This window comes from Sceloporus occidentalis, unplaced genomic scaffold, assembly GCF_023333645.1.
Source record: "Sceloporus occidentalis isolate IW3139 unplaced genomic scaffold, rSceOcc1.0.p SCAF_2, whole genome shotgun sequence".
In the NCBI taxonomy this organism is placed as follows: domain Eukaryota; kingdom Metazoa; phylum Chordata; class Lepidosauria; order Squamata; family Phrynosomatidae; genus Sceloporus; species Sceloporus occidentalis.
Window position 1 is genome coordinate 2,360,253 of NW_028316982.1, and position 119,476 is coordinate 2,479,728.

A 119,476-nucleotide genomic window follows, 5' to 3' on the forward strand; every position below is an offset into this window, starting at 1 on the left:
TTTTCCAACCCTGGGCTTTGGATGCAGAGGAGTCTCTACTCACTGAAACCCACTGCCTTCTCCTCCTTGATCCCATTTTCCAACCCTGGGCTTTGGATGCAGAGGAGTCTCTACTCACTGAAACCCACTGCCTTCTCCTCCTTGATCCCATTTTCCAACCCTGGGCTTTGGATGCAGAGGAGTCTCTACCCACTGAAACCCACTGCCTTCTCCTCCTTGATCCCATTTTCCAACCCTGGGCTTTGGATGCAGAAGAGTCTCTACCCATTTAAACCCACTGCCTTCTCCTCCTTGATCCCATTTTCCAACCCTGGGCTTTGGATCCAGAGTCACTACCCACTTAAACCCACTGCCTTCTCCTCCTTGATCCGATTTGGCAAACACACACACACACACACACACACACACGATAGATAGATTGATAGATAGATAGAGAGAGACACACACACACACATGTTTATATATGAATACTCACACACATACATGCATATATATATAAACACATACACACACAAACATATAGGTATATACACACATACATATTTGTGTGTGTGTGTTTGCACGCATGTATATATATATGCATATGAATGTATATTTGTGTGTGTATATATAGAAATATGTATATTTCTAAGGTAATTTATAAAGTAACAACTTTTTTAATTTATGAAAAAAACCTCATCTGCAGTTCAAAACCCACTGTAGAAATAATACAGTTTGAGACCCCTTAACCTGCCCTGGCTCAGTACTAAGGAATTATGGGAACTGTTGTGTTTGTGAGACATTTATCCTCCTCTGCCTGAAAGTGCTGGTGTCATAATAGACTACCATTCCCAGGATTCCCTAGCACTGAGTTATGGCAGTTAATATGGGGAGACACAGAAGAGGACGAATAAGACGGAACAGAAGAGCCTCGGATGCAGATGATTTTCATTGGCTGCCGCCCCTCCAAAAAAACCACTCCCCAAATCTCCAAGCCAGAAGGACGACTGCTTTGCTGGAGGAACTTCCCCCAGCCTCTCTAGGGTCTTTCTTCCAAGGCAGCCAAGCAGAAGTGCTTTGGGGAGGCAGGCAGTTTTCTCTCTCCCTCAACCATCCTTCCCCACGAATAACAAAAGTAAGAGAGAGCGGAAATTACAGGACTCAGAGCTTAGGCTCATAGGCTCATAGGCACTTTAAGCGCCTCCTCATTGGCTCTTTTATAAAAAAAACTGCGAAATTTAAAACAAATTAAAAATGGTCAGGTAGTGGGAATGCAGGTACAGGATACATTGGTGCATGTTACTCCGAATTATTGTGACTCATGATGACGTCGCTTTGATTGACAGCCGAAAAAGGTGAATGCCAATGAAATAAGGCTAAAACTGGTTTATATATACACCGATTCATTATTGAATAGGAACGAAAGCGGATCATTTAAAGCGAATCAGTTGGTAAATGAGAACGAAGAAAAAAAAGCAATTTGGAATGCGGGATAACACCCGTGTTATTTTGAATCGGTTTTACCGAAACCGGTGTATTTTAAATCGTTGTAAATCGTGAGAACAACCCCTAACTTCCAGGCAAGGGAATGCTGCGTCCTTCCAGAAGGCAATATGGGAGACCATGAAGACCCTCTTTCAATGGGTTTTGACTAAAGAGGAATTAACCCCTTTTCTGCCTGCTGCCCAGCACAATAGCCAAGAATAGCCTCACATAGTTTGCGTCAAGAGAAATCAGAAGTGTCACAACAGCAGTGTCCATCACCATGAGCATGTGGCTGGTAGGTACCACACACAGGATGGACAACCAGTTATTCACATCTTGAAAACAGAATCAGTCTCTCTGAGACGCTTAGCTTGAAAGGATTCTGGCATACTGTTACACTGTTAAGGAGCGCCAATTTAACACAAAGGTAAACCAAAAGGTGCATCTTCAATAGGGTTGACAGAATGAAACCTGGAGAGGGCTTTTATATCTTAAACGGTTTTACAGCAGAGGGAAAATTCCAGCAAGGGCTGCTTGTTACCTGGCTTCATGTAATAGGAATCAGCTATTGAATTTACCTCTTCTTCACAGCCTTCTCCAGTTTTCACCCTGCCAACCCTAACCTTCAGGCAGGCAAACCTGGCATTTGAGTACGTGTGTGTACAAAAACCAAAACCCCAAAACTAAAAGAAACATACAGTACAATTGTTGTTGTCTGTCATAGAATCATAGAATCGTAGAGTTGGAAGAGACCACAAGGGCCATCCAGTCCAACCCCCTTCTGCCATGCAGGAACTCTCAATCCAAGCATCCCCATTGACAGATGGCCATCCAGCCTCTGTTTAAAGGCCTCTAAGGAGGGAGACTCCATCACAATCTCTAAGGCAGCATATCCCACTGCTCTCACCATTAGGAAGTTCCTCCTAATGTTGAGCTGGAATCCCTTTTCCTGTAGTTTGAATCCATTGTTCCAGGTCCTAGTCTCTGGAGGAGCAGAAAACAAGCTTCCTCCCTCCTGAATATGACATCCCTTCAAGTATTTAATCAGGGCTATTATATCGCCTCCTAACCTTCTCTTCTCCAGGCTAAACATCCCCAGCTCCCTGAGTCGTTTCTCATAGGGCTTCATGGTTTCCAGACCTTTCACCATTTTATTTACCCTCCTTTGGACACATGGCTCCAGTTTCTCAATGTCCTTTTGGATTGTGGTGCCCAGAACTGGACATAGTATTCCAGGTGGGGCCTGACCAAGGCAGAATAGAATGGCACTATTACTTCCCTTGATCTAGACACTATACTTCTATTGATGCAGCCTAGAATCGCATTGACCTTGTTAGCTGCCACATCGCACTGTTGACTCATGTTCAACTTGTGGTCTACTTGGACTCCCAGATCCCTTTCACATGTAGTTTCATTCAACCAGGTGTCCCCCATCCTATATCTGTGCATTCCATTTTTCTGCCCTAAGGGCAATACCTTACATTTCTCCATGTTGAAGTTCATTTTGTTAGTTGTGGCCCAGCTTTCTAGTCTATTCAGGTCATTTTGAATGTTGATCCTGTCCTCTGGAGTATTAGCTATTCCTCCTAATTTGATGTCATCTACAAATTTGATAAGTATGCTCCCAATTCTGTCATCCAGGTCATTGATAAAGATGTTGAATAGCCCTGGGCCCAGGACAGAGCCCTGTGGGACCCCACTGGTCACTTCTCTCTAAGATGAAGAGGAGGAGCCATTGTTGAGCACTCTTTGGGTTCGGCCGGTCAACCAGTTACAAATCCACTTAACAGGTGCCTTGTCTAGCCCACATTTTACAAGCTTGTTTGCAAGAATGTCATGGGAAACCTTGTCAAAGGCCTTACTGAAATCAAGATATACTATATCCACAGCATTCCCTTCATCTACCAAGCTGGTAACTTTATGAAAGAAAGAGATAAGGTTTGTCTGGCATGAAAGACACACGACACGTAGCCCAGAAAACAAGGCCGAGTCCCACTATAGTGAGTGTTTTGGGACCAAAGTGAACAGAAGAAAGTAAATAAGGGGGATGATTAGGGCTTGCAACCCAAGGTCGGCAGAGAAAGGGAGGTGTCACAATTTCCCATTCACCCAGCAGCTGCACCAGACCCAGAATGGGCTGTTATATAGCGAGAGATTTATTACGATCAACTGATCAAATTCAGAATGGGCTGTTGGATGGTAGCGGCACTCCACTGACAGTCGCAGGTGATGCGTTACTGAAGCAGGGAACCCTGTGAGATCCTATCACAATGCTTCTGTGAAGGGAGGAGGAAGAGGAGGAGGAGGGCAAGTTGGGTTGGTGGCAGCCAATCACAACTCAAGGATTGCTTGAGCCAACAGGGAAAAGGGATAGAAAATGGACACTTATCTCTGACAAAATAAAGAGATAGAATCATGCAGTCACAAAGTCATAGAGTTGGAAGAGACCCCAAGGGCCATTCAGTTCAACTCTCTTCTGCCATGCAGGAAGACATAATCAAAGCACTCCTGACAGATGGCCATCCAGCCTCCGATTAAAAACCTCCAAAGAAGAAAACCCCCAACCCTTTTAATGATTTTTAACCTCTCTAGCCATTGAATTGGAAGGACAGATGAAATAGCTACCTGCGCTATTCCATGTGCACATCCTAAGGTCCCATGTACATTCTCTGATGGCTGACACTGCTGCTGTTTTTGCTATTCTTTATCATCACTGATAAGGGAGAGAGCTTCCAATTCATTCTGTAATTCCAAATGCACAGAAAGATCCCTAGCCCTTCCTCTTCTGCATGCCACATTCCTCAAACAATTGGAGGAACCTCTGGACCTCTTCCTCAGAGACATCCCCTGTCGTTCACCCCAACCAGGAGAATCTACTCTGCTCTGTCCAAGAAAACCTCCTCTCTCTAATATGTTGGAGAGTGGATAAATGGGTCTCAAGTTACCGGACCTTCCCTTCCAACAAGGCAACCAACTTATTCTTGCTGCAGGTGTTGCTACCCATATCTGCTGGCAAGAACACAAACCTCCCACAGATGTTTCAGGTGACCACAGCAGTTCCCTCTCTATCTATATTGAACAATCTGAGTAGAGACTAGAACAAATTGCTAAACACCTATGCCAAACATTTGGGCCTCTCCCTGTTAGCCTCACTCCTATTAGCCATGCTCCTGGGACTGGGGCTGAAGCTATACAGAGAGAGCCAGAGGCTGTTAGATCCTCCTTCTGCATCTCACCCACTGCCATTTTCCCTCTATCGGGTTGTTCCCACTTAAGATTTGAAACTATTTAAAATACAACGTTTTTAATAAAATCGATTCAAAATAACACTGTTCTTATCCCGCGATCCGAATCGCTTTGTTCATCGTTCCCATCTGTTTGTTTAAATCGAAGTTTTTACCTGCAAGCGTTCCTACTTGGCATGAAATCGGTGTTTAAATAAAGCGATTCTTCTCCTCCATACCTTATTTGGAGCTGTCAATCAATAGTACGTCAGAATGACGTAACGTTAATCCGGAATATTTGGAAGCGATTTATCTTTTGGCATCGTTTCCATTTCATTGACAGCCAGGGAGAATCCCTTCAGAGAGCACAGAGATCAATGAAGAAGGAGGCTGCTGGCAAAAAGCGAAGCTCTTTCCAGAGGAACTATGGGATAGGTTTTCCATGACAGCATCCCCTCTTCATGTCTCCCAAAAGACAGCCAGGGAGAATCCCTTCAGAGAGCACAGAGATCAATGAAGGAGGCTGCTGGAAAAGCAGGGAGGGAGCACTCTTCCCAAAGATTCTCTTTCCAGGGTTGGAGGAGAAGGCAGATTCCATTTGAGAAATGGAGGGAGAAAGGCTCTATTCCCCCCCCCCCAATTGATCAGAGCCCTTCCTTGCCTGGGCGAGATCAGAGCCCAAGCGGGCAGGGAATGCCTCTTCGAGAGGAGCCATCCCTTCCCTGCCTTTCCTCCGTTAGAAATGGGCTCTTCCCACACAGAGGGGAGTTTGCAATCCACCGGGGGAAGCCTTGAGCAGCCGGGACTTCAGGCGCTTAAAGCGCTGAAGAGATTAAGCGCCTGTAAACCATTAAAATAAAAAATAAAAATAATCCTTATCTCTTATTGAAAGACCACAGCGGACAAAGGGGTGAGGGAAGCAAAAATGGCCACAGCCAGACGGATGGGGACAGAAAGGGCAACTCCCCCAAGGACAGCCCCATCGCACTCCGCTCCTCCCATTCATCTAACGCAATTTCAAAGGCTGTCGTTCCTATTTAAATGCTCCGGTTCCTAAATCGAATCAATGGAAAAACGTAGGTCAGACCCTAGTGTTTTTTTAACACGCGTTAAATGAGGAAAACTCGAATCAAAATTTTATTCCGCTCTACAATTCGATTTGTAGTGGAGACGATTGCGGGTTGCTCTAGAACCGTTCTAGGTTTAAATCGGATCCTAATAGGAATGCCACTCCTTGGATTCGATTCAGAATGCGGGGTTTCACCTAGTGAGAACAACCCCTATATCCTCTTTCTCTTATCTTTCTGCAATCCTGTCCCTATTTCTAGGCCATCTTTCCCCTACCTCTCTGCAATTCTTTCCCTATCTCTAGGACATCTGCTGCAGCCACGCTCAGAGGAATTAAATTTTCCTTCAGTACCCCACATTTCTAGCATTGCAGTAGGTTAAAACTGCAGCTGAACATTTAGAAACAGAGTTTAGGTGTTCAGGGAGCTGACAAAGTAACCAAGGGAATGTGAACAAAACAATATAAGAGTTCTAGTTGTGAATGGTTTCCATCATCTCACTCTCTGCAATGCACGAAATCTGAGGAACCAAAAGGCAAATTCACTGGGGACATAATCAGACAAGGGAAATAGGAAGTTTAATCCAATGGCAACACAATCATGGGGTTTTGCGTTATTGCATGAGAGGTAATCACATGCAATTTCAGGCAATGGCAAGCTATTTTCAGGCAATGGGGAGTCAGTTCGAACACAATTCGCTGAACTAGCTAATTCACATGAATTTCTTCTGGCCCCACTTCCTTTTAATTCGAAATTAAGAGAAATTCATCCCGTGTGGTAAACTCCTGGGTGTTGGTGGTGGATATTTGAGTGGTACAATGTCCTCTTGTTGCCCCTTGTTGTAGCAACACCCCTGAGATGTGGCATCACCGCTGCTCCAAGGCAGTTCATCTCCCTCATCCGGATTTGTGTCTGAAAGAGCCAAAGAGTGTGTGTTGTAAGCAAGCACAATTTATGATGTTTGACAGCATATTGCTGATCACAGAGTACAACAGTGGAGGCATCAGACTTACTTTCCATTTTTATGGCTTTGTAGATTAAGAGTAAACATGAGATATCCTTAACAGTTTCGTGGCCAGTTTTTTTTTTTAATCATTGCATATTTCACTCTCTCACTCTTTCCATTTCTGTCTGTTTATATACGGTGAATCTATCTATCTATCTATCTATCTATCTATCTATCTATCTATCTGTGGGTGATGCAAGGAAAAACACCTCCCTCTACCAATTAGTATGATGCAAGAAGGCTCACTGTGTACATCTTCATTATACTTTTAGTATAGTAAAACAACGATTACTGGAAGAATAAAAACAGAGGCAACTTGGCAGCCTCTCAGAGGAAAGCAAAACCTGTTGGAGAAACCTGTTCAGCCGAAGCAGATATTCCAGGAAGATACAAAGAGAAAGCAAAGGCAGGAGAATGGCAGAGTTCTGGGAATTGGTGCTCCCTTTGCTCTTGGGGCTTCTGATCCTGCAGTACCTGAAACAGCTTCTGTCCAGCAGAAACTACCCTCCTGGGCCTTTCCAGCTCCCCATCATTGGAGGGATTTGGCGGATGGCAGCGGGATTTTCTCACGATATTCTGAATAAGGTACATCTTTTGTTAAAATTAATCAGCGGGTGAGTAAGAATGAAGGGACTTGTAAACTATTTTCTGTGGCAGCTATATTGTGTGCTTTCAAGTCATTTCTGACTCATGGTGACCTGAAGGCGATCCTGTTCTGGGGTTTTCCTGGCAATGCTCCTTTGCCACTGCCATCCTCTGAGGCTGAGAGACAGTGGCTTGCCCAAGGCTACGCAGTGGGTTTCCATGGCAGGGTGGGCATTTGAATGATGATTTCCAGGGCCTTAGTCCAATGCTCAAACTATGACACCGCATTGGCTCTGTATGGCAATTATAGCAACTGATTACAGCCAATCTTCCATATCCACAGATTTTTTAATCTATGGATTCAACCATCCATGGTTTGAAAATATTCCACATATATATATATATATATATATATATATATATATATATATATTCAAGAAAACCAAAATCAAACCAAAAACCTCAATCCTTGATATTGTCATTTTATATAAGGGGCACCCTTTTATTTCCATTACATTCAATGGCATTTGAGCATCCACAGATTTTGTTATCCATGGGAGGTCCTGGAACCAAACCCTTGCAGATAACAAGGGCCCAAGGTATGTCCTTTCTAAAAACGTTTTGCTAATGGCTTTTGGCCAAAATTGATATGGAAAATAAATTTGTGAAATATTTGCGGTGATGCCTGGGTCTCTCCAATTTTGTTTGGAGTCCAGTTCAGTGATTTGGATCTGGCCTGATTTTAATCTGATCCACACTCAATTTACTTCAAATCCAAATCAGGATTTTCAAGTGATGTGTATTTTAATTGATGTGTTTTAACTGGTGTTGTTTGTTAAATGTTGTTGTTTCCCCACCTCGATCCATGGGGAGAGGTGGGTAAGAAATAAATATTACTGTTGTTGTTGTTGTTGTTAAGATTTCAGAATCTGGAATACAGGATTCTTATTGATCTGCAGTGGGAAAAATAAAAAGGGCTGTAACTGTTATTTTTATTTCTTTCTCAAATCTACCTAATAATTGAAGGCTACACATCAGACGACAAAGAGGGCATTAATGAAGTCAAATCTCATCTAGGCAGCTGCAGCGTGTTTCATACTAAACAATGGTTTTGATTAGTCAAAAAATAATCAAGAGCTGTTGACTGAAGACTCAATTCATGTTGCTTTTCTCTTGTCAAGAAAACCTCATTATAGGTTCACCTTATAGGTTCACTTCAACCTAGTTTCCTCTTGCTCTCACTGAAAGTGTGATTTATACTCTAGTGATGTATATTTTTGGGTGTAGATTATATTGTATTGTTTAAAACTGAGTGATAATTTTATAAATCCATATAATGATATATAATTAATAAATATTCGCTTCAAAAGCTTGCAACAAGTATATTGTGCATTTCAGTTGGCCAGTAAAAGTGTCACTTATAGATTTTTATTTGGATATATTAACTCTATTACCATACTTTTATTGGTCAATTTTCATTGGGTATAATTAGGTATACTCCTCCCTTTTTCTATTGTGATCACATTGTTACTGTAGCATCCAATACCACAAGATCCAGTGAGCATTAAACATTACTCTAGTTTTCAGACCCACTGCTTTCTTTATCAGGTAAAGATGATTTAAACAAAAAACCATTGTGTAAGAGAAGGATTGGTGACGCTGACTGGAGTCACAGAAGTCTGCAGATCTGCATCTTTGGGCTTGCAAGTTACAGCAGCAGTGTACTGAGTCAGGCAAAAGGAGGCAAAGAAGCAAAGGAAATAAAAGACTGAGGAGCAAAGCAGATGGGCATCCAGAAGTGGCCAGAAGCCGTTCCCAGCCCACTTGCCCCGGGGCCACAGCTAACACATGCTGTGGCCCCTAGGGTATCTCCTACTGTCGTCCCAAATGGACTCTTGGGGCTGGTTTGGGGCAACCTTAGGTGGCCCCAGGGTGGCCCTGGGCATCTCAGGGGCACTTCAGAGTTGTGCACATCTAAATGCCATTCCCACAGAGTGGCCGGAAACCACCCCTGTCTACCCATCTGTTTTGGGCCAGAGAATAGTTTTCCTGCCTCCTCTCTTCCAGAGTTTCTCCTGCCTGTCTCTCTTAGAGCTAGAGGACAGCCTGAAAACTGCTGCTTCCAAAGGACTCCTCATCCCTTCCTCCTGTTTTATAGATCTCGCTCCTATTCATAGAATCATAGAATCATAGAATCGTAGAGTTGGAAGAGACCGCAAGGGCCATCCAGTCCAACCCCCTGCCATGCAGGAAATCCAAATCAAAGCATCCCTGACAGATGGCCATCCAGCCTCTGTTTAAAGACCTCCAAGGAAGGAGACTCTATCACCTTCCGAGGAAGTGCATTCCACTGCCGAACAGCCCTTACTGTCAGGAAGTTCCTCCTAATGTTCAGGTGGAATCTCTTTTCCTGTAGCTTGCATCCATTGTTCCGGGTCCTGTTCTCTGGAGCAGCAGAAAACAAGCTTGCTCCCTCCTCAATATGACATCCTTTCAAATATTTAAACAGGGCTATCATATCACCTCTTAACCTTCTTTTCTCCAGGCTAAACATCCCCAGCTCCCTAAGTCGTTCCTCATAGGGCATGGTTTCCAGACCCTTCACCATTTTTGTCGCCCTCCTTTGGACACGCTCCAGTTTCTCAATGTCCTTTGGACACGCTCCAGTTTCTCAATGTCCTTTCTGAATTGTGGCGCCCAGAACTGGACACAATATTCTAGGTGTTGCCTGACCAAAGCAGAATAGAGTGGCACTATTACTTCTCTTGATCTAGACACTATACTTCTATTGATGCAGCCTAAAATAGCATTGGCCTTTTTAGCTGCCGCATCACACATTCCTTGTCTGCTGGGACTTTTCTGCCTCTTTCCTGACCAAGACTGCTTTATGCTTCTCTTAAAGTGTTGGAATGAAATACTGCTTTTGTAATTCCCTGACAATTTACTCTGCACCATTTCTGCCTACAGTGAAGTCAGTTAGCAATCCTGGGATCCACTTCCACCACAGAGTTGTTCCAGCAATGCTCTGCTTTTTGTGTGATAACACACACTGCCACTCTCCCTCCCATAATGAGAAATAATCTTGGGCTTGTCTACAAATATTCCTCATTCCGGTTGAACAGACTGTGATTCGCCCACACATGATTTGCAGCAGTTCATGCCTTTTTTTGGGTGCCCCCCCCCCAAAAAAAAAGCTCCTTGAACTCCACAGAAAAAGGCGTCATGGTTTTTACTGGTGTATACATGGAAATACACAGAAATGCATATTATTACATGTGTGTCCAACCACAGAGATTATCATACGAGGATGGGACAGGGTCGGGATTGCTCTCCTGTCCTTATCCCACCCGTTACTGCAATCTCACGAAAGCCTTTCATACACGTAGTGCTGATCCTGCCATTGAAGTGGAATTGTATTAATGTGAATTCCTGTTAATACAAAATGCCAGGATAATTCTACTTCAATGACAGGACCAGTGTGATGTCTTTTGCGCAATCACTGTCTCTCTTGCTTCCTGGATGGGACAAAATCCGGATAAGTTTGATGTTGTGTGAAAGTCCTTCTCGCGATTGCACAGGAAGGATGGGACAAGAATGGGACAAGGAAGTCCTTTTCCCACCCGATAATCTCCCATTTCTTGGCTGGCATGGATTTGGATGGCTGTCCATTTGTTTGATGGCTGTAAGAATCTAATCTGTAAGAGCAGAGGAAGAGAAGGAAAACACAGAAAGCGAGGGATGAAAATAGATGGAGTGTTAACTCACAAGAAAATAGTGAAATATCAATAGTATTAAGTCACATTTTTTTTTAAATATGGGAGATAACAGTGACAGAAAAGTTAACACATTTGACAAGAGCAATACAAAAGACAGACAAAAGTGATTACATTTGGAAAACTTGGCACAGTGTTATTCAATGAACAAATATAAGAAACAGAGCAACCAAAGATGCAGACATTGTTCTGGGTGGCTATTTGAAAACTGGGCTGAGTGCTGTAGTTGTCCTTTGCTCATGTGATGTGTCCATTTTCCTGTCCAACTCTAGACTTTCCATATTATAGCTCACAGTTTTCTTCTACTGTCCTCCAACGTTTAGGAATGCATCTTCAAGCTATTCACCCTAATGAAATCAATATAAAAGCTTTTATTGATAGATCTGTCTGGGGCCCATTCACACTACAAAATTATGGCATTATGGCTTCACTTTGGCCCTGTCTGCATGGGCCAAATACAGTGACTTCCCCTGTTCCATTGGTGGGGAGGCCAGATGACGCATGGACCCAATCCTGGTTCTGGTGTGAGCAGACTAGATGATGGCCAGTCTGTTTAGCACCAGAATTGAATTTTAGCCAGCTCTCATGGATTTTTAAAAAGCCTTCTTTGAAGATGGCTGACCACATGTGTGTCTTCCTGAGCCACCTGGCGAAACCATCACTGCTGCCAGTCACTTCTTCTGAGGTCTGAATGAAGCACTCAGCCATGTGAATGCCAATGGGCATCTTGTTCTGACTCTGAACAAAGTGACGCATGGTGATGGTCACACCGGTCAGCTCAACGGGACATGTCTGTGGTCAGCCACCCTGCTTCACCATGGAGGGATTTGCAACGGACGAGGGTTGGGGAGCTTCCAGAGGCAGGATAATCCAGGTTACCCTGCTCCAGTGCAGACAGGATCCCAAACTGTTTATGGGATCCTGGGATTTGTAGTTTAGAGAGGGGCATTTAGAATTCTCATCCAGAACACTCCAGTGCCTCACCAAATGACCAGTCCCAGAATACAATAGGATGAAATCATAGCAGTTAGAGTTATAATTATAGTTATTATAGTCATAAGGCTATAATTCTGCAGTATGAATGGGTACCTACCTCTTTACTGGCGTCAGCGAATAATACTGTAATAATCTTTCAGTCCTTGTATATTCTGCAGGATGACTTGTTAGTGTTGTGTCGTTGTCGGGTTTTTTGGTTTTAAAAAATACTAAACAGTTTGCTTGCTTGAGTGTAACATTGATCTTCTGTTTTCTCACCCCAATGGCAGCTTGCTAAGCAATATGGAAATATCTACACTTTATGGTTAGGGCCGCAACCGGTAGTAATATTGTCTGGATATCAAGCAGTGAAAGAAGGGATCATTGACCATTCGGATGAATTCAATGGCCGGCCAGTATCTGCTTTTATTGCAACAGAATTGAAAAGAACTGTTGGTAAGTTGCTAAGCTGTAGAGGAGAGTAAAGGATTTAACTGGTCTTTTTTTTCTGGGAGAAAATCAAGTTGGAAGAACTCTTTGCATGCGTCAATTGTTTAGCCTTTTCTCAGGGGAGAAACTGTAAGAAAGAAACTGTAAGAAGGGTAGATCATATTTTACTTGGGGTCCTACTAGGATTGCTAGGTGTCCCTTATTATAAGGTATGTCCCTTCTTTGAGGTTTGGAAAGCTTATCCCTTAGAGGACTGGAAAATGTCCTTTATTATAAGGGATGTCCCCATAACCAATACAAGGTGTTGGTTATTACCTTTAAAGCCCTATATGGCTTGGGCCCAGGTTACTTGCGGGACCGCATCTCCCTATATAATCCGCCCTGCACTCTCAGAACATCAGGAAAGAATTTGATGGAAACAACGGCGCTTTACAGACCCGCCCAAAAAGGGCGGTCTCCCGCCACCCTCATTTGTTGCGGCCAAACCATGCAGCTCCCTCGCGCAACAAAAAGAAGCTGCAAAATGCAGCTTCTTTTTGTGGTGCCATTATGATGCCACAAAGCGCCATTGGCGCACTTGCAGCATCATAATGGTGCTGAGACGTGTGGACGCTAAGCTCCCACTACGTCAAAATGGCAGTGCCCATGTAGAATGGGTGCCACCATTTTGTACGCCCCTTCCTAACCCTAGTGCGTGCCGAGCACGTACTTTTTGGTGGTGTGTAACACGCCAACATCTACTAAATATGTGTCAACTTGCAAAGGGCCTTTACTACAGTGGCTCCGAGATTGTGGAACAGCCTTCCAGAGGAGATTCGCTTGATAAGCTCCTTGGAGTTATTCAGAAAGGCAGTTAAAACAGAACTTTTCCATCGATCATACCCCCCTGGTATGACATGACCAAGAATTTTCTGCCGCCTTATGTCTGTTGAATTTATTAATTGCCTAATTGTTGATGTTTTTAATGAATTAATGGTTTTAATGGTTTATATGAGTATGAATTGTATTATATGTTTGTATAATTTCAAGTAGTGTGTAACCCCGCTTAGTTCCATTGGGAGAGGCAGGGAAACATAAATTATTATTATTATTATTATTATTATTATTTAAGGGAAGCTTTTGCTTTTCCTTTTATATAGACTGAACGATCCCCAAATCCCATATTTCTGAGTGTGAGCCTGTAATAAAGACAGAAATGTGTGCATCATATAATTTATTTTTTTTCTTTTTTTTTCTTTTTTAAATTTTTAAATTTTATTATTAAAACATATACATAAAACAAATAAACAAAAAGTAAATATATACAATATATACAAATATACACTAAAATAACACAACTTAACAACCAGACAAAAACAATACCAGAGATACATTCATAATGACGTTCCATTCCTACTTGTTTCCCAATATATGGAAGAAGGGACCCTTCTTTTACTTGTCCCTAACCCCCAGATCTAAAACCTTCAACTAAATACCTTTCCTATTCTATCTTCCTTCTTTCTTACCTCTTTCTTTCCTTCCTTAACCCTATAATATAATCACTCTCATAATTTATGAGAGTAGACAATGTGTTAATTTTGCAGAGAAATGCTTAGGTGAGTTCACTGAAATTAATACTTTCATTTGGCATTTCAGTAGGATACAACCTTCTAATAGATACCTCCTGACTGTCAACTCCATATATCATGAACTTCAACTGTTCTTTGTGTCAGGGATGATGGGAGTTGTAGCTCTTCACCTCTGGCTCTAACTCACCACCTTGTTATGCAGCGGAGCTGACCAGCTTTGGTCAGTGGTTAATGCTTTTCTTTCAAAGCAGCAGAGTTTCAGAGAATAGGCTGAAGACCCTGACAAACTCTCCAAGCCTTCTCACTCTTGCTTCCACAGAAGTCTTCACACTTCTTCAGGATCCTGCTGGCTCTTGTATCTTCACTCAAGACACCAGACAACTCAATAGTCTTATATAAAAGATCTACTTTATTCTACTATAAATACTATATGCCCTACAAATCACAATCTCTACAATACTCCACAATATCTCCAAACCACTCCAACTACCCAACAAAAAACATTGGCAAACATTGCAATTATTATAGCCATTGTTAATCACCACCCACTAGTCAGTTTCCACCCAGTGGGTGTGTTCACTCATTTTGATTGGTTCACATAGTTCAACCCACACTTAAGACCAACCCAAGTATTTCATCATTTTACCTTGTACACTTAATGAATCTCAGGTGTTTCCAATTGTACATTCTATAATTCTGTCCTTGACTTTCAAGACTTCTAAATTACATTAGCTTTTTCACCTGTGTAGCTTCTTAATTGCTCTTGCTTAGCCATTGTGACTTTCACATACATATTTTATTTCTATTACTGTATGTCCCATGTTGCATTTTCCTTAACACTTTGTTCTTTGGAAAACCTGCCAAGACTAGCTCCTACAAAAGGATGGAGGATAACTTTGTCAGTGTTGTTGTTGTTGTTGCTGCTGGATGTGATGCAATAGGTTAACCATAAATAGAATGGGGAAACAATCTTGAAAATTTCAAAGCTGTTCTGGTGTTTTTTATAACAAATTACGAAGCGGCTCCATAGCATCTGGCTTTGTGTCTGAGTACGGATGGAATTCTCAATTCTTAATTTCCAAATCACAAAACAGGTTCCCTGACAGCCAGGAAAAATAGTAGAACGGCAAAAGAATTGTGTACTTTTCTCCCAGTATCTGATGTCTTGCTCAGAAGTTATTCTGTGGAGAAACATACTGTTGTTTTGTAGAAAAAGTCCCCGGGTTTTGTGTATAAAAAGGGCCTATGCACAGATCATGAAAAGCTATAGGATGCTCGTAAAGAAATTTAAATATTTGACGGGGGTCATACTGAGGATGGAGCAAACTTGTTTTCTGCTAGGACCCAGAGCAATGGATGCAAGCTATAGGAAAAGAGATTCCAGCTCAACATTAGGAGGAACTTCCTGAGAGTAAGGGCTGTTAGAGGAATAGACTCCTTCCTCAGAGTGTAGTGGAGTCTCCTTCCTTAAAGGTCTTCAAACAGAGGCTGGATGGCCATCTGTCAATGGGGATGCTTGGATTGAGAGTTCCTGCATGGCAGAAAGGGGTTGGACTGGATGGCTCTCTTGGGGTCTCTTCCAACTCTAGGATTCTATGATTCTCTGAAATGGGAATGCCACAACACTTTTTCTTATCCTAATGATGAATCAGTACTTTGGACAAGAGGAGACTGTTAGAACAGAATATGGAGAAACTGGATAGTTCCCAATTGGTAAAAGGGTCACGCAAGGCTGTATTTTAACTCTGTATTCCTTCAAGGTATATGGAGAAAACATTTTCCAAAGTGTAGGTTTAGACTCAGAAAGAGGAAGAGTAAAGATAAGAGGAAGGAACATCAACAATCTACGATATGAAGATGACACCATACTACTAGTGGAAAACATCACAGGCTTGGAACAATTACAAGGGAAAGTTAAAGAAGAAAGTGCAAAGGGAGGCTTACTGTTGATAATTAAGAAAACAAAAATAATGTCCATGGAAGATCTACATAAATTCGACCTGGGGAAACGAGAAGATCAAAGCAGTCAAACATTTCCCATGGCTTGGAATAAATATTGACCATAGCAGAGACTGCAGTAAAAAAAAAATCAGAAGAAGTCTAGGAATGGAAAGGGCAGCTCTGAAAGAACTAGACAAGATCTAGATTGTAAAGATATACAGCTGGACACTAAAATCAGAACTGTCCAAGCCATTGTATTCCCCATTACCAGATGGGAGAACTGGACAGTGAAGCAAGCAGATAAGAAGAAAACCCACTCCTTTGAGAAGGGGGGCTGGAGAAGAGTGCTGAGGATACCCACAAACAATTGGGTCCTAGAACAGATCAATCCTGAACCTTCTCTGGAAGCCAAGATAACAAAACTGAGGTTGTCATGGTTTGGCCACATTATGAGAAGGCATAACTCATTAGAAAAAAGTATTGTCTTTTTTAGGAATGCTTGGAATGAAAGGAAAGGAAGAGGGTAGTAGAAAGAGAGGAAGACTTCTTGCCAGAAGGCTGGACTCAACCGTGGAGGTCATGGGTCTGAATTTGCCAGGCCTGAGCAGAGCAGTGGAGGACAAGGGGGTCTTGGAGATGTCTCCTCCGCAGGGCTGTTATGAGTCAGGCCGACTTGAGGCAGTTAACAACAAGAAATGCTGAATACACAGCATTTTCTGTACATAAAACAGGGCTCTGAGCAGTGGCATTACTAGGTTTGGCATCACCCAGGGAGGTAACGCATGGTATCACCCCACGCCATTGATCTCCTCCCATTCTGCACCACCCTTAGTAATGCTTTCGTACTAACATTACTCATTAATCATGATCCCTGTATATTACTGAATGTAATGGTAATAGCTGTGACATAAACAACTAGCAAAATTAAAATTATACCTTTAAATTGCAATATCATACACAGTATCATACACACATATAGTATGTGGTTGAAGTGAGAATTTGGTTAAATGTGATGTTTTAAAGAAAAAATTAATTATCCCCTATCCTATAGCTATGCATTTCATTTTTTCCCACCCTAAGTGCAGTACCTTACATTTCTCTGTGTTGAAGTTCATTTTGTTAGCTTTGGCCCAGCTTTCTAGTCTATTCAGATCATTTTGAATTTTGATCCTGTCCTCTGCAGTATTAGTGCTTCCTCCTAATTTGGTGTCATCTGCAAATTTGATAAGGATGCCCCCAATTCTGTCATCCAGGTCATTGATAAAGACGTTGAATAGCCCTGGGCCCAGGACAGAGCCCCACTGGACACTTCACTGGTCACTTCTCTCCAGGATGAAATGGAGCCATTGCTTAGCACCTTTGGGTTCAGATGGTCAACCAAATATAAGTCCACCTAAAAGTTGCATTGTCTAGCCCATATGTTACTAGTTTTTTGGTTTTTTGCAAGGATATCCTGGAGGAACTTGTCAAATGAAATCTTACTGAAATCAAGATATGATTCATCAGCAGCATTCTCTTCATCTACCAAGCTTGTGATTCTTATCAAATAAAGAGATAAGATTATTCTGGCATGATTGTTCTTGAGAAATCCATGCTGATGATTAGTAATCATGCTATTCCTTTCTAAATGCTTACAGAGAACTCTCTGTTTAACGATCTGCTCTCGAATCTTTCCTGGTATTGATGTCAGACTAACCTGGGGGTAATTGGATGGGTCCTCCTTTTAATTCCTATTTTGAAAATGGGGACAACGTTTGTCCTGCTGCGGTTGCCACATCCTCAGTTCAGTGCTATTCTCCAAGTGGATACAAATACTTGCCATTTGCAGTTTAATCTGATGTTGCTGTTTTATGTGTCTGACCTCTGAATGATCACTCCTCACTAAAAATGCAAAGAGTCACGATTAAGTAGTTGTTCTTTATTGGACACGCAATTTTTTATTTTACATTTTTTTAAATGACAAGTTTTTTTTTTAAAGCAGATTGATGGTGTAGATTTAATCTCCCTCATCCAAAATGCTTGGTACCAGAACTTTTTCTTTTTTCTTTTGGAATACTTGTACAGTCACCCCTCCTTTTTCACGGGAATCCGTTCCAGACTCCCTTGCGAAAACAGAGTTTTGCCTGTATTCATTCCCCATTGGCTTGAATATAGGCGTGGGAGCACACACCGCGGACGTGCGCCCCATTAATTCTCCCTCCATTCATCTCTCGCACATAAGTGAGGGACGCAGGTCTGAAGACTATGACAGTGGAGGAAGGACTGCATTTGCCTATATGTACATAATAGAGATGGGACCTAAATCTAAGCACAAACTTCCTTCATGTTTCCTATACACCTTCTGCACATAGCCTGAAGTTAATTTTATACAATATTTTTAACTGTTTTGTTTACGAGACACAGTTTCTGTATTTTGAGCCCCCAGAAAACAAAGGTGTCACTATCTCAGCCATCCGTGAAAAGGTTTTGGTTTTTGGAGTATTTTCAACTTTGGAATTCTGGATAAAGGAGACTCAAGCTGTCTTCCTTTCATCTACCAAGATGGTCCTCTTAAAGGGACGTTTAATTGTCTAAATGGCTTTGCTGCATTGTTTCCTTGTTTTTCCTGGGTCCTTTTACACTTGTTCTGTCCCTTCATCTTCCACCTGGGAAGCACTTTAAGATGAGAATCAGAGGTGTTACCTGTGAAATGAAAAAGTGTTTTCCTTGCTTACTGATTTGAAGTGTATACTTGGAACTAGATTGGCAGGAACAATCTGATCGTGCATCTGATCTTGAACTTTGCTATGGTACAGATGGTACAGATGTCTACTTTTCTCTTTTGATTTATCTCAACAGGAAAGGCCTGCTCTTACCTGTTCTTTGCTTCACCGGCTGTGCTCTTTTTTGTTTCTCCTTTTTTTGTTTCTCCCTTTGAGTCCGTGGATTCATCTCCATGGGCCAAATCAAACCGTCTCACCCAGTTTTCATAGTAAGCTGTCCACACAACATACAGGATTATTGGGGCCATGTCTGAGCCTTTTCATTGCTTCAAGAGCTTCAATCCAGAGTTTAAAAGTGGGGAATTATCCTAGTTTTGTGTGGAAAATCAAGATATTTGCGTGCATATATGGACCTGGATCCACAGACACACGGTTGTGGAGCAGGAGGAGGGATTTTGGCAGGTGGGCAGAAGTGTGTACATTTATGTGCATGGCGGGAAGGGAAATAGTCCAGAGTAACCACAGCCACGTAGCCATGCGTATTGTGATTCATCGGACTGGGATGAGTTGGACAGGGAGACCTCTGTGGACAGTTATCTCAAAGACAAGCACATGGCCACTCCAGATCATGATAACCCAGATGTAATCCAGGTTTTCCTGTGACTGTAGTCATGCCCACTGTTGTTCATACATAGCAAGGTCAGATCAGCAACTCTGCATAGCATTGTAGCTTTTAATCCATACACTTGACCAAGGGTTCATTCCCCTCAAACAGGAGTTAGGGAATCGTGGTACATGCTCTGGTAACCTCGAGACTGGACTTCTGCAATGTACTCTACATGGGGCAACCCTTATACGAAACCCGGAAGCTACAAATGGTGCAGAACATGGCAGCCAGGCTGGTCACTGGTACTTCCAGGGCCAGCCATATAACACCGGTGCTAAAAGATCTCCATTGGCTGCCCATTCGCTTCCGGGCGCAATATAAGGCGTTGATGATGACCTATAAAGCCCTAAATGGCTTGGACCCAGGATACCTGAAGGACCGCCTCTCCCCATACATTCCGCCCCGCACCCTCAGAACATCTGGGCAGCAATTACTTAGGGTTCCCGGGGCGAGGTTTGTCTCCACTACTAGGAGGACATTTTCCATCGCCGCCCCGGCCCTTTGGAACACGCTGCCCATAGAGCTCCGCTCAGCTACCTCCCTGGCCCAATTCAGACGGGACCTAAAGACCTTCCTGTTTGGGATTGCATTCCCTGTTTAAAGTCCCTTAGGCCTCCTTCCTCTGCACTGGCAAAGGGATCGGCTAACCCGGGGCTTTTTTGTCTTTGTTTTTTTGATGAAATTGTTGTATGGTTTTATTGTCTTTTTACTGTTTTTAACCTGTTGTAAACCGCCCTGATCTGTTGGAAGGGCGGTATATAAATAAAAATTTTATTTTTATTTAAAAGGCATTATTAAATCCACAAAAGGGCAGTTGCATTCTGGATGTTTGTTTGAAGCAGAGACTCATGTTTGCAGGGACAAAGAGAGGAGACTACACACTAGATGGATAGACTCAGTCAGGGAAACCATGGACCTCAGCCGGCAGGACCTGAGCAGAGTAGCTGAGGACAGAAGGGCTTGGAGGTGTCTCATTCATGGGGTTCCCATGAGTCAAAGTCAACTGGAAGGCAGCTTACATCAACAACACATTTGGTGGTTTATTGGGTTGTGAAACAATGGTACTCAACACAAGGGCGGCATAGCACAATCTAGGCATAATTTAATATAGGGAATAGTTCAGCAATGACATGGGACAGGCCAACAATGCACCTCTAATCCATTCCCAATGGTCTATGCACAGTGAGCAAGACTAGAAGTGTGGTTCCAAGCAAGAGATTTATACACTGTAATGTTTGTTGAACAAAACTTTACTGCATAACCCCAAGATTCTCTCCCTCCTTTTGGAGGCACCAAGAAAAAAAAGACTGTAAACCTCTCTTAGGGGCAAAGCAGACTGCCCTTTTGCACCAGCTTGGGGGTGGCATCTGGACATTAAACATCGTACACTCTGATGGTGCCCCCACACCTCTAGGAAGCCACATGGCTGACTGCACATGCTCTGGCTTCACGGCATTTTGGTGGTGCAGCATTTACACATGCCACACAGCAGAAATGCAGAAAAGCTGCCACCATGGTGGAAAGGATGGCTTTTTTCAGCCTCAAATAGGAGCAGCCTTTTTCAGCTCCTATTTGGGGTGGAAGCTGGCCAGATTGGGGCTGTGGAGTGTGGTTGCCATGGCCCCAATCTGGCTCTCTCAGGGGTGGTGTCACACTGCCCCTTCAGGACCGTTTGTTTCATCCCGTACTTTGTTGCGGGGAATTCATAATCTCCTATTTTGTTATCCACTGAAATGTCCTGCTGAGATGAAAAGTGAGGCATAATGGTGCAAAGGGAGGGAAGGTGGCATGTGCTGAAGTTCTGGCCACAAATGACAGGTCAGAAAGTTAGCAGGCAAATAGATGGATGGATAGATAGATAGACAGACTAGACAGATTAGACAAACAGATAGACAGATAGATAGATGATAGATGGATGGATGGACAAACGAATGCAGTGCTGTGCCTATGGATGTGACAATCATTAGCTGCAGATTGCTAAACATGCAGATTTTTGTTTTCTCACCCCTTTTAAATTTCTCTTTAAGAGGCAACAAATTTGCCACCTGATAACCCAGTTATGATACTTTTCAGATAGTTCATTTGCAAATTAAGTATCTGTGTGGGCACTTCCATTTGAAATTCATTTTTATGGATGTTTTTATTGCTTTATTGCTTCGGTGCAGTTAATCAGCATAGGACTGGAATGAGTGAGCTCTGCCCTGAGAGAGGGACAAGACCTTTGAATTATCTTGCATTTCTCATGGGGAAAGAACTGTAGTTATATTTCCCACTCTTCTTCAGGGATGAGAAGAATTATGAATGCCATTTATATCACTAGGTGTATTTCCCTGTCCTTTCTTCAACAGCCTTTTCCAAGTCTGGTGCAGTTGCTGGCTGGGTAGGATAGGGAGGTGACTCTCTTTACTGCCTCTAGTACTGTCCTTGATAGATGATAGATAGATATGGGGTCTTGCAAATCTTCACATGAGTTCTATGGTCTTGCAAGAATGGACATGAGATTTGGGGTCTCGTCAGACTTCAGATGAGATTTTGGATCTCACAAGTCTTTGCATGAGTTCTGCATCCTAAAAAGTGTGCTAAAGTCTTGTGCATGCTGTGTCTTCATAGTCATTGTGAGATTTTGTCATAGGCCTATGTCATGCAGTTGCTCATCCAATCCTGAAGGCACAGCGCCTGTTGGGGTTTTGGTACAACATGCCTCACTCTGAACAGTATCTGAGAGCTCAATGGAGAAATTTTGCATCAGTGCTTCACTTCACAGGCACAGAGTATACCAAGAATAAACTAAGAGCAGCCTCTTCTATGCTGTCTAATGGAGATTTAACATGAATCTGGTGTGTAATAATGTCTTCTTGATTCCTGCTAGCTGGAGGTGTTCTATTTGCAAGTGGCGAGATCTGGAAGCAACACAGACGATTTGGCTTAGTTACTTTGCGGAAGATGGGAGTAGGGAGGAAAATCATGGAGAACCAGATAGAAGTGGAGGCCAAGCATCTTGTGGAGGCCTTTGAATGCACAAAAGGTATGAGATAAAGTAATAAAGATAGTTCATGTCCCAGTCAATTCAAATCTTAATGCACAATTTCTGGAATAATATGTAATTTAATGGGATGTACAATCTCAGTGATCCTGGAATGGAATGTCTAGTAATTGTCTTGCTTGTTTTAAAATTATTGTTATTATAAAAATAAATGATTCTCAGCCCCAGCCATCTCCCTGGCTCCGTCATGAAGTCTCACTCGTAGCATTAACCAGGCAGTCCTATTAACATGAATATAAATAACTTCACTTGCAGGGCAGCCTTATAATCCTTTATTAGCAATCACGAATGCAGTCTCCAATGTGATATGCGCCGTGGCTTTTGGATACCGGTATTCTGCGGAGGATGAAGAGTTCAAGGGAAAGCTAGAAGCCATGGAGCTTATGGGAAAATATGCCACTAGCATCCTTGCTCTTGTAAGTTGCCCTTTTCTTCCCTACTGAGTCACACAGGTCTCCCAAAGCTTCTGTGTCCCATATCAGTATGGAAAAAACAACCCATCCCAATTGCAATGATCAGTATGTTGGACCTAGAGCAGTAAGGCTCGGATTTAAATAAGGGTGAGCAGCTGTGCAGCATGAATTTTTGCCCAGTGGACACAGCTTGGCATTTGGGCATATCAGAGCTGATCTTACATTACTTCGAATCACTGAACCATAGAGTTGGAAGAGACCCAAAGGGACATCCGGTCCAACCCCCTGCCATGCAGGAAGACACAAATAATTTAAAAAGATGCTAGTGTTTAAAATACATTTAAAAGAATACAACACCCAGTGTTTTCTTTAAAAACTTTCTATTTCAAATGCCTGTCTGAACAAGAACGTCTTAGCCTGCTGGCAGAAGGACAAGAAAAGGGGGCCATTCTGGTCCCCATTAGAAGGGAGTTCCACAGTCCAGGGGCAAGGACATAACCAAGGTTTTGGGAAGGGGGGGGGTCCAGACTAAGTGCCACCATTATAATGGGACTTGGGCACGGCGGTGCAGTGGCACACACCATTCATTGTATCTAACAGGAGGGGTTGTATGGACCCCACAGACCCCCCCCCCCGGCTACGTCCCTGCCAGGGGCAGCCATAGAAAAGACCCTCTTCTCTCGTGCCCCCACCATCCGTGCTTGTGATGGGAGTGGAACGGAGAGAAGAGCCTCTCCTGAAGATCTCAGAGCCTGGGCCAGCTCAGAGAGTCTGCCAAATAGCCTGGACCTGAGCCATATAGGGCTTTATAGGTCATAACCAGCGCTTTGAATTGTGCCAGGAAACAAACTTGTAGCCAGTGGAACTGTTTCAAGAGGGGCACTGTGTGATCTCTGTAACCTTGCTGCAGCTCTTTGGACCAGATGAAGTTTCCGAACACTCTTCAAAGGCAGCTCCAAGCAGAGTGCATTACAGTAGTCCAAATGGGATGTAATTAAGGCATGTACTGCTGAGGCCAGATCTGGCGTCTCAAGGAACAGTTGTAGCTCACCCACAAGTTTTAAATGTGCAAAAGCACTCCTGGTCACTGCTGAGACCTGGGCCTTCAAGTTAAAAGTTCACTCCAGGAGTACCCCCAAAATGTGAACCTGCATCTTCAGGAAGAGTGTGACCCCATCTAACACAGGCTGGATCCCTATTCCCTGATCTGTCTCCTGAATGACTAGGAGCACCTCTGGCTTGCCTGGATTAAGTTTCAATTTGTTTGCCCTCATTCAATCCATTACTGATGACAGGCACAGGTTTAGGCCCAGGACAGCCTCCTTGGATTGAGGTGGAAAGGAATAGTAGAGTTGCGTGTCATCTGAAAATTGATGGCATCTCACCCCAAAACTCCGGATGACCTCTCCCAGTGGTTTCATGTATATGTTGAATAGCCCTGTATGCACTGTTGCTGAGCTTCCGTTAATCCAATTTTCAGTGGCTCCCAAGCATCCTAGAGAGATCTCACCCATTTGGCGTCTTCCTTCAAATTTTCTTTTCACCAATCATCTTATCTTCGAGAAGCTTTCTCATTTGAGGTCAAAAAGTAGTGGAGTTTATGTGTTAAGTCTGACAACACTTTAGCCAACGTGTTTGCATCCCATTCACACACTCACACGTCTCATACTTGGGCTGCACCTGCACTGCAGAAATAATGCAGTTGGTACCACTTTAACTGCCACGGCTCAATGCTATGTAATTTTGGGATTTGTAGTTTTATGAGATATTTAGCTTTCTCTGTCAGAGAGCTTTGGTGCTGCAACAAAGTCCAAATTCCTGAATTCCCCAGCATTGAGCCATGGCAGTTAAAGTGGTGTCAAACTGCATTATTTCTGCAGTGCAGATGCAACCCGAGAGCCTTATCACATTACAAACAAATACAGCAGGCAAGTGGAGAGAAACGTGTTTCAGTTTCTGTCTCTGCCTTACCTCAAAGCACTTTCCTTCTCTTTCAGTTACAAAAGTGGAGGAGAGAGTCACAAAAGTGCCCCCTTTGCCAAGTTTGGCAAAAGGGATGTTTTTACAACCCTCTCCCACATTTTTACAACCAGATGAGAATGAAAGTGCTTTGATGTCATGCGGAGACAGAAAGAGAAATATACTTCTCTCCACTTGCCTGCCGTGTTTGTTTGTAATGCAGTAAGGCTCTAAGTTCCACTTTGGGGAAAGAAATGTCTGAAAATCCAAACCTTAAGATATAATTCAATGAATATGTTGTTGCTGATCTGTGGTCCCTTCCAGCTCTATGATTCTATGATTCTACTTCCTCACCAATACTGCCGTTTACAACCTTGGTAGCACAGGTGGCTAAAATAGTAAACTAAAGAAGCATAACTAGATATAGATTGACAAGTAAAAGGCAAAGACTCTTCTGTCCCTCAGCACAAGGATTAGGGAACCACTGCTGTTGTACCAACTGGATTTTCTTCTCGTCTTCTGTGTAGGTCTATGAAATATTCCCATGGATGATGCACCATCTTCCAGGCCCTCACCAAAAAGTCTTCCATTTGCTGAAAAGAGAGGTTTCATTTGCAGTAGGAGAGATAGAAAGGCACAGGGAACATCAGAACAAACACGAACCACAGGATATTATTGATTTTTATCTACTTCAGCTGGAGAAAGTAAGTAGCAGTCACTTTATATAATAATAATAATAATAATAATAATAATATGATGATGATGATGATGATGATGTTATTTATGTTTCCCCGCCTCTTGCAATGGATCGAAGCGGGGTTACAGACTAATTAAAAGCACAAAGTGTTTACATTAAAATTCCATTATACAAACAATCAGACAATAGCAATAGCATCATCAAGCAAGGCAAACATTGCTCTTTCAAGGAATCATTACGTTGAATGAAGATGGAAGAATGGCGTCTGTGGTGCCACTAGAAGGGTTTTCTGGGCCTTGAATAAGGATTCCTTATCTCCCTCCCACTTGCTCCCATATTAGCACTAGATATAAATTATGACCCCTTATAGCATACATTCCCAGAACCAACGTGGCGAAAAAATGATGGCCAGAATTCATGATTTATTTATTTATGTTATTTATATCCCGCCTCACAAAATTTCACCCAGTTTTGACAGGTGGCCTGTAATTCAAGTTAAATCATTCTAATAACTGTTTTATTCCCATCCACAGAGCAAAGATGACCCCAGCTCCACCTATAATGATGATAACATGTCTTACTTCCTCACGGAGTTGTTCATTGCGGGGACAGAGACCACGGCCACCAGCCTGCAGTGGGCCCTCCTCTTCATGGTGGCCTATCCAGAGGTCCAAGGTGAGAGAAAGCGGGGCAAAGCGAGCAGCACTCTTGTTTTTTAATTTAATTTGTTATTAGCATACAAACATATAATGTATGACATATACATTACATACACATTCATCACTTTACATTCTCTACTTCAGACTTCCTTCATTTCCATTCTTCTTTCTTCTGTCCTTCTTTCTCTTCTTCTCCTCTTCCTATTCTCCTCTCCTTTTCTTCTTTCTTTGCTCCATTATCCCTTTCCACTTCCTTCTACTATCTTCCTTACTTCTCTCCCACCTATCCTTATCTCTCATCTGACCTACTCTTACCCACTACTACCTACTTTTCCACTCAGCTTCATTTCATACCTCCTTTCTTACATCTTCCCTCTAATTCCTCCTTCGACTTTCACTTTCTTTCTAGGAACAAACAAAAAGACAACATTCATCCTGATTTCCTCACTTCTGTTTTGTTCTATCATTTTCACTAGACTATGTCCTCCCTATTGTTTTCTATCCAACCTCTTTGCTAAATACACTTCATTCTTATAATTTCTTTTATCAAAGCATTTCTATACAGTACTATCTCTTGAATCTGTTCAAGCGTTCCGTTCTACTCTATATTTCCTACTGTAACCTTAACTTCTTCTTCTACTTCTCTTCCCTTCTTATCTTCAATGATTTTAATAATCTAAATGAACTATTAAGTAATATTTCTAATCTGATCTATTCTCTTCTATCAGGCAATGTTGCTAATAGGGAGCAACACTGTTGTGGAATTTTTGTTTCAGTTGTAGATTATAATTTTTTTCTGGTATTTTATAGTAGGTAAGGTACAAAACATTGCTCTTCTCTGGCAATCTCCAGTCTTCCGCCTTGATGTGGCTCCAGGCTGGAGTACTTAAACCACGGCTTTATTTTGCCCATGTATGCCTCATGTCTAGTCAACCATAGTATGAAGGAGATACTGACTCTCAGGATTAATAAAATGAAATTCAATAGAGACAAATTTCAAACTCAGTATTTAAGCCACAGAAAACAAAGCACAGATGCAGGACAGGGGAATACTTGGCTGAGCAGCAATGCATATGAAAAGGACTTTAGGATTATTGTTGATCACAAATCGAACACAAGCCCTCAATGTGAACTCATGCTGCAGCAAAGAAGGCAAATGCTATTTTGTCTGTATTAGTAGAAGCAGAATTTCCAAGTCGTGGGAAGCAATAGTTCCACTGTATTCTGTGCTCATCAGGCTTCCTTTGAAGATGAGGCTGAGGGGGGTGGCCAGATTTCGTTCCTATTTTTTGGTGTCCCCCATAATCCTATATCTCTGCATTTCATTTTTCTGCCCTAAGTGCAGTACCTTACATTTCTCCGTGCTGAATTTCATTTTGTTAGCTTTGGCCCAGCTTTCTAGTTTATTCAGGTCATTTTGAATATTAGCTATTCCTCCTAACTGGGTGTCATCTGCAAATTTGATAAGTATGCTCCCAATTCTGTCACCCAAGTCATTGATAAAGATGTTTGTTTTTTTTTAATTGAAGCTGCAGCTTGCCCTGAGAAGGGCGACTGAAATGGTGAAAGGTCTGGAACCAATAAGCTCTAGGAGGAGAGACTTGGGGAGCTGGGTATGTTTAGCCTGGTGAAAAATTGGTTAAGAGTGGACATGATAGCCCTGTTTAAGTATTTGAAGGGGCATCATATTGAGGAGGGAGCAAACTTGTTTTCTGCTGCTCCAGAGAACAGGATCTGGAGCAATGGATTCAAACTACAGGAAAAGAGATTCCACTTAAACATTTTGAGGAACTTCCTGATTGTAAGAGACAGGGGAATATTCTGCCTCGGAGGAGTCTCCTTCTTTGGAGGTTTCCAAACAAAGTCTGGGTGGCCATCTGCCCAGTGTGCTTTGATTCTTTGTTTCTGAATGGCAGAAGGGCATTGGACTGGATGACCCTTGAGGTCTCTTCCAGCTCTAGATAACTATTAGATATGTAGATTTGATCCCATATGGATTGATTCTGTCTGAACTACAGACTAACTTACTTGATACCAAAGCTATGTCCAAAATTACTGCCCCCCCCCTCTCTATTTCCTACAGAGAAAGTCTGCAGAGAGATGGAAGAGGTTTTGGGTTCTTCTGAATCAGTCTCCTATCAGGATCAGAAGAATCTGCCCTTCACAAATGCTGTGATTCATGAGATCCTACGTGCCAGATATGTCTTATTTTTGGCAATTCCCAGAGAATGTGTGAACGATGTGAAGATTTGCGGTTTTCATATTCCAAAGGTAGGCAACACTTATGGCTTCACTCAGAGACATTGTTTCTTCTATAACCAAAAGGCCAATTATCATGCAAAGGGATCTTGTAACACTTTTGAGAGTAACCAAAAGAAAGAAATGTATAGCAAAAGCTTTTATAAATTGGGCCTACTTCATCAGAAGCATGTGCTATGTCTTTAGATAGCCAACCAACAGTCATGACTGCTTCAAAGATGGTGAACAGTTCTAGGTACACATGCAGAATATGTCGAGCAGCGGCTCGAGGACTCTCTCCTCCCGATCTGGAGGTAATTACTTAAAACTCCCTTGAGAACTGAAAAGTAATTGAGGGAACTGTTTGCTTAGAAGGCTGTGGATAAAGGGAAGCACTTGAAGGAGAAACACACCAAGATTGGTGGAGTTTTAAGCTGATTTCAGACTCCTGAAGACTCCTGAAACTTTGTGCACTAACAACTGGCAAGAAAATATGGAAACTGTTGGGGGTGGAAAGGCCAAGCTGATGGAAGAGACTAAAATATTAGCTGCATTGTGTTTCCCAGGTAAGACATGGAGCTGGGATGAGCCCTGAATCTGGTTAGGAAGTAAGAAATACACACAAAATGTGAAGTCGAAGGCTTTCATGGCCGGGTTTTTTGTGGGTATTTCGGGCTATGTGGCCATGTTCTAGAAGAGTTTCTTCCTGATGTTTCGCCAGCATCTGTGACTGGCATCTTCAGAGAATATATATACTCAAGTCCTTTCCAGGCAAGCATTCTTGGTGACTGGCGAAACGTCAGGAAGAAACTCTTCTAGAACATGACCACATAGCCCAAAAAACCCACAAAAAACTACACACAAAATGTTGGCCAAGGTGTTCAAATCCTACCCACTGAGGCTCCAACCAAGAGCTCGGAGTGGTCAAGATGGACAACTTCATTCTGCAAACACTTATAGCACCTTTGAGCATAAACAAGCATTTGTAAAGTAAGCATCAGGCATGAAGCCAACACTCTTCCCTTCTCTCTCCTTGGACATCACTGCTCTGAGAACAGGGTTTGCTGGACTGTCACGACATGTAGCTTGGTTTGTTCCTCCTGGAAACAATGAGGCAGGAGAGCCACTCACAGTGTTGAAATCCCTCACCTTTCCAACCTTAAAACCAGTGGCATTCCAGCTAGAGTGTCACCCTGGCAATGGCCATCCAGCCTCCGCTTAAAGACCTCCAAAGAAGGAGACTCCTCCACTCTCTAAGGAAGTGTGTACCTCTGCTGAACAGCCCTTACTATCAGGACGTTCTTCCTAATGTTGAGGTGGAATCTCTTTTCCTGTAGCTTGCATCCATTGCTCTGGATCCTGTTCACTGGGTGACCTCAGGCAAGTCACATTCTCTCAGCTTCAACTGCAACTCCTAGGTATTCCTTCAAGGTAGAAGGTGGGGTTGGATGACCCCTGGGAATCCCTTCGAATGCTAGGTTTTATCCATGGCATTGCACCCTTCCCCGCCCTTTCTTGAGAATTCCTGCTTGGCAGAAGAGCATTGCCATTTGGCACCCCACCCCTCCCCTCCTCATCTGTGAGGGTCACACTGTCTCAGCTTCAGGGGCAGCCCATGGCAAAACTTCTCTTTACGCCAAGAAAACCCTCAGTTTGTCCCATCTTCCAGTGCCATCCTGATGTTGAACAGGGGTCAGACTACATGTCCTCTAGGATCCCATGTATTACTTCATAGCAGAAGGGGGTTGGACTGGATGGTCCTTGAGGGTCCCCCCAACTCTACCATTTCTTGCTGGGGCTTCAATCAAAGTTTATTTGTTGAGATTGGTTTTTTTCCTTTTGTGTATGTGCCTTCAGGTTTTTTCTTTTTTTAAATATGATCTTTATTGAATTATTAAATTATTAAAACACACACACATATCACACTACATCAAACATAATATACATAATACAGCCACAACCCCTAAAACATTACACAAATCATAACAAACACATCATTAACATGGTAACAATAACATTAACAAACACTGACAATAGCAATACTAGACACTAACAATAACAACTTCCTAAGGAGGTACTGAGACAGTATTAAGCCAAGATACAGTCATTAATACGTTCCATAAAACATATATCCTATCCTTGCGTAATTGAGTTCTCTTCCTATCTTTAAATAAAGAATAGCAGAAAAGCAAAAATAAATCAACAATTTGTCACATTTTTTCTCCTTATGTATATGTTTTGTGCTTAATTTTTACCCCCCCCAACTACTACATGTTTTAAATTGAAAGAATAAATTGCGAAACGCAACAGAGTTACCAAGAAAAGTTGGGGGTCATATGTTCAGATTTGGGAAATGACACTAAAGGGTACCCCACAGTTTGTGTCTTCTCCCGTCGAGACTCTTAACATGGCAGGTAAGTTTGTCCAACTCCATAAAGTCCAAAAGTTTCATTATCCAGTCTCTCCATGTGGGTTGAGAGAAGCCCCTTTCCAATGAGAGGCGTAAATCATTCTGGCGGCTGAAATCATATAATATAACAATTTCCTGTGCATTTATCATCCAAAATCATATTCAATAAGAACAGTTTTGGTTCAAACTTAAATTTACAATTCATGATCAGCTGCATTTTATGATGGGTCTGTATCCAGTACTTCTTAGCAAATGCACAATGCCACCTCATGTGTATAAAAGAGCCCAGATCTTTCCTGCATTTCCAGCAATTTGGATTCTGATTTTTATAAATGTTGGAAAGTTTCAAGGGGTGAGATGCCACCTATTCTGCATTTTGCAATAATTTTCTCTGACAGCCATTAATCTGCTGCACCAGGTTCTTTCCCATTGAGCTAAAGACAAAGGTTCGCCTAATTCTTGTGCCCATTTTCCCATTGGTGGTTTCAACAATTCTTCATGCATTTCTAATCACAGCGCTGTGCATAATTACAGCGCTATAGAAATAAAGTTTAATAATAATAATAATAATAATAATAATAACAACAGAAAATTATAACATTTGGAAATTTTTCTAACATTTCCCCCAAAAATTATTTTACCAAACTCTGAAGTTGTGGGCTCTATGCTAGTAGTTTTAAGGTCCAAAATATACCTCTCTTTAAGTTGCCGGTATAAAAACCAATTCAGACATAGACTATCTCTTTCTAAATTCCCCTGCGTTTTAATAGATAGTAGATTAGTCTTCTTATCTACCACTACAATATCTCTGTATGTAATCCATCGGCCAGGGCATATTTCATCGTTTCTATGAAAAGCCTCATTTATCGAAACCCACATTGGAAGTTTAGAATATATTAACGGTTTAAACTTAAGCCAAACTCTAACGAGGGCTTTCCTGACAAAATGGTGTAAAAAAACATTATTGGCTTTAAGCTTGTCATAAAGTAGGTAAGCATGTACCCCAAATAGTGTCCTGGCCAATTCTAAATTTAGGTCATGTTTATTCTCCATATTAAATCATTCGACCAACCATTCAAAACAACAAGCATAGAAATATGTCCTTAAATTTGGGAGACCCAAACCTCCACATCTCACATCATCTTGCATGATTTTAAAGCGGACCCTTGGTTTCTTTCCTCCCCATATACATTTGTTGATCTCTCTCTTCCACTGTATAAATGGTGTTTCATTTACCAAAATTGGTATGGTTTGGAATAAAAACATTATCTTGGGAAGGACACTCCTCTTAATGTTCGCAATCTTCCCCATCCATGGGAGACCAATTTTACCCCAAAAGTTGAGGTCCTTTTTGATAGTCTGCCACATCTTGCTATGATTATTCTTAAAGAGTTCAGAATTCTTTGTGGAGAGCCAGATTCCCAAATATTTAATTTTATCCACAACTTTATAGCCAGAACATTTTTGTATTTCATCCTTTTCGGCTTTGTTTAAATTCATTACCAACATTGTGGTCTTATCTTTATTTATGACTAACCCAGAGACATTCCCAAATTGTCTCAATTCCCTATTAATTTTTGGAATGTCTTCAATTGGATTTGCTAGGGATAGAACCAGATCAGCTTCGTCTCCGAGGTTTTTTCAAGCAAAGGAATGTTCTTTAAACATCTGCTAAACTTCCTTTTGGGATGGTAACTGAGTTTGAAATGCAAAGCAATTAGCGTAAATGTTAGACTTGTCTTTTATTGCCATTTGGGAAATCTGTGAAAAATACCTCTCTAGCTGCTGAAAGGGAGAGACAAAATCGCCTTTTGGAAGCTGGACTTGTGAAATGAATATTTTCTGAAACAATTCTCACCAAGTTCTCAATGAACGAGAAGAAAAAACATTGGTTTGTCAAATCACTACTTGCATCCTTTCGTAGGTTGGTAAAATGAGGACCCAGCTTGTTGGGGGCAATTGGCTGACAGATTGTAAACCGCTTTGGGAGTGCTTAAGTGCACTGATAAGTGGTACAGAAAGCTAAACGCTAAATGCTATTGCCATGTTCATCTGGTTTCGTCCTGAATTAATGATCCCCCCCCCCCTCTTTCAGGGGACCTTTGTCGTTACAGATCTGCGTTCTGTCCTTCTCGATCCCACGCGATGGGAGACCCCTGAAGAATTCAACCCACATCACTTTTTAGACAAGGAGGGAAATTTTGTAGCTAGAGAGGAATTTTTGCCATTTGGAGCAGGTAGGTACAAAATGAAATCCTACTTACTTGAGGGTTTGTTTGGGCCTCCAATGGGCTTGAGCTGGAGGGCCAAAGTAGCAATAGCAATAGCATTGATATTTCTATACCGTTGCAGAGTGAATTAAACACTCTCTAAGTGGTTTACAATCTGTAAACCACAGTAGAATAAATGATATGAGATTTAGGGTTAGATTTGCTATAGGGCTGTAAAACTTTGTGTCAGATTTGAGCCTAGTTGATGAGGAAAAACGAAGTTTCACACATTCACTCTTTGCTTTATTTCCAGTCCCAGTTCTTCTGCCCCTTATGACTTGTTTTTTATCCATTAAGGCAATAAGAGAGAGATTTAATTCCAGAAAATGTACAGGAGGGGAAGGGTTAAAATGGTGCCATTAGAGTGTTTGCGCATGTGCCTTCGAGTCACCTGTCAACTTATGGTGACTCCATGATTTCCATTGGGTTTTCTTAGGCAAGGAAGATGCAGAGGTCGTTTTGCCAGTTCCTTCCTCTAAACGTTAGCATCCAGTACCTGGTCTTCATTGGCAGTCTCCCATCCAAGTCCTGGCCAGGGCTGGCCCTGCTTAGCTTCCAAGATCAGATGGGATCTGATGGTGCCTTCAGGGCGTTTAGTGCCAAAGGCTTAATTAAGTCAAGCAACAGCTGTAATTTTTTAAAAATGGGATTTTACTTTGTCTTGTTTCTTTTTGCCCTAACATTGGTGTCCCACCAAAGTTTTCAAAGAGTCCAGGAATATTTACATGACAGTCTTTGGCCTTTCCTGAATAGATAATATTATATCAGAGATATACAAACAGGCAATCTTACTATTTTCTATCATTTTATTGGGGAAACAGCAGGAAGCAAATGAGACTAATATTTTCAGACTGAGGGAATGGGAATGTTGCTGGAGGTCAGGAGATCAGTGGCAAAACCCATCATCCACTAAAGACTTGTGCTGACCCTGAAAGGAAATGAGTCCCAGTTCTGGGATACAAATAATAATAATAATAATAACAACAACAACAACAACAACAATAACAATGGGGCAGAAAGCAACTTTCAATTTTTCCAATCTGTTGTGCTTTTCTGGGAGTGGACACATTCTGTTTTGTTTTTAAAGTATGATGTCTGTCAATTTAATTTTATCTCATTTTGTATGTTTTTTTTAAAGAAAAAAACCTGTGTGTAATTTTAATTGCAATTTTCTGCCTTTTGTCCAGTCTGGGAGAAAGGCAAGATATGAATAAAGGTATGGATGGATGGATGGATGGATGGATGGATAAAATACCCGCCACGTGCCCAGATTTGGTAGAGACAGTGGCATCATTAGGGTTAGTGTAACTCATGGTGCCACATCCCGGCCTCATTCCTTTTCAATCGGATCGTAAATCAGTTTGAACCGGTTCAAATGACCCTGGTTCCCACTTCATTGGAATCATTTCAGCGATTCTGAGAGGAAGGCCATGCTCCAGATCCATTTAATGGGCATCTTTTTATGCTGATTTTTTCCACTTCTTTTTTGATAAATCGATTCAGTGCAAGTGTGAACCACAAGCGGATCGGAATCGATTCAAATTTCCCCATTTTGAATCGATTCATTGGTGAATGGGAACCACAAGTGGGTTAATTTGGTGCCAGAAAATGACAGAAAATGCGATCAGGGCAAATGTAGTGGGAACCACAATCCAATACTGAATCAGTCCATCGATTCGCACACCGATTTATCTGTAAGTGAGAATGAGGCCCATGATGCAATGCTATGGAATTCTGGGGGTTGTAGTTTGTTGTCTCACCAGAGCTCTCCGACAGAGAAAGGCATCTAAATAGCTTTAAAAACCTACAATTTTCAGAATTCCATAGCATCGAGCCACGGCAATTAATGTGGTGCCAACCTGATTATTTTTGCAGTGTGGATGCAGCTTCCGCTTGATTGCTCCTCTTTATTAATAACTTTGCCATCTTGACCATACTCTGATGTTCCTTGGCCACACATCTCTTGGTTTTCATCTGTAAAAGCATGGTATATTGTCATGGATTTCACGATCAATTGGAAAAGACCATGTGCTCCAGGACCAAAGAATAGGTTCTTACTCACTTTTGCCTTTTGTGTATTTCCTTGCAGGTGCTCGGGTTTGTCTGGGGGAGCAGTTGGCCAAGATGGAGCTTTTTCTTTTCTTCACCCACCTGTTGAGGACATTCAAATTTCAGCTTCCAGAAGGAGTGAAGGAACTCAGGAAAGAGCCGGTCTTAGGGTTCTCCTTACATCCCCATCCTTATAAAATTTGTGCTATTCCCCGCAATGTGAAATAGACTGGAATAATTTGCAGTGCCTCATTAATTACTGAGCATTTCTCTTTTCTCTCTCTCTCTGACATGCTCCCTCGACTTGTTCAGTGGTTAGGTGCACTCTGACCTCGAATTCTTCCAGCTTTGCCAAAGCTTCGGGACAATACATGACTGCTTGTTCCGTAAAATGTTGTCAGCTAGAATTAAACTGAAGTCTCCCCTATGTTATCACCCTCATTCATGGGAGGTAAAGTGGACAGAAGAGAGTTCTTTCAAGTATGACACAAGCAGTTTGGATTGCTAGATTAGGTGCCTAGCAGATGCCTCCTCCCTTCCACCTTCCCTTGCTGTTTCAAACATGTTGGCTGGCATTCTGTGCTGCAGTTGCAGACTTGTAACTTATATGCCTACAATTGCTCCATATTCACTAGCACACTGTTGTTAGAGTTGTGGCACTATTGCCACAACTGTACATGGCCTCCTAAACCTACATTACCAGGCAGCGGATGGAGATCTGCTCAGTTGGTGCTCGGGGTACAGGGGAAATGATATGTCCACTTGAATCATGTCCTACATTTGCTTGAATCGTATCCTACTCCACTTGACAGTTTTTTTGTCTCGAATTCAAAAGAGCAGCTTCACAAATACATTTTTGAACATGGTGTTCAGCTGGAGAGACGGGCTATTAACAACTCTTCAAATGCTCAAAATGGTATAGACTGTACAAATGTGACCAAAAAAGGGCTGTTTACCTGGCAAAGCTCACCTTCCCAAAACTTAGGCAAGCTTTTATAGCCCTCTCTTTTTGAATCATGACTACAGCTATGATTGATGGCAAATATTCTTACACCCCTTTGGCCCTCCATCTGTTTTATTTGTGGAGCCCCAGAAATTGAAAATATGCCTCTTTATTTGTTCATTATATTCTGAATCTGGAACCAAATTTCTGGGATATATTGTGTCTTACTTATATTCTAATACTGTTTCATAAAAAAATTCTTACCTCCCGTCTGATACTGACTCTATGGTACCTCGCAATGAGCAGACAGGCCAGCATAGCATGGGCTCCGTCCTGATTCACCAAACGCCGACACAGGCTGGCTGGGAGGGACCCTCCACAGTTGGCACAGGCAGAGGCAGTAAAATACCAGCAGCTAGAAAGCATCCTTGTCTCTGGGGGTCTGCTAGGAGAAAGGCATTTGCAGAGCAGTCTTTGGGGTTGTTCCCACTAGGTGAAACCCTGCGTTCTGAATCGAATCCAAGGAGTGGCATTCCTATTAGGATCCGATTTAAACCTAGAACCGTTCTAGAGCAACCCGCAAGCGTCCCCACTACAAATCGAATCGTAGAGCGGGATAAAAATTTAAATCGAGTTTTCCTCATTTAACGCGTGTTAAAAAAACACTAGGGTCCGACCTACGTTTTTCCCTTGATTCGAGTTAGGAACCGGAGCATTTAAATAGGAACGACAGCCTTTGAAATCGGGTTAGATGGATGGGAGGAGCGGAGTGCGATGGGGCTGTCCTTGGGGGAGTTGCCCTTTCTGTCCCCATCCGTCTGGCTGTGGCCATTTTTGCTTCCCTCACCCCTTTGTCCGCTGTGGTCTTTCAATAAGAGATAAGGATTATTTTTATTTTTTATTTTAATGGTTTACAGGCGCTTAATCTCTTCAGCGCTTTAAGCGCCTGAAGTCCCGGCTGCTCAAGCGCCTGCATCTGCCGGTGGATTGCAACCTCCCCTCTGTGTGGGGAGAGCCCATTTCTAATGGAGGAGAGGCAGGAAGGGAAGGCTCCTCTCGAAGAGGCATTCCCTGCCCGCTTGGGCTCTGATCTCGCCCAGACAGGGAAGGGAAGGCTTCTCGCGAGGAGGCATCTGATCTCGCCCAGGCAGGGAAGGGAAGGCTCCTCGCGAGGAGGCATCTGATCTCGCCCAGGCAGGGAAGGGAAGGCTCCTCGCGAGGAGGCATCTGATCTCGCCCAGGCAGGGAAGGGAAGGCTCCTCGCGAGGAGGCATCTGATCTCGCCCAGGCAGGGAAGGGAAGGCTCCTCGCGAGGAGGCATCTGATCTCGCCCAGGCAGGGAAGGGAAGGCTCCTCGCGAGGAGGCATCTGATCTCGCCCAGGCAGGGAAGGGAAGGCTCCTCGCAAGGAGGCATCTGATCTCGCCCAGGCAAGGAAGGGCTCTGATCAATGGGGGGGGGGGGGATAGAGCCTTTCTCCCTCCATTTCTCAAATGGAATCTGCCTTCTCCTCCAACCCTGGAAAGAGAATCTTTGGGAAGAGTGCTCCCTCCCTGCTTTTCCAGCAGCCTCCTTCATTGATCTCTGGGCTCTCTGAAGGGATTCTCCCTGGCTGTCTTTTGGGAGACATGAAGAGGGGATGCTGTCATGCAAAACCTATCCCATAGTTCCTCTGGAAAGAGCTTGGGTTTCCTAAATTCGCTTTGCCAGAAGCCTCCCCCATTGATCTCTGTGCTCTCTGAAGGGATTCTCCCTGGCTGTCTTGAGAGACATGAAGAGGGGATGCTGTCATGCAAAACCTATCCCATAGTTCCTCTGGAAAGAGCATGGGTTTCCTAAATTCGCTTTCCTTCACAAACAGTCAATGAAATGGAAACGATGCCAAAAGATAAATCGCTTCCAAATATTCCGGATTAACGTTACGTCATTCTGACGTACTATTGATTGACAGCTCCAAATAAGGTATGGAGGAGAAGAATCGCTTTATTTAAACACCGATTTCATGCCAAGTAGGAACGCTTGCAGGTAAAAACTTCGATTTAAATAACCAGATGGGAACGATGAACAAAGCGATTTGGATAGCGGGATAAGAACAGTGTTATTTTGAATCGATTTTATTAAAAACGTTGTATTTTAAATCGTTTCAAATCTTAAGTGGGAACAACCCCCTAGTCAGGGAGGCAACAAGAATCAAGGTCCACACAGTCCAAGGTTTGAAGAAGCTAGGAAGTCTGAGGTAGGAATTTCAGGCGTCTAGAAACAGACATCGGGGACAGATGTATGGTCCAGGAAACAGACAAGTTGCTTCCAGCACTTGCCTTAAGTGGATCCAGCTCTTAGAATCATAGAAACGTAGAGTTGGAAGAGACCCCAAGGGCCATCCAGTCCGACCCCAATCTGCCATGCAGGAACTCTCAATCAAAGTATCCCCGACAGATGGCCATCCAGCCTCTGTTTTAAGACCTCCAAAGAAGGAGACTCTACTACAGTCCAAGGGAGTATCGTTCACTGATTAACAGTATTCACTGTCAGGAAGTTCCTCTTTTCCTACAGTTTGCATCCATTATTCTGGGTCCTAGTCTCTGCAGTAGCAGAAAACAAGCTTGCTCCCTCCCCAATATGGCATCCCCTCAAGTATTTAAAAAGGGCTATCATATCACCTCTTAACCTTCTCTTTTCCAGGCTAAACCTCCCCAGCTCCCTAAATTGTTCCTCATAGGGCTTCATGGTTTCCAGACCTTTCACCATTTTAGTAGCTCTCATTTGGACACACTCCAGTTTCTCAATGTCCTGTTTTGAACTGTGGTACCCAGAACTGGACACAATATTCCAGGCGGGACCTGACCAAGGCAGAACAGGCACTATTTCTTTCCTTGATCTAGATGCTATACTTTTATTAACGCAGCAAAGAATCACATTGGCCTTTTTAGCTGCTGCATCGCACTGTTGACTCATGTTCAACTTGTGGTCCACTTGGACTCCCAGATCCCTTTCACATGTAGTTTCATTCAGCCAGTGTTCCCCATAATCCTATATCTGTGCATTTCATTTTTCCGCCCTAAGTGCAGTACCTTACATTTCTCCGTGTTGAAGTTCATTTTGTTAGCTTTGGCCCAGCTTTCAAGTCTATTCAGGTCATTTTGAATTTTGATCCTGTCCTCTGGGGTATTAGCTATGCCTCCTAATTTGGTGTCATCTGCAAATTTGATAAGAATGCCCCCAATTTTGTCCTCCAAGTCATTGATAAAGATGTTGAAAAGCCCTGAGCCCAGGACAGAGCCCTGAGGGACCCCACTGGTCACTTCTCTCCAGGATGAAGAGGAGCCATTGCTAAGCACCATTTGTAACCCAGTTACAAATCCATCTAACATGTTAAACATGTCAGGGTCAATTTGAGCTTGGGTTTGCATGGAATTTCCTGGAAATGCCGCAGCAAAACTTAGGTGTTCAAGCACCCCTTGTACTCCTTGCATTTTGGCACTGTTGCTGCTACTGAGAAGCCCCCCCCCATCACCATACAGCTGTGAAATGTTCTCATTAAATACTGTCTGCAAGGTGGGTGTTGGCCGAATTAGCTGCCTTCATAAGAAACTGGCTTCCTCCTGTAAAATGAGTGGACGCAAACTTTCAGTTCACCTCTGGATTCCTGATTCAGCTATCATAAGTATGGAATTATGACTTTTGGACTGTTTATTGACTACATGATAGGATGCAAGCTACAGGAAAAGAGATTCCAGCTCAACATTAGAAGGAACTTCCTGACAGTAAGGGCTGTTTGACAGTGGAACACACTCCTTCAGATATTTTGGTGGAGTCTCCTTTGGAGGTCTTTAAACAGAAGCTGGATGGCCATCTGTTGGGGATACTTTGATTTTGAGTTTCTGCATGGCAGAAGAGGGTTGGACTGGATGGCCCTTGGAATCTTCTGACTCTCTGATTCTATGATTCTATCCATGTCTGATGTGGAAACGGGGCTCCTGCTCACATGTGTGCAGCCAGTCACTCCGTTTCTGCCTCAAATGTGGCAATGGGTGGCTTTATAGAAGAAGTGACAGCATGGCAAGGCGAGGAGCACCACTGGTAGGGGTTGAGCAAGGACTGGTGTGTAAACACGTGGCCATCCTTACACTGACTCAGGAACCAACCCAGGTGAGCCCGAGGCCAGAGCCCAGGCTGAGCCTGTCATGGGCCAGGAGCTGCAGGACTGGGACCTAGAGGAAGGGTCCGATGAGGAGGCTGAAGAAGTGACCCAGGCAAGTCCTCCAGGCGGGGAACAGCCTCCAGCTCTCCTTTTGGCAGAGCAGCCCCAGCCAGCTCTCTCTGTTGAAGCGGCAGCCTCAGCCAGCAAGACAAAGGCAGGACTCCCCAGCGGATGAGGCACACAGTCAAGAAGGAGGCGAGGAAAATAAAAACAACAATATAGCAAAATAGTAATAGCTAGAAAGCTGAGAAGGAAAAAATAGGTAAGAATGAGTACGAGAACCGAGATATCTGCATGACAGATAACAAACAGGTCAGAAAGGGCCTCTTTATTGCCCTTGGTGTCTTCAGTTACCAAAACAAGAAATGCCAGGCTGAGACTATGAGAGACGGTGATAGAAAACAGTCCAGATAAGAGATGTCAATAATGGACCTACGAGGGCCAAGAAATGTATATGTGTTGTGTCCAATGAATAAAATGGGGTGTATGTGTTTATAGCTTATGCATCCCAATCAATATATGACTTCTAAGTTCTTTGTTTGAAATCCTATAAAAAGATATACCCACTTCTATGCCTTTGTTCCAGAATCTGGAAAATATTTCTCTGGGGCCACAAGCGTGGCTAATAAAACCTGCTGAACTTTTCATTCATTTCTGGGGCCTCATGGTTTGTCTTCCTGAAATATCTGCTATAGAGGGAGAGATGTATGGGACAAAGACACTTCAGACCTTATCAAACGGGGTTTTTCCCGCTCAGAACCAGGGTGAGTGCGAACTGAGCAATGCGGATTCACGTCATAACGTTAATGCATTTTCACACCTGGTTGCTTTCAATGGGAGCTCCTTGCGTGGTCCTTCCGCTGAGCTTGTGAACTGAATCCTTACTGGCACCTCATTTTGGAGAGTTTGTTAAAAAGTGGATTGACAGGATTCGCATTCCAGCTGGATTCGAATTCACTGCTAAATTGGGCTGGTGTGGAATTCCAATCTGCTGGCGCTCTGGAACACCATCGCAAGACCCCCGGGTTGCAAATCTCCAACGATGCCCTGCTGGAATTTTGGCCCATTTCCTTCCGGTGGCCCTTTCCGCTTTCAGGGCAACCATTGGAGCTCTCTCTCTCCTTCCCTCTCTTTCCCCGCTGCACCTTCTGCAGAGGAGCCTGGCCAGCGAGCGCTCTCCCCCCCCCCCCCACACACACACAGACACACAGCTTCTTTGTTGTTGGTGGTAGTGATGTGTGCATGTGTGTGTGTCAACTGTAGGGCAACAATCTGGGGGAAATTGTAAAAAAAGGGGGGGGGGGGTTGAAAAAGGTAGAAAATCAATTATGGAATATTTTATTTGATCATGATTCAGGAAAACCAGAGCCAAAAATGGTCTTTCTCTTAGTTCTTTTCATGGGCCTTCACATCTCTAGTCTGCGCTCAAGTCATTTCCGGACTTATGGCAACCCTAGTGTGGTGATCCCAGAGGTCCAAGCAGTCCCCCAGTCCCCCTGTGCTTGGCTCTTGACCCCCAAGGGATCCCTTATTTCTCTTCTGGAGTCTCCTAGGTCTTCATTCCCGCTCCCTGCTGAGCTGAATGAGACCCCTTGAGATCCTCTATTCTCGCTGCCACCACCAGTGAATTTTAAAAATAGATTCCCTTTGCACACACTGGGGCTTGCTAGGGATTCGTAGTTTCCTTTCCTTGCTAACCCACAGCAATCAGTAACCAAATTAAGGCGCGTGTACAGGAGCAGAGAGAGACAGCAGATACTTGTAAAGAAAGATATTTATTTTAAAGTAATAGAATAGAATAAGAAAATATCATCCGTGCAAAGCCCCTTGCCTTGAGGAACAGAAGGCATAGTTACAAGATGTTCATTTCAGGCAAGCTATTAGATAAACAAAACCAAACCCTAAACACGCTAGCTAACACATTTCCTAGCTACTCACACAGTGATGGGATGTGCAGTCCTTGTTGAGGTTTCGGATGCAGGGAGCGGCCTCGTTGCCGACTGGACCTGCATTCCTGAGCCTGCCCATAGGCTCACAGCTGGTTCCCAAACAAACACATAGATGGAGAGGACAAAGAAAAGCATAGGGTTCCCGCCAAGATGAGGAAGGGGAGAGACAAAAGACCACACGGCCGCCAAGGCCTTTTAAAGGCTTCTCATGGAATGTTCTTGAATCTCACGGTCCTACTCTCTGATTGGCCAGTTGGGTCTTATGTCTGCTATGATGTAGCTGCTCATTAGCATGTGATGTCATCTCTCATTAGCATGTACCTCCCCCCAGATTAACCTTTTGTGGTTTGAGAGGAATTCCCCAAATGACTGGAGGGCCCAGTCATTACACCTAGTCAGAAAGGGTTTGATTGTGCCATCCTCTGAGGCTGAGAGAATGTGACTTGCCCAAGTGGTTTCCTTGGGAGGATTGTTCAGAGGGGGTTCACCCTTGCCATCCTCTGAGGCTGAGAGAGTGTGACTTGCCCAGTGGGGTTTTTTTTACACCCAAGTAAGGGATCGAACCCTGGTCATCTTCCACCGCTGCCTCTTGCAGCACTTCCTCAGATGCATCTAGGTGCTCCAAATATGTCTTTGAATTCTATTATTATTATTATTATTATTATTTGAAAGGAAGAAGTTGGCAGCATGAGCTTTCCTAAAGTCTGCTTCCTCAGATGCATTTAGTCTCAGAGGCGCAACAAGATCTCTATAAGGATGTATATTAATGTTTTTGAAATAATGTAAGTTATTAGTTTGCTGAGGGACCAGAGCTCTCTGGCAGAGAAGGCTCAATGTCTCAGGACACTACAGTTCCCAGAATTCCATAGCACTGAGCCAGGACAGTTAAAGTGGAGTTAAACCAGATTATCTCTCCAGTGTGGAGAAGGCAACTGTTACAATGGGAAGGAGAGATGTAGATGAGATAGATGAGGAGAATGACAGGAGAATAGATGTAGATATAGCTGAAAAAGATGAGTAGAATGAAAGGAGAATAGATGTAGATATAGCTGAAATAGATGAGGGGAATGACAGGAGAATAGATATAGATGTGGCTGAAATGGAAGGGGGCTCTGACACGGAGGATCCCTTTGAATTTGGCTGCCAGGGATAGGGAAATAGAAGGGAGGAAGAAAGGTGAAGCTGTCATTCCCATGAAAGTGGAACCAGGCTTCCTTCTTCACCCCAAAGTGCAAAGGTTCAGGATGCGTCCAGACCCCCACTAAGCATGCGCAAGGGTCCCCATTCGAATCAATGAATCCGCATGGTATGCACCGGTGTAGAAATACAATGTGCACTCACTCCACTACCTGAATCCGCATCACGTGTCTTGCTTTGGATTCGATTCCCCCTCGATTCGGAAGGGCAACGGAAGGGCAACCAGGTGTGATAAAACATTCACATTATAACGTCAATTCGCATTGCTCAATTCGCAGTCACCCTGGATCTGAGCTCCAAATATCAACGTTTGATAAGGGCCTCAGTCAAGCTGTGGACCAAGCAGTAACAGGAAGCTCTTTTTAGAGCCAGTGGGTGTCAGGCCATTCTGCCTTGGTCAGGTCCTGCCTGGAATAATGCTGTGTCCGGTTCTGGGTACCACAGTTCAAAAAGGACATTGAGAAACTGGTGAAGGGTCTGGAAACCATGAAGCCCTCTGACGAAAGACGCAGGGAGCTGGGGATGTTTAGTCTGGAGAAGAGAAGGTTAAGCGGTGATATGATGATAGCCCTGTTTAAGTCTTTGAAGGGATGTCATATTGAGGAGGGACCCAGCTTGTTTTATGCTGCTCCAGAGACTAGGACACAGAGCAATGGATGCCATCTACAGGGAAAGAGATTCCACACAGTGGCCCTACCATTTCCTTTTTGCTATGGACAGACACCCCAAAAGCCCTTTTTATTGTTCTTAACCACTCTAGCAAGCCTGAGCTCCTTCTGTGCGTTAACCTTTTTGACTTTATCCTTAGAAGTGCTAGATATTTGTTTGAATTCCTGTCACTGTCTGAATTTTAAAAAGCATTGGAGACTTGTCCCTTCCAGGTTCTCCAGATGATTTTTAAATTGTGTATTTGAAATGATGAATTTTCCATGTGGATTGTTTTAATACGAGCACATTTTAGTTGTCCTTTTAAACTGATAAGTGTTTTAACCAGCTTTAGCTGAGGTTGCTGTTGGTTAATTGTTGTTGTCCGCCACCTTGATTCAGAGGGAGAGGTGGGTAAGAAATAATAATAATAATAATAAATAATAATAATAATAAATAAGTGATGCCACTGCCAAAAGTGTTAAAAATATTCCATTTAACACACACACACACACACACACACACACACACACATTATTGAGGCCAGATGGGAGGGGGGGTAAACCTTTCCATAGTCAAAACTCACTCACTATAGCAATAATTCTATAGTTGTTATTACTGTCCAGTTCTTTGTAATTGGACACCAATTGTTTAGTCATAGTTTGCCTGTTGATTATAGGTACATTATGTCTAATTGGAAGGTTAGACTGTAGGGAATTCACATAAGTAAATGACTGGATGAGAACTTTGTCCTTCTCCCAGATCCCAGTGGCATCCCTGGGGTTGGCATCACCCGGCCAACTTCCCTTCCTCTAAGGCAGCGGTTCTCAACCTTTGGAGGTCGAACAATCCTTTCACAGGGGTCCCCTAAGACTATCGGAAAACATATATTTCTGATGACCTTAGGAACCGAGACGAAAATAACTTTATGGTTGGGGTCACCACAACATAAGGAACTGTATTAAAGGGCCGCGGCATTAAGAAGGTTGAAAACCACTGCTCTAAGGATTGGGGAAGCATCTTCAGCATGTCCAGCAGTTTCCGTGTGGGCCCTCTCCTCAAGCCTGACTCTTCCTCCCACCTTGAACCCCCATAAAGCCCCCATAAGGTCAGCCACAATAGTTCACTTGAACCTGCTTTGGCATATGTAGACAAGCCCATGATCCGCACATACTGGAGTAGCCTGGAGGTAAGCTGGATTTTCCTGTCAGTGTAAATGCTCCCTGATTAAAGCCTTGTACACTGTGTTTCAGAGTTCTTTTTCTGTCCATCCCAGTACCTTCCTGTCTGCCCTGTGCTCCTTCGCCCAACTTCTCTTCCTCTAAGGAACCAAGGAGAGAGAAAGAAAAGGCAAGCAAATGGAAGAGCTCTTAGAAATGTTGCTCACTCTGCTCCTGGGCCTTCTGACCCTTCAGTATCTGAAACAACTCTGGTCAAGCAGACATTACCCTCCAGGGCCTTTTCAGCTGCCTCTCATTGGAGGGCTATGGCGGATGACAACTGGAATTTCTCATGACACTTTCACTAAGGTACTTGTTCGAATGAGGATGATGATGGTGATGATGATGATGATGGGTGAATCTACAGTGTAGAAATAATGACACCACTTTAAATGCAGCAGCTCCATCCTACGGAATCCTGGAATGGGTAGTTTTACAAGGTCTTTAGCCTTCTCTGGCAAAGAGTGCTGCTACCTTACAAAACTGCAGATCCCAAGTTTCAGCCTACGGATGAGAGGAGCAGGAGGGGAGTAGGGGAATGCATCCCATTCATTGCTATAAGTGCACCTTTTCTTTATATTATATTATTATTATAAAAAAAGAAAAGAAAAGAATAAGCGCACCTGTTCATTGGTGGGCAAAGCCTCTCAACAGGCTCTCGATCTCGGTTGCTATTCCATTCCTGCCTTTGTGTGATGGGTCCCTTCTGCATCAGTCCCACTTCTCAGGAGTCTCTTGGTGTGGATTCTGCTCCGCTTGCCCCTCATTTTCCCCCTTGTAGCCAAAGAAAATGAGCACAGAACTTAGCAAGGGAATTTGAACCCATGAAATGTAAGCTTTCTAGGTGTGAAACAGACAGCTATGGGAGCTGGTCCTCAGTTTGCCCCTCTCCCAAAGCATGTGGTGGCTGTGTAAATGTGCACACAGCAGCCAGCTTTGGGAGGTGGTTGGCAGCCATGATAGCTTGCTTCACCCCTTCCTCCTTGCAGAGCGTGAGACACTGAAAATAACCCACAGTTAGACCTCTTACATTTGCTGTGTCTGCATTCCCTTGCTAATTTTTGTGCCTGTTTTCTTTAACTGCCTAAACTGTTATTTTTCAAAGTTCACATGAAAGGTGTTATTGTGATGCTTGAAACTTGAAGTCTGAAGGAAAAATTCATTTGGAGGAACAAAGCTTTCATTTTGCCTACTCCCCCATAAACACTTTATAGTGTCCAGTATAACAATACACACAATACAAAAAGGATATTGAGAAATTGGAGAGTGTCCCAAGGAGAGTGACTAAAATGGTGAAGGGTCTGAAAACCATGAAGCCCTATGAGGAAATATTCAGGGAACTGGGGATGTTTAGCCTGGAGAAGAGAAGGTTAAGAGGTGATATGATGATAGCCCTGTTTAAATACTTGAAGGGAGGTCATACTGAGGAGGTAACAAGCTTGTTTTCTGCTGCTCCAGAGATTAGGACCTGGAACAATGGATGCAAACTGCAGGAAAAGAGATTCCAGCTCAACATTAGGAGGAACCTCCTGAGAGTAAGGGCACTTTGACAGTTGAACACACTCCTTCCTCGGAGATTATGGTGGAGTCTCCTTCCTTGGAGGTCTTCAAACAGAGGCTGGATGGCCATCTCTCAATGGGGATGCTTGGATTGAGAGTTCCTGCACGGCACAATAGGGTTGGACTGGATGGCCCTTGGGGTCTGTTCCAGCTCTATGGAGTTTATCACACTGAGGTTTTTGCAGCTCAGATCCGGGGTGACTCCTGGTTCAGCTATGCGAATTGACGTTATAACGTGAGTGTTTTATCACACCTGGTTGCCCTTCCGTTGCCCTTCCGAATCGAGGGGGAATCAAATCCAAGGCAAGTCACGTGATGCGGATTCAGGCAAAGTGGAGTGATTGCACATTGTATTTCCACACCGGTGCATACCATGCGGATTCAACGATTTGAATTGGGACCCTTGCGCATGCTTAGTGGGGGTCTGGATGCATCCTGAACCTTTGCACTTCAGGGTGAAGAAGGGAGCCTGGTTCCACTTTCATGGGAATGACAGCTTCACCTTTCTTCCTCCCTTCTATTTCCCCATCCCTGGCAGCCAAATTCAAAGGGTCCTCCGTGTCAGAGCCCCCTTCCATTTCAGCCACATTGACATCTATCCTCTTGTCATTCTCCTCATCTATTTCATCTACATCTCTCCTTCCCTTTGTAACAGTTGCCTTCTCTTAGGTTGCATCCACACTGGGGAGATAATCCGGTTTAACTCCAGTGTAACTGTCCTGGCACAGTGCTGTGGAATTCTGGGAACTGGAGTGTCCTGAGACATTGAGCCTTCTCTGCCAGAGCGCTCTGGTGCCTCAGCAAACTAGTAATTTATTATTATTATTTTTCAAATAAATTATTATTATTATTAATATAATTAAAACATTTTTTTGATTTTTAAAAATTATAATTATTATAATTATTCTCCGTGCTCCCTAAAGTACCACCTCTCTGAATTCAATCCACTCTCTTTCCCTTTGTAACAGTTGCCTTCTCTTAGGTCGCATCTGCACTGGCGAGATAATCCGGTTTGATTCCACTTTAACTGTCCTGGCTCAGTGCTATGGAATTCTGGGAACTGTAGTGTCCTGAAACATTGAGCCTTCTCTGCCAGAGAGCTCTGGTGCCTCAGCAAACTAATAACGTATTATTATTATTATTGTTATTATTATTATTATAAAATAATAAATTATTAGTATTATTATGGGAGTTGGAGTTCATTGGGGTCCTTGGCTCTAGGCTATGGAATTGTGGGAGTTGGAGCCTCTGCCCCAGCCTCCGATGGTCCCCTCCTTTGCTCCCATCTCTCCCTCCAGCCTCCTGTTTCATTCCCTTCTCACCTGTTATCTATATGTAAATCTACCCTTGGTTTCATTGCCTCCATCCCTTTCCAGTTTCACATGAATGCTAGCCTCAGGTGAATAATAGGGAATGTCACCTATCCCTACATGCCCTCTGCTTCATCCGAATGTGTCACCGGCAATATTATTATTATTATTATTATTATTATTATTATTATTATTTTGCAGTGAAAGAATTATTATTATTATTATTAAATTTCTTTCACTGCAAAATAATCAGTGTAGAAGCTGCAGGTCTACTTGGAAGTAAATCCTTTGGCTCTGAAGGAGGTTGCATCTGCACTGGGAAATAATCCGGTTTAACTCTACTTTCACTGTCCTGGCTCAGTGCTGTGGAATTCTGGGAGTTGGAGTTTGTTGTGGGGTCCTTGGTTTGAGGCTATGGAATTCTAGGAACTGGAGTTTGTTGCTCCTCCTAGCCTCCGATGGCCCCCACCTTTGCTCCCATCTCTCCTCCCAGCCTCCTGTTTCATTCCCTCCATCCATGTCATCTACCCTCCGAGCAACAGAAGCAATTGGGGCAAAATTTCAGCGCAGCATCATGGGAAATTTGCCTCTTTGGAGGTTTGGGGGGGTGTACCGGGAGGGAAGCAAAGTTGCATTCCACACCAGACCAATTCGGAGTGACATCAAAGTGAGCTTGAATGCGGATTCTGTGAATTCACTTTTGTACCGAATTCACCAAAATGAGGAGTCCCTTTGGATTCTCTGCGGAAGCGCCATGGAAGGAGCTCCCATAGAAAGGAATCTCATCTGATAACACATTCACGCTTTGACGTGAATCCGCATCGTTGGACCCGCAGTCGCCCCAGAACTGAGCTGCAAAAAGCTCAGAAAACCTCTGTGTGATAAACACCTATGACTCTAGGGCTCTGGGAACCAGGATTCGACTCCTGCTTGGCCATGAAACCCGAAGGGTGGCCTTGGGCAAGTCACTCGCTGTCAGCCTCAGGGAAAGGCAATGGCAAACCTCCTCTGCACAAATCTTGCCAAGAAGACCTCAGGAGAGGGTTGCCTTAGGGTCGCCAGTTGTCAGAATTGACTTGAAGGCACACAACACACACAGAGCACTATGATCCCACTGTAACAGCCATGGCTGCATCCTATGGATTCTTTGGGTTTGCAGTTTCATGAGACACAAGAGCTCTCTGGCTAACCATTCTAAATACTCCTTGCTAAATTGTCAGGTTATCATAAGTTGTTGCCATGGCAGTTAATGTAGAATCACTGAGCTCCTCTAACTGGAGGAGGGCAAACGTTGTCCCCATCTTCAAAAAGGGGAAAAAAGAGGATCCCAACAATTATCCTCCAGTTAGTCTGACATCAGTTCTAGGAAAGATTCTGGAGCAGATCAATAAACAAAGAGTCTGTGAAAACCTAGAAGGCAATGCCATAATCACAAAGAGTCAACATGGGTTTCAGAGAAACAAGTCATGCCAGACAAATCTAATCTCTTTCTTTGATAAAATTACCAGCTTGGTAGATGAAGAGAATGCTGTGGATATAGTATATCTTGATTTCAGTAAGGCCTTTGACAAGGTTTCCCATGACATTCTTGCAAACAAGCTTGTAAAATGTGGGCTAGACAAAGGAACTGTTAAATGGATCTGTAATTGGTTGACCGGCCGAACCCAAAGGGTGCTCAACAATGGCTCCTTTTCATCCTGGAGAGAAGTGACCAGTGGGGTCCCACAGGGCTCTGTCCTGGGCCCAGTGCTATTCAACATCTTTATCAATGACCTGGATGACAGAATTGGGAGCATACTTATCAAATTTGCAGATGACACCAAATTAGGAGGAATAGCTAATACCCCAGAGGACAGGATCAAGATTCAAAATGACCTGAATAGACTAGAAAGCTGGGCCAAAGCTAACAAAATGAAATTCAACACAGAGAAATGTAAGGTATTGGACTTAGGGCGGAAAAATAAAATGCACAGATATAGGATGGGTGACACCTGGCTGAATGAAACTTTGTGTGAAAGGGATCTAGGAGTCCAAGTATACCACAAGTTGAACATGAGTGAACAGTGTGATGCGGCAGCTAAAAAGGCCAATGCTATTTTAGGCTGCATCAATAGAAGTATAGTGTCTAGATCAAGAGAAGTAATAGTGCCACTGTATTCTGCTTTGGTCAGGCCCCACCTAGAATATTGTGTCCAGTTCTGGGCACCACAATTCAGAAAGGACATTGAGAAACTGGAGCGTGTCCAAAGGAGGGCGACAAAAATGGTGAAGGGTCTGGAAACCATGCCCTATGAGGAACGACTTAGGGAGCTGGGGATGTTTAGCCTGGAGAAAAGAAGGTTAAGAGGTGATATGATAGCCCTGTTTAAATATTTGAAAGGATGTCATATTGAGGAGGGGGCAAGCTTGTTTTCTGCTGCTCCAGAGAACAGGACCCGGAACAATGGATGCAAGCTACAGGAAAAGAGATTCCACCTGAACATTAGGAGGAACTTCCTGACAGTAAGGGCTGTTCGGCAGTGGAATGCACTTCCTCGGAAGGTGATAGAGTCTCCTTCCTTGGAAGTCTTTAAACAGAGGCTGGATGGCCATCTGTCAGGGATGCTTTGATCTGGATTTCCTGCATGGCAGGGGGTTGGACTGGATGGCCCTAGTGGTCTCTTCCAACTCTACGATTCTATGATTCTATGATTCTATGATTCTAGTGTGAAAAGGCCTTTGGTTTGACTGTGACGTTTGTCTTCTCTTTTTTTGATCCCAATGGCAGCTGGCTAAGCAATATGGGAATATGTACACACTGTGGTTTGGGAAACACCCGGTAGTTGTCCTGTCTGGATTCCAAGTAATGCAAGAAGCGATGATCCATCATTCCGCTGATTTTGCAGATCGGCCAGAAATCACTCTTCTGAAAATTTCAGAGGAACAGCATTATGGTAAGTTGTTGGAGAAGGAAAACCATTTCACTGGTGTTTCCCCTACGGAAAAAAAGAACACGGTGTTTTAAGGAACGATCAGATCGTACCCATTATCTGAAGTTTTGTCAAGCAGGTGATCTGGCAACAACCATGAAACCAGGTTTTGAGGGAGAAGGAGTTGTTTGTGTGGAAGCAGACACATAATTACAGGCTCCTACAGAAGAACGGGTGAGTATGTCATTCAGGGTTGTTGTTGTTGTTGTTGTTGTTATAGAAATCCTGTATCAGCTACTTAGGGCTTGTCTGCACAGGACAAATAGACAACCCCTAAGTAGCTGAGACAGGATTTCTATAATGGCCTCATTTTCATGGAACATATAGGATGATTTGGGCCCAAAATAGGCCTTTTCAGCATCTCAGAGCTTTAATCGAGAGAAGTGAGGGGTTTACTCTGGATTTGAATGAAACATCCAGATATCCAGGGGTGGGGGGGTGGGTGGGTAGTGGACTCTTCTCCATAATGCCAGTGTGGGGCTGGGGGTGAGAGGAGTTTTTGGTGGGCAGGACTGGCTTTGTCTGACAAGCCACTTTGTGGGCCATGGTTTTGGTAACTTCAGTGTATGTCTAGCCATGAGATCAATGGGGAGCAGTTAGACTGGACTATCCTTTCCCTCTTCAATAGAAGTATAGTGTCTAGATCAAGGGCAGCAATAGTGCCACTCTATTCTGCTTTGGTCAGGATCCACCTGGAATAATATTGTGTCCAGTTCTGGGCACCCCAATTCAAAAAGGATGTTGAGACACTGGAACTGTGTCCAAAGGAGGGCAACTAAAATGGCAAAGGGTCTGGAAACCAGGAAGCCCTGTGAGGAGAGACTGAGGGAATTGCTGGGGACGTTTAGCTTGGAGAAGACGACATTAAGGACTTTTTCAGACGATGAAACTTGGAAGGTTATCTGAGGGTGAATCTGATGGCAACCTTCCTGTTTGGCATTATTTCACAAGAGAATATCAAATGACGTCACAGCCATTCTGATAGCAATCCACAGGCAATCCGGAGTCCTTCCAGGATTAGCTAAATTCAGAAAACTGTCGAAGTTATAAATCCTTTTGCACTGTGAATTTGCAGTCAGTTTGCCGTTTGCTTGGTGTGAACTCCTTCTCTCAATTGGCTGTGGATGCCCTCCATTGCACTCACACATAGATGTTTCTCACACCGGAGGAATTTCTCTTAATTTTGAATGAAAAGAAAGTGGGGTCAGAATGCATTCACATGAATTCGCTAGTTCAGCTAATTTGCGTGAATCTGAATTGCATTTGAACTGGCTTCCCATTGCCCGAAAATAGCTTGCCCTTGCCCGAAATTGCATGTGGTAGTCTATCACGCAATAACGTGAAATCCCATGATTGCGTTTGGATTGCCATTGGATTATACTTCCAATTTCCCTTGTCTGATAAACTTCACACACATCGCCCGGCTCTCCCTCGGCTCCAGCCCTCCGACGGACAGCGAGCGGGGCCTCCTATTTCCTATGCAGCTGGCATGCTCTGGAGGGCTTTCAATCTCTGTGGCAGACCTTGCCATCTGTGCATGGATTCCCCACTGTTTGATGTGAATCTCCTTCAGGCCAGGAGCCAGGCAGGTGCCTAGGGCCATATCCCCTCCCCTGACCTTCCTTCCTTGCTTCCTCCCCTCTTTTCCTGCCCTTTCCTTTTCCTGCCCTTCGCTTTCCTGTCTTCTTGGGAAAGTGGCAGGGAGGATCCGGGCCTCACCCCGTCCTTCTCCCCGGGGGCCTCCGCCTGCCCTCCCTGCCATCCCTCCGTCTCTCCTTCCCTGGGCTCTCGGTGCCACTATCCCGGTAAGTGCTCCGGGCGCCAAGGGTGAAGGCTCCGTCTGTGGCCCCTCTCCTCTCCGGCTGGAGCTGCACCTGCTGGATTGCCACCTGCCTCCTTCCCGGTTTCCAAGTCCTCTGTCTGGGGCTCTCCTTAGCAGAGCTGGGCGCCCCCTTGGTCCACTTTCTCTCCGTGGAAGCTGGGGGGCCAGGAGATGCTCTGGGCAGACTGCATTCTTTGGCCCTTGGGGCTCTCCCTCCCTCCAGTGGACCCCAATGGCCAGACCCTCCCCTGGGGACCCCCAACAGGGGCTGTGATATCTGCTGTTGGAATCCAATCTTGCAAGAATCCACACAGAGTCCAATCATACAATCCTAGAATCCTAGAATCATAGAGATGGAAGAGACCACAAGGGCCCTGATCCAGTCCAACCCCCTTTTGCCATGCAGGAAATCCAAATCAAAGCATCCATGACAGATGGCCATCCAGCCTTTGTTTAAAGACCTCCAAGGAAGGAGACTCCACCACACTCCGAGGAAGGAGTGTGTTCCACTGTTGAACAGCCCTTACTCTCAGGAAGTTCCTCCTAATGTTGAGGTGGAATCTCTTTTCCTGGAGCATGCATCCATTGCTCTGGGTCTAAGTCTCTGGAGCAGCAGAAAACAAGCCCGCTCCCTCCTCAATATGACATCCCTTCAAATATTTAAACAGGGCTATCATATCACCTCTCAATCTTCTTTTCTCTTCATGGAAAAGCAGTAAGTTTATGCATTCATGAGCTACTGAGCACAGCCAGTCCCAGGAGAGTGAGATGAGGAAGAGTGAGCAAGCAATCCCTCTTCAACCCTCTTATAGTATAAATATACTACTATTTCTTAAAGGTACCTTAAATCACAGGGACCCCTCTTGGGGTTGTGCAGCCCAGGTGCACCTTTGCACTACTGGGAAGCCCAGGGACAGGCAACAATCCCCAACGCACAACCTGCACGGCTGGTGGATCAGAAGCCAGGGGGGCAGCAGCCAACGAGGCTAACACCCCAGAAGTTCGCCCACGCTGCTGAAAACAGGCACTCAAAACGCCTCCCTGCCCAAATCCACCACTTTGGACCCAAAGATGTCCCTACGAGACAGCCCCCCTTCCCTCTCTGGAGCATGTGGGGGGGTGCACTTGTGGAAATGACAGTTTGGAGCATGCACAGAAAAGGTATTTCTACGGTAACAATGGGGATTGTTGGTCTCCTTTTGATATTCCAATTCGCATTGGAACCTAAGTAATGTGACTTTAAACCCTTGTTGTGCTCTCTGTGTGATAAACTTTAACAAATGGGCTTGCTTTTCTGGTATGCCAGCACCATTTTTGGGATGGAAGCACATAAGTCCCTGCATGAAAATGTCCTAAGAGGTGATATGATAGCTTTGTTTAAATATTTGAAGGGAATATCATCTTGGGGAAGGAGCAAGCTTGTTCTCTGCTGCTCTAGAGAATAGGACCTGGAGCAATGGATGCAGACTACAGGAAAAGAGATTCCAGCTCAACATTAGGAGGAATATCTTGACAGTAAGAGCTATTTGATAGTGGAACACACTCCTTCCTTGGAGATTTTGGTGGCGTCTCCTTCTATGGGGTCTTTAAGCAGAGGCTGGGTGGCCATCTACCACAAGGAGTGCTTAGATTGGGTCTTCCTGCATGGCAGAATGGGGTTGGACTTGTTGATCCTTGAGGTTTCTTCTAGCTTGATGATTTGATGAGATATAAGGCAAATTTGGTGCTGTATTGACCATACATCATCTGAACAGTTTGCACAAGAATTAGAGACTGACTCCTGCATCAGCAGGATTAACCGCCACAAGGAGAGGGGAAGGCTGTGTCATTTGGCCTTTGTAGACATAGCCTTGGGTAAGTAAAGGGGCATCAAGACTCAGGGGAGGACGTGCAGTGATACTCTTGGGACTGTCTCAAGACAGAATCTGGTATTTACCTCAGTCATTAGAGCGTGAGGATGGTTGCCTTTCCCCCTATTCTTATTTGGGATTGCAGCCACTATGGGTCAGCTGTAGTTTCAGGACTCACATGAAACACTCATCCAAGGGACCGTTTTATCAGTGATAAATGGAGGCAGCACATGTTTTATACCTGAGAAAAGCTTATACAGTGGGATATCCATGTTCACTAGGCTTAGGGGCACAGGACCCCACCCCATGAAAGTGGAAAAAACACAAATAAAACGTACACTATGTTTTGAGAGAACACCTTTCTAGAAATCTCTAGGTCATCCAGAGCAACTCTATGGTCAACATCTGCAGATGGTGACCATGCAATCATGCCGGAGGACCTAAAAATCTGGTAATTTCTAAGTCCTCCGGCCAACTCTATGGCCATTTTCCGGCAGAGTTGCCCTGGAGGACCTAGAGATTTTGAAAGAGACCATATTAACCGCATCCGCAAATAATCGCATCTGCAAAAGTCGAAGCCGCAAATGTGGAGGGCTAACTTTGTACATGTTCTTCGGCTTATGGCAGCTAAAATTCCTTTCAGCCCATAGGACACTGGAGGTAGACTCATGTAAGTGGCGTATTTATTTTTTATACTGAATTTATATCCCATCTTTCTTCCAAAATGGGGTTCAAGGTGGCATATATGCACATATATCTCTTGTTGGATGGAGCACTGCAGATATGTCTCTTTTTGATGGGTCATCACAGCGATGCCACAATAAAACTAGGCACTGAAAATTTTGCACCAGTCCCGAATGAAAGGCTTGAGCGCATAAATAATAATGATCAATACTAAACATTATTTCTTCTGGGCTAGCTAGACATGCTGGCCAGACATAATTATCTTGAAGCTGTTTAGTAATAATTTCCTCCTGATGCTTGACACTTTCAGGTGTTGGATATTCGAAGGGTCTCCTCTGGAAGCAGCACCGACGTTTCTTTCTAACTGTTTTGGGGAAGATGGGAATTGGGGGCAAAATCATGGAGAACAAGATAAATGAAGAGGCCCAGCATCTTGCAGAGACTTTTGCACATGCCAAAGGTATCTAACCTTAAGCAATAAATGTTACTACAAGTCCATGTCTGCAGAATCTTTAATGTCCAGTCTCTGGACTGGAATGCACATGCTTTGTGAGCCGCTTTGATCCTGGTGGAGAGGCGGCATATGAATATTATTATTGTTGTTGTTGTTCATTTCTGGGATGGGATATCCCAGTCTCTGGATTTTTGAAATAGGATGTCATACATTTCTACTTATATTGCTGTATAAAAATAAATTGTACTCACTCCCAGCAGTCTCCTTAACTCTGAAGTGAAATCTTACTCATACTCATCCAATCAGTTAGAATAATACTAATATCAATGTAAATAACTTCACTTGCAGGACAGCCTTTTGATCCGTTACCAGCCATCACAGATGCAGTTTGCAATGTGATATCTCTTCTGCTTCTTGGCTGCAAGTTTTCTGAACAAGAGGAAGAGTTCCAGAAGCATTTTGAAATCATTAATGCTATCAAAAAAGACACAGTTGCTTTCTCTCTTATTGTAAGTCATTTTTTTCCTTTCCCATTGAGTCCCATATGTCTACCAGTGAGAGCCCCTAAACTTCTATCACAGTCTGGAAGGCTCGGATGTAAAATTGGGGTTCAAATTCATTCTCTTGTGCCATTTCTAGTCTCATACTCTAACTACTTTCTGCCAATTATTCTGGAGATGAAAGGAATTAGGAGAGTCATGTTTGTAAAGCTGAACCCTTTGGAGAAAAGATGGAATAAAACTGTGAGAATAACTCCCCCTGCCACAATTGAATCTTCAATATTTCATATTTAAGAGTTTTGTAGCCTCATTTTCTCTACTTAAAGTATCATGAATCAAAGCTAGAAGGACCAGAAGGGCTATCCAGTCCAACCCCTTCTTCTGCCATGCAGGAACTCACCATCAGAGCCCTCTCAAGAAATGTTTAAGAACCTCCAAAGAAGGAGAGTCCACCACTTTCCAAGGCAGCATGGTCCATTGCCAAACACCTCTTACTATCAGGAAGCTGATGCTAAGGTTTAGGTGGAATCTCTTTTCCTATATTTTGAATCCTTTGCTCCATGTCCTATTCTCTGGAGCAGCCGAAAACAAACACATTCCATCCTCAGTATGACATCCATATCACCAGTATATCATGAGTAAATTTAAAAAGGGCACATCAAAATGATATAATCACCATTTCAGCATCTATGAAAGTATTAACACATTAGATCACAGTAATTATCTAGTTATAAGGATCATAGAACTTCTTTGTTGCTCCACTGGCTTTCAGTCTGTTTCCAGGCACAAATCAAAATGGCTTTTGTCCAGGTAATTTGAATAACTACACTTGTCCCTCCACATTTGCTAGGGTTAGGGGCACAAGACCCCCGTGAATATGGAAATCCGCAAATAACAAAAGCACCATGTTTTTATCTGAGAGGACACCTCTCTAAGGATCTCTAGGTCCTCCAGTGCAACTCTATGGTCAACGTCCGACAGACACTGACCATAGTACTGCACTGGAGAAGCTACAAAGGCCCAGTAGAGTATTCTCTTTAGGAATCTCTAAGTCCTCCAGAGCAACTCTATGGTCAACGTCCGACAGACACTGACCATAGAACTGCACTGGAGGAGCTACAAAGGCCTAGTAGAGTGTTCTCTCTAGGAATCTCTAGGTCCTCCAGGGCAACTCTGTGGTCAACGTCCGGCAGACACTGACCATAGAACTGCACTGGAGGAGCTACAGAGGCCTAGTAGAGTGTTCTCTCTAGGAATCTCTAGGTCCTTCACGGCAACTTTGTGGCCAACATCTGGCAGACACTGACCATCGAACTGTACCGGAGGAGCTACAAAGGCCTAGTAGGGTATTCTCTCTAGGAATCTCTAGGTACTCCAGGGCAAATCTGTGGTCAACATCCAACAGACACTGACCATAGAACTGCACCGGAGGAGTTACAAAGGCCTAGTAGGGTATTCTCTCTAGGAATCTCTAGGCCCTCCAGTGTAACTCTATGGTCAACGTCGGACAGACATTGACCGTAGAACTGTGCCAGAGAAGCTACAAAGGCCTAGTAGAGTGTTCTGTCTAGGGATCTCTAGGTCCTCCAGGGCAACTCTTGTCGTCAATGTCTGACAGACACTGACCATAGAACTGCGCTGGAGGAGCTACAAAGGCCTAGTAGGGTATTCTCTCTAGGAATCTCTAGGTCCTACAGGGCAACTCTGTGGTCAACGTCCGACAGACACTGACCATAGAACTGCACCGGAGGAGCTACAAAGGCCTAGTAGAGTGTTCTCTCTAGGAATCTCTAGGTCCTCCAGGGCAACTCTGTGGTCAACATCCAACAGATACTGACCATAGAACTGCACCAGAGGAGCTACAAAGGCCTAGTAGGGTATCCTCTCCAGGAATCTCTAGGTCCTCCAGGGCAACTCTGTGGTCAACGTCCGACAGACACTGACCATAGAACTGCATCGGAGGAGCTACAAAGGCCTAGTAGAGTGTCCTCTCTAGGAATCTCTAGGTCCTCCATGGCAACTCTGTGGTCAACGTCCGACAGACACTGACCATAGAACTGCACCAGAGGAGCTACAAAGGCCTAGTAGGGTATCCTCTCCAGGAATCTCTAGGTCCTCCAGGGCAACTCTGTGGTCAACGTCCGACAGACACTGACCATAGAACTGCACCAGAGGAGCTACAAAGGCCTAGTAGGGTATCCTCTCCAGGAATCTCTAGGTCCTCCAGGGCAACTCTGTGGTCAACGTCCGACAGACACTGACCATAGAACTGCATCGGAGGAGCTACAAAGGCCTAGTAGAGTGTTCTCTCTAGGAATCTCTGAATCTTTCAGTGCAACTTTCAGTTAAAATTGACCATAGAGTTGCACCGGAGGATCTAGATATTCCTAGAGGGAACATATTCATCAAATCCGTGAATAATCAAATTCACAAATACGAAAGCCGCAAATATAGATGAGTGTATATTTCTTAAAGAAGATGTAGCACCCCAGTGTCTACTAATGAGAATACGGGGAAGAAATGAGGAAAAAATGACAGTCTAATAAGCAATACAAAATTTATTGACCTCAGTGAGTGCAAGGACACATAAAAAACATTTAGCTCCAGGGTACATATGGAAGTTATGATGAACACATGGACATGCATGATGGAGGAAGATTGTGGAAATGGTGCTATATACATTGAGGGAATAGCTGTCTCCTCCTGGGACCCATTTCTGACTTATGGTGACCCTAAGGAGAACCTCTTATGAGGTTTCTGGGGCTGAGAGAATGTGACTTTCCCAAGGTGACCCACTGGGTTTCTATGGAATCTATGGAACCCAACCCTGATCTCCAGAGTCGTAGTCCAACGCTCAAACCACTACTCCTCTCCAGGAGCTTCTAGGATCATAGGAACAGATTATGTAGAATTGTATGTTAAAATATTTAATATATATATTAGAAATATGAAACATTTAAAAGATATTAAAATAATAAAATTATTTTAGATCACCATAAATCATTAATGACTCGAAGGCATAAAACATCAGCAACAAGTTTAGTATTTTGTGTATATTTTATGAATTTATTTGTGCTAGTGCTCTCTCTCTCTCTCTCTCTCTCTATATATATATATATATACACACACACACACACACACACACATACATATGTCTATGACCATAAATAAAATGGTGAAATGATGATGACCATGATGTTTTAAAGGTAATTCCAAAGAAATGGCAGATAGTTGACAGAACGGATAGCTTATGGACACTTTCAAACTGGTTTAATGAAACTTCTTGGGTGCTCCCAGGTTTTGCCATCCTGTCTACTCACTCCAGTCTTTGAGGGCTGTTTGTAGAAGCTTTTGGAGAGCAGATTTGGAGAGTGGTTTGCTGGTCTGGTCCTAAGCTCAGAGGCAGGCTTTCCCCCTCCTTTCTTTTTTAATTTAAGAAATTATAGCCCTCTAGGCCAGAAGTGCCCTTTTGTGAATTCTCTGATCTCATGATGTACTGAAGTATTAAAATAAAATTAGAAATACAAACAGAGAAAAGGGAAGAGATAGGGACATTTTTGTTCCAATATGTTTCAGAGTTAAAACCAAACCAGGTTTGGTTAGAGATGAAATGCTGCAGCTGGTGCGAGGGATTGCCAGAAGATAATCTGTGACAACAGAAACATACTGAGAATTAAAACACACACACACACACACGTCATGACAACTGCAATAATAATACTGGATCCTAGTCCCAACACATGTGTCCTATCTGGAAGGTTTCTGTGAACTATACTCGGAAGTGACATGGTTATGTCTGGATTTTAAATGTTAGTTTTAGTTTTACATTGTTTAATCTTGTTTTAAGGGGGGTATTGTGTATATATGGATGTATTTTAGTCTGTTGCACACCGCTTTGATTGTATTCCTTATCTTGGTAGCTCTATGAAATGTACCCACAGCTGATGAACCATCTGCCAGGAAACCACCATAAGATATTGTCTTCAGCCGGGAAATCAATTTCATTTCTAAAGGAGATAATAGAGGAGCACAAACAGAATCAGAACCAACAGGAATCACAGGATATCATTGATTTCTATCTACACCAGATGGAGAAAGTAAGTATCTCATTTGTAGGCAAATAATACTCATCAATGGGGTGTCAGATAACCGTTTCATGGAGATCATCTCACACGACGACTTGTTCCCATATTAGAATCAGACAATAAAGTGGATTATAGATCCTACATACATATCCAGTTCCCCAGGTCTACCTTCATAGGGCTTTATAGTTTCCAGACTCTTTACCATTTTGGTTGCTCTCTTCTGGACACGCTCCAGTTTCTCAAGATCCTTTTTGAATTGTGGTGAAATCAAATCTTAGGCCAAATCTAATGTTTTCCGCTCTTCCCCACATATTAAAAACATTTAGATCAACTAATTCCACCCCCACATATTTGGCACGCATACTTATTCCACCCATATTAATGTCTAACGGTTTCCCCCATTTCACGCCTAAGCATCTTCAAATCTCTAGCTACAGCTAAGGCCCAGCAAAGGTAAACATCCTCTTCCATATTCCACCAGTTCTTCCCAGCTGTTGCCTAGCAGTTCACACACTTATTAAGCACATTGACCCCTACCATACCATTGGTCCCCCAGCAGGCTCCAGTATGAACATCTTGCATCAGCCCCAGTAAAATAAGACACATATAAATCAGCATTACCATTCAGGGCAGATTCTGTACACAAAGGATGCTACTGATTCAACATCCCGCCACCCCAAAACCAACTTCCCCCTTGTCAAGGGTTTGTCATTTCTGGGAATTGGTCCTGGAATTTTTTATCAGTTTTGGAGAACCATTCATTCTCTGAATCCAGGAAATGTTTCTACTGGTTCAGGTATAGTAGCTTCCTTTTGCGATGGCCAGAGTCCAGGATCTTGTCCACTCCGGAGTGCTCTTCCCCCTCCACCACTAGAGGAGGAGGCGGTCCAGCCTCTGGTCTCCAGGGATCCGCAGGTACTGCCAACTTTAGTAGGCTGAAATGGGAAATCGGGCGTAATTGTCTATAAGTCTTTGGCAGTTCAAGTTCAGCAGTCACCTGGTTGACCAACCTCTTAATTGGAAAAGGCTCAACAAATCTAGGAGCCAATTTTTTTGCAAGTTGTTGGGTCTTTAAGTATTTGGTAAACCTTACTTCCGTGTTCATGAACCCACTCTTTACCTCTCTTGCAGTCAGCATATCTTTTTATAGTCCTGTTTGGCCTCATCTAAGGCTGTAACTATCCTAGGCCAGGCCTCTTTGATTTTATTAATCCATTCAGTCAATGGAACTAGGTCAGCAGTCTCAGTCTCAAGGGTGGGCAATGTCCTAAGTTCATAACCATAAACCGCTTCAAAAGGTGAGTGACTGGTACTCTGATTTATTGCACTATTGGAGGCCAATTTTGCATGGGCCAAAAGTCAGAACCAATCATCCTGCAAGTTATTAGTATAGCACCAGAGATATCGTTCTAGGACCAAATTAGTTCTCTCTCTCTGCCCATCCATTTGTGGATGATGGGAAGTACTCATGGCAGTGGCATCACTAGGTTTGTGTCACCTAGTGAAGTAACTGATGGTGTCAACCCGCCATTGGCCTCCTCCAGTACCATACCATACAGAACCCTTAGTAATGTTTTTGGTATTAATTTATTTATAAATCGTAATTCCCATATATCGCTGAATGTAATGATAATAGTTGTGGCGTAAAGAACTAGCAAAATTAAATTCATACCTTTAAAATACACTATCACATGCACGGAATAAATATATTTACATATACACTGTTTCATGTGGTTAAAGTGAACATTTGGTAAAGTGTGATGTTTTTTAAAAATTATTTCAATTTGAAACTTTAATTTTGTTTAAAAAATACCTGGTGCCTCTGTTTTCTCCTCCCACTGAGCCTCACCCCACTCACATTATATCTTCAGCATTTCAGGGAGATCCAGGCAAATGCCACAGCCCGTTTCTGCCAAAATGCAGATGTCTGAGGAGCAGTGGTGTCACCCCCTCTTAGGTGTCGCCTGGTATGGGCCACATCCCCAGCACTGCCCTAGTGATGCCACTGATTTGTCCCTGGTCAATGCCTAGATTTTTCTGCAGGACCTTCCAAAACTGGGAGGTGAACAGTGTTCCTTGATCACTCACAATTATGGAAGGCAATCCATGTAGTCTATATACTTGGCCTATGAACATATCCGCTAACTGTGAAGCAGTAGGGAAGGACTTGCAACCCACAAAATGTACTTGTTCGGAGAACAAATCTGTCACAACCCAAATTGTGTTCCTGCCCTGGCTTTTTGGCAGGTCCAGAATGAACTCCATGACTATGTGGGTCCAGGGGGTTACAGCAGTGGGTAACGGTTGTAGCATCCCTCTCGGCTTGCCTCCCGCCCTTTTTGCCCTTGCACAGGTGGAGCACCCTTTGATGTAGGACTCCACATCTTGCCTCCTTCTTGGGGTGGTGGGATGTCGAATCAATGGCTTATGTATTTATTCCCCACTCTTTAGCCTAAAGGCTCTCAGAGCAGCTTACAAATGGCTAATTAGACATTTCCCTGCCCTCAAGCTTACAATCTAAAAAGACAAGACACAAAAGGAGAAGGAAATGGCAATGGGGAAGGGGATCAAGTGGTTCTTCTCTCCCTCTGGGGCCTGGACCAAGGCAGATGGACTGAAGGGAGGGCCCTTCTTCTTCCTCTGGCTAGGCCTGATGGGGCTGGACTGCCCTTCTCTCCCTCTGAGGCTGGATGATGATGATGGATAGAGGATACTTGGATTGTGTCTTCCTGCATGGCAGAATGGGACTGAAGTAACTGGCCCTTGTTGTCTCTTCCAACTCTAGGATTCTCTGATTCTCTGAAATCATTACAAGCTCCCTTTTGAAAGAAAAGATTTGCTGCCATGGTACCATAACCTCACAAAGTTCATGTGGCCTGTGGGTCTTTTTACATACCTTCTTTTCCTTGTTAACAGAGCAGAGATGGCTCCAACTCTACTTATGCTGAAAAGGCCTTGGCTCACTCTGTGGCTGATATATTTGTTGCAGCGATGACAACCAGCGACACCATCCTGCATTGGGCCCTTCTCTTCATGGTGGCCTATCCAGATGTACAAGGTAAGGCAAAGAGCTGCATCATGGGACAACATTGAGGTTGCCTTTTTACAAATTACAGAAGCAGATTATAATTCCTCCGGCATTTCTGATCTGGCAGGGTACAAACCTTTGTTCGTATATGACAAGCACCTCCAGTAGACCACTTATGTCTGGTTTTGAGGATGGAGTAGCCAGACAGCCACAATATGTAGTCCTTGCGTAGCTCATATCTATGGAAAAGGTGACGTGAAGGTGAAAGCTAGTTAAGAGCTGATATGATGCGAAGCTGAGATGAGTAACTCATGATACAGAGCCTGCATGGAGTAGCGGTTTGAGCATTGGACTAGACTCTGGAGGCCGGGGTTCATTTCCCAGGTCTGACATAAAACCCGCGGGGTGATCCTGGGCAAGTCACATGCTCTCAGCCTCAGGGGAAGGCAAAGGCAAATCTCCTCTGATCAAATCTATATGCCATTATGCCATGCTGGCTCTCAGTATAGCCATGGCATATATCGCCAAGACCAAGATCCTTATCTACTCTTTGGGGATTCAGTTTTCAGTTTCTAAAATCCCAGAATTTTGCTCTTCTGAGGAAAGGCTTTGCATCTAGCTTTTTGTTTTTGTTTTGTTTTTGCTGGGGGTTCTTGCCAATTTTTGGAACTCAAAGCATCTTACAACATGATTGGATAAACATATAACCTAAATTGTGTGTTTTTTTATCAGTAATATATAAAAACATGATTGGGAGCAAACCTGGGAGAAGCCCCCAGGAAGGTAATCTCTTTGCTTTTTGTGGGTATTTTGGGCTCTGTGGCCATGTTCTTGAAGAGTTTATTCCTGATGTTTTGCCAGCATCTGTGGCATCTGGCATCTTCAGAGAATGCTGGCCAGCCACAATTGCTGGAATAAACTCTTCTAGAACATGGCCACAGAGCCCGAAAAACCAACAAAAAACTATGAATGCTGTCCATGAAAGCCTTTGACTTCATCTTATAATCTCTTCTTAACTGCAAATTAACTGCACATCTGGAGATGGTGAGATAAGAGGAGAGGTTGCCCTGAAAATCTTGAGACCTGGACAGACTCTTTTGACCTCCATCCACCTTCCCCAGCATCATAGTCTTTTCTAGTGAGTGCTGCCTTCTCATGATGTGTCCAAGGTATGACAGCCTCCATTTTGTCGTCTTGGCTTCGAGAGAGAGTTCAGGGTTGATTTGTTCAAGGATCCATTTGTTTGTCTTCTTGGCCATCCAGAGTATCCTCAGCACTCTTCTCAAAGGAATTAGTTTTCTTCCGCTCTGGTTTCTTCACTATCCAGATCTCACATCCATACAAGGGGATGATGGGGAATAGAATGGCTTGGAGAATCCTCACTTTAGTAGCAATAGCAAGTACATTTCTATCCCGCTTACCAGTGTACTAATCGGTTTACAACGAGTAAGGTAATTGCTCCCAACAAGCTGGGTACTCATTTTAGTGACCTAGGGAAGGATGCCAGGCTGAGTCAACCCAGAGCCCCTGGCTGGTATGGAACTCACAACCTTGTGGTTTGTGAGCAAGTGGCTGCAGCGCAGGCATTGAAGCACCGTGCCACCTGGGCTCCACTCTTCCAGAACCGGCCCAGTTCTTGCATAGCTGCCCTTCCCTTTCTTAGTCTTCTTCTGATTTCTTGGCTGCAATCTCCATTCTGGTCCAGGTTTGGCACTAGTCAAATCTGGTGAAGTTCTGAAATCTGGAGATTCATTCATCCTATTGACTTTCGTAGTTTTGTTTTAAGAGTAATTACGTGTGGAATCAATATTCAAATGAGAGATTAAGTTTCCGGAGATAAAACTAATTTTCAAAATAAAGCTTCCATTGTTTTATTATTATTTCTTTTACTTTTAACTATTAACAAGCTTTTCACTGTTGTATGCAAGTTTATGCTTTTCTTAGATTATGTTAATTGTTTTAAATTTTACTGTAATTATTTTTTAAAAAATTATCTGTGACCCTTCTGGAACATACATACAAATGAAATAGATAGATAACTAACTAACTAACTAACTAAATAAATAAATAAATAAATAAATAAATGGTTTTCCTCAGATAAAGTCTACAAGGAGATGGAAGCTACTTTGAATTCTGCATCAATCTCTTATCAGGATCGGAAGAAACTGCCTTACACAAATGCTGTGATTCATGAAATGCTACGTGCCAAATATATCTTTCTTTTCGGGATTCCCAGGAAATGTGTGAATGACGTGAAGTTATTTGGTTTTCACATTCGAAAGGTAGGAGACTCTTATGACTCCACTCAGATACATGGCTGACCATCAGTCATGACAGTTTCAAAGATAGGGAAGACGTTATAGGTACAGATGGAGAACACACACACCAAGAGATATCCACTGTTCAAGGCAGACAACTTGAAACCCAGTGTCAAAAGTCACATCTATTGACGTAAGAAGCATTCATCTTTAAATATGGATGGTTGTTGTTGATGATGTTGCCTTCAAGAAAACTCTTATGGCAGCCGTATCCTAAGATTTCCTTGGAAAGATTTCTTCAGAGGACTTTTGCCATTACCTTCTTCTTAGGCTGAGAGTGTGTGACTGTGGCTGAACAGGGATTGAAAACTACAGTCTCTGCAAGACAAAGGCTCAAAAGTGCAAGACTAAAACTCAAACTGGTGCACCACCCTTTATCCTATATAGGAGTGTCATTGATTGATCATGTTTAGATATCGGTCATATTTGCATTCATATAAATATAATACAGTTTTTTGATACTTAAGAACAATATTTGGATGCTGTTGGTGTGATTCACATACTTAGGTTCCCTTGTGCATACAGTTTAGGACTCTGGGAGACCAGGGTACAAATCCTTGCTCAGCCATGGAAACCATATGGGGTGATTTGGGGCAACTCACAGACTCTCAGCCTTAGAGGAAGGCAGTGGCAAAGCCTCTGTGAAGAAATCTTGCCATCAGAACCCTATGATATGTATCCTTTAGAGTAACCATAAGTCAGAAATTACTTGATGGAAAATAACAACAAGAAAGCCAGCATGGCGTAATGGTTTAAGTGTTGGTCTCTGACTCTAGATTCCCAGCTTGGCCATGGACCCCACTGGATCAATGGGCAAATCACAACCTCAGGAGAAGGCAATGGCAAGCCTCCTCTGGACAAATCCTGTCAAGAAAATGACCCGAATAGACTAGAAAGCTGGGCCAAAGCTAACAAAATGAAATTCAACAAGGAGACGTGTAAGGTACTGCACTTAGGGCGGAAAAATGAAATGCACAGAGATAGGATCATGGGGGACACCTGGCTGAATGAGAGACTTATACGTGTGAAAGGGATCTAGGAGTCCAAGTAGACCACAAGGTGAACATGAGTCAACAGTGTTGACTCAACAGAGCCAATGCAATTCTAGGCTGCCTCAATAAAAGTATAGTGTCTAGATCAAGGGAAGTCATAGTGCCACTCCATTCTGCTTTGGTCAGCTTCAGTGGCCATTTTGTTGTGTCATAGTTTTAGCGCAGTTACATGATAGTGATGGGTGCATCCTGCTATGCTCCCATCACTTTTCCCCATGGGAAAGTCTCCTATGACATGAAATATGAAGAATCAGAAGTCTGGATCACTCTGAATGGTTTCAGATTGGGCTGAGCCACTCCAGATTTCAATGAGGCTGATCTCTCCTACTTCTGAATCAAATGTGTCCAAGTCCATTCAATATAATGGCAGATTTAAGATTTATCTGCAGAAGTTACACAACTTTATCAACATTTTTGTGAATGAAAGTTGCAGGGAAACTTGCCCCATTCTAATGGAAGCAGGATTTCCAAGCTTTAGGGAGGAAAAAAAACCCCAATGCAGGGAGTTTTGTGCAAGAGCCATCTTTACACTTTCAAAGATAGTAAAAGAGAGCAAACATTTCCAACAAGACTTTTTTTTTGTACAAATGTTATACATTAAAAGTTACATGCATCTATGAAGGAATTAGACAAGATCCTGAAGTGTAAAGATGTATAAATGACTATGAAAATTAGGATTATTCATGCCGTACCTTTTCCAGTGTCTATGTCTGGTTGTGAAAGCTGGAGAATGAAGACAGCTGATAAGCAGGGAATCAATTCATGGGAAGTGTAGCGCTGGAGAGGGGTTCTGCAGATCCTGTGGGCTGCTAAGGAAAGACAAGTAAACAGATCCTAGAGCAAATCGGGCCTGAACTTGCAAAGAGGAGTAAAGTGAGACTGCCATACTTTGGCCATATCATAAGAAGACATGACCCACTAGAAAAGACAATCATGCTTGGTAAAGTGGAAGGTAGTAAGAAAAGATGAAGGCAGTGTTACAAGTCGATAGATTCAACTGAGAAAGCCATGGCTGCCCTGAGTCTGGAAGACCAAAGCAGGGCAGTTGGTGATGGGGTGACTTGGGGGTCTCTGATCCCTGGGGGCTCCATACATCAAAGTCAGCTTGATGGCAACAGCAATGGACCTACTACCACCAGAGAGCCATTCAGAACTGCCAGTTCAGACACAATGCCTGTAAGAGAGCCGCAATTCCTCTCCCTCTCCTTTCTCCTTGATTTGCTATCAGCCTTATACTATACGACTCAATTGTGGGGAAATATTTACATGTCTACACCCCACTGGAATCAAATCATGAGTAAAGCTTCAACCATGGAACGGTTTGGCTTTTCCCTTCCCTTCTGAGAAACTTCTTCTGATCGGGACATTTCCCAAAGCTCTGCAGAGCAACCAACTTACTTTGGGGATCCAAGATTCATGTTCATGGAAAGGAATCCCATGTGTCTTATTTGCAGTATCTACATCCCCAAAACAAAACAAAACGAAAAACCTACCACTGAAAAGTGTGTCACCATGGTCTGTCTCCCGTGTGTGTGTGTGTGTGTGTGTGTAAAAGAGACACAGAGAGAGAGACCTACATTTTAATACATGCATTAAGACGAGTCTTGGATGATTCAGGTCAAAGCAGAAGTATGTTTCCCTGGATCCCTCATGATCCAATGGTTCCCTCCCCTTTCCAGGGGACTTTTGTTATTCCAGATCTACGCTCCGTTCTTCTTGATCCTGAGCGATGGGAGACGCCAGAGGAATTCAACCCGCAACACTTTTTAGACAAGGATGGCAACTTCATGGCTAGAGAAGAATTCCTGTCCTTTGGAAAAGGTAAACGTGGAATGGATTCACACCTATGTCTGTTAAGTGGCTTGACAGAGTTGGAGGGAGGGGGCAAAGCCGATTAAATGGCGTGGGATCCGTGTTTAGAAATCCCGCCTTTTGTAAAGGAGTGCATTTGAAGAGAGTGAATGAAAAATTAATTCATGTCTGTGGAAGGAGCAAAGTAGATGAAATTGCGAGAGGTTTTTAAGAATGAATTTCCCATAGTTTTTAAATGGCCACATTGGATTTGATCCTAGTTGGTAAGGGCTTCTGGCAGAGAAATGTTGTTTGATCCTATTTGGGATGGAACTACATTTCCCAGACATGTGCAGAGGCTCAACAGTGACAAATGCACAAAACATCCCATCACGATCTACTAATGCTACAGCAATGCAAGTGTTGTTTGTGCGTGGAACGGGACTGAGTTTTTGTTTCGCTTTTATTTCGTTGTATAGCACGGTTTCTCAGGGCTGCTGCTGAACCATCGGTTGTTATAGCAGTATGCTTTCATGATGTTCCAACAGCACAACTGTTGTGGCATTGGCCCTGGTGTGATCATCTCTGCCTCTCTCCTCTTTTCTCTGCAGGGGCTCGGGTCTGTCTGGGGGAGCAGATGGCCAGGATGCAGCTCTTCCTTTTCTTCACGCAGCTCTTGAAGGCATTCAAATTCCAGCTTCCAGAAGGAGCCAAAGAACCAAACAAAGAGCCTCAAATGGGATTTGTATTACATCCCCATCCTTATAAAATCTGTGCCATTCCCCGCAGCAGTTCACCATAGAGCAGATTAAAACTATTTGGAGTAGCTCAATGCTTACTGCTTACCTTTCCTCTCCTTCTCTCTTTCATTCCTCTTCTCTTCTTCTCGCATTCTGCCTTCACTTCTCGAAGGCTCAGATTCCTTCTGCTTGACTTTTTTTCCTGGCTTTGCCAAAAAGATTGACAAAAGTATCATTGAATTAGCTGTTCAGTAAATCATTATCAGTGTCACTGGGTTGAAATCCCGCCCCACACAAACACACATACATAATAGTCATCCACCTTGAGTCCCTATATTGGGAGAAAGGCAGGATATAAGAAAACAACAACAACAACAACACAGCTGTTTTGCTGGTGATAAATTGAGAGGTGGAAGTAGCTTTTTAACATTTTGTCTTGGCTGAGGTCAAAACAGTTTGAATTACACACACACACACACTTTATTATAATTTTAAAAAGGAATACATCACACACAAAGACAGAAACATACAAGAACATACAGATATTCAACTGCTTCCTAGTACTGCTGAATAATTTTTACAACTGTAGTTTACAGTATTTTTACTTGCTCTTAATTCTTGTTATCTTTTACACAAGTTGAATACCCTACTATAAAAGAAGTTTTGAGTTCTCACATTTATATTGTTATATAATAATGTGAATTTGATACTGCTTATCCTCTCAAATTTTATAGCTCTATCCACCAGCTATCCTTCCCCTTATCTAACCTCAAACTATGTAACTATCGGAAAATCATATTATTAATCTACTAAAGTGTCAGGATATTGTCAGGATATGCAGGCCAGCATAGTAAGTTGTTACTGGATAAAGGTGTAGCAAATGGCAGGTGTAACCAGGATAAGGTAAGCCTGCAATGAGTAGTTAAGAGAGCAAAGGACAATTTGGCAGGTGGCTATGATAGCCAACCTGCAGACTCTAACTGCTTTGGAAGTCTGCTGGGCGTTTTCAAGAATATTGGCATTGTGCGCTCTCCAGGCGGGCGCATACTAGGCTAGGTTTGTTCTCTATGCTGCTGGGGCATATGGGGATTTGTACTGCTCTCCATGATGGTACATGCTGCTGGGACTGGTAATGCTATTCATAAAGTTAGTATGGTGATGTACTAGAAGCTATGCTACGTTTGTTTTTGCTCTTTCGTAGTGAGCCATTGTTCTATCTTTTGCTTCAAGTATTTTAGGACTCTGCTAAGTAAAGCTCTTTTTGTTAATGAACCTCCACGATTTTTTGTGGGTTTTTTGGGCTATGTGGCCATGTTCTAGCAGAGTTTCTTTCTGACGTTTCACCAGCATCTGTGGCTGGCATCTTCAGAGAATGCTTGTCTGGAAAAAGTTGTGTATATATATTGTGTGAGCCTGGGAATGCAGGAGGGATTTGCATGTGTCTTGTTCCCCCCCCTCCCATTTTTACAATTTCCCCCAGATTGTTGCCCTACAGTTGACACACACACATGCACACATCACTACCACCAACAACAAAGAAGCTGTGTGTCTGTGTGTGTGTGTGTGTGTGTGTGTGTGTGAGGGGGGGAGAGCGCTCGCTGGCCAGGCTCCTCTGCAGAAGGTGCAGCGGGGAAAGAGAGGGAAGGAGAGAGAGAGCTCCAATGGTTGCCCTGAAAGCGGAAAGGGCCACCGGAAGGAAATGGGCCAAAATTCCAGCAGGGCATCGTTGGAGATTTGCAACCCGGGGGTCTTGCGATGGTGTTCCAGAGCGCCAGCAGATTGGAATTCCACACCAGCCCAATTTAGCAGTGAATTCGAATCCAGCTGGAATGCGAATCCTGTCAATCCACTTTTTAACAAACTCTCCAAAATGAGGTGCCAGTAAGGATTCAGTTCACAAGCTCAGCGGAAGGACCACGCAAGGAGCTCCCATTGAAAGCAACCAGGTGTGAAAATGCATTAACGTTATGACGTGAATCCGCATTGCTCAGTTCGCACTCACCCTGGTTCTGAGTGGGAAAAACCCGGTTTGATAAGGTCTGGAGTGTCTTTGTCCCATACATCTCAGGCAGAAAATGAAAGATGAAATTGAAAATTATATGAATGCTTGGGCCCTGGAACATCTGGCAAGGAAAGTGCAAGATGCAAGGCATATGCTCCAGACCACCTGAATATGCCGATTCGGTCTTCCTGTATTGGCACACTGGTGCTGGGCTGTTCATATGTCAGTGTGATGATGATGCACTTTTGAGAATCCCAGCTTCTTCCTGCTCCAGTTTTTAAGCCTGGAGCATGGCTTCATTTTGCTTTCCACCCAGTTTGGCCTCATGCATCATCTAAATACCCCTCTTTCCAAGTGGCTAGAAGCCACTTTGTTTCATTTTATTTTATTTTATACATCCCCCTAGTCATACTTCATCAAGTCTTTAGGATGCTACATTTTATAATTTGACATATTGATGGCCACACTTATTCTAAATCTTTTCAAATGCTGGTTAGCTTTCACTTGATGTATTATACCACAGTTAGGACGCTCATGAGTTTGTATCCCATAATTCAACGAATGCCTTATATGTTGCAGGAAAATTGGTTAGAACCCTTTCATTATCTCTGTTAACCTTGATATGTCTCCTTTGAACATATCATCTTGATAAGCAATTGAACTTGTGTTTACTCAGAGCAGAATGATGCCAGAAGGGTGAATAGAGGAGAAACGAGCCTCTTTGGCCCCTGCAAACAGGACATCTGTCTCTGCAAATGATTCCCAAAAGAACATAACTCAAAGGATTCTTGGGGGGGGGGCTGTTCTGTCTAGATATTTGAAGAGATGTCATATCGAGGGTGAAGCAAGCTTGTTTTCAGCAGCTCCAGGGACTACCCATAGCAATCGATCCAAGTCAGCCCTCTGCGGTGAATCCATTAAGCCCCCCCCCCCCCCCCGCATGCCAGACAAACCTGATCTCTTTCTTTGATAAAATTACCAACTTGGTAGATGAAGGGAATGCTGTGGATATAGTATATCTTGATTTCAGTAAGGCCTTTGACAAGTCCAATGAGAATCTCAGCAACTCCACAATGCAAGGCAGAACCAGACAAAAAGGAAAGGCGCATCCAGTAATTAGTAAGGCACTGTAAATTGTTTTAATTTGTTTCTGAAGAACTACAGCGGGGAACAGCACAGACTCTATAAGGATGCGGGTGTAACATGAAACCTAATAGAGGCTCTTTATTAAGTTCCTTCACTCCTTCTGGAAGCTGAAATTTGAACGTCCTCAACAGGTGGGTGAAGAAAAGGAAAAGCTCCTTCTTGGCCATCTGTTCCCCCAGACAAACCCGAGCACCTGCAAGGAAATACACAAAAGGCAAAAGTGAGTAAGAACCTATTCTTTGGTCCTGGGGTGAATGGCTTTTTCCAATGGATCATGAGAACAATGACAATATATATTGTACTTGGAAAAAGCAGATCCACTCCCAGAAGGGCTTTACAGTTTGGAACTAAGGAAGCTCTTTTCCACTCCGCTTTTTCATATCTGCCCACTAGCATTTATTTGCCAACCCTATGAGTTGGCACCAGACTTTGGCTGGCATAATGATGCCACTTGCTTGCTGCCAAGCATCAACCTTATCCCCCAATTTGTGGCATAAGCATTTCCCACTGTCCTAATTTGGCAGAGACAGTCCTGATTAATCTTCTCTTGTCTCACTCTTTCATTTGCTTCTAAAATGTCCTGGTTTCTCTCGCCTCCTCCCACTTTTCCCCTTCATCCTCAGCCTATCTCAGTCGCTGCAAATTGAGATGGTATTTTAATAGGCCAGGATAATCCGAGAGTATTCTGGCCCGAAAGCTTCCCTGACCTCTCTGCAGTGGCAGGACCAGGGCTGGCTTCATCCAGTGCAGTAGTTCTCTGAAATCATTATATGCTCCCTTTTGAAAGAAAGAAGGGAAGCTGGCAAAATGATCAATGGACAGCAGTCCCAAATCACATTGGTTGCATTGCATATCAAGATATCAGCTAGGGAGTCACAATGCACATTGATGGGCCCTATGAGCATTGGGACACTCTTTGCAAGGCTCCTGTTATGCTTCTTTGAAATTCATTAACAATATTTCTTGGCATCTCTGCTACATAAATATACATAAAGCTATGTAGCATAGACTGTAATAGAGGATGCTGGACATGATTCCTCGCCCCAGGAATGATGGAAGCCCCCTTAACTTCCATCATTGGGGGATATGGCCCTGTAAGATCTTTGTGGGGCTAATGTGGTTCCTTAGCCTTCCACATTTGTGACTCCATGAATTGAATAAGATTTTCTTAGGCAAGAAATACTCAGAGGTGAAAATTTCTTCTTGCTGTTAACTGCCCTTTAGTTGTCCCCAACTCATGGAGACCTTGTGGATGAGACATCCCAGTCCCAGCCCCTTATCTCCCACTGTTCTGCTAAGTCTTGTAGATGCCTACTCATGGCTTTCTTAATAGAGTCCACCCATCTGGCCTTTGGTCTTCCTCTCTTTCTGATTCCCTCAACCTTTCCTAGGATTGTTGTTTTTTCCAGTGAGTTGCGCCTTCTCATGATATAGCCAAAGCACAATAGCCACAATTTGATCCTCTTGAATAATCAACCTGATCATCTTCCAGGGAGAGTTCTGGCTTGATCTGTTCAAGAACCCATTTGTTTGTCTTTTTGCCCATTCATGGTATCCTCAGAACTCTTCTCCAGCCCCACATCTCCAATGAGTTGATTTTCTTCCTGTCGGCTTTGTTCATTGTCCAGGTGATGGGGAATCCCATGGCTTGGACAATTCGAACTTTAGTTATGTGCAAATACTGTCATAGAAATATTCCTGTGTCCTTTGGAAATTGAAATGTGAAACCATCTTCAAGCACAAACAGATGAGACAAAGTAACTTCCATAGTTGCTATAGTTGGGTTTTTTTTTAAGTTAAAACATTAGTAAGACCACTGAATGACCCAATTCAGATTTGCACCTTGGTGATACAACAGTGACAGAGTGAAGTTGGAGGCTTTCACAGCCGGCATCCATAGTTTTTTGTGAGTTTTTCAGGCTATGCTGATTCTCTGAAGGTGCCAGGCACAGATTCTGCTGAAACGTCAGGAATAAACTCTTCTAGAACATGGCCACAGAGCCCCCAAACCCACAAAAAACAACAGTGACACTTTGACCCTTCCTTTTCTGTACCATTTTCTCAAACAGAATCCCTCTTTCAGAGATGCTAATGTTAGGAAGGAGGAGGAATTAACCCTGCCGATTCCGTCATCAGCTGCATCCAAACTTCATATATTTGGTCATGAAATTCAAGAAATCCAGTCATGGTCCTCATATCATTGGATCTACTTTGATCCACACATTCCTCTGAACCATATAAGAGTAATTATGAATTAATTCTACTCTTACCTATTCCAAATGGCAGAAATTCTTCTCTACTTCTAAAATTTCCCTCCTTGTCTAAAAAGTGATGTGGGTTGAATTCTTCAGGGGTCTCCCATCGCTCAGGATCATGAAGGACAGAATGTAGATCCGGAATAATAAAAGTTCCCTGAAAGAGAGGGCAAAACCTGTTGACTCAGAATGGATCCAAATAGGCACACTTTCAGTTTGCTTTGTGCTGCCCAAGGAAAGATCTCAATGCAGGTATAGTCTACTATCTACATTAACATGTATTTATATGCACGCATGCATATACATTTGAATGCAGAGGTTCATGGGATTGCTTTGAATGGATACTATCTGAAAGACCATATAAGCCATGAACAAGAAGCTGACAAAAGCCAGGAAAGTGAACTGTTGCAAGACCAGCTACGGTGAGATTTATAGCCACCTGACTTTCAGATGCCAGGCGCTAAATTGCTCAGGGTTTCTTATTTATAAGGTGTTGGCTCTTTGCCATGGTGCCATGTCTTGTCAACATGCTGGAAAGGATACGTTTGCATGAAGTGTCTACCCTCTCAGCCTTAAGAGAAGGCAATGGCACACCTTCTCCAAATAAATGTTGCCAAGAAAACTTAGGGTAGGGTCCCCATAAATCACAGATGCCTTGAAGGCACATAACAACAAACTATTATCTCACTTTCAGCTATTGTACTATTCAGTGTATATATTCAGTGTGAGAGCCAGCATGGTGCCATGGCTTGAGTGCTGGACTATGACTCTGGAGACCAGGGTTCAAGTCCCAGCTCAGCCATGAAACCCATTGAGAAGCCACACTCTCTCAGCCTCAGAGGATGGCAATGGCAACCCTCCTCTGAAGAAACCTGCCAAGAAAACTCCAGGATCGGGTAGCTGCCCTTAGGGTCTCCATAAGTTGAAACACAACAAGAACAGTACAAATGAAGAAAATATCATGAATTGTCCTGTCTAAACATAGGACTGACCAAAATTAACAGAATGTTTTAGGTGAAAAGAAGATGTTAACAAAGAAGAATATTGGAAACCCTTTTTGGAATATATGAAGGGAATATATATATATATATATATTTTCCACATATCAAGACATTTTACATATCAATACATGATATAAGTCTAATTGGTTGATCCTGTTTAGGTGTCAGGCATATTTAAAGGCAATTGCTTCCTACAGCAATACAATGCTGCTGTTGATATAGGTTTCCAAATTATCTAGTTGGAATTACTACTATCTATTCAGTGTGTGTATGTGTGTCTATATCTATATTCTCCATCTATAAAGGTTCCCCACTTCTGAATCTGTCATGGCTGAAGTTTAGTATCCTGTTAATAGTAGAAGCTATGTGTCTGACTACTTCCTACCTTTGGGATGTGAAAACCGCGCAGCTTCACATCCTTCACGCATTCTCTGGGGAGCCCAAAGAAAAAGACGTATTTGGCACGAAGGACCTCATGAATCACAGCATTTGTGTAGGGCAGTTTCTTCTGATCCTGACAGCAGATTGATTCAGAAGAACCCAAAACCTCTTCCATCTCCTTGTAAACTTTATCTGATGAAACACAGTGAGGGAAGAAGCTTTACTTTGGACATAGCTTTTCTCTCGTGAACATTAGTCTGTCATTCAAACATAGACCCAATTCATATGGACTCAGTCAAGTAAGGTCATGTTCCCACTATGATTTAAAGCAAATTGCTGATCGGCTTATATGACTGTCGTTCCCATTTGAAACTGGTTCCAATCCTACTATGATCAGTTTCAATCGTGATTAAGTGACTGAAAAACACCTCTTTCCTGACACTAATTCTTTGGCGGTTCTTTCTGAAAAATCAATTCCAAAGTGTATTTAAGAAGTGGGAATGACAGATCTGAATTGCATCAATCTGGAGTGGAGGGACTAATGGCAGAGGGGTGTTTACCATCCCTCCTCAGTTTTTGGTATATCCACCATTCCCCCTCTCAGCGCTGCCTTTGTGATGTGGCCTATGGGCACATGATTTTTTTAAAAATTGATAGAAGATTTGATTCATTGATTTTGCAACTACTTGCAATTACCTGGGTGCCAAGCCGGGCGATCGGACTGATGGCAGCTCAGTGAGGCAAGTAGTTGCAAAACCAATGAATCAAATCTTCTATCACTTTAAAAAATATATATAGTTCCCAAACCAGGCTGCCGCTAACGTCACCAATGACGCACAGATGATTGACATGCATTTTGAAGTGGCGTGAACAAGTGGGGATGGCAGTTGTGCCAAAAAAGACGTGATTATAATGGGATAATGAACAGGTCTGCTTTCATAGTGGGAACAATGGACCTTTGGGAATCGATTCACTGAAACAGAGGGAAGGCGAATTGCAAACCAGTTTAAATGTAAGTGGGAATGGGGCCTAAAGATATCTAGCATTCTCACTTGGCTCGCATGCATTCTCCATTGGGGTGTGTGAGTGTGTGAGTGTGAGTGTGTGTGCGTGCGTGCGTGCGTGCGTGCGTGCGTGCGTGCGTGCGTGCCTGAAATAGATCTGCTAGCAATTTTAAAATATTTATACTCAAACCTGATGGAACCTATAAGCATAGTTGCTTCCTTTGAGGGAATCATGGCTGCCAAGTGTCATATATAAAAATACATTTGTAGAATACTCCATACTGCAATAGTGGGCATTGCCAGATTGATTTTGCTCATTAAAAGAAAAAGATTTGAGTGTATAACTTGCAGAAATTCCTGAAACCATGTTGCAGCAAAAAGGAATATTGGTAGAAAAAAGATTACTAATGGTTCTGTATGGTGTGATTTGTGTGATGCTAGACCTAGTCTCCACTGGGTTAAGTTGTGCATTTAGTTAGGAATTACGCTATTCAGCATTGCCATTCAACACAAGCGTTGTCTAGTACAAACACATAATTCCACATGCAAAGATTTACTCTATGAATGTACGATCAAGGATTTTGGCCATTGTATTGGCTAGGCTGCATGATCCGGATTCAACGCAAACACAGGAGAACGAAGTCACTTGTTAAATATGAACAGATATGTCTATTCCACCCATTATGAAAAAATGGTAGTACTGTAACCCAATTTGTAAACAAAACAAAACCAAACCCACAATGTTGTGCTCCTTGCTCATTTTCTCTCACCTTGGATATCTGGATAAGCCATCATGAGGAGTAGTGCCCAATGCAGGCTAGTGGCACTGGTCTCTGTCCCCGCGATAAATAAGTCAAGAATAAAATGAGCCAAGTTGTCTCGGTTATAGGTAGATCTGGGATCACTCTTGTTCTGTGGTTGAGAGTAGAAAGGTGAAATATTGTTTAAAATGATGTACAGGTCACACATCAAAACCACACAAAGTTTATAGAGCTTTGCTAGCATGGCATCAGATCTTTTGTTTCATAACAGAGTGTGCAGTGATTTCCTTGCAGATGTTTGTGCATGGAGAAAGAATTCAGAATTTGCATTAAAGAGGAGCATGGAAAGAGAGGATTGTTTGAATACCCCAAAATCATGCACAATTATGATGTTGTAATTACAAAGCACATCCCTTTCTGAGACACTTTTTCAACATATCCAGGTGGAAAGACATTACTGGCCCAGAAGGCTGAAGAAGAGGATCAAAGGTCTGGGAACCAAATCTTATGATAGTGACATGGAGAACTGGCTATGTTTACTTTGGAGAAGAGAAAACTTAGAGATGTCACAATAGCCATCTTTAAAAATTTGAAGAGACGTCATTATGAAAATGGAGCAAGCTTGTTTTCTGCTGCTCCAGAGACAAGAATGGATTCCACCTAAATATTAGGAAGATTTTTTAAATCTCTTATTGCTGTTCAGCAGTGGAATGGGTTGTTTTGGAGGGTGGTGGGCTCTCCATCTTTAGAGGTCTTTAAATTGTGGATGGATGGGCATCTTTCCGGGTGTTTTAATTGTGCATTCCTGCATGCCCTGGGGTTGAAATAGATGCTCTTGTGATCCCTTCTATGTGTGTGTGTGAGTGTGTGAGTGTGAGAAGTTGTAACTGACTGTAAGGGGTGGTGCTCATCTCTGTTTCTAAACCAAAGAGCCAGCATGACTGGACCGAACGCTGTTACCATCCCACTGAGAAGTGGTACCTATCTACCTACTTGCATTTGCACGCTTTCAAACTGATAGTTTGACAGAAGCTGGGGCTAGTGGCAAGAGCTCACCCATCATGTGGCACTTGAGCCTTGAGCTGCCAACCTTCCTATCTTCCAATTGTCAGAATTGGCCTCTTAACCACTAAGGAGTTTATCAGACAAGGGAAATTGGAAGTATAATCCAATGGCAATCCGAACGCAGTCATGGGGTTTCACGTTATTGCGTGATAGACTACCACATGCAATTTCGGGCAATGGGAAGTCAGTCCAAACGCAATCATGGGGTTTCACATTATTGCGTGAGAGGTGATCACACGCAATTTTGGGCAATGGCAAGCTATTTTGGGGCAATGGGAAGCCAGTTTGAACACAATTTGAATTCACGTAAATTCGCTGAACTAGTGAATTTACGTGAATGCGTTCTGGCCCCACTTTTCATTCGAAATTAAGAGACATTCCTCCCGTGTGATAAGCTCCAAAGCCACTGCTCCTCTTAAAAATTGTGTATATTGTGGTTTTTTTAGACTTTGAGTTTCCGTTTAATCTTCTGTAAACTGTCTTGATTCCCAAACTGGGGGGAAATTTCATTTCATTTCATTTCATTTCATTTTTATGCTGCCTTTCTTCCAAAAATGGACCCAAGGCTCTAAACACTTTGAAAATATATTTTTTTAAAAAAACAGTTAAAATATCCTAGCTAAAACAATATAAAAATTAAGATTAAAAATATACAAGAGTTTTAAAAAAGCATATTCTGAAGCACATATCCCATAGAAAAGCCCCCGGTTGTGATTTTGAAAAGCCTGCCTGAATAACAACATCTTTACTTGCTGGTAAAAGGGCAGCAAGGAGGGGGATATTATTATTATTATTATTATTATAGGATATTATTGGAAATAAGTTTGGACATTATTATTATTATTATCATCATCATCATCATCATCATCATCATCATTATTGCTTAGCCATCTCTCTTTATGGATCAAGGTAGGGAACAAGAGCCTCAGCGCATAACATCAGCTAAAAGAGCATGTAAAAACAAATGTATAATAAAAACAATCCGCCCATCCTTTAAAATTTATCGTTTAAACATAGTCTGGAGAGGCTTGCCAGCAGAAACTAACATTTACAGCTGTTTTAAACTCACTTTTCCCACAATCTGCGGGAAAAAATGTCTTCTAGGCAACCCAAGTCAGCCTTGTTTTGGCTGACTGAAGTAAATGTTGCCCAGAGGACCTGAATATTTGGGGTGGATTTTATGGGAGAAGCTGATTCCATGGATATGTGCATTACTGTAAGCCTCCTGGGCTTCCATGGTGGGAGCAAGCATTTTTTCTGCTGCTCCAGAGAACAGGAGCCAGAGCAATGGATGCAAATTGCAGGAAAAGAGATTCCACCTCAGCATTAGCAGGAACTTCCTGAGAGTAAGGGCAGTTAGTGGAACAAACTCCTTCCTCGGAGTGTAGTGGAGTCTCCTTCCTTGGAGGTCTTGAAGCAGAGGCTGGATGACCATCTGTTGGGGATGCTTTGATGGAGAGTTCCTGCACGGCAGAAGAAGGAGGAGGGGGCAGGTCTGGATCAGGGCCCTTCTTGGGTCTCTATGGTTCTTTAGAGGCCTTTAAGCAGAGGCTGGATGGCCATCTGTCAATGAGGATGCTTTGATGGAGAGTTCCTGCATGGCAGAAGAAGGAGGAGGGGGCTGGTCTGGATCAGGGCCCTTCTTGGGTCTCTATGGTTCCTTAGAGGCCTTTAAGCAGAGGCTGGATGACCATCTGTCAATGAGGATGCTTTGATGGAGAGTTCCTGCATGGCAGAAGAAGGAGGAGGGGGCTGGTCTGGATCAGGGCCCTTCTTGGGTCTCTATGGTTCCTTAGAGGCCTTTAAGCAGAGGCTGGATGACCATCTGTCAATGAGGATGCTTTGATGGAGAGTTCCTGCATGGCAGAAGAAGAAGGAGGAGGGGGCTGGTCTGGATCACGGCCCTTCTTGGGTCTCTATGGTTCATTAGAGGCCTTTAAGCAGAGGCTGGATGGTCATCTGTCAATGGGGATGCTTTGATGGAGAGTTCCTGCATGGCAGAAGAAGGAGGAGGGGGCTGGTCTGGATCAGGGCCCTTCTTGGGTCTCTATGGTTCCTTAGAGGCTTTTAAGCAGAGGCTGGATGACCATCTGTCAATGAGGATGCTTTGATGGAGAGTTCCTGCATGGCAGAAGAAGGAGAAGGGGGCTGGTCTGGATCAGGGCCCTTCTTGGGTCTCTGTGGTTCCTTAGAGCTCTTTAAGCAGAGGCTGGATGGTCATCTGTCAATGGGGATGCTTTGATGGAGAATTCCTGCATGGTAGAAGAAGGAGGAGGGGGCTGGTCTGGATCAGGGCCCTTCTTGGGTCTCTGTGGTTCCTTAGAGGCCTTTAGGCAGAGGCTGGATGGCCATCTGTCAATGAGGACGCTTTGATGGAGAGTTCCTGCATGGCAGAAGAAGGAGGAGGGGGCTGGTCTGGATCAGGGCCCTTCTTGGGTCTCTATGGTTCTTTAGAGGCCTTTAAGCAGAGGCTGGATGGTCATCTGTCAATGGGGATGCTTTGATGGAGAGTTCCTGCATGGCAGAAGAAGGAGGAGGGGGCAGGTCTGGATCAGGGCCCTTCTTGGGTCTCTATGGTTCTTTAGAGGCCTTTAAGCAGAGGCTGGATGGTCATCTGTCAATGGGGATGCTTTGATGGAGAGTTCCTGCATGGCAGAAGAAGGAGGAGGGGGCAGGTCTGGATCAGGGCCCTTCTTGGGTCTCTATGGTTCTTTAGAGGCCTTTAAGCAGAGGCTGGATGGTCATCTGTCAATGGGGATGCTTTGATGGAGAGTTCCTGCATGGCAGAAGAAGGAGGAGGGGGCAGGTCTGGATCAGGGCCCTTCTTGGGTCTCTATGGTTCTTTAGAGGCCTTTAAGCAGAGGCTGGATGGTCATCTGTCAATGGGGATGCTTTGATGGAGAGTTCCTGCATGGCAGAAGAAGGAGGAGGGGGCTGGTCTGGATCAGGGCCCTTCTTGGGTCTCTATGGTTCATTAGAGGCCTTTTAGCAGAGGCTGGATGGCCATCTGTCATTGGGGATGCTTTTATGGACAGTTCCTGCACGGCAGAAGAAGAAGGAGGAGGGGGCTGGACTGGATCAGGGCCCTTCTTGGGTCTTTATGGTTCATTTGAGGCCTTTAAGCAGAGGCTGGATGGACATCTGTCAGTGGGGATGCTTTGATGGAGAGTTCCTGCATGGCAGAAGGGGGTTGGGCTGGGTGGCCCTTGGGGTCTCTTCCAACTCTAGGATTCTATGAAAAAGGTGGGGTATGCAGTGAATAAATAAATAAATACATGTCTTTTTATTCTTGTGTGTTAAGAAAACCTTTTAGATCTCTCTGAGAGTCTGTGGCTTATTATGTCTCACAAGATGTGCTTCTGCCAAGGCTGAAACTTTCCCTGACTCCTTCTTCCACTGGAGTTTTTGGGTGAAGCAGGGCTGAACTGCTATATTACTGCCACCTACTGGTGACTATAGAAAAGGCATTGTTGTTGTTGTTGTGTCTTCACATTGTAGTTTTTTTGTGGGTTTCTCAGTCTATATGGCTGTGTCCCCTGAACCCTGCTTGGACCTCTGAGTGTCTCTCTCCATGGATGGTTGGAGTCTATGTTGCAGAATTTTTAGCATAATTTTGCTTGCGGGGAGATTAATGCTATGGTCCTATGTAGTTGCTGCAATCTTTGGTGTCTCCTTTTGTGGATGGGGATGTATATTGATTGCTTCCAATCTGCCGGCCATCGTTTTGACATGTTAGTTAGCACTATAGTTGACTCTGTCAATGTGGATTGCAGCAGTTCAACTGGAATATCACCTGCTCCTGGTGACTTGTTTTTCACCAGTTCTCTTATTGCAGCTTCCACCCCAATTTTTTGAATTTGGGTTCATCTTCATATGGCTCTTCGTTCCACATGTCCTTCGTTTTGTCATCTCTTTTGTATAATTCTTCTGTGTATTGCATCCAACCTCTTTGTATTCCTTCCTGGTCTTGAATTGTGTTATTTTTATTGTCATAGAGCCTCCCAGTCCTTGGTTTGAACTTTCCTTTGATCTCCCTGATCTTGTGGAATAGGTCTCTCATTCTCCTCTTTTTGTTGTTGTCTTCTATTTCTCTGCACTGCTCATTATAGCAGTTTTCCTTATCTTAAGGCACTAGCTGTTGTACTGTTGCATTCATGGTTCTTAGCTTGTTCCTGTCTCCTTTTTGTTTTGCTTCTCTTCTTTCCTTTATTGCTTGTACCGTTTTATCTGTCATCCATGGTTTCTTCTCCTTCTTTTTGCCCATTGAAAGTGTCTGTCTGCATTCTTCTTTTATTATGCCCTTGGCTTCAGACCAAAGCTCTTCCGGTTCTCTGTCAATTATGCTTAGTGGTGCAAATCTGTTCCTTATACTGTCGATGAATTTGGTGGAGATACTTCTAGTGGCGATACAATGAATTCCACCTAAATATTAACTCTTCTCTTCCAAATATATAACCTATTTGGTTTTTGTGTTGGCCATCTGGTGATATCTATGTGTATAACCTTCTTTCTGGTTTGATGAAAAATGTGTTAGCAATGAATAGGTTGTTGGCTTCACAAAAGTCTATCAGATGCTCACCTGCTTCATTTCTTATGCTTAATCCAAATCTGTCTACTGTTTTTGAATCCTCTTTGCTTCCAACTTTGGCATCCAAATCTCCAATAATCAGCTTGACATCCTGTGCCGGTGTGTTGTCAATGTCTTCCTGTACTCCTTTGTAGAATGTATTGATTTCTTCTTTTTCTGCATCTGTGGTTGATGCATGTACTTGAATTATGATGATATTGATTGGTTTTCCATTTAGTCTTATTGAGATGATTCAGACTGATTTTGCATTGTATTCTATGACTGCTTTCACCGTATCTTTTCTTAGCATGAAAGCCACTCCGTTTCTTCCTGTCTTTTCATTCCCTGAGTAGAAGACTGTGCTGTTGTCTGGTGGAAAGCCATTGCTGTCCATTTTAATTCTCTCACCCCCAGTACTGGGGGTGTTTATGCATATGTTTATGCGTTCCATATCCATTTTTATTATGTCTAGCTTCCCTTGGCTCATGCTTCTCTCATCCCAAGTCCTTATTTTATGTGCAATGTTGCTTCTGATTGCATTTGCCTTTCTGAGTGTGTCAACTACTTGTCTCACCATCTTTATGTTTTCCTAATTCTCTGCTAGTGCTCCGATCCAGCCTGTGTCTCACTCGCAAGGACTCACCATAGGGTTTACCAGGTGAGGGAGTCATGCAAGGAGGGCCACCTTCACAGCCCTGTGCGCAGTACTAACAAGTGTTAGCTATGGTGTCACTGTTGTTCTTTTTCTTTGGTGACACCCACCACTACTGCTGCTGCCCAGTTTTAGGAGATTATCGCATATCGTTCTCAGAACGTTCTGCATCGTAACGTGATGAGAACGTTCCTGGAACGGATATTACCGCGTTGAGTAAACTGGAACGTGATCAGAACGTGATCGGAACGCATTTTACCGCACAGCGCTTGCTTTTTCTTGAAACCGTTCCCAGAACATTTTCCACGGAGGTCCATTCAAGCCGAGAGAAATCCATTCTCTCATTCCTCCGTCTCCTGATTGGCTGAAAGAATGACAGGCAGGGAGGCAGGCAGGCGAACGACTGCAGTGAGGGAAGGGGTGTGGGGGGGGGGGGAGAAGGAGGGAGGGAAGGGAGGGAAGTTGGGACAAGGGAGAGAAGAGGAAAGGAGGGAAAGAGAGAGAAAGAGAGAGGGAAAGAGGGGACCAGGGCAGAGAGCAAGAGGGAGAGGGTCTGGCTCTTTGCTATGGAATTCTGGGAGTTGTTTGCTTGCTTTTATGTGGTGCTCCAAACAGAGGAGCTTTTGTGGGTTCCTTCCTGGAGGGAAGAAGGAGAAGGTCCTGGGCATCCCTGCCATCCCTGTTTCCTGCAGGCTGCCAGCACAGGAGCCCCGCTGGACATGACACCAGAGGCCCCCCGCAGAAGCAGCCAGACCCTCTCCCTCTTGCTCCCTGCCCTGGTCCCCTCTTTCCCTCTCTCTTTCTCTCTCTTTCCCTCCTTTCCTCTTCTCTCCCTTGTCCCAACTTTCCTCCCTTCCCTCCCTCCTTCTTCCCCCCCTGCCCCCCCCACACACCTTCCCTCACTGCAGTCGCTGGCCTCCCTGCCTCCCTGCCTGTCATTCTTTCAGCCAATCAGGAGATGGAGGAATGAGAGAACGGATTTGAGAACGGATAAGAATACTGCACAGACCTCTGTTGGAACGTTCTCATCATGTTATGCTCGCTGGGAACACATTTAATCCGTCCCCTCCTGGAACACATGTAGAACACATTTAGAACGTTCTGAGAACGCAGTGCGGTATTCTCCTTAGTTATAGTTAGCATGAGGGACATTTAATCCTGCCATTTTACTTCTAGCCAGAAGGTGGAACCAGAGCAGAGTGGAAGATGAGTTCTGGCACTACAATTCAGAAGGAAGGAGCAACCTAATTAACTCATTATATAGACTCTTTGAATGTTGCTGTAGCAATCAATTAAGCCTTGCATGTTGCAATCAACAATCAGTAAAACCTGTTCTATTAAATGAACGGGAGATCTGCACACAACCTTTGCCTCTTTCCTGGAGCGGAGCCCATAAAAACTGGTGGATATGAACCCTCATTTCCCACCTAAAGATGACCCCTGAAAACTGGAGGCACACAGCCAAGGCCTGATATCTGGCTATCCCATTCCCTGGTCATCATAAACAGCCAGAGCAACAGGTTCCAGCCCTTCGAAGTGCCTTTATCAGCACAGAAGCCACGCAAATTTCTGCTTCCTGCCTGGCCTGTGTCACGGCTTATGTATGTATATGTTGGTGTTCCTGTTCACTGTCTTCGAGCTGGTCCTAACTCATGGTTACCCTGTGGATGAGACATCTCCAAGCCTTTGCTTTGGTTATGCTCCATTGCTCCATTGCTTTGATTATGACATAGAATTGGAAGAGACCACAAGGGCCATCCATTCCAACCCCATGTATGCAGGAACAGATCCTTGCAGATTCAGATCCATGACCTGAATTGAGTCTATGTGAATATGTGGAAGGTCCCACAGAACACTTCAGGATCTTCAAATATGTTGTGAATATTGTGTGAAAGTCTTCTGCATCAGGGAGAAAACTGCAGTGATTCTTCATCTTTGCATGTGTGGATCTGGTGCCTTTTCTGGTATTTAGGCCCCTATAAGACTCCTAATCCAATGTAATGTCTGACTCTAATAGGGATAGAAATGGTGTGAGAATGGACTCAATGCAAAGCCCAGAGGTACTCTCCACAGCCCCACAGGAATCCTAGTTTGACCTTAACAGAGATCAAAATGATTCCTAGGATGAACAGTATTTGCATACAAAAGAGGAGACTTACTTTTTCCATCTGCAGCAGGTAGTAGTCAACAATATCCTGCGATTCAGAGTCCCGCTCCTCCTTGTGCTTCTCTATCTCTCCCATGGTAAAAGAAATCTCTTTCTTGGCAAAATCGAAAATTTTGTGATGAGGTCCCGGGACGTAGTTCATCAGCCATGGCAAGGTCTCATAAAGCTACAGAGAAGAAGGGAACAGTTTCCCCCACGGTCAAGTTTAAGACCAGTGACAGCATCTATCTGTTCTTCCGTCATTGTCTGTCACAGAGGTAACAACTTTTTACCCACATATTATTTATTTATCTATATTTTATTTTATTTATTTAGTGTGCATATTTTCATTGCCACATTCATGTATATTTATATTTTAGCACTGTATAAGGAAATAACATTTTTCAAATTAGAACAGTCTTATTGAAGTAAATTCAATATTTAACTCAATGTATGTGTAAATTTTGCCCCAAATTTTTTTAGGATCAAGGCCTCCAAGTCTCTCTTTCTCTCTTTTTTAATTAACAGTCTCTTTACAAATTTACAGCAACCAGCTCAGCATGAGTGTTTTTGCATTACATCCATATAGCATCCATATCTACTCATTCTTTTTTTTTCTTATACATCTTATATCTCCCACATAATTCAAACTATAACGTAAATTTGGGTTACAATTTCCCCCTTATAAATGAATAAATAAAAATTGTCTTGTTAATTGTACAAATACCTTCCATCGCGTTGTCTTCCGAAAAAGCCCTTTACTTGCCTTTCTACCGTAACACCGATAATTTGTGTCTTCTGATTTCTACAAGTATTGTAGTTATCTACTAGTCGACTCATTACTGCCTTAGCTTGTATAGTATCTTTGACAAACAATACAGTCTTATAAATTGTCTTCATTTTCCTCTTTCTTTGCCAATTATCTACAATAATTATCCTCAACCCCCCCCCCAAAAAAAAAAACCCTTGCATGTATCTTGCATTATGTGACCATATACGGTCTATTTTAAACTTTAACTATAAGTTTAAGATCACATCTAAGTATCCTACTGTGATTTTATAGCTGCATACATATCATCCATTTATAACTCGGCAAATCAGGCCTCCAAGTCTCAGGCCCCGCTTGAGCAATTCGTATACTATCACCCTGAGGGTCCCGTCGCATTGTTTGAGAACCAATTCCTCTGGAAGAAAATTTAAGTATCAAAGTCTAGGGAGATTATCTCACGCACTTTATTCTGTCATTTTCCCAATGGGATATTCGTGCATTTAATTTCAGAGATGGGTCTTACTGCATTCTCCCATATGCAGCCCGTATGCAACCTGGGTTTATCCATGGTTTTTCAAGGAGGGGAAAATCCTGCCCTTGAAAAGCCATGGGATAAGTCCAGGCTGTATATCTTTGAAGTTAAACACATGTGTATCCCATTGGGAAAATGACGGGACACTGTGCATGCAATAATCTCCGGGAATATTCTTCTGGCTGTCACTGCCAGTCTCATGTTACTGAATGCCAGGTAGCAACAATGAGTAAGAGTGTTTTTATACACATGAGCTGGAACATAAGCTGCAGGCTATTGGAGAGAAACCAAATCTGGCTTTGCTCATTCATAGTCTATATTAGTAATGAAGGTTAGATTAACGAAACATCTACTATATGGCATCATAGATTAGAAAACAAGCCAGGGCATTTAACTGGCCTGGAAACAAATCAGTTCAGATCTTATCTGAGGTTGGCACAGCAATGTTTAAATTGAACACAATGGGAAACTCTGACAGGATTGGGAAATACCTGCTTGGGCTGAATCAGCCCCAATGGATAAAAGAGACAATGTTTGAAGAAGAGCCAATCAACAAAACAATCAAAAAACAGTATATACGCATGTATAAGTCTAGAAATTTAGGTCAAACAAAGAGATGTCTGGGGAAATTTTGTCACTTTTTTGACATTGTTTTGCTTTGCTTTATCCTTTAGATCCTTTGTTATATGCCCCTACATTTTACCCTAACCCTATCCAAAATCCATAATTTTGCCCCCAGCCAAAATTTATACATGAGGTCAACTTATAGTATACGGTAAGAACCAGAGGAACATAGGCCATGTACAGACCAGCACTTTGTGGGATGAGAAGCTGAGTGTCTGGATGCTCAAAGCCCTACCGCCGCTGCCAGGGTGCCACTTTGGTGCACACGGGTCCACACAGCGCACGGCATGATGATGGCCCTCCTGCACTGCCTCCAAATAACACAGCGCCAAAGGGGCATCATCATGCTGCACGGCAGCAGATATAGTGCCTTTAGAGGGTGCAAAAAGAAGTGGCATGTGGTTGCTGCGGCCCTGATCCGGGGCAAAAAGAGTTGGCATCTTGCCACTCCTTCTGTACAGCTTCTCTGGATGCAAAGAATAATGAGGAATAGCATAGTGGAAGTGCCTTTGCTCTGGATATCATGTAAGCTAGGGCAGGTCTACAGAATACTCTGGGCTGCTTCCAAAGTATTCTGGCACCGGAGCTGCCTTGAATGCTACTCACACTTTGGAACTATGCTGGGCAGCTGTCTGACTGTGCTGCCCACTGCCACTGGCACTGGCACAAGTCTGAGGTTCAAAATGAGGTACCCAGCAGCACATGGCTAGGCACCTCATTGTGACTGCAGAAGGAGTGATTTGCACCAACAGCACCAGCAGCAGGCGGCACGGTGGGACAACTGCCCCGTGTCACTCCGGAGTGGTCTGGTTTTTCTTGAAAACTCAAGAGCAAAAGGTGAGTCTTTTAGTGGTGTTTAGTGGATCTGACATGGAACTGGCCTCACATTGTGAAGACAGTCCACAGTTAAATTGGGACTTTGGCCTTGTGTCATGAAGACATGGCACCATAGAGGGCAGGGGGAAAGTGGCTCATTTGCCCCATGTAGACAAGCCCCTAGAAACCAAAGAAGGGGATGATGCTTCCACAGAACCACTAGGGTTAGAAACACTGACTTAATAAGAGGATCATGCTATGGTTGCCCTGATCAAAATGCTCTGAAGGATCTCAAGCGGAAGAATGAATCCAGAGAGACATCTAAAAGAGACAATGTTGTAGTAATAGTTGACTTTAACTACCCTCACACTGACTGAGTCAATAAAGACCTTAGAGGTACAATTCCTGAATTTCCTAAATGTGTTATTGCTGTGTGCCTTCAAGTCATTTCTGACTTATGGTGACTCTAAGGTAAACTTAACATTGGGATTTCTTGGTAAGTTTCTTCAGAGGGGGCTTGCCATTGCCATCCTCTGACGCTGAGAGTATGACTTGCCCAAGGTCACCCAGTGGGTTTATATGGCCGAGCTGGCATTCGAACCGTGGTCTTCAGATTTGTAGTTCAATGCTCAAACCACTATACTACTCTGGCACCTGTGCAACTGGCTCAGGAGAAGAACAACAGAAGATCAGGGGACCAAAAACCCCATCCACAAATCTTCAAAGGGGTGGAACAATTGATTTAACAGCAAAAGTCATGCTTTGAGTTTGTTTTTTTCAGCTTAGAAAAAAGGCAAGTAAAGTGGGATGTGGTAGCAGAGGTGTACAAAACTATGCATACTGGGGAGGAAATGGGATAATCCATCTACTGGAACTAAGTGGTGAGTGAGTCGTGACAGATAAAAGGAACTATTGCACATGGTACATAGTTCAACTGTGGAACTCATTGTCACAAGATATAGTTATGGTTACCAATCTGGATGGTCTTATAAAGGAACTGGCAAAATTTATGGGGAATGGACCCCTCAATGGCTATTTGTCAGGATGGCTGTTCTTCATCTTCAATATCAGAGGCAGTATGCCTTTTTCTATCAGTTGCTGGAGAGGGCAAGATGGAGGTACAGTTGCGCTCAAGTCCAGCTGGGGTGCTTCTTTTGGGAAACGGTTTGGCCACAGGGTGAAGAGAATATTGGTCTTGATAAGCCTTTGGTTGGATCTAGAAGGGCTCTTCTCATGTTCACATACTGTCATGACCAGGAAAACTTAGGTGTTGTTGCCTTCTCCTTTACGGACTTTCCTGATGCTCAAGATCTTCTCTGTATTTCACACAATTAGAGATATTATAGGCACACATAAGGTTCAGAATCTTTTCCATGGGTCAGTTGTTTTCTTCTGATGCTACCATGCACAGTTATTTTAATGCCTTTATAGGTGTTGCAGTTCTGATTACAGTGGACCCACCAGAACAGACTCCAGAGCCATGATTTTGATCATCTGCGGTTCAGTGAGCCCCATGTTATTAAATGGCACTGATGTGAACATGCACACTTCAGCATGCCTGCATTCATGTCACCACTATTTAATAATATGGGGCATTATCATCTGCATTTTTGGGAAAAGAGGGAGAGGGGTCTTCTGGGAAAGTGTGGACAGTGCTGCCAGTATCAGACTGTTGTGGGTGCTGGTTGTGCAGACATCCCATTCTCCCAATGGATCTGGAAGTCCCCCAAGAAGCCAGTTTTCCCATCAGTTTGGACACAGCTGGAATTATTGTCACAGTTTTATCTCAGCTTTCCTGCAGAAGCTTCAGTTTTACAGACATGCTACTCCCACCTCTTGTTGTTTTCAGAATAACTGGGAGCAACTGTTAAGCCTTGAGGCAAGAACCAGGATATGTCTGAAGCTAGGTTTAAACCCCTAGCCTTATTTTTCTAAATCCAACATTCGAGCCTCTGTGACAAAGCTTTCCAGAAAGCTGACAGGTTACTGCGGGAAAATGAATGACCCAATAGGAAAGAAAAAGATAACTTACAAGAGCAGTGACGCTAGTGCCATATTTTGACACGGCATCAATGGTGTCTACCCTTCTCTGGAATTCTTCATCTTCCACAGAATACCGGATTCCAAAAGCCATGCCACTAATCACATTGCAAACTGCATTAGTGATGGGGAGAAACGGTTCAAAAGGCTGCTCTGTAAGGGAAGTTATTTACATCCACATTAATATTATTGTGGCTGATTTGTTCATGCTGTCAGTGAGTCCAATCAAAAATCTACCAAACAGTGATACCTTTATTGGGACAACCAAAATGCACACTATACATGTTGCAAACTTTGAAAGATCTACTGGATTCTTCGTCAGGCAAGGTGTTAAAAACCATACAGGCTAAAAAGGTTGTCACAGGCCTGCAAAGGAAGTATTTTTTGTGTTGCAAATGGATGTTAAATTTTCCAGACTTTGAAAATCTCCCAGTAGCCACATGGCCAGAAGGAGAAGGCGCCCGCCTGCAAGAAATACCCCTCCATACCATCTCAACTGAGAACAGAAACAGCAAAATGCAGGCCTAGGATTAACATCTTCATTGTTCTTCTCCTGTATGATTTTGAACACCTTGCCTGAAGAAGAAGCCAGTGGGGCTTCAAAAGCTTGCAACATGTATATTGTGCATTTTGGTTCTTCCCATAAAGGTATCACTGTTTGATGGATTTTTGATTGGATTTGCAATATGGCCAATACAGCTTCAAAGGATGCTATCAGTGGGATTTCATTATTGCTCTAGAAAGTTTGTTGAGTTATGGATCTTCAAGTCAATTGTGATGTATGGTGATTCCATCCTAAGATGTTCTTGGGAAGCTATATTCAGAGGAGGTTTACCATTGCCTTCCTCTAAACCTGGAAGAATGTGAGTAGTACAAGCATGTACAGTGTAGAAATAATGCTGCTTGGCACCATTTTAAGTTCTGTAACTCCTGGAATCATGGTATTTGTAGTTTTATGAAGTTCTGTAACTCCTGGAATCATGGTATTTGTAGTTTTATGAAGTCTTTAGCCTTCTCTACCAAAGAATACTGGTGCTTCTTTGGTTGTTGTTAACTGTCCTCAAGTCGACTTTGAAATCATGGTGACATCTCGAGTGGGACACATCCAAGACCCCTGTCCGCAACTCCTCTGCTCAGGTCCTACAGGGCTCAGGGCTGTGGCTTTCCTGATTGAGTCTATCCATCTCTGGCATGTGGCCTTCCTCTCTTTCTGCTGCCCTCCACCTTTCAGAGCATTATTGACCTTTCTAATGAGTCATCCCTTCTCATGATGTGTCCAAAGTAGGACACTCTCAGATTGATCCTCTTGGCTTCCAGTGAGAGATCAGGCCTATCTGTTCTAGGACCCATTTGTTTGTCCCCACTATTCTCAGCACTCTTCTCCAGCCCCAAATTGAATTTATGTGGATTTTCCATAGTCATTATTTCTATTTTCTTAATGTTCAGCATTAAGCCTGCCTTAGTATTTTCTTCTTTCTCTTTCCTTAGTAACTGTTGAAAGTCTTTGTTGTTTTATGCTAGCAGTATTTTCCTTACCTTGGATCATTGATCAGAATGGAGACTGCAGTCAGGAAATAAGAGCAAGGCTGGGAATGGGAGCAAAGAAAGAACTAGAGAAGATCCTAAAGAGCAAAGATATACAATTGAGTGCTAAAGTTATAAACTTCCAGGCTTGGAAGTTTATAACTTTAGCACTCAATTGTATATCTTTGTTATTCCCCATCATTGTGTGAAGAGGTGAGAGCTGAACAGTGAAGAAAGCAGATAAAAATATAATCAATTCCTTTGAGATTTGGTGCTGGAGAAGAGTGTTGAGGATACCATGGAAAGCCAAAAGGACAAACAAATGAGTCCTTGAACAGATGAAGCCTGAACTTTCTCTAGCAGCTAAGGGGCTCGACAGGCCGCTCCTTATAGGGCCAGATCAGGTCACAGCAACTACATGCCGTGGCCCCGATCTCTCCTTTCCGTGGCTCAAAAAGAAGTCACAAAAAGCAGCTCCTTTTTGCACCTCGGAAAGGGCACCATAGCCACCAGTGCATGGCTTTTTGGCTCTCCTTTGGCACTGCGTCATGCAGAGACAGTGTCAGAGGAGCACTGTGGGGCCTCATGCCATGTGGAGCAGTGCGCGGCATCACGTCGGCCTGGGAGCTGAGCTGGGGAGAGCGTCATGTGGGCGCCATGCCCCAACTCCACCCCCAGGTCGGCCTTCACAGCTGGTCTGTCGAACTGCTAAGATAATCAAATTGAGGCTGTTGTAGTTAGGCCACATCATGAGAAGGCACAACTCATAAGAAAAAACAATAATGCTAGGAAAGGTAGAGGATAGTAGAAGGAGAGGAAGGCCACATGCCAGATGGCTAGACTCACTAAGGGAGGTCACAGACATGAATCTACAAGACATAAGCAGAGCAGTGGAAGACAGGGGTCTTGGAGATGTCTCATCCACAGTGTTGCCATGAGTTGAGGGTGACTTGAGGGTAGTTAACAACAACAAGCTAATAGTATGGTTTCATCCACGTATGTTAGATTGTGGATATTTCTTCCTCTGATCTTCACCCCACCTTCCTTTGAGTCTAAACTTGCTCTGCATATGACGTTTTCTGCATACAAGCTGAACAAGTCGGGTGATAGAATACAACCTTGTCTGACTCATTTGGTGATTGGGAACCACTCTGTTTCTCCATATTTTGTTGTAACAGTAGCCTGAATACAGGTTTTCCATCAGGACAATCAACTGTAGTATGAGAGTATTTCATAACTTTTCATGATGTATGCAGCCAAAGGCTTTCCTGTAATCTATAAAGCGATACTTATTTTCGTCTGGAATTCTCTGGTGCACTCCATTAACCAACGTATGTTTGCAGTGTGATCCCTAATGCCTTTTCCTTTTCTGAATCCAGCTTGCACCTCTGGAAGTTCTTGTTTCATATATGATAGTAGTAGTAGTCTATGTTGAAGAATTTTGAACATGATTTTGCTTGCGTGGGAAATTAGTGCGATGGTCCTGTAATTGCTGCAATCTTTTCTGTCTCCTTTTTTGTGAATATTGACCTTTTCCAGTCTGAGAACCACTGTTTTGTCTTCCGTCTATTTTTGGCTGATTTTAGTTAGTACTAAAGTTGATCCTATCTGTGCAGCTTGTAGCAATTCTGTTGAAAGATCATCCGTTTCCAGTGGTTTATTCTTTTCAGTTGCATTAAGTGCAGCTTTCACTTTGCTTTCAAAGATTTGGGGTTCATCTTTGTATGATTCCTCTTCCCAAGTGTCATTTATCCTTTCATCTCTGTTTATATACCTCTTTACTGTGTTGTTTCAATCATCTTTTTATTTCAACTCAACTTGATACTATGTAATACAAATCCCAGGATTCTGGAGGATGAAGCCAAGGCAATTAATATGGTGTCAAACTGCATTATTTCTACAGTGTATATAAAATTAATTTAAATTTTATTTTGCTAGACGTTTATGTCACAACTATTGCCATTACATTCAGTGAGATGCACAAACTATGACTTATGAGTACCATTAGTTTGAAAACGTTAAGATGTGATATGGAAGGAGGTCGAAGGGGTTTCCTGGAGTCCTGAGTTCAAAACTTTACACCAAGCTGGAAATGTATAACATACAACTGTGAAATTGCAGGAGAATGTACATAGAGTTTTACAAAAAATGCATGTACCTTTCAGTCAAAAGATTGTGTGATAAAGTTTCTATAGGCTGGGACTTATATATGAACATTATTGTCTAGCATGACATACCTTTTGTACTTGCAAAAGTCTTCACAAGATGCTGCGCCTCTTCTTCTATTTGGTTCTCCATGCTTTGCCTTCCCATCCCCATCTTCCTCAGAGTAACTAGAGCAAACCGTCTGTGCTGCTTCCAGAAATTGCCATTCGAAAATATAACACCTGCAGCTATCAGGAGTCAATAGTAAGTCATTACTCACAAACATTCATATTCATGTTTTGTTAACGCATTTTCAGAAGTCGGTGTTCAGTGCAGACCCTGCTTGTGTTTTCACGAATTTAAGACATTCTTTTAGCACTGGAAAACTCCAAGGCTGATAAGAGTTTAGAAATAACATATTACTTGTAGTGAAACCTGGCAGTTCATTGCTTTTTGGAATGCTGTTGTTGTGCATTCAGTAAATAACAATAGAAACAATATCATAGTAATTTTTAGAATCTGCGCCAATTCTGGAATGTTTACCTTTCTTATTGTGGGAGTTTGATTTCACAATTTCTGGCAAGACCTGACTGTGGGATAGTCGCTCCATGGATGAGTGGAGATGGAAAGCATGCGCAAAAATATTCAAAATGTTAGGGGAAAACGTGCGTTTCTTTTAAATATCAAGAAACCCTGATGAGAAGCATCATGCGCTGATGGGAATCTTCACGGTTTGAGAAATTCTGCAGAAAATTTGCAGATTTAGAAAAAATGTTTCCTAAGCTTAAAAGAATCTGCATGGAAATAATTATTTTCTGCACAGGAAAAGCAGAAAATACTACAGTTGTAGACATTCTGCACAAAATTTCCATATGATTGATTTGCACTAAAAAAAAAAAAGGCATTTTCTGCCCAAGAAGCGACTTTTCCTGGGCATAAAATACAATTTCTATGCAGAAATGTGCATAAAATAATATTTCATCTTTATGCCTGAGAAGGAATGTAATTCTTTGTGATAGCAAAGAGGTTCAGCAATTTTCTCTCCGTTGCAAGAAAGTCTTCAAAACCCATGCAGTTCCCAAAGGATATTTGCAATTCAAGACTTATTCTTTGCAAAATTTGGACATGGTTGTTTTGCCTATAAAACAGCATTTTCTGTACAGAAAACAGCATTTTCTGCTTCATGTTATATACAAAACTAAAATGTTGTTTTCGGTTCAGAATTTTTTTTTATTTTTACAAATTGACCATGTGTGAATTTTATGCAAAATGAATACCCAATTATAGCATTTTCTATGCAAGAATTAATATTTTTATGTTGAAACATTATTTTTTATGCAGAAAATGGCATTTCGTGCACAGAAAATGCTGGATTTTGGCATAATAAACACACTGAAATTTTGTGCAGAGTAAATTCCGAACTGCAAAGAGTCTCATCAGTCCAGGATTCTTCATTTTTTTAACCATCATCTCAATATTTTAAAACATCCTTTCCATTCCTATTATATTATAATATTATAATGGTTTAAATACAGTGCAGTTTTCAAAAACATCAGAGTAGCTTTGAAATTTGCAAATTCTTTCCATATGTTATCTCCTTCCCCCCCAAAAAAATGCTGAACCAATTTTTTGCCATCTTTGTGTAAGATCCAGGATCTGCACTGTAGAAATAATGCCATTTGGCACCACTTTAAGTGCTCTGGCTCCATCCTGTGGATTGCTGGGATTTGTAGTTTTACAAGGTCTTTAACCTTCTCTACCAAAGAACACGGGTGCCCCACCAAACTACAAATCCCAGGGTTCTGTAGGATGGAGCCATAGCAGTTAAAATGGTGTCAAACTGCTTTATTTCTATACTGCAGGTGCCCCTTGTGTCACTGTCTGAATGTACAATGACCTATCTGGCAAACAAACAAAAGCAGTATAATGATTAGTTCCAGAAGCCGCTTGATTTGAGAAAATAGAATCATAGAATCATAGAATCGTAGAGTTGGAAGAGACCACTAGGGCCATCCAGTCCAACCCCCTGCCATGCAGGAAATCCAAATCAAAGCATCCCTGACAGATGGCCATCCAGCCTCTGTTTAAAGACCTCTAAGGAAGGAGACTCTATCACCCTCCGAGGGAGTGCATTCCACTGTCGAACAGCCCTTACTGTCAGGAAGTTCCTCCTAATGTTCAGGAGGAATCTCTTTTCCTGTAGCTTGCATCCATTGTTCCGGGTTCTGTTCTCTGGAGCAGCAGAGAACAAGCTTGCTCCCTCTTCAATATGACATCCTTTCAAATATTTAAACAGGGCTATCATATCACCTCTTAACCTTCTTTTCTCCAGGCTAAACATCCCCAGCTCCCTAAGTCGTTCCTCATAGGGCATGGTTTCCAGACCCTTCACCATTTTTGTCGCCCTCCTTTGGACACGCTCCAGTTTCTCAATGTCCTTTTTGAATTGTGGCGCCCAGAACTGGACACAATATTCCAGGTGGGGCCTGACCAAAGCAGAATACAGTGGCACAATTACTTCTCTTGATCTAGACACTATACTTTTATTGATGCAGCCTAAAATTGCATTGGCCTTTTTAGCTGCCGCATCGCACTGTTGACTCATGTTCAACTTGTGGTCTACTTGGACTCCCAGATCCCTTTTACATGTAGTTTCATTCAGCCAGGTGTCCCCCATCATCCTATATCTGTGCATTTCATTTTTCTGCCCTAAGTGCAGTACCTTACATTTCTCTGTGTTGAATTTCATTTTGTTAGCTTTGGCCCAGCTTTCTAGTCTATTCAGGTCATTTTGAATCTTGATCCTGTCCTCTGGGGTATTAGCTATTCCCCCTAATTTGGTGTCATCTGCAAATTTGATAAGTATGCTCCCAATTCTGTCATCCAGGTCATTGATAAAGATGTTGAATAGCACTGGGCCCAGGACAGAGCCCTGTGGGATGTCTGATAAATGACACCTTCTGAGATTTCTCTCTCTCTCTTTTTTGCAGCTTTGATGTTCTGCTGCTATCTCTCTAGAAAAAAGCCCAGTGAAATCAGTTTTTGTGGTTTTTTGGGGGTATGTGGCCCATGTTCTAGAAGAGTTTCTTCCTGACGTTTTGCCAGCATCTGTGGCTGGCATCTACAGAGAATCATGGTGAAACATCAGGAAGAAACTCTTCTAGAACATGGGCCACATAGCCCCAAAAACCCACAAAAGACTATGGATGCCTGCCATGAAAGCCTTCGACTCCAGTGAAATCCTTTTCTCCAGCAACTTACCTATTTTATCAAATGCTCCTTTAACAAAGGCAGTGACTGGTCGGCCGCCAAAGTCATCCGGGCGGTCGATCATCCCTTCTTTCACAGCCTGGTATCCAGACAGTACTACTACAGGTTTTTGCCCTAACCAGACCGTGTAAATGTTTCCATAGCGCTTGGCCAGCTGCCATCAGGAATAAAGGAAAAAAGAGAAGAGAAGATCAATTATGTATTTAAACCAATGCAGGGTGACCAGACATCCTCGTTTTGCAGGACATGTCCTACATGACAAACTTCTGTCCAGGCGGAATGCCAAAATGCCCTCTGTCAGGCAGGGGAGCATCTGAAGACTAAAGCCCTGGAGGTTTAGTACCAGATGGAGGGTATCAGTTCTCCCAGGAAATAGCAGCATTAATGGGTGATGATATATTGTAAAGTCTGGAGCTAAACAGAATGTCCCTTGGGAGCCACCTGCCGCTGCCCCTTTCAGCACTTGATCGGGGTGATAGCAACTACACATCGTGGCCCTGATCCGGCCTTTCCCCAGCACTAAAAGGAACAGCAAAAAGGAAAAGGTCCAGTGGTTAAAGGCTTGTACCGCAACCACTCACTCACAAACCATGATTCAATACCAGCCAGGGCTCAAGCTTGACCCAGGCTTGCATCCTTCTGAGGAGGTCGCTAAAATGAGGACCCAGATTGTTGGGAGCAATTAGCTTACAGTTTAAACCACTTACAGACTGCTTAGTTCAGTATGAAGCAGTATAGAAATGAAGCTATTGCTAAAAGGTGCCTTTGCCGCTGTGCTGACACTTTCTGGCGCTCCTTTTGGCATTTGTCATCCAGATGCAGTGCCAAAGGACCACTGTGACAGCACCTACTCTGAGTTCTGGTGCATGGTGTGATGGCGGTGTCAGGGCAGTGTTGGGGCATGCGTCATGTGCCCCAACATATAATGCCAGTTTATTCAACCTCTCTGATGCACACTAAAGAGACTCGCAAATCTGATTTTAACTCCAAAAGCCAACAATATTTTGGGAAGTCCACTCTGGAGATCTGAAATGAGGGTTGTGGATGTGACTATCCACTGGAGTGTTAAGTCGTACAGCCATCCCTGCTCAGCCATGTATTTATAAATTAATCCCAATATTACAGAGCACCATATATTTCCATCTATTTCTGCTGTGGCAGATGCAAAACCACTGTTGAAGAGAATCAGCTCCTTTGAAATGTGGTGCTGGAGAAGAGTTCTATGGAATGCTAAAAAGACAAATAAATGGTACCAGAAGCAGTCTCCCTAGAAGCCAAGAAGATTAAATTGAGACTGTCATACTTTGACCATATCATAACAAGACGTGACTCACTAGAAAAGTCAACAATGCTTGGGAAAGTAGAAGGCAGTAGGAAAAAGAAGATGGCATTCCAGATGGATAGACTCAGTCAAGGAAGCCACATCTGCAAGAGCTGAGGAAGGCAGTTGGTAACAAGGTGATTTGGAGATCTGTCATACAAGGTGGTTGCTTTCCAGCTTCAAGGGATCTTGGATGAAACGGATTTTCTAGACCCATTTCAAACCGGCTTCCGGGCGGGCTATGGAGTTGAGACTGCCATGGTCGCCTTAGTCGATGATCTCCGTCTGGGCATGGACAGGGGAAGCGTGTCCCTGTTAGTGCTTTTGGACATCTCAGCGGCTTTCAATACCATCAACCACGGTATCCTTCTGGATCGCCTGGGGGAGTTAGGTATCGGGCGCACTGCGCTCCAGTGGTTCCGTTCCTACCTCTCGGGTAGATTCCAGATGGTGCAGCTGGGGGACGTCTGCTCCGATAAGAGGGCCCTTACATCTGGTGTCCCTCAAGGAGCTATTCTGTCCCCCATGCTATTCAACATTTACATGAAACCGCTGGGAGAGATTATCCAGAGACACGGGGCGCGGTGTTATCAGTACGCTGATGACACCCAAATATGCTTCTCTGTGTCTCCGACTGATGCAGTGACTAGGGATGGCATCTCTCCTCTAAATGCCTGTCTGGAGTCAGTAATGGGCTGGATGAGGGAAAACAGACTCAGTTTGAATCCAGAGAAAACGGAAGGGCTCGTGATAGGTTCCCCGGGCTCGGGGATGGAAGTTTGTCCACCTTCATCGCTCCACCTTACATCTCAGGTGAATGCGACAGTCAGGAGCACCTGTTATCAGCTTCGGCTGATACGCCAGCTGCGACCCTACCTGGGCCAGGGGGACCTTGAAACGGTGGTACATGCTCTGGTATCCTCTCGGTTGGATTTCTGTAATGCGCTCTACATGGGACAACCCTTGTACCAAACCCGGAAGCTTCAATTTGTACAGAATATGGCAGCGAGGCTGGTCACTGGATGCTCCAGGACCAGCCATATAACACCTATCCTGCAAGATCTACATTGGCTGCCTATTCGCTTCCGGGCGCAATACAAGGTGTTGGTTATGACCTATAAAGCCCTAAATGGCTTGGGCCCAGGGTACTTGGAGGACCGCCTCTCCCCATATAATCCGCCCCGCACTCTCAGATCGGCTGGGAAGCACTTGTTAAGGGTTCCTAAGTCAAAATAGACCTTGACTGCACAAAGGGCGTTTTCTATCTCGGCCCCGCAGCTTTAGAACTCCCTTCCTGACGAGCTCCGCTCCGTCACCGCTCTAGATCTCTTTAGGAAGGAACTAAAGATCTTTCTCTTCCGACAAGCTTTCCCCCATGTGTCCTGACTTCATGTTGTTCTCCCCTGTTATATAATGGTTTTATTCAGCTAGCTTGTTTTTTCTGTTTTTTTTTTTGTGCTGTTCGTATTTTTATAGTGTTTTAACATAATGAACTATTTTTATGATGTTTATACTGTATGTTTTGTATTCTGTTTTGTATTCCTTTTGCTTTGCTGTAACCCGCTTTGATCTACCCTGGAAAAGCGAGCTATAAATAAATAAATTATTATTATTATTATTATTATTATTATTATTATTATTGGCTCACAACACCTTAAGATGCAACACCTGACTTTTGCACAAGGCAGACTCAGAAAAGTCCCAGTAACCAGGCATCAAAGACAAGACAATAGGACATGAATAACTGTGATGAATCTGAAGGCAGCAGAAGTACATGCCAGTTTTCGTCTCTTTCCAAGATGTTTTGGCAGATAGCTTTGGAAGACGTAGGGAACTGACAGCCTCGGCAGACCAGCATCAAAGGTTGGCATCAGGGCGGGGGGGGGGGCTGGTGTCCATATGATGCACACCCTGATTCTGCCCCCATGCCAGCGTGCTGCCATGCACCCCACCACATGGCAGGAGGCATCACAGCACTCCTCTGGCACTGTGTCCAGATGATGCAGCTCCAAAGGAGCACCAAAAAGCCATGGCACCGGCAGCTATGGCTCCCTTTACATGGCACAAAGAGGGGGCACTTTTGTGGCTCCTTTTTGTGCCGTGGAAAGGCCAGATTGGGGCCACAGCATGTCGTTGTCATCATCTTGATCTGGCAAAGAGAGAGGCAGCTGCAGACTGCCCCATAGGAACTGTCTGTTTAGCCCTTGAATTCGTAGTGCCGCTCCAGATTGTGTGTTGTGTGCCTTCAAGTCATTTCTAATTTATGATAAACCTAAGGCAAATCTATCAGGTGACTTTCTTGGCCAGATTTGCTCAGAGGAGGCTTGCCATTGCCATCCTCTGAGGCTGAAAAAGTGTGATTTGCCCAAGGTCACCCTGCAGGTTTCATGGCAGAGCTGGAAATCGAACCCTGGTCTCCAGAGTTGTAGTCCACTACACCAGGCAGATATTGTACTTTAAAGGTATAATTTCAATTTGGCTAATAGTCAAAGATATGTTTGTCTGTAGAATCAGTCTGTAAAGAGGTCTTGTAACACCTTTCAGACGCACTGAAAGAAAGACGTTTGGCAGCATGAGCTTTTCTAGACTTCAGTCTAGTTCCTCCGATGCTTTTGGGTAATAGTTTATCTCACAACTATTACCATTACATTCAGTGATATGTGGAAATTATGATTTATGAGTAACATTAGTACACAAAAAAAAAAAACCCTTACTAAGGATTCTGTACGGTGTGAAAACAACATCATTCCATAAGTTCAAATGTTGAGACTGCAGCCATTTTCTTAATGGATTACGATTTTGATAAATTTTGGGTTTTTTTAAAAAAAGTGACAGTTTGGTAAAATGTGATGGTTTTTAAAAGAAATTTTTTGAAAGATTTTTTTATAAAAAAATTCAATTTCTAAATTTTAAATTTTATTTTTAAATTAAAAAACACCCCACCCTGAGTCCTCTCGTTTCTCCTCCGACTGAGCCTTGCCCCACTTGCCCCATCTCTTCCACTGAGCGCCAACATTTTAAAGGGATGCAGGCAAAAGTCACCGCCAGTTTCTGCCCAAAGGCAGATGTCTGAGGAGAAATGGGGGTCACCAGCCCCTGAGGGGGTCACCAGGTGCAGTCTGCACCCCTTCCCACCCCTTAATCTTCCCAATAGCAACCTTTGGGCCAGAAAGCTAAAATGCTTTTAGAAAGAAAATAATTTCCAATTATTTGCCCTAACCCTCATGAAGAGAAACCAATTTGCAATTACCTTCAGGAAGCAATGCAGTGCAGTGGGCTGAGTGTTGGACTATGACACTGGAGACCAGGGTTCAATTCCCAGATCGGCCATGAACCCCACTGGTGACCTTGGGCAAGTCACACTCTCTCAGCCTCAGGGAAAAGCAATGGCAAACCTCCTCTGAACAGATCCCAGCAAGAAAACCCATGATAGGATCGCCATAAATTGGAAACGAGTTGAAGGCACACAACAGCAGCAGCAGCAGCAGCAGCAGCAAATCTTCACCCCCAACGTCTGGTGAATGTTTTAGAAAGAAGTACCTGGATGAGTGTATCATGTGAAATTTTACTTCCAATGCACCATATCCCTCCAATGAGGGGAAGCTGGAAAGGCCCTGGTGGGTAATTTCTGCTGGACCAGAGATGGTTCAGATACTGGAGGATGAGAAAGCCCACCAACAGCGCGATCAAGCATTCCCAAAACTCCGCCATTCTCCTGCTTTTGCTTTTTCTCCCTTTGGCTCTTCCTAGGACATCTGGTTAGGATGAGTCGGATCCTTCAACAGGTTTTGCTTTCATCTGAGATGCTGCCATCACTGTCTGTCTTCTTATTCTTCCACTAATCACTATTTATATATATTAAGCAGGTAATCAGCATGTCTTCTTGCACCATACCAATTACTGTTGGGAGGATTGCTCCTTTGCATCACAACAGTATACAGATATAGAGATATTAAAGGATTAAAACTCCATTCTTGTTAAAGACTAACGTTTATGGTCATGCCATGTTTATGTATACTGCAGAATGGGGTTTATGATATTTTACAGCCCAGCATCCTCTCATCATTGAATGCTTTGACTCTGTGACTCTGGAGACCAGGGTTCAAACCCCAGCTCAGCCATGAAATCCACTGCCTTGGGCAAGTCACATACTCTCAGCCTCAGGGAAAGGCAATGGCAAACTTCCTCTGAACAGATCTCGCCAAGAAAACCCCACAATAGGATTGCTTTAGGGTTGCCATAAGTGGGAAATGACTTGAGGACACACAACAGCAAGAACAAACAACCCTCTTAATGTAGCATAAATATCCGCATGTAGCCAAAGCTCTATGTAGGGGGATTTTTAATGAGCTCAGAATCGAGAGGGGCCTGACTACAAGGATCCAGCCAAATCGTTTCCCATTTGTATACCAAGGGAGCGTGGATCTAAGGAATGTTACAGAGGCAAATGTCTCCAATTGAAATATTTCTTTATTTAAGGGGGGAAAGACACATCAATTTTTGATCACATACTCAGTCATCCAAAGCTCAGGAAATCAGGGGTTAGCGTGGAAAAGGGTCAAGGCAGCGCTACGGGTGATACTTACTATAGACGAGGCTTGCTTCCAGGGGTCCAACTAAGTAGAAGAGAGTGAGACACAGCCCTTCTAAGAGCGTGGGCTGAACGGAAGTACTGGAGCTAAACAAGAGACATAGAGTCCCTGTGAAATGTAGACTAGCATATGGAGGGGAGATTCCGGGGGGGGGGGGGGGGTTAAGGGTGAAAACTAGCCCTGGGCAAAGGCCTTTGGTTGTCTGGGTGGTGTCTGGGCAAAGGCGTTGGATTGTTTGGGTGAGGTAATCCGGTCTGACTACAATCAAGGGAAATGGGGAAGAAGTATAATTGATAGCCGGTTCATCAGGTGAGAGATCTTAGACAGTCATCACACATTGTTCTGATTAGTGGATGTGATGAGAGTCCCATTAGGCGACTCCCAAACTATCTGTTGGGCAAGTCCGAGGCATACTGTTCTCTAGAGGTCTGACCCCATCTGAGTGTAGTATCTACATGACCCACCACTTTGGGGCTCATGGTGGCCAGCCTGGCATTGTCCATTTAAGATCATGAGGAATACCACACACACTTAAATTTTAGAAAAATGCACTAAATGGGTAACCCCCCCCCCACACACACACACAACTTACTGTGCATCTAGTCTGTAGAAATAGTGCAGACTGCCATGCCTCCATCCTACAGAATCCTGGAGTTTAATTTTGTGAGGCACTGGTACTCTTTGCCAGAGAAGGATAAAGACCTTGTCAAACTACAAATCCCAGGATTCCATAGGATGGAGCTACAGCACTTCAAGTAGTGTCAAACCACGCTATTTCTGCAGTCTAGATGCACCCTGTAAGGCTTCTGTAGCTGCCTGACACGGCCATTCGACAAGTGACTCTAGTTATGTTCTCAGGGGGTTGTGTGCAAAGGGTGTGTGAAGAAGTCAAACAAGAAACAAGTTAGGTTTTTGTGGCTTTTTCAGGCTATGTGGCCATGTTCTAGAATAATAATAATAATAATAGTTTTTATTTTTACCCCGCCTTTCCAATTGCATGATCAAGGGGGCTTACAAAACAAAGAATAATAAAACACAGTTAAAAGCATCACAATATAAAAGTCTAAAAACATCATTACAAGGGGTATGAACGGGAATCTATACAAATCGCAATTCACTAGGGGCAAGAAAAGGACAATGTATTGCACTAGTCCGGGGTAGAAAAACAAAGAACAAGGAGCAGAGAAAAAACACTATTGCCTAAAGTGAAAAAGCCAGCTGGAATAGATGCGTTTTTAATTGTTTCTTGAAAGAAACTAAAGATGCAGAGGAACGGAGCTCTACAGGGAGCTTATTCCACAGTGAGGGGGCGACGATAGTAAAAGCCCTCTGTGAGGTCCTCACCAGATGGGATTTAGGGACCTCCAATAAATTTGTCCCAGATGTTCTGAGTGTGCGGGGCGGATTATATGGGGAGAGACGGTCCTCCAAGTACCCTGGGCCCAAGCCATTTAAGGCTTTATAGGTCAAAACCAACACCTTGTATTGAGCTCGGAAGTGAACGGGTAGCCAGTGGAGATCTTTTAAAATAGGTGTGATGTGGTCCGTCCTGGAACTACCAGCGACCAGTCTGGCTGCGATATTCTGCACCAGTTGAAGCTTCCGGGTTTGGTACAAGGGTTGCCCCATGTAGAGCGCATTGCAGAAATCCAATCGAGAGGTTACCAAAGCATGTACAACAGTTTCAAGGTCCCGACGGTCCAGGTAGGGGCGCAGCTGGCGTATCAGCCGAAGCTGATGACAAGCACTCCTGACCGTCGCATCCACCTGAGATGTTAGCTGGAGCGACGAATCAAGGAGTACTCCCAAGCTGCGCACCGAGTCCTTCAGGGGGAGCGTGACCCCATTCAGGACAGGCTGACAAATTTCACCACCCGGAACCGAGGGACCTATCACCAGTACTTCCGTTTTCCCTGGATTCACACTGAGTTTGTTCTCCCTCATCCAGCCCATTACCGACGCCAAGCAGGCATCTAGAGGAGAGATGCCATCCTTAGTCACTGCATCAGTCGGAGACACAGAGAAAATTATTTGGGTGTCATCAGCGTACTGATAACACCGCGCCCCGTGTCTCCGGATGATCTCTCCCAGCGGTTTCATGTAGATGTTAAAAAGCATAGGGGACAAAATCGCTCCCTGAGGGACACCAGATGTAAGGGCCCTCTTATCGGAGCGACAGTCCCCCAGCTCCACCATCTGGAATCTACCCGAGAGGTAGGACCGGAACCACTGCAAAGCAGTGCCCCCGATACCCAACTCCCCCAGGCGTTCGAGGATACCATGGTCGATGGTATCGAAAGCCGCTGAGATGTCCAGGAGCACTAACAGGGACACGCTTCCCCTGTCCATGCCCAGACGGAGATCATCAACTAAGGCGACCATGGCAGTCTCAACTCCATAGCCCACCCGGAAGCCAGTTTGAAATGGGTCCAGAAAATCGTTTCGCCAGCATCTGTAGCTACCATCTTCAGGAAATGCATTCAGGAATAAACTCTTCTAGAACATGGACACATAGCCTGAAAAACCCACAAAAATCTATGGACGCAAGCCATGAAAGCCTTTAACTTCACATAAGCCTTCGACTTCACATGGCTCTGGCATCTGAGGAGGGAAAAACAGCCACCATCTTCTGGACTTAATCTTTCTAATCTACTGCTATCCCCTTTTCTTTTTGTATTCCATCTTACTGAGATTGTGATCCTGAGGGCAGGAAACACTCAAAGTCATTATTTGTAAGCTGCTCTGGGAACCTTTTTGGTTGGAGACCAAGGCATAAACGCTCTAAATAAATACTCTCAGTCCTCCATATACACAGATTCTTGCTCCACAGATAAAATCATCCATTATTTGGGACATATCTATCTCTCTATCTTTCTATCTATATTCCAAAAAGCAAACCTTGGTTTTGCTATAAGGGACACAATTTCACTGTGCCACAGTATTTAGTAAGACTTGAGCATCCATGGATTTTGGTATCCATGGGAAGTCATGGAACCAAACCTCAGTGGATACCAAGGATCCACTGTAAATATGGAACAACTGTTTTCTGTTCAAGAGTTTGGCATGGAGTTGTGCCCGAGATGCTACTGTGCGTGGATGTACATCATGCATGGATCCAAGCAACACATATTTTACATTGTGAGGAGGTGTGCAAGCACATTGTGTTGAGCCTTTCAACAGCACAACAGGTCCTTTCTAATGCAGTGGGCCTTTCTCAACCATGGTGTCATTAGGGGTTGCAAAGGGTGTGGACCACACCAGGGTGCACCCAACAGTGGGGTGACACCACTGTTCCTCAGGCTGTGGCATTTGCCTGTGTCCCTTTAAAAGGCTGAAGAGATGGGGTGAGTGGGGAAAGGATCAGTTGGAGGAGAAAGGAGAGATCTCAGTTGCTGTTCTTTTTTAAAAATCATTGTTTACTCTTATTAAATTTTCTTTAAAACATCACATTTTACCAAATCTTCACTGCAGTCACATTGCATGTATATGTTAATTCATGAAGGCTGTGTGTGTGATATTGTAATTTAAAAGTCTAATTTTAATTTTCCTAGTTAGAATCATAGCATCTTAGAATTGGAAGAGACCATAAGGGCCATCCAGTCCAACCCCCTTCTGCCATGCAGGAACTCACAGTCAAAGCGTCACCAACAGATGGCCATCCAGCCTCTATTTAAAAAACCCCAAGGAAGGAGAGTCCACCACAATCTCTGAGGAAGGAGTGTGTTCCACTGTCGAACAGCCCTTACTCTCAGGAAGTTCCTCCTAATGTTGAGCTGGAATCTCTTTTGCTGCAGCTTGGATCCATTGTTCCTGCCCTGTTCTCTGGAGTAGCAGAAAACAAGCTTGCTCCCTCCTCAATATGACATCCCTCCAAATATTTAAACAGGGCTATCATATCACCTCTTAACTTTCTCTTCTCCAGGCTAAACATCCCCAGCTCCCTAAGTCGTTCCTCATAGGACATAGTTTCCAGACCCTTCACCATTTTAGTCGCTCTCCTTTGGACATGTTCCAGTTTCTCCACATCCTTTTTAAACTGTGGTGCCCAGAACTGGACACAATATTCCAGATGGGACCTGACCAGAGCAGAATACAGTGGCACTATTACTTCCCTTGATCTAGACACTATACTTTTATTGATGCAGCCTAAAATAGCATTGGCCTTTTTAGCTGCTGCATCGTACTGTTGACTCATGTTCAACTTGTGGTCTACTTGGACTCCTAGATCCCTTTCACACGTAGTTTCATTCAGTCAGGTGTCCCCCATCCTGTATCTGTGCATTTTATTTTTCTGCCCTAAGTGCAGTACCTTACATTTCTCTGTGTTGAAATTCACGGGTGCCATTTTCCTCGGTCGGAAAACTTCTGACCAGAACATTTAGCGTTCCTCAGCACTGACGAGGACGGTTTGGCGCCAGAGGACAGAACGGGGCCTTTTGGAAGACGCTTTGGCATGCAATAAAATCCATTTTTGGCTGGTCGCACGCACACACGAGAGTCCCTTTCCAGTTCCCGTAACGGGCAAAAAAAGGTGTGCGATAAAGTTCCTAGTCTTGGCTGACCAGAGTAAATGTCTGCCAGAGCACCTGAATGTACTCTCGCCACTTCTTCTCCAGGCTAAACATATCCAGCTCCCTAAGTCTCTCCTCATAAGGCTTGGTTTCCAGACCTTTCAGCCAAGGGTTGGAAATCCTCTCTTCAGAATTAATTAAATCCCTGAGGAGTAGGCCAAGCTCAGGGGATGGCAGCAAACTTTGACTGTAGCTGAGAGGGATGAGTATACTGTTTCAATATGCATTTAATGTGTATTTTAAGCATCTTAATGGTTTTAAAATTCAGTGCTTTTAAAATGGTATTTTAATTGAATGTGCTATTTAATGCCTTTAAACCCTCTGTACTGTTTTAACTGCTCTGTTTTAATTTATACTGTAAGCTGCTTTGAATCCCATATGACCTATGATAATCCTGTCCCAGGGCTTTCTTCACAAAATCTTTCCAATGGAGGTTTTTTACTGCCTTTGCGTAAGGCTTTTCTAAGGTCTTCCAGTGGGTTTCCATGGCTGAGTGGGAATTCAAGCACTGGACATTTGGAGTCCCAGTCCAGCACTCAAACCACTAAACCCCACTGGCTTTTTGTACTGCTCTTTAGATCTGGATCTTGTTCAGATTTCAAATTCTCATCCCAGATCACTACAAAAATTAGGACACTACTACCGGTTTACACGCTGAGTTTCGTAGAGTGCACCAGACAGGAAATTTCACATTCCAAAGTGACACTGCAAAGGGATTGAGAGGCTATAAGCAGGAAGGAAAGAGTTTTCTTTTATCAGGGACATTGGAGGGTGGCGTAGTTGAACCTCGCCCTCTTCCAAGAGATCCTGATACTGGTAATGGTTCCCACCCTGCTAATAACAGTGAGGAAAGTGTGGCCTCCATGGTGATTTGTATGAGAATCACAGTGGATATGGAGAGGTTTATCAATTGCCCTCTTACAGTCTTGGAGTGGCACCCTGTAAGTGGCATATGCAACCATATGTCCACCTTACACCTTCATATATCCTATTATTATTATCTGACTACAGAGGACATCCCTCCTCTCAATAAATGTCTTAAAGCAGTAATGGACTGGATGAGGAAAAACAGACTAAAACTGAATCCAGACAAAACGGAGGTACTCACAGTAGGGGCCCCTAATCCAGGTTTGGAGATACACCAACTGCTCCCAGATGGGGTCACACTTCCCTTAAAGGACTATGTTCTCAGTCTGGGGATGCTCCTAGACTCATCCCTCCAGATGTCAAATCGGGTAAATGCGACGGTCAGGAGAGTTTGTTATCAGCTTCAGCTGATATGCCAGCTGTGCCCTTTCCTGGACCCAGGGGACCTGGAAACACTGGGACATGCGCTGATAACCTCACGATTCAATTTCTGCAATGCAATCTACATGGGACTACCCTTGTGCCTATTCCAGAAACTTCAGTTAGTTCAAAACATGGCAGCCAGGTTGGTCGCTGGGGGACCTAGAAGTGACCCCATAACACCCATCTCAAATTTGCTTCACTGGCTGCCTATTAATTTCTGGATGCAGTACAAGGTGTTGGTTATAAACTTTAATGGCTTGAGTCCAACCTATCTAAGGGATCGCCTTCTTCCATATAATCCACCCCGTACACTGGGTCCTCTGGGAAGATACTGTACCAGACTAATTGCATCTTCCCAGAGGACCTTTTCATCAGCCACCCCCAGATTATGGAATGGACTGCCAGAGGAGATCTGTCATATTACCAACTTGGACAGCTTTAAAAAGGCTGTCAAGATGGATCTCTTCTGGCTGGCTTTCCCTGAATAGCTAGCCCAGCCACCAACCAATTCCACCTTCCCACTGAGTACTTGTACCCCATCTGCCCATCCCTGATTGTTTTAATTGTATTGTTTTTAACATTTAATTCTGTTTAATTGATGTTTTAGGGGAGGGAGGGAATGACTGGGATATGGGATGTGTATGTTCTCATTTTAATTGTAAGCCACCTCGATTGTCCCCAACAGAGAGGTGGGGTAAAAATAAAGCTTTTACTATTTATTATTATTATAGTGGAAGTTGTTATTCTCTTCCATCCTCTGCAATGACCAAAGCCTCCTTGGACTCACCATTGCAGAGTGATAGTCTCCCCTTGGCCATCCCATTGGTTGTGGAGAGTGGAGGGGATTGGAAAAGATAGATATGTTCTCATAGCCATATCCAAAGTAAGGACATCACCTGCTGAGGAGTCCAATGGATCATGGAGGAAGATGTCCCCCCTCTTCATCTGGCTATGGGAACATAGCTAGATATTTCTCTGCCACTGTCCCTCAGCAACAGGCCATTGTAGGTCAATAGTGGCTCCTGGGAGTGGCAACAAGGGAACCATAGCAGAGTTCAGTATCAGAATGCTTATGCTGCACTCAACCATGTGGGATCTCAGCCCAGGACTATTCTTCTCCAAACACTTACTCTTCCAGCAATCCTCATACAGATCTCTTACAGCTTCCCATATTACCTGCAGAGAAAGAGTAACCTGTTCCCTACTTTGTATCCAAGAAGATATAAGGCCCTTGCCCTGGTGCGAGGGAGCCAAATCTAGAAGGGAAGAGAATCAAAACATTTACTGAGCTGCAGCAAACAGGTCCCAGTACTTACTTACAGTCCTCCTTCTTTCACAGTCGTTGCAGTGCCAGAGCTCAGCCTCCACACTGCATCCACTTTGTGTCTAGAAGCAACTAGGCTAGATCAAATGTTCCTTGTCCTGCTTCCCAAAGTAAGTGAGAAGGGATACTCCCCCCATCATTTTACCTTGATTTGGTAGTAGTCCCCTTAGTGAAAGATCAAGAGAAGTAATAGTGCCACTCTATTCTGCTTTGGTCAGGTGGCGGCCTCACCTGGAATACTGTGTCCAGGACCCACAATTCAGGAAGGATGTTGACAAACTGGAGTGTATCCAGAGGAAGGAGATAAAAATGGTAAAGGGCCTGGAAACCACGAAACCTTATGAGGAGACACTTAGAGAGCTGGGGATGTTTAGCCTGGAGAAGAGAAGGTTAAGAGGTGATTTGATAGCCCTGTTTAAATACTTGAAAAGATGTCCTATTGAGGAGAGAGCTAGCTTGTTTTCTGCTGCTCCAGAGACTGGGACTCAGAAAAATGGGTGCAATCTACAGGAAAAGAGATTCTACCTCAACATTAGGAGGAACTTCCTGACAGTAAGGGCTGTTCGACAGTAAAACACACTCCTTCCTCGGAGAGTAGTGGAGTCTTCTTCCTTAGAGGTCTTTAAGCAGAGGCTGGATGGCCATCTCTTGGGAGTCCTTTGATCGTGTCTTCCTGAATGGCAGAATGGACGGATGGCCCTTGGGGGTCTCTTCCAATTCTATCGTTCTATGATTCTATGTGTGTTTGAATGGAGCCACTGTGTTTGGTACTTAAGGTATAAGTAAACGACATCACCAGGCACTATCTCTGTGTTAGATTTTGACTTGGAAACCTCAGGATGTGGGATGATCATGAAGTGGCAATCTCAGGTGGTTGCTTAGGGCACATAAATGGCTTCTGCTGTCACCACTAGCCAGCTCTCAGAACAACCAGGAATCCACAGCCAAGTGCAGCTGAGCCCCCCAGGATGGTAGAAACTTAATAACAGGCAAGAAACAGACCTCTAGGAAACTCTTGCCAGTCTAGTCCTGGACGATTGGAGCAAATATTTCCCAGTGGACCTGAGTGTATAGGGTGGATTGTATGGGAGAAGGTGATCCTGTAGGTAACCTGGACCCAAACCATGTAGGGCTTTAAAAGTAATAACCAAACTTTGTACCGTGCCCCAAAACTAATTGGCAGCCAGTGGAGTGATTTTAAGATCGGTGTAATGTGACCACTTATGGATGTACTCTTAATCAATCTGGCTGCCATATTCTGAACCAGTTGGCCTATCTGGACTTGGTACAAAGATAGCCCAATGCAGAGCACATTGCAAAAGTCCAGCCTTCAGTTTACCAACACATGCACCATCTTTCAATCCTCTGGTTCTAAGAAAGGGCATTGATAACAGGCACTTCTGACCATCACATCTATCTCAGCTGATAGATGTGATGGTCTTTACTCCCCCCCATTTAATTTATGAATAAATTTGTGAATTTTGAGAACTGAGGGGCTCTGCAGACCACCCCTGAAGGGGCGGCCTGCAGCCGCCTCCATCTTCACCAGATCGGGACCATTGCAACCACACGTTGTGGCCCCGATCTGGCCTTTCCATGGTGCAAAAAGGAGCTGCAAAAAAGCTGGAGCTTTATGATGCTGGTTTGGCACTGCATCATCTAAACAGTAAAGTACAAAAAAGAAAGCTTTCCTTGCTGCACATATGCTCACGTTGTAGGAACAAAGATGTTCTCTATATCATGTCTTATTGCACAGAAATCAAGTTTTCTGCCATCTGCACTCTAGTTGTCTTCCTTCACATTTCCGTTCCCTCAGGGTCTCTGTATACCATGCAAATGGGTCGGAGAGAATACATAGGGGCAACCATGTCAATAGCCCTGGTTAGGTTTCATTTATCAACCAGAACTTCAACAGGGTCACTGGTGATGCCTGCTGTATAACCCTCCAAGGCCTCCTGAAATCTCAAGGGATCTATTAGCCTTTGAAGGTGGACCATTTCAATAGGTCCTCCACCTCTGCAGGGGTGGGTTGTAGCTGTAATGCTAGCCCTGACCAGAAAACGATCTGTTCATGACAACTCAAAGGTATTAGTCTCCTCCACCCACAGAGCCATATGTGAGCTGAAACCCACATCAAGGGTGTGAACTGCTGAATGTGTAGGTCCCAAATTAGGGTGGCTGCATTCCCACTATGATTTAAAGTGAATTGCTGATCAGGTTATATGACCATCGTTCCCATTTGAAACTGGTTCCAATCCTACTGTGATTGGTTTCAATCATGATGAAGCGAGGCAACTGCAAAAACCCACTCTTTCCTGACACTAGTTCTTTGGCAGTTCTTTTGAAAAGAATCGATTCCAACGCTTGTTCAACAAGTGGGAACGACGGATCTGAATTGCATCATTCTGGAGGGAAGGGACTAATGGCAGAGGGGTGTTTATTATGCCTCCTCAGTTTTTGGTTGATCCACCATTCTCCCCCTCTCTGCAAATTTTCTTTCAATTTTTTAAAAAAGTATACTTCCCAAGCTGGGTTGCCTGGGCTGCTGTTTACGTCACCAATGATGCGCAGGTGATAGACATGCATTTTGAAGTGGCACAGACTAGTGGGGATGACAATCATGTCAAAAAAGATTACAAGGGGATAATGAAAAGATCCACTTTCAAAGTGGGAACGACGGACCTTTTGGAATTGATTCACCAACACAGAGCCAAGGCAAATCGCAAACTGGTTTAAATGTACAGTCATCCCTCCATATTTGCGGCTTTGATATTTGCGGATTTGATTATTCACAGATTTCATTAATATGTTCTCTCTAGGACTGTCTAGGTCCTCCAGTGCAACTCTGTGGTCAACTTTAACTAAACGTTGCACTGAAAGACCATTTGTAGCTACTCCAGTGCCATTCTGTGGTCAGTGTATGTTGGACATTGACCAAAGAGTTGCACTGGAGGACCTAGAGATTCCTAGAGAGGTGTCCTCTCAGGTAAAAACAGCGTTTTTGTTATTTGCGGTTTTTCCATATTCACGGGGGTCTTGTCCCCCTAACCCTAGTGAATATGGAGGGACAACTGTAATTGGGAATGAGCCCTGAGAAAGCCCCATATTTGTCATGGATATCACAAACTCCCAAGCTGCAACTGACAAGCTGACCTCCAATGGTACGTTGAAGGCGCCCAGAAGCAAAAGTCTGGAGGACTTCAAAAACAGCTCTGAGCGAGTTCAGTGAGCTTGGCTAGCGAATCTGATAGACAGTACACTTAGCTAAACCCCAGTCATTCTCTGGGTTTTAGGTCAGGCACACAAGGGCCAGGGGACTGGGGTGCGAAAGAGGATGATACATATTGAAAATCTGTAGTTTGGATGTAGATATTTTTTCCCCACAGAGGTGACACCATGAGTCAGGTACTACAGGGTGGCACCAGCCCTAGTGACACCACTGAGATCAGGATGGATTGTAACCCATCTTGAATCCCATTGTGGGAGAAAGGCGGATGTAAATCCTTGAAATAAATAAATAAATCGAATAGTTAACTATTAAGTTCTCAAAACTCACAAATTTCTTCATACAGTAAGGAGGGGGACATTTTTTTCAACAAATACAAATATAATAATAATAATAATAATAATAATAATAATTTCTAACCCGCCTCTCCAACAAGATCGAGGTGGCTTACATCAGTAAAATCCATACAATACAACAGAATAAAATCCCACAGTCCCCCTCCCTCCTTAACCCCAAAAATAGAAAGTGCAGCTAAATAAGCACAACGTAAACAGACCTTGCTGACAAAATGTGCAAATCTACAGCGCTATATAAATAAAGCTTATTAATAATAATAATAATGATGATAATGATAATGTATGCAAAAATAAATATAAGAAAAGGAAGTGCATTCAGGGCTGATACAGTTTGCCTTTTAATTATAATATCTAGAGAGAAGGCTGGTGTCTGGTTTTTCATGAGCGCAACTCCATGCCCTCTGGCATTGCACCAGCCTCACTGTAAAGCTGTTGAACATATCACTTGGTATTGCTGAAGAAAGTCAAGGAAGAACGTGCACAGGCAGGTTGATAGGTGAAGATGGAGAAAACAAAAGTAATGAGTACAAATGATTTATGTAGTTTTAGACAATAAAGAGATAGAAACGGTTTAACTTTTTCCGTATCTTAGATCAGCCATTAATCAGCATGGAGACTGCAGTCAAGCGATCAGTAGAAGATTAGGAGTTGGGAGAGCAGCTTTGAAGGAAGTAGACAATAGCCTGGAGTGTAAAGATATATCATTGAATACTAATGTTAGGATGGTCCATGCCCTTGTATTTCCCATTTCTATGTATGATTGCGAAAGCTGGGTCATCAAGAAATCAGATAGGAAGAAAATCAACACATTTGGAATATAGGGATGGAGAAGAGTTCTACAGATACCACGGACTGCTAAAAAGACAAATACATGGGCATTAGAGCAAATCAAGCCTTGAACTCTGCCTAGAAGCCAAGATGACTAAACTGACGCTGTTGTACTTTGGACACATCATGAGAAGACGTGACTCTCTAAAAAAGACAATAGTGCTTGGTAAAGTAGAAGGCAGAAGGAAAAGAGGAAGACTGTATTCCAGATAGACAGAGTCAATCAAAATGATGAGTCTGGAAGACCTGAGCAGGGCTGCTGAGGACAGAGTGACTTGGAGATCTCTCATTTATTAGAGCCACAATAAATTGAGGTTGACCTAATGGCAGTTAACAGCAATCATACTGGATATTCTGTATGGCTGCATCAAGGTCGGAGTAGCTAACACCCCAGAGGAGTAGTTAATACCCCAGAGGACAGGATCAAAATTCAAAATCACCTGAATAGACTAGAAAGCTGGGCCAAAGCTAACAAAATGAAATTCAACACAGAGAAATGTAAGGTATTGCACTTAGGACGGAAAAATAAAATGCACAGATATAGGATTGGGGACACCTGGCTGAATGAAACTACGTGTGAAAGGGATCTAGGAATCCAAGTAGACCACAAGTTGAACATGAGTCAACAGTGTGATGCGGCAGTGAAAAAGGCCAATGCAATTTTAGGCTGCATCAATAAAAGTATAGTGTCTAGATCAAGGGAACTCACAGTGCCACTCTATTCAGCTTTGGTCAGACCTCGCCTAGAATAACACTGTGTCCAGTTCTGTGCACCACAATTCAGAAAGGATGTTGAGAAACTGGAGCGTGTCCAATGGAGGGCGACTAAAAGGGTGAAGGGCCTGGAAACCATAAAGCCCTATGAGGAAAGACATAGGGAACTGGGAATGTTTAGCCTGGAAAAGAGACGGTTAAGAGGTGATATGATAGTCCTGTTTAAGTAATTGAAGGGATGTCATATTGAGGAGGGAGCAAGCTTGTTTTCTGATGCTCCAGAGAATCAGGCACAGAGCAATGGATGCAAGCTCCAGGAAAAGAGATTCCAGCTCAACATTAGGAGGAACTTCCTGACAGAAAGATCTGTTCAACAGTGGAACACACTCCCTCAATGGAGTCTAATGGAGTCTCCTTCCTTAGAGGTATTTAAACAGAGGCTGGATAGCCATCTGTCAATGGGGATGCTTTGATTGAGAGTTCCTGCATGGCAGAATGGGACTGGATTTGTATCATCTGCAAATTTGATAAGTCGTTGGTTAGTTATGCATTCATTACTAAGGAGTAGTGTGGTGGGTGTGCGCTCCCTAACTCTAGTATTGCCGGGAACATGCCCCTTTATGGAGGTGTGTACCGACCCAGAATTAAGGATCATTTCTGTCTAAATTATTTTGTGGTGAGGAAAAATCCCAGTGTTTTATGCGCACATGATTTTATGTGCAAGTTCATTACTTCTCCCTTGTCCCATTGAACAGAGTTATAAAGTCTTTGCTTATTTTGTTCACCTTTGTGGGAGGAAACAAATTTTAGAAACTATTTCCCCTATATTTGGGGGGGGGGGGGGGTTCCCCCAGCCTTTGCTCACTTTGTTTAAAAGTGCAAAATACAAGGAAAATAAATCATTGTGTGAAATAAATTTTTGTGGGACAAAATCTCACATTAAAAAACCCCTCTTGTGTAGGACTAGCAAAGCATCTCAGAGCTGTTGTCAAACCTGTCACTGAGGATAAAACAAGTTATAAATATTATGTACAGCTTGTACCTGTGTTTACAGCTGTGGGCTGATCCCTTGCTTAGCTCTTTCAAAGCCTTCCCAGTTGTCATGTGCCTTGAATTCCCACGCTCTTCCACAACTAGATCTAAGCATCAGCAACAAATGCATCTTTCTTCCCCTGTTAGTAAAACCACAGATGTGGGCTGTGCTCAAGGAGGGATACGATGAAGAAGGTGCTGATATCCTATCTTCCCGATCAGCTCCACTTCCAGCGACAACATAAGAGAGACGGTCCTTTTATAAAAGAAAGACAGAAAGCCTTCTCCTTCCCTTTCTCTTAGACTCCATGTATTAGGTTATACAGGACAGCAGTCCGGTCTTATTCCCTTCTCACATGCAGAGGTAGAATGTTTCAAAAGATTCCTTGCTGCTTATGAAGATTGTGAGGAATCTGGGGAAAATAATCACTTAAAATATGTTTTTGCCTAAAATGTTTTCTGGGGAAAATATCTCAAAAAATGAGAAAAAATGTGTAGTTTTGCAGCCCCACCTGCATGAGATGCACCAAAATGAATGGAAAGTCTATTAATGAAAAATAGAATAGAAATATACTGGTGTAGTATGTAATGTAAGAGCTATTCAGTATGAATGCAAGGAAGTACAGGACAATGTACAACTGTATTGAAATACTGTGTAATGAAAGGAAGACACAGCCCAGCAGGCATCCAGGAATATATCCTCTTGCTTTAAGATATTCACCAGGTGTTATTTTCCTTTGCTTCTTTTTGTGTGGCTCTGTCCAAAGCATATCATAAAACCTCGCACTTTATTGTGTAACAGTCCTACTGTATTCAACTTTGATCAGTCCCTCCTGCAGTAGTATGTCCAGGTCTGGCCACAGTTCAAGGATAATGACAAGTTGGAAAACATCTGAAGAAGAGTGACTGAGATAATATCTGGACCCATTTCAAACTGGCTTCAGAGTGGGATACAGAGTTGAGACTGCCATGGTCGCCCTGGCCGATGATCTCCGTCTGGCCATCAACAGGGGAAGCGCAACCCTGTTGGTGCTTTGGACATCTCAGCGGCTTTCGATACCCTTGACCATGGTATCCTTCTGGAATGCCTGAGGGAGTTGGGTATCGGGGGCACTGCGCTCCAGTGGTTCCGATCCTACCTCTCGGGCAGATTCCAGATGGTGCAGTTGGGGGACTCTTGCTCCTCTAAGAGGGAACTTACATCTGGTGTCCCTCAAGGAGTTATTTTGTCCCCCACTTTGTTTAACATTTACATGAAACCACTGGGAGAGATCATCCGGAGACACGGGGCGCAGTGTTATCAGTACGCTGATGACACCCAAATATGCTTCTCTGTGTCTCCGACTGATGCAGTGACTAGGGATGGCATCTCTCCTCTAAATGCCTGTCTGGAGTCAGTAATGGGCTGGATGAGGGAAAACAGACTCAGTTTGAATCCAGAGAAAACGGAAGTACTCGTGATAGGTTCCCCGGGCCCGGGGATGGAGATTTGTCCACCTGTCCTGAATGGGGTCACGCTTCCCATGAAGGACTTCGTTCGTAGTCTGGGGGTGCTCCTGGACTCGTCGCTCCACCTGACATCTCAGGTGGATGCGACAGTCAGGAGCACTTGTTATCAGCTTCAGCTGATACGCCAGCTGTGACCCTACCTGGGCCGGGGGGACCTTGAAACGGTGGTACATGCTCTGGTAACCTCTCGGTTGGATTTCTGTAACGCGCTCTACATGGGGCAACCCTTGTACCAAACCCGGAAGCTTCAATTGGTGCAGAATATGGCAGTGAGGTTGGTCACTGGATGCTCCAGGAACAGCCATATAACACCTGTCTTACAAGATCTACATTGGCTGCCCATTTGCTTCCGGGCGCAATACAAGGTGTTGGTTATTACCTATAAAGCCCTAAATGGCTTGGGCCCAGGGTACTTGGAGGACCGCCTCTCCCCATATAATCCGCCCCATGCTCTCAGGTCGGCCGGGAATCCACTCCTGAGGGTTCCTGACACAAGATATTCCGTGACTGCAGAGAGGGCATTTTCTAGCTCAGCC

At 43.5% G+C, this 119,476-nt stretch overlaps 3 protein-coding genes across 3 annotated transcripts; 2 read left to right on the top strand and 1 right to left on the bottom strand.

Annotated features, from left to right (window-relative positions):
- Positions 1-7,175: 7,175 nt before the first annotated feature.
- Positions 7,176-35,388, top strand: LOC149317866 (cytochrome P450 2J6-like). Its single transcript, XM_089513248.1, has 9 exons — positions 7,176-7,346; positions 12,385-12,550; positions 22,298-22,447; positions 22,721-22,881; positions 25,365-25,541; positions 26,068-26,209; positions 28,277-28,464; positions 32,937-33,078; positions 35,201-35,388. The coding sequence occupies exons 1-9, from the start codon at positions 7,176-7,178 to the stop codon at positions 35,386-35,388; spliced, it is 1,485 nt and encodes a 494-aa protein (XP_089369374.1).
- Positions 35,389-55,887: 20,499 nt separating this feature from the next.
- Positions 55,888-69,847, top strand: LOC149317867 (cytochrome P450 2J2-like). Its single transcript, XM_089508596.1, has 7 exons — positions 55,888-55,969; positions 56,312-56,472; positions 60,384-60,560; positions 63,465-63,606; positions 65,674-65,858; positions 68,626-68,767; positions 69,349-69,847. The coding sequence occupies exons 1-7, from the start codon at positions 55,888-55,890 to the stop codon at positions 69,537-69,539; spliced, it is 1,080 nt and encodes a 359-aa protein (XP_089364722.1). The 3' UTR covers positions 69,540-69,847.
- A 2,771-nt stretch (positions 69,848-72,618) lies between these two features.
- LOC149317868 (cytochrome P450 2J2-like) lies at positions 72,619-103,209 on the bottom strand. The gene is made up of 9 exons (XM_089513249.1): positions 103,039-103,209; positions 98,169-98,331; positions 95,000-95,155; positions 91,231-91,391; positions 86,471-86,644; positions 78,037-78,178; positions 76,267-76,454; positions 74,896-75,037; positions 72,619-72,818 (listed from the first exon to the last, which is right to left on the bottom strand). The coding sequence occupies exons 1-9, from the start codon at positions 103,207-103,209 to the stop codon at positions 72,619-72,621; spliced, it is 1,497 nt and encodes a 498-aa protein (XP_089369375.1).
- Between the last annotated feature and the right edge of the window lie 16,267 nt (positions 103,210-119,476).

What these genes read in the sequence shown, in the direction of transcription:
- LOC149317868 (XM_089513249.1), bottom strand. Translation starts at nt 103,209, where the DNA reads ATGGCGGAGTTTTGGGAATGCTTGATCGCGCTGTTGGTGGGCTTTCTC. An exon ending in AGGAGCATTTGATAAAATAG is followed by an intron (nt 95,156 to 98,168) that starts GTAAGTTGCTGG and finishes GACTCCTGATAG; the next exon opens with CTGCAGGTGTTATATTTTCG. An exon ending in GCACTAGCGTCACTGCTCTT is followed by an intron (nt 86,645 to 91,230) that starts GTAAGTTATCTT and finishes TCTTCTCTGTAG; the next exon opens with CTTTATGAGACCTTGCCATG.
- LOC149317866 (XM_089513248.1), top strand. Translation starts at nt 7,176, where the DNA reads ATGGCAGAGTTCTGGGAATTGGTGCTCCCTTTGCTCTTGGGGCTTCTG. An exon ending in CCACTAGCATCCTTGCTCTT is followed by an intron (nt 22,882 to 25,364) that starts GTAAGTTGCCCT and finishes TCTTCTGTGTAG; the next exon opens with GTCTATGAAATATTCCCATG. An exon ending in GCGGTTTTCATATTCCAAAG is followed by an intron (nt 28,465 to 32,936) that starts GTAGGCAACACT and finishes CCCCTCTTTCAG; the next exon opens with GGGACCTTTGTCGTTACAGA.
- LOC149317867 (XM_089508596.1), top strand. Translation starts at nt 55,888, where the DNA reads ATGGGAATTGGGGGCAAAATCATGGAGAACAAGATAAATGAAGAGGCC. An exon ending in ATCTACACCAGATGGAGAAA is followed by an intron (nt 60,561 to 63,464) that starts GTAAGTATCTCA and finishes CCTTGTTAACAG; the next exon opens with AGCAGAGATGGCTCCAACTC. An exon ending in GGCCTATCCAGATGTACAAG is followed by an intron (nt 63,607 to 65,673) that starts GTAAGGCAAAGA and finishes GGTTTTCCTCAG; the next exon opens with ATAAAGTCTACAAGGAGATG.